The 126,975-nt window shown below is 46.6% G+C and overlaps 1 protein-coding gene and 2 long non-coding RNA genes across 7 annotated transcripts; all 3 read right to left on the bottom strand.

Annotated features, from left to right (window-relative positions):
• Positions 1 to 2,968: 2,968 nt before the first annotated feature.
• LOC117311032 (uncharacterized) lies at positions 2,969 to 8,490 on the bottom strand. The gene is made up of 3 exons (XR_004525035.2): positions 6,841 to 8,490; positions 5,853 to 5,942; positions 2,969 to 5,082 (listed from the first exon to the last, which is right to left on the bottom strand). It is a non-coding gene; the product is annotated as an uncharacterized lncRNA (long non-coding RNA).
• A 10,042-nt stretch (positions 8,491 to 18,532) lies between these two features.
• On the bottom strand, positions 18,533 to 34,630 carry LOC141277948 (uncharacterized). Its single transcript, XR_012329920.1, has 3 exons — positions 31,484 to 34,630; positions 29,355 to 29,518; positions 18,533 to 20,573 (listed from the first exon to the last, which is right to left on the bottom strand). It is a non-coding gene; the product is annotated as an uncharacterized lncRNA (long non-coding RNA).
• An 11,381-nt stretch (positions 34,631 to 46,011) lies between these two features.
• On the bottom strand, positions 46,012 to 123,811 carry MAP3K9 (mitogen-activated protein kinase kinase kinase 9). 5 transcript variants are annotated; one of them, XM_073800312.1, is made up of 12 exons: positions 122,924 to 123,811; positions 115,272 to 115,685; positions 79,128 to 79,308; positions 69,791 to 69,939; positions 68,678 to 68,853; positions 64,494 to 64,734; positions 62,633 to 62,755; positions 61,207 to 61,360; positions 58,880 to 58,948; positions 57,326 to 57,438; positions 55,304 to 56,110; positions 46,012 to 54,103 (listed from the first exon to the last, which is right to left on the bottom strand). In XM_073800312.1, the coding sequence occupies exons 1-12, from the start codon at positions 123,324 to 123,326 to the stop codon at positions 53,757 to 53,759; spliced, it is 3,177 nt and encodes a 1,058-aa protein (XP_073656413.1). In that variant the 5' UTR covers positions 123,327 to 123,811; the 3' UTR covers positions 46,012 to 53,756. The 5 variants fall into 5 exon arrangements, with proteins under 5 accessions (XP_073656413.1, XP_019777517.1, XP_019777526.1 ...); XM_019921958.3 differs by having other exon boundaries at positions 46,012 to 54,191; positions 122,924 to 123,810; XM_073800313.1 differs by lacking the exon at positions 46,012 to 54,103 and adding an exon at positions 54,437 to 54,907 and having other exon boundaries at positions 122,924 to 123,810.
• Positions 123,812 to 126,975: the final 3,164 nt, after the last annotated feature.

Below are 126,975 nucleotides of genomic sequence, written 5' to 3'. Positions count from 1 at the left end.
AAATTACCTGGACTCAATATCTAGCACATAGAATGTGTTCAACAAATATTTGTTGAATGACTAAATGATGACTGCAGACTGGCTCTCCTGCCTTAAACTAATTTTATCCCAGCCTAGTCTCCCGATGCCGATGCCCTTTTTGCGATGCCATGTTGCTTCAGTCAAATAAGAGACGCTTACTGAGGGCTTCTTGTTTGCCTGTCATTGTACAGTTTGCCCTGGGACGTAGGATGTAGTCCCAGTCTTCAAGGAGTTGGAAGAGTTGAGAAATAGTCATAGGAGATTATTACCAATGATACCTTTAATTTATATGATGCTTTAAAATTTTCGAAGCACTTTCATGTATTTTTTGTGTGATCCGTGAGATAATATTGTACAAATTAAAATATATACAGATGCAATAATATTAATAGTGAGCATTTATTAAATGCACTGTCCTCAGATCTTTACATGTATAATCTCATTTCTTTTGTGCAATTACCCTACTATTCCCATCTGATGGATAAGAAAACTGAAAAAGAGAAAACTAGCCCAATGTTGCATGGCCTTAAGTGGCATAGCTAGGATTTGAACCGAGTCTGTCTGACTCCAGAGCTTCAGCTGTTAACTACTCTGTAGTTAGTTGCTGCCCTAAAAAGTATAATATTGGGTAGTTACAACCATTCAAAAGCAGGACAGTATGTGTGACAAACCTTGACTACGTCAATGATGGTACGTGGGCTGCCTTTCATATTTAGCCCAAGGTGAAAAATTGTCCCTAACACTTGACTCCCTAGTGGCGGAAAAGGCAGCTGAGACCCAGCAGTTATTTCTGTGTATTGTTTATTCTCCTTGCTGACGGGCCAGCACGTATCCAAACAATCCACCCAGCATTCCTCACCCCATCCCCAGCTTTGGGGAAGAGTCACAGTTCCAGGTAGAGATTGAAAGGAAACACAAAGTTAATTCTGGCTTATTTGTTTAATCAGAGGCTCCAACACTGCAGGATCCAATCACTTCTGAGGGGCCCAGAAGCCGGCAGCACAGTTTATATTCACATAGCTCCTCAAAGGCTTCCAACGGGGGCTGCAAGAAGGTGCTAGAAATATCCAGGGGCCCCCAGTTGGTTGCCTATAGCTCACCCTCTGGAGAAGGGAAAAAGGGAAAAACGCTGATACTGCTGCCACATCCTCCCCCACCCCTACCATGTCCTCCTCTCTGCCCTCTTCCCCCAAAATGATTTCACATGACCCTAACTCAAATCCACCCCGCAGCACGCATAGTACAGGCAAACGTGCAGAACTCCCCTCTTCCTGAGGCTCCAGCCCAGAACGTTTGCGAGTTGGCAGACTGCTTGTTAGGATCTGAAGGATGAAGATGAGGTCAGAGGTGGTGTGCAGAACCAGTTCAAATGGGCAGGGTCTTCCTTTGGTCTTCGTGCCATGAAGAAGGACTCAGAGTAACTATTCGCAGCGTGGAACAGGAGAGGGGTCTTGCCTCACCGAGTGAGTTGGGGCAGAGCTGGACAGATGGGGATGATAAGATTGCTGCCATCCTTCCAAAGAAAACGGTTGAAAACCAGAACTAGGTGAGGACAACCTCATGGGACCTCATAGAACAAGCGACCAGGTCTTCTGCTTGTCTGGTAACGTAGGTACGCGTGCTGGGAACTCCATTCACTGTGACCCAAAGTTAAATGATCCCAAAGAAAAAAGCTGCCTGGGACTTGTTTGAGATGGTGGGACTGAACTTCCTGTGCGTTTGTCCAGAGACTTCAGAGAGCCGGTAGGCAACATCAGCTCTGTTCCCCTTAACAAACCATCAGCTTCCTTCTCCTCGTCCCTCCCCCAAACAGGGACTGGTATTTAATTATACGTTTTGTTTGCAGATATCACTGCTGAGCTATACTTGGAGCGCTCATCCTGGATCTGACCTGCTTTGCCATCTCCCGCTTGGACTTTTGTGATAGACTCTTTGGGGAAAAAATATTATACTTTTATTGTAATTATTATGAAAGCCTCACATGTGTATTGTAGAAATATTAGGGGAAAAAAAAGATAAATTCCGCCCCATAATCCTGCTACCGGAGACAGATATTGTTATCCTTATGGATGTATCTTTTGGTTGTTTTTGGTATAAATGTACACATGCACATGCATTTTTTTAAACAAAGATTGGATCATACTGTACATACTCTTTAATAACTCACTTTTCAAAATGTGTATTTATATTGTAGAATATGTAATGCATACACAGGTACAAAATTCAAGAATTACAAAAAGATCTGGAGTCGGAAGTAACTCTCTTTCCTGCCCTGTCTGCCAGCCTCTAGTTTCTCTCCAGCTACTTGTATATCCTTTCAGAGACAGTTACGCATTTTCAAGTGTATGTATCTATTTTGTCACAAATGGTAGCACATGGGACACACTTTCTGCACCTTGTGCTACTTCACCCACTATAACACGAACGTACCATTTTTTGCTGGTCTCGCAAACTGTTTCAACAGCGTCCTCATTATGTGGGTGGACCCTCATTTGGTAACCGATCTTACAATAGTGATTATCTCATGCGTTCCCAATCTTTATTGTAAATAATATTGCAACAGACATTCTTGTAGCTAAATTTTGCACATATCTAGGACTATTTCCTGAGGATAAAATCTGAGAAGGATGTCGTTTGGCTATCTTTAAGAATGTTGATATATTTTACCAACTGCCCTCTGGAGAGTTTGTACCAAAGCACTCTTCTACTTGCAGGCTTGAGAGTGCCCTGTTCCCTGCACCCTCACTACAGGTGGGTATTATCACTTACCAAATCTTTACCAATTTGAGAGGAAAATAATAGTATATCAATGTTATATGAACTCACAATTCTTTATTAGTGAAGAGCATCTTCATATGCTTATTGACCATTTGTACCTCCTTCTTTGTGATTTTTCTATTTATTTGATATTGGTATGTTTATTATCAATATGTAATTTTATTAAGAGTATGATTTTGGGCAAGAAACACTGCCAAGTATGCTTTCCAAGTGCTTTGTTTTCAAATTTTGTTTATGGTGCTTTTTGACATACATAAATTCTTAATTCTGCAATTCTTTTGTTCCTCTGTTGCCAGCTTCTTCTGCCTACGGTTTACCTTTTCATTTCTAGCAGAGTGGCCCTTCTAAAACACCGTCTGATTATGTCATGCCACAGCTTAGAAATCTTTAGTGGCTGCTCATCACTTTTAGAATAAAGGCCAGACTCAGCATAACACACAAGGTCTTTCATGTGATTTCTCCCACTGACACCTCCGGGTCCTCTTCCCAAGGTTCCCTACATTCTACTGTTGCCTAGCTTCTTATGATTCCCCGAACCCATTGTTCTGGGGTCTCTGGGCCTTTCCATGCTGTTCCCTCTGCCCAGTTGGCTATGCCTCACCCCTCCAGTCCACTCTTTGCCATGCTAACGCCTATAGGACTTGTTCAAGTCATCACTGCTTGAAAGCCTTCCTTGATTCCTTAGTCTGCATTCCAAACAACACGAGTCTACCTCTGCCTGGCATCTGCTACAAATAGGAATCAGAACTTCCTATTCCTATTCGTCTGGTCCACTATCCGGATGTTCCTCAGGGCGGACACTGTGGTTTATTCATCTTTGCAGCTAGAATGCCTAGTACAATGCCTGGCACATACTAAGTGGCCAATAAACGTTGAGCATTGAACCTGGGATGAATGATGGATCCGGTGGCAAATGTTACTTGAAGTAAGTGCAGGGCTCACTGGATCTTGGCTTCTGAGGACTGAAGAAATCCTAGGAGACTTGGGTTAGAAGAGAAGCTATGGGGCTTCCCTGGTGGCGCAGCGGTTGAGAGTCTGCCTGCTAATGCAGGGGACACGGGTTCGAGCCCTGGTCTGGGAGGATCCCACATGCCGCGGAGCAACTGGGCCCGTGAGCCGCAACTACTGAGACTGCGCGTCTGGAGCCTGTGCTCCGCAACGAGAGAGGCCGCGATAGTGAGAGGCCCGCGCACTGCGATGAAGAGTGGCCCCCGCTTGCCGCAACTAGAGAAAGCCCTTGCACAGAAACGAAGACACAACACAGCAAAAATAAATAAATAAATTACTAAACTCCTACCCCCAACATCTAAAAAAAAAAAAAAAAAAAAAAAAAAATTCACTTCTGTCATATAGTCACAAGCCCAACCAGATTCAAAGAGAGGGGATATAGACCCCATCTCTCAGTTAGAGGTGTGTCAAAGAATCAGTGACCACGTTCTAAAAAAAAAACCACCTAAAAAAAAAAAAAAGAAGAGAAGCTATGTGCTCCAGTGCTGTGCTTTTTCCAAAACATCAGAATCACTTGAAGCAGCTTTTTAAAAATACATAATCTCAGGCTGTGCCTTAGATGCATTGAATCATGGGGATGATGCTCAAGCTACTATAGTTTTTTAACGTCCTGAAAAGTTTCCGCTGACCAGCCAGGTTAAGGAGCCACTGCTGAGGTAGCCCAGCAGGCAGTCAGAACACCCAGCTCCACTATTTCAAATCCTGTGATCTTTCGGCGTGGATAGATGGAGTTTTGTTTGAATACCAGCTTTGATGTCTACTAGCTGTGTGACCTTGGGGCAGTTGCTTGACTTTTCTGATCCTCATTTTCCTCACCTATACATGGCATAATGTCACATTTCTTAAAAGGCTGTTGGGAGGATTAAGAAGTACCTGTCTCCTAGCTCAGTACTTGGCACAGAGTAAGCATGGAATAAACATTCATTTCTTCCTACCACCCTGCTCAGCCTCAGTTTCCTCCTTTATAGTGTGGCTACTAATACCTGTATGTTTATCTTCTGTATTTCCCTACACTGCACTCTAGAAGAAAGTGAACTTCCAGCAGGTCCCTGGGTTACTCTCTGATCAAATAGAACAAGTATAGATACTTGGGGGTTAGGGGAGCAGAGGAAGCCCCATACTCCATCACATGCCTTCTGCAAGCATATATCAGACTCCACAACAATCGGTTGGAATAATTCTGATGGTTTGCAGAACCAGGTGTTTCCTAGTCACACCCAAAGATCAACACAGTTTTCTTGCTGCAGTTGCTCCCACAGGCTAGCGGCTTCTGCGCTGCAAGAAGAAGGCAATTGTCAGGGAAAAGGATAGCCATCGCCCACTCTCCTTCCAATGCCATGGTATCCACATCCTGTGCCTCAGAGCAGGAAACACAAAACTGGCTGCAAGGCCAAAACAGCTGATCTGCAGCTGCTTAGATTAAAGTGCCCCTGCTTCCCACTCCCAATGCCTGCTCTTTCTCTTCCCACCAGCCCAGAGCGGGTAACACAGGCAGGGAAAATGCATTCAGTCCATCAGGCATGACAGAGTTCAAATTACCAAGTCAGCATGAAAAGTACCCCTCTAAATGGACTGAAATTGGATTCTGTAAAAAAACCACCCTCAGTGAGGCCCTTGGCTATTCATATTTGCTAAGACATGGAGAAGGGGGAGAAGGCAGAGGCCCCTGCAAAATGTTGGGAATCTCAGCTGTTCTGTTGAATTGCTTGTCTGGAAGTAAGCCAACAATTGAAAGCCAGATTTGCCCTGTCTTCAGCATCTCACAGAATATTAGGGCTGGAAAGGATTTAAAACTGAATACTTCAACCTCTCAACTTACAGATGAGGGATCAAGTCCAGAGAAGATAAGTGACTTCTTCAAGGTCACACAGCTAGTAAGTAACAAAGCCAGAACTAGAACTCACATTAGTTTTCACATCAGTTTTCTAACAACAAATTTAACTTCTACCCAGTGAACCAAAATACACTTACAAAGCATCTTTCTTTTTTTAATGTGATGCTGTGACATTACTCTCTTCTAAAGAAAGAAGGAACATAATACTCACGCAATCATTCCCTCACTCAATATTTATCACTCCCATCACTTCACTGTAGGTGGTTAACAAGGTATTGTCTCTGCTTGAGAAACTCACAGTCTATAGGGAAGAAGGAAAAGTAAACAGGCAACTTCAAATCTGTGTAATAAATATTACAGAAAACACCAAGGGCACAGCAAGAAGGGGCATCTATAGCAATCCTGAAGGATCAAGGAAGATTTTCCCGAGGGAGTGCCAATGAGAGGAGCAGAAGTGGTAAGAGGGGTCAGCTTCAGACCAGGGTCAACGGCAAAGCTCTGTTACTCCCTTTCCTGGATACCATATGAAAGGATTTGAGGCCGTCAGCATGAGCTGTCTTTTCTCACCCTTTCCCTGTTTCCTCATGCCTGAGCTCAGGCAATGGCAATGTCACTTTACTACCCTTATAGGCCCAAGGGCTGAGAAGTCACAGAAAACTCTGCAGACTCTTATCTGATTAAATCCCCTCTGTGCAGAGTAGGGACCAGTACACCTGTTATCTCTGAGTGCAATCAGAAGCTCTTCAACACTTGTGATTTCCATAATAGGTGAAAATTCTACACTAGGTTTCACAAATGTAGCTCCAGAGCCATCACGGCATGCATACTTTTGATATATTCCATTGTTTTATGTTCCTTTTTTCCTCTAATCTCAGCCTCTTTATTCTAGAACAGCACTGTCCATAAGAAATATAATGTGAGCCACCTGTATAATTTTAAATTTTCTAGTAGCCAACCTTAAAAATAAACAGAGAAAATTACTTTTAGTAATATTTTCTAAACAAAAATAAGATGAAGAAAACAATCAAAAAATTAAATCATCAGGAATAAATTTAGCAAAAGCGCAAAACTGATACTCTGAAGACTACAAAACATTGTGGAATAAAATTAAAGAAGACCTGAATAAATGGAAAGACTTTCCATATTCATGAATTGAAAGTCTTAAGATTGTTAAGACAGTAATATTTTCCGGGACTTACCTGATGGTCCAGTGGTTAAGACTCCACCCTTCTACTGCAGGGGGCAGGGGTTCGAACACTGGTTGGGGAAGATCATGCATGCCTCGTGGCGTGGCCAAAAAAAAAAAAAAAAAAAATAGTAATACTTTCCAAGTTGATCTATGGATTCAACACAAACTCTATTAATATCCCAACTGATTTCTTTGCAGAAATTGACAAACTGATCCTAGACTTCATATGGAAATTCAAGAGACCCAGGATATCCAAAATAATCTTTAAAAGGAAGAGCAAAGTTGGATGACCCACACTTCTTGATTTCAAAATTGACTACAAAGCTACAGTAATTAAGACAGTGTGATACTGGCATATAGATCAATGGAATAGAAATAATAGTCCAGAAATAAACCCTCTCACTTGTGGTAAATTCATGTTCGACAAGGGTGCTAAGACAATTCAATGGGGGAAGAAGAGTCTTTTCAACAAACAGTGCTGGGACACCTGGATAACCATATGCCAAAGAATGAAGTTGGACTGCTACTTCACATCATATACAAAATATTTACTCAAAATGGATTGAAAATCTAAATCTAAGAGCTAAAACTATAGAACTCTTAAGAAAAGAACTTTGACGTAAATCTTTATGATCTTGGATTAGGTGATGATTTCCTGGGTATGACACCAAAAGCACCAGCAACAAAAGTAAAAATAGATGAACTGGACCTTTTATCTATTAAAATTAAAAACTTCTGTGCTTCAGAGGACACCATCAGGAAAGCAAAATGACAATACACAGAATGGGAGAAATTTTTGCAATCATCTATGTGATAAGATAATTGTATCTAGAATATATAAAGAACTATTAAACCCTATAATAAAAAGACAATGGGCAAAAGCATCTGAATAGACATTTCTCCAAAGAAGGTATACAAATGGCCACTAAACACATTAACAAATGCTCAACACATCATTAGCTACTAGAGAAATGCAAATCAAAAGTACAGTGAGACACCCCTTCATACCCACTAGGATGACTATCATCAAAAGACAGATAACAAGTGTCCCGATGCAGGGAATTGGAATCCTTATACACTGCTTGTAGTAATATAATGTGGTACAGCTGCCGTGGAAAACATTTTGGCAGTTCCTCAAATGGTTAAACATAAAGTTACTGTATAACCCAGCAGTTCCGCTCCTAGGTATATACCTAAGAGAACTGAATACATATGTCCACACAAAAACTTACACACTAATATTCGTAGCAGTATTATTCATAAAAGCTAAAAAGTGGGGAAAATCCGGATGTTCATCAACTGATGAATGGATAAATAATATGTGACATATCTGTACAATGGAATGAAATTAAGTAGTGATACATTGTACAACATGGGTGAACCTTGAAAACATTAAGTGAAAGCAGCTAGTCACTAAATACCACATACGTACGATTCAATTTTTATGAAATTTCCAGAATAGGCAAATACTAGAGGCAGAGAGGAGATTAGTGGCTGCCCAGAGCTGGAGGTTTGGGCGTGGTGGTGGGAGGATTGGGGGGTGATGCCTCAGTGGTGCAGGGTTTCTTGCTGAAACGTGATGAAAATGTTCTAAGATTGATCATGGTGGTGGATGCACAACCCTGTGAATATACTGAAAGCCATTGTCAAGTACATTTTTTTTTTTGCTGCACTGCCCGTTCCCCCACCTGGAGTATTAGTTCCCCCACCTGGGAATCAACCTGGACCCTCAGCAGTGAAAGCGCCAAGTCTGAACAACTGGACCCCCAGGGAATTCCCTCAAGTACATTTTAAATGCGTGAATTTTATCCCAATAAAACTGTTTAAGTAATGTATTTTATTTAGCCTAAGATATCTAAAATATTACCATTACAGCATACAATCAATATAGAAATTATTAATGATGAATTTACATTCTTTTTTCATAATCCAGTGTGTAATTTACACTGACAGCACATCTCCATTTGAACTAGTCACATGTTAATTGCTCAATAGTCATGCGTGGCTAGTGGTTACTGTATTGGACAGCAAAATTCTAGAGCTTCAAGGACCGTCCTATGTCATCAGGTGCCTTCCTGGTTATTTTAATCTTGCTCTTTCATGGAGTTTCCATGTCCCCCAACTCCAGACCCTTCCGTAGCTGCTGCCACTGAACCAAGGCAGAGGGGCAAGGATTGCAACATTGTAGGAGAGAGGGCAGCAGGGGAGAAGAGAGCGCAGTCATCTGCTCCCTGGGCCTCTACTTCTGACCCCACTCTGGCTCACACACCTTTTGTAATGTGAGCCAATCAGAGTTCAACTTCAGACTTTAACACTTATTTGCTGTGTGTCTCATTTCCGAAACTAAGGATAATAACAGTACCATTCTCAAAGATTTACTGTGAAGATTAAATGCAATAATGGGGGTAAACTGCTTTGGATGGCGTCTGGTACAAAGTAAGCATTCTTTAGCATTAGCTAATTATTTAATGATAATAATAATAGTAATAAGATGAGAAGGAGGAAGAAGAAGGAGCAGAGGAATATTTTTTAACAGAATATATAATTATATACATTATATATGCATATTATATATAAATATATAATATAATGTAGTATATTCCTTATCCATTCATCCTTATCCGCATCTTTGTCATCCGTTCATCCATTGATGGACACTTAGGTTGTTTGCATATCTTGGCTATTGTAAATAATGCTGCAATGAACGAGCAGAGGAATATTATCATTCCTAACGTCTCTAGGTTTTAGCAGAGTGCCTGGCATATAATAGATACTCAGGAAACCATAGCTCTCCACCCTGGAAGCTTATGACATCCCCAACAGTTGGTTCTCTAGTCTCTGCGTGAATGCTTCCAGGGAGTTTCATATCAAATAGAGCCCATTCCATTTTTAGGTACTTCTACTTGTTGAAATCCACCATCTTATATTGGACTGGAACTTATAAAATGCACAGATCTCACGTCTTACCAAGTATGCAAACTGATAAGTCCTAATAATGAATACTCCCCTGTAACCAACACAACAATCATGATATAGAACATTGCTGTCACCCTAGAAAGTTCTCTCATGCCCCATTCCAGTTAATCTCCTCCCGGAAACCCTAGAAGTAACCACTATTCCCATTTCTAGCCCCGTAGATTGGTCTTGCAAAAATAAAAATTGTTTTTAAAGTTCATGTAAATGGAATAATACAGTATCGTCACATTGTATTTTTATCTCAATGCACAATTTTATTCCTATTGCATTTAATCATATTGATTTCAGTCTTCCCTTACAGCTTGTTGTGAGCATTTTCATCTTGATCCCATCACCCATATCTGCTCATTTCTCCCACTTGGTGCCACCTACAGATTTGATAATAATTCTTTCTTGTCCTTCGCCCAACAGGACACAAGAACAAAGATGGAGTCCAGCAGTACCTGACTAGAAATCTCCACTAATTTGAAAACGTAGGAGATGAGAAGCATTGTGGAGGTGCTGCCAAATAGGGGGCATGGGGAGAGGCTCCATGTTGATGGAGAAGACTGAGTTCTGCCTGGATTCATGGAAAGAGGGCAGTGCTGACATGGCATCCTGCTGGGGAGAGCGCAGGGCTGCAGAGGAAGGGCTGAGACTCACATGCATAGAAATGAGTGCTGAGCTGGAGGGAGGAAAAGAGCTTGGGGCGGGGCGTATGGAGAACGGAGGACCCATCACTCACCCATAGTTAGAGGGCCACGAAAGTTTCCAAGATCATCTCGGAAGTCCTGAGCTAAGGTTATTGTTTGGTCTGGTTTTACGTTTGGTTTTATTTGTATTGATAAGTCCCAAATGGAGTCTGGCAGCTTATAAGAAAAATTATTTTCTTGGATTTAGAATCTACTGAAATTGTTAAAACCATGGAGCGCTCTTAGTCTCTCCCCAGCTTCAAATCAGCGAGGCTTTGGGTACCTGCTGAGTGCAGGCTGGAAGGTGGAGCTGCGGGAAAGGATGTTTGGGACTTGTTGGTTCTTTTCATCTTTCAGTCAGGGGATAATTCTGGTAAAGTAAAGCCCACCTTATCAAGATGTTCTTTAAACTTTTACTTTTTGATTACTTTTGATTCAGCATCATAGGGGCTTCTGTTTCTTTGACACACATGTGAACTCAGAAATGTAGATAAGTGCATGACCTATAACAAAGGAAACCTGACCCTCCATCTGCCATCATTGGCTTTGGTACCTTGAACGTGTGGCAGGCCTCATCTACCTTGTCCTCAACTATAAATGGGTGAAGGTGAGTCAGAATCCTGTCTGGGTGTCAGGAGCACCCAGCCAGCATTTAGAAAATACAGATGTGGGGTCCTGGAAACTGCATTTTTTTAGAAGCTAAAATTCTGATAGAGGGTCACAGAGTCATATTTGGGAATTGCTGAAGTATTGAGGTCTCTGGCAGTTCTAATAGTCTATAAATATGTGGTAGGAGATCCTAGCTGACACCAAACAGAATTGGTCCTTTCTGGTCCGTGTATTTATTTCGTTTATTTGCACGCATCAATATACATATTGGTCAAAGTTGAGAAAACGCTTTTTTTTTTTTTCCCCAGAGATTTAGAGAAGATGGAGAGATAGACGTAAAGACAGTAGGGATGGAGTGTCTGACCATCAGGTATGGTTATAAGTTCATGGTAGATTGACATTTGATGGAAACTTCTATGATGAGGAAATGAGGAGATTAAAAAGGTATGCCAGGGGAGTTCCCTACTGGCCTAGAGGTTAGGATTCCAGGCTTTCACTGCTGTGGGCCAGGTACAGTCTGGTCGGGGGAACATAATTCAGCATAAGCAAGGTACTGACACCTCATCCCCAGTGGACTGAACTGTGAAACCTTTGAGCATGAGGTTACTTAGGCCTCTTAGGTACCATCAGAGCCGTCATTGAACTTGTAGAAGAATTAAATTCTTTCACTTCCTCCATTCTCCTTCTGCTCCTTGTAACCACAGCTACCTTTTAAGCCACTAAGTCCCACTTTCCTAGACTGGGTCTAATCTTACACCTGCCCAGGTTTGCACCAGTTTCTAGTTAAAAGAACCCAAGGTCTTAGCCGAAGCGTGTTCTGAGATCCAGAAAAAGGAACGGTAAAACAGAAGAGGAAAGGGAGCTGAGAGAAGCTAAAACTCTTTGTCAATCATGTTGCTCACTTTGCAGTTAAGAAACTGAGGCACAGAGCACTCATGCACAGCAAGAGCGTTGCTAGCCTGGTCTTCAGTCTTTCTGGGATTCACTGTACAGAGACTTCAAAGTCTCTCTTTAGGACTGCTGGAGGTTGCTTACATTGATTTCCTACATCCCCTGGCAGGTGGCAATAGGGGAATTTTGAATAAGACTATTAATAGAAGGTATGCATTAGGGAATGTCTAGTGAACCCACTAATAGAGGAATTATGTCTGGTGACTTAAAAAAAAAAACTCATACTGAATATTGCTGGTGTTAAACTCTGAATATATGCCGAGGCCAAGAATGTTTGATGTGGCAAAGGCGTACTGGTGATGTGGCTCCCTCTTGCTACTGGTCTATATGCAAAGACTTTATTCAAAGATGAGCTCACTAAAGTATAAAGTTAATTTCAATATAGAATGTATTCCAGTTCTTAGCATACCTGATGGCATTATATCCTGGCTTAGAGTTTAAAAATCGTAGCAGTTCACACATTCCCTATGGAGAACCTGGGACCTAGATGGGTGAACAGCAGTGCTTCTCAAACTTTGATGTGCCCAAGAATCACCTTGGAGATCTAGTTAAAATGCAGATAAACTACTGAATGGGAGAAAATATCTGCAAATGATATGAGTGATAAGGGGTTAATATCCAAAATTTATAAACCGCTCATACAACTCAATATTGGAAAAGGAAAACAACAAAGAACACAATTTTTAAAATGGGCAGAAGACCTGAATAGACGTTTTTTCAAAGAAGACATCCAGGTAGGCAACAGGCATATGAAAAGATGCTCAGCATCGCTAATCATCAGAGAAATGCAAAGCAGAACCACAATGAGAGATCAACTCACACTTGTCAAAATGGCCATTATCAAGAAGCCTACAAATAACAAATGTTGGTGAGGATGTAGAGAAAAGAGAACTCTAGTACACTGTTGGTGGGATTGTAAATTGGTGCAGCTGCTGTGGAAAACAGTATGGAGGTTCCTCAAAAAATTAAAAATAGAAGTACCGTATGATCCAGCAATCCTACTCCTGGGTATACATCCGAAGAAAACGAAAACACTAATTTGAAAAGATACATGCATATGTTCATAGCAGCATTATCTACAATAGCCAAGATATGGAAGCAACCTAAGTGTCCATCGACAGATGAATGGATAAAGAAGGTGTGGTATATATACACCACGGAATATTACTCAGCCACAAAGAGAATGAAATTCTGCCATTTGCAAGGACATGGATGGGCCTAAAGAGTATTATGCTTAGTGAAATAATTCAGACAAATACTCTACATTATCACTTATATGTGGAATCTAAAAAATAAAACAAAGGAATGTATATAACAAAACAGAAACAGACTCACAGATATAAAAAGACAAAATAGTGATTACCAGTGGGGAAAAGGTCAGGGGAGGGGCAAGATAGGGGTATGGGATTAAGAGACACAAACTGCTGTGTATAAAATAAATAAGCAAGAAGGATACACTGTACAGGACAGGGAAATATAGCCATTATTTTATAATAACTTTAAATGAAGTATTATCTATAAAAATATTGAATCACTATGTTGTATAGCTGAAATTAATGTAAAATGGTAAGTCAACTATACCTCAATAAAAAAAAATGCAGATTAGGATTCAGTAGGTCTGGAGGGAGGCCCAAGATTCTGCCTTTCTAACAAGACGTGGGAGATGCTCTGCAGCTGGTGTTTGGGCCATGCTCTGAGTAGAGAGAGAAGAGAGTAGCCTGACTCCTGAGCAGAGACAGCCAGCCTGCAGAGTCAGCTATTCCTAACCCTGCATCCAGATACTCCTCTGACCATATCTTTATCTAGCTACATGTTGTTTATAAATAAACTACTGTATGCTTAAGTCTCACTGAGACTTTTGGGTATTCCAGCACTCCAAACATCTTGGGAATCAGGATCTGAACCCCACAAGCCACCTCTACTTCCAACCCCTTTTGCTTACCTCTAAGTTCTTCTTTGCACAGTCACCCTAATCCAAACCCTATAATCCATACTCCCCAATTTACTTTATTTCCCTGTTTTCCTCCCTGTGAGATAATTTGCTTCTATAATAGGAAACGTCAGTTGACTTCTATGCGCCAGAACAGTGTTTTAGGGTCCTATCAGGTTTGTAAACATCATTTTATGAGACAGTTATTATTAGAACAACCATTTTACTGACAAGAAACTTGAGAACCAGAAGGGTTAAATAAACTGCCCAAGGTCGTGGAATTAATAAGTGGAAATACCGAGATGTGATCCCAGACCATCTGACTCCAAAGCCCACATTCTTGGCCACTGTAATGTGGGAAGTTGTCCTGGGAGCGTGAGCAATCCATTCTCCCTGGGATGTCAAAGACTCTTACTGCCTCTTCTCAGCCAAATTGTATCTGGTCCTAACCCACTCTGGCTGCTTTCATCTCTCGTTAGCCTGGAACAAAGTTACATTAGGTCCTGAATGTCCGGGATCAAAGTCTGGGTTAACCTTTGAGCCTCTTCAACACTAGAGAAGTTGGCCAGATTGATGTCTGAGACCCCCAGCCTCCTCTTCCTGACCCTCCCTGCTGGTGCCCATGGGACCACCTTTCAGTCCGCTCGTCCCTCTCACTTCAGGAGCCTCTGCTTTCCTTTGTTCTCTACTCTCCTTTCCTTCTACATCAAAGGTGGCTTTTAGAGAAAGATCTGAAAAGATTTCTCAGTGTCTCCACATGCATGAGTTTTTTGAGGCAGTTTGCATTTTAAGCCTTATCACTTCATCAAGGGAGAAAAGTTCTGGGGCGCTTAGGTCAGAAGGATACATGACTGTTGATTAGACCCAGGCTGGAAAGGGAAGTGGGCAAGGAAAGGGCATTCCAGGCAGGAGGACCTAAGCTTGCATATCGTAGTTACTCAATAAATGTTTGTTGACAAAACACTGAAGAAGAAATGGGTACGTTTAGGTCCACTGGGACCAGAGAGGGATCTCCCTGCAAAAAATCTGGCCTCCCCTCCTGAGCCTTTATCCAACTCTAAGAGAGTTGGACAGAATATGCTTAATAGATAGGGTTTTCCCCCTTCTCTTGGCCACATAGGTTGATTTTTCCTTTAATTTAGTATTCTGAAAGTAAAAATAATAATTCCACCAGGTACCACTTAAACAAGAGGAAATCTCTGACATTCAACCAAAGGTACTTGTTATGATGGGACAGGTTGGAATTGCCTCCTTTACCTTCCCACTAGCTCATTTGGTTATTCGGGCCTCCACAGTTTCTCCTTCTAGAAGAGTGACAATAATCATTAGGAGTCTGGTCTCTGACCTTTGGAGCCTCGTCAGGAATAGGAACCAGAACCTAGAACTTTGCCAGGGAGGCTACCTATCAACCCAATGCATGAACTGGCAGCTCCACCCATTCTTTCGTTTTTCTGGCCCTCGCTCTCCAGCCCCTTGGCTTGTCCGTCATGAGGACCTGTGACCACTCCTCTAAGAGAGCAGCAAGCAAGAAGACAGCAGCGAAAGCAGCTTTAGGGTAAATTTCAGGCAGCAGGAGGGCTCTACCATTAGTTGATGCCTGTGTACCAATGAATAGAAGTGTATTAGACTAGACTAGAATGGAAGATAGAAGTGTGAGGAGTGGGGACCTGGGGACGCACTGGGATCATATGTACAGGCCAAGGAACAAGGGTCCAGACAAACCGTCAACTTCTTATCATCTGCTGAAACATCTCCCCATTGTCTCTTGGGTTGAGAACCAGGGACACTTGGCTGGTAAGGGTCTACTTATAAGAACAAAGAGCAAGACGAATGTGTTAGCACAGACATTTAGAAGGAAAATTCTGAGCTTTTATATTGTCAAGTGTGGCATAAGAGATGTTACCCAGTAGAACATCTTGCTAGAAAAACAAAAGAAAGGTTCTCATCCACAGAACGTTTAGGCAGCGACCTGGAAAAGAACTAGCTTATTCTAGGAACAGCCAGGTTAAATTTTTTTAAAGTTATCTCTGGCTATTCAGTGAAGGTGATCATCTAACCATAAGTCTTCATGTTTCTGTCCCCCATTAGACACAAGTTCTTCAAGGGCAGAGACCATGCGTCATGCTTTCTTTTGCATCCTTGATGATAGCCATACAATAGTGTGGGTAATCCACCGACCTTTAATAGCCAGGGAAAAGAGTTCACAATAAATATCAAGGGCAAGAAAAAGAAGTTGAATAGTTAGAACCACTTCTGCATCACCTACTTCTGCCCAAAGCTAAAGGCAAGGGAAGACCTAGGCCCTAAATTTGCCCTAATGGAAATGCAGCCTTCCCTCAGCCTCTACTGCTCTCGTGTTGAATTTCACCCACGTCACTGTTTTTTGGGTTTTTTTATTTTATTATTTTTGGCTGCACTGGGTCTTTGTTGCTGCACGCGGGCTTTCTCTAGTTGCAGAGAGCGGGGGCTACACTTCATTGCAGTGCGTGGGCTTCTCATGGCAGTGGCTTCTCTTGTTGCGGAGCTCAGGCTCTAGGCATGTGGGCTTCAGTAGTTGTGGCGCATGGGCTCAGTAGTTGTGGCGCACGGGCTTAGTTGCTCCACGGTGTGTGGGATCTTCCTGGACCAGGGCTCGAACCCGTGTCCCCTGCATTGACAGGCGGATTCATAACCACTGAGTCACCAGGGAAGCTCTCACCCGTGTCACTGTTGCCTAAGCATTACAGCTTTTCCCCGTCAAAGCAAAAACTTCTAATTCTGACCACTTTGGTCACTGAGTCTCAGTCGGGAAAAACCAACTATATGGCATGTGACTCCTCCTCCGATAACCCCATAAACAGTCACCGGCAAACCAGTGTCACTCGTTCAAGCGTCATTTAGGAAACATAGTCTTAAGGGTGATGGTGACCAGTTCAGAAAGATCAGAGGGAGAATTTGGGCTTTCCCATCATTGGCTTGAAGGAATAGCTCCCAGGCTGGCTCCAAGACAGCTGGCAGGCTCTGTGTTGCCACAAAAGAAAGATTCCCCCCTGTCCAAAGCTAGGAGGGCTCAAATTCTTTCTCTACAGCCTCTCCTACCAGGCTGATGACCCCAAACAGAACCAGTTAGAGAAGGGTGACCTGGTGACGCCCAAGAAACGATGGGCCACTTCTTCACATCTTCATGCCTTGTCATGCCTATAGCCCTGGGGCTGACAGAAACATTTCATTTGCTTTCGAAACGAGAATAAAGACACCTGCAACAAGAAAACTAAACCCTGCTGGCATCACCTTCTCTCGTCCCTCCTTTCTCCTGACTTATTTCTTCTTGCCTCAAAGATGAGTATCTTCCACTCAGGCTGCCAAGCGAGGCCCACTGACAGGAGGACGATGAGCTCTCCAAGCCTTAGCCTGGTGATGTAGCTTGAAGGCATCCTCTCTGCTGTCAGGCCATTTTGGAAGACTGTAATTCACCTAGCTATCCTGATTTGTAGGAGGCAAATCGTAAAAGAATGAGGACTCTGAAGGAGTCATGGCCAGAGAAGTAAATATCTCAGTTAACAAAATGCTTTTATTGCATAAACTTCACAGGCCTTTAGAGCTTAAAAGAAGCTCATCTAATTGAACCCTTTATAAACAGACGCAGGCCCATGGTGACAGGGCTGGGACTCAAATCCATTTCTTTTGGAGCCCGAGCTCCATACTTCTTAGTGGCCCTGGACCTTCCATGTACTTCTAGATTGGCAACTTGTTTCCTGGGTTGGGAACTCCCTCCTGGAACCCCTCAATGTGTACCTTAAAACTAAGAAGGGAAGGAAGAAATGACTTTTGGGCTTCACCGTCAGGTCCCTGAACTGAAAGAGAGCTGCCACCTTAATAAAAATTCTTCATGCCTCCTGTGGGAGTCTTGGCTTCAGAGTTTCCCAAGCACAGGAGCCATGGCTGTGACCTTAGAGATCTTAGCAGTTCTCTATACCTTGGGTTGCCATGGAAAGGGGGTGACCCCTGAGCATATTTGACAGAGATGTGCATGGGAAGGATTGGCTGGCAGGAAGGACCATGTGCCAAGTTATACTTGAGGGCCTGGAATTGGAATTTACGTCACTGCTAGCAAAACACAGCAGTAGTTAAGCTGAGCAAATCCCATCACTTCTACTTTCAAAATATATCTAGAATCTGACAACCTCTTTCCACTCCTACTAGTACCACTCTGGTCTGAGACATGATCTCTAGCCCCCTTAACAACACCAGTTGGACCCAGTACTCCTGTGCTTGACTCCCCCAGTCTATTACAAAGTGATTCTGTAAAACTTGATTCCAGTCATGTAACTCCTCTGTGCAAACCCTTCCACGGCTTCCCTCTCACTCAGAGTGAAAGCTGAACTACGAACCACTTACTATGAACGACAGGATCCAACAGGATCTGGATCTGTAGTCTCTGACTGCATCACCTACTGCTCTCCATCTTCTCCAGCAACACTGGTCTCCCTGGGACTCCTTCTTGGTGCCCACCTCAGGGCCTTTACACTGGCTGTTTCCCCTGTCCGGAATTCTCTACCCACCCCCTCACCCCAATAACATGACTAGCTCTATCACTTCTTTCAAGGTCTTTAATCAAAAGACACCTTCTTAGTGAGGCTCTCCCTGACTAGTCCCCTTTAAAATGTTAACACTCATCCCAGCCGGCTGACATTTCATACATCTCTTTCCCGTTTTATTTCTTCTCCTTCACACCTGCCAGTGACACATTACATACTTTACTTATTTATCTTATTTGTTGTCTTCCTCTCCCACTAGAATACAAACACCATGAGGGTTCACTGCTGTAACTCCAGCAACCAGAATGATATCCAGCACACAGTGGGTATTCAGTTAACATCAGTTAATTGTTGAAAGGCCAGTGGATTACCCCCACTATTGTATGCTTATCATCAAGGATGCAAAAATGAGCCTGACACATGATCTCTGCCCTTGAAGAACTTGTGTCTAATGGGGGACAGAAAAATGGAGACCGATAACTAGATGATCAACTTCACTGAATACCTAGAGACGACTTAAAAAAATTCAACCTGTCTGTTCCTAGAATAAACTAGTTCTTTTCCAGGTCACTGCCCAAACATTCTGTGGCTGAATGAAGGAAAGTGTGGTTTGGGTGCCCATGACATGGTAGCACTGACCTGCGCCTCAGCTGGGAATGAGGAGTCAGGCCCCCTGAAATAGCGACATTTGAGCATCCCCATCCCCAACTGTTTACAACTCTGTCTCCCCCTGTAGGCGATGAATAAAGACACGCTCCCCAGGGACTTCCCTGGTGGCGCAGTGGTTAAGAATCCGCCTGCCAATGCGGGGGACACGTGTTTGAACCCTGCTCCGGGAAGATCCCACACACTGCGGAGCAACTAAGCCTGTGCACCACAACTACTGAGCCTGCACTCTAGAGCCCGCGAGCCACAGCTACTGAAGCCCACGTGCCTAGAGCCCGTGCTCCGCAACAAGAGAAGCCACCGCAATGAGAAGCCTGTGCACGGCAACGAAGAGTAGCCCCTGCTCACCGCAACTAGAGAAAGGCTGCACGTAGCAACGAAGACCCAATGCAGCCAAAAATAAATAAATAAATCTATTTAAAAAAAAAAAAAAGACATGTTCCCCATATTCCCAAATCCCATCCCTTCAGCCTGACCCTCCTTTCCTACCCAGGCCCATCCAGCCTCAGAGATCCTCCTGCCAAGTCCAGTGAACCTCAACTTGAATAAGAGCAGTTGTTCAAGGGGCAGCACTTACTATGTCAGCCACAATGATAAGCACTTTTCGAACAGTATTTCATTTCATCCTCATGAGGTAGGTAATATCATTCCCATTCTCATATGAGAAAACCAAAGCTTAAAGACTGCACTGAACACCCAACTGAATGATTTTCCACTTCTTTCTCTTCTTTGAGGACCTGCTATCTACCCACAAAGGTGGGTCATTGCTGGCATGCTGGTACCAAGCATGCCCCACACTCCTCAGGCCACGGTGGAAACTTGACCCCAGAGCAGCAAGTTCAGTTTTTTTTTCCCAGAAATGTAGATGTGGATATAGAGACATTACCGTAAGGCCCTTCATGACGGGGGGACTGGAACATCAGCCTGTGGTCATGTGTACCATGAAGGCTAAGCCAGAAAGAAGAAAGAATCAGATGCGCTGAAATTCAGGTGCACAGAGAACTTTGCAACTCCAGGGAAGAAAGAGGAGGAAGAAAGAGGCCACGCCATGGTCCATGGTGACTCTTCCACTGGCTCCCAGATTTTCTGAGACTCTTTCAATTAGGTACTCCATTCTGATTAAGACAAACCAAGTGGCTTTCAATTATTTGTAACCAAAGGGGCGTGACTCAGAGAAGTTAAGTAACTTACCAAATTCCACATAGCCCCAGAAGGATGAAGCTGGACCTTCAAAGCCCATGCATTTCCATAACTGCCAAACCACTCGGGCTGTGTCTTCTCCCAGAGGCTGGCAGGGTAGCTGTAGGGCATTCTCTGCCAGGTCACACTCTCCTTGTCCCTCCTTTCACACCCAATACATTGTCCCAAGGAAAACTGAGGTCACAAGAACCTCCAGGGCAGCCTCAAATGAGATGATAAGAATCTGTAGCAAGTAGAAAAGAGCAGAACCATATTGTGGGTAGGGAGGGGACATCATGGGGTCATTGATGTTTTTACCAAGTCTCAGGTCTTTGGGGGGAGCAGGTGAACCGTTTCCTTCCCTCCATCAGACCCAGCTAAGCAGATGGCTAGGGTGAGGAGGGGAGAGCCCAGGAAGGAGTATGGGGACAGTCTCTGGAGAGGGGACTTTGTCCATGAGGCCTCCAAGCCCAAATTCCCCATGAAGAGAACTGCATTCAGACTTGTCCCCAAATACGCAGTCAAGCCAGGTGAAGCCCAAAGAAAAGTGGGCCAAAGGCTTCTCTGGGCAGATCCATCAGAGGTAGCCGCTCCCTCGGAGCCACTTGAAGCCTGCAGCTCCTGGAGCTCTGTTTATTGACTCTCTTTATTTCTCTAATTTGTCAAGTACTGTCTGCAAGCATGTGCTTGCCTCCTAAGTGCTCAGCTTCTATCCTGCCTCCCAGGCTTCTCCAATTTGATTAGTATACTCTGCACTCCATCTTTTGAGTCATTAATGAAAACACTGATGAACATTGGGCATAAGTCAGATCCCTGGGAGGCCTCTCCTCGGCTGCCACGTCTTCTTGACTTGCTAACAACCCGGCAGGGATGACCCCTCTTTTCAGACAGGCTTTGCCTGTTGTTCAAGGGTTTTTGCCTCCTATTTTCATTTATCCATTTATTCAATCACTCATTCGTTAATTGTGCTAGGGCTAGAGACTTCCCACGATTTCTGACAAGTGCAAATTCATGGAAAATGCTTAACAAACACTAGTTATTACTACTATGAAGTGCTGTGGGGACACAAAGATGCATGGGAGAGACCCCAGCCCTCAGTAAAGAGAATGAGGATAAGAATAAGAGCTGCCTCCCGCCAGTGCCAGGTTAAGTATCACACAGATATTATCGCGTCTGTGCTGGACATTATCCACCCTAGGGGGGCAGCTGTTGGTAAGGATTAAGAGTAAGGATTCCGAGCTTCCCTGGTGGCGCAGTGGTTGAGAGTCCGCCTGCCGATGCAGGGGACACAGGTTCATTCCCCGGTCTGGGAAGATCCCACATGCCGCAGAGCGGCTGGGCCCGTGAGCCATGGCCACTGAGTCTGCGCATCCGGAGCCTGTTGCTCCGCAACGGGAGAGGCCACAGCAGTGAGAGAAAAAAAAAGAGTTCAGATTCTAATCTTATAATAGCCTATAATGGAAAAGAATCTGAAAAAGAATGTGCATATATATATATATATATAACACATATATATTTATATATCTTTGAATCACTTTTCTATATATCTGAAACTAACACAATGTTGTAAATCAACTCTACTTCAATAAAAAATAAAAGTAATAAAGAAAAGAGTAAGGATTCTAAAGTCAAACTTTTTATTCTGGCTCTTCCACTTACTGGCTTAAACCTTCTTTATCTCAGATTCTTCTTCTGTAAACTTACTAAATCGGGTTGTTATAAAGGATTTAAATTATTAAGTAAGATAATACAGAAAAGGTGTTTAGAGAACAGCCGAGCGCATAATAAGCATTCAGTAAATGCTAGCTATTATTATTATTTCATGTCATACAACTATCTGATATGAACTACTATTATCTGGGTTTTACCAACAAGAAAACTGAAGGTTAGAGAAACTAATTTGCCCAAAGTCCTACAGCCAAAAACAGAACTAGGATCCAAGTTTGATGCCAAATCCCATTTGCTTAATTATTATAACATAGAAAGGACAAAGACGTGCATAAATAACTATTCAACAAGATAGAAAAGCAGATGAAACTGTAAGGCACAGAATATTGTCATGACACAAATAGATTCTCAATAAATACTACCAAGTGATGATGATGATGATATAAGTGCCACACTAAAGTTTTAAAAGAAAGTGTTTTAGGGTGGTGTCAGCGGAAAGAGAGAGCATCTCTGGACAAGGAAATAGTTGGGGACTTTGAGGGAGGAGGTGCCGTTTGAGTAGGACTTAGCATATGGATAGGAGATGGACGCAATGAGAAAAGAGAAAATGATCCCCCACGTAGAGGACACTGCATGAGCAAAGGCAAGAAGATGGGGAACATGTCGGGTGTGTCTGAAAAAAAAAAACAGCAAGAAGTTCCCTTTAGATAGTATGTGATATACGCAAGGAAATAGTTGGGAATGAGCTAGAAAGGAAAACACACGCGCGCGCGCACACGCGCGCGCACACACACACACACACACACACACACACTACCACACCAGTGGCCTCATTTAATAAATGAGGCCTTGAACAAAAAATTGGCCAAAGCAGAGAGATTCGCACATTCCCAGAGTCTCCTGGAACTCATACTGGGGAAGGAACCATAGTGGGGATTTGGGAAGGAGGAATGGGATTTCTTTGATATTCGGGCAAGAGTAACTTCCAGGACTCCTGTACAACAGGGCTTAAGTTTGAGGTGGAGGCTGGGCAGGGCTGACATGCAGCCAACACACGTGCCTAAATATGGGTCCTTAAAAGATCAATGTGCTTTGAACCTCGAGGACATGATGCCAAGTGAAATGAGCCAGTCACAAGAGGACACATGCTGTATGATCCCACTCCTATGGAGGATCTAAAGGCATCCAAATCATAGACGTAGAAACTAGAAAGGTGTTACCAGGGGCTGGGGAGAGGCAGGAGGGGGGAATTCGTGTTTAGTGGGTAGAGAGTTTCAGTTTCACAAGATGAAAATGTTCCAGAGATGTGTTGCACAACAATGTAAAGATACTTAACACTACTGGACTGTACTTTAAAAATGGCTAAGATGGTACATTTAATATTATGTGTTTTTGACAATAAAGGAAAAAAACGTGAATACCACCTCCCTCAAAATAGTGTTTCCCTTTAAGACGGTGAGTGGCACTGCCCTGCGCCTCCTTCGCCTGGACCTCCCTGACATCCTGCTATAAAAGGATTCGTGTCCGGCACTATTTTGAAAATCACCCCTGGGGCTAGGGGACTTGGCTCAAAGACGCTTTTGCGCTGCATTTTTCTTAAGATGGAAAAACACAACCATTATATTGATGAATGGGGGAGGTGGGCAGGGCTGCTGCTGAAGGGTGTGGAAAAAGCAAACAGACCCAACCACTATACTCTGGCCTCGGATTTTCCTGAGGCGGGATCCCTGCAAAAGCGAGTAAGCACTGCCTGGAACTCTCTTCCTGCTGAGTCACCAGGGCGGTAACCCCACCCAGCCATGCCACTGTGCTCTTTAGGCGTCTGGAGGTACAGACCCTGAGATGGTTCCTTCCTGAGCCCAGGATGATCACGAGGACCATATCAGGACATGAGGCGTCGCCACCCCGCTGGGCACACACCCTGACTGTTCACCTTGCGGGCACCTGGTTTTCCTGATGCTCCCAGCATCAGATACCCCTGACCCCTCCATTAGCTTGGAAATGCTGTGGAAGGTGTCAGAAAGCAACAGTCCGGAAGAGTTTGTTCTTGGCAGCTCTGCCGCCATCATTTCTCTTCCTAATGAACCAGTGGAAAGCCGGATCTGTCCGCGCATCACAGCTCCTTGCCCGGCTCCCGGTTCATCATCTGTCAGGCAGGACAGGAGGGGAGGGGAGGTGAAAGCTTAAGGGCCTGCTCTCACCTCTGCTCTAACTTCCTCCTCCTGTCCCGAGCAGCGGCCTCTCTCAGTCCTGCGTGTCAATCTGATTCCTCCGACTTCCCACAATCACCGCCCGCCAACCCCCAGTCCTTCACAAAAAGAGGAAGGGAGGAAGGGATCCTGAGCCAGAGTCCCTGACTGGTCAGGGTCCGAGGGGTGATGCCGGAGGTCAGATGTGAGTGGTGCTCCAGGATGGACGGTGCCCCCAAGCCCTGCCTTCCGGGGGCCGTGCATGCCACATGCTGCTCCTCGCTTGGGAAGCAGTAGGAAGAAGCCTAGACCTCCAACATCTGCCCTCCTGCTGGGTGACGATATTCTTTCTTTAATAAAAGTCAAGGCCTTCCAGTCCTCCCATAGAGAAAACTTAGAAGACACATAGAAGACCTTATCATTCACCCCCAGCTATGGCTGCTCTCAGGGCTTTTCCAAGGGGTCTCCCCTGGGAGGGGAAAGGAGAGCCCATGAATGGCATTGAGGACCTGAACAAGGGAGAAAGGGCACAGGAAATGGAGGGGAGGCAGTTGTGACAATTAAAATGGTCTTTATTACAGTATGGAAGCTCCTCAAAAACCTAAAAATAGAACTACCATATGACCCGGCAATTCCACTCCTGGGTATATCTTAAAAAAAAAAAAAAAAAAACACGAGAAACACTAATTTGAAAAGATACATGCACTGCAATTTCACAGCAGCATTATCTACACTTGCCAAGGTATGGAAGCAACCTAAGTGTCCATCAGCAGATGAATGGATAAGCAGATGTGGTGCACACACACAAAGGAATACTACTCAGCCATAGAAAAGAATGAAATTTTGCCATTTGCAGCAACATGGATGGACTTAGAGAACATTATGCTAAGTGAAATAATTTAAACAGAGAAAGACAAATACTGTATGATATCACTTATATGTGGAATCTAAAAGATACAACAAACCAGTGAATATAACAAAAAAGAAGCAGACTCACAAATATAGAGAACAAACTAGTGGTTGGCGGGGGACTGCAATATAGGGGTGGGGCTATGGGTGGTACAAACTATTAGGTGTAGGATAGGCTCAGGGATGTATTGTGCAGCACAGGGAATATAGCCAATATTTTGTAATAACTGTAAATGGAAAGTAACCTTTAAAAATTGTATAGAAATTAAAAACAAATTTTAAAGAAATAACAGGAAAAAAAGGTCTTTTTTGGCACATCAGTCCTGCTTACGCAGTGCCTCCTGCCTGCCTGTCTCCAGCAGCTTCCTAGGGAAGCATATGTGTTTTCCATTTTGGCCATCCCTTCCCCTGCAGTGGCACACACTCTCTGTTCCCCAGCCCACTGCTGGCCTGATGCTCCAGTGAGTGCTGGAATGACGTCATCCCTGCCCGTGCAGAACCCACCTTCCATTCCCTAGCTCAGCTCCCCTTCTCTACGGCAGTCCCCACGTCTCAAGACGACGGTGCTGATTTGGGGATTTGGCTCAGCCTTTCCTGGGCATCACCAATGTTGGCTTGGCCACTCTGATGGCAGCAGACACTGATCTGTGCCCCCCCACCCCAGCCATAGCCTGGTCACCCCATCGTGTCTCGTGATTCAGCTCGTCATGGCTGGAAGGCGGCCTTTCGTACACACAGAAGAACTCTTGTTGAGCTATGGTACTTCGATTCATATTTATACAGATAACAACACCTAATTTTTCTAGAACTTCTCAAGTGCCAGGCACTACCCAAAGTGTTTACATGTATTATTCATTTAATCCTTACAGCTCCGCAAGTTCTATACTGTTGTAAGCCCTGATTTATGGACTAAGGAAACTGGTGTCTAAACGTTTGCTAATATACCCAGAGCGGCATGTAAGGAAGAGAGCCTGGATTCCAACCCAAGCTATTAAACTCCAGAGTGCAGGCATTTTCCAAAACATCATGCAATGAGGCCACCGAAGGTACAGAGGACTGGTACCCAATTCTTTCCTCAAAACAGGTGGCGATGCGGTAGATGGAGAAGCATACGAGGAGGCAGATACCTGAAAGAGGGAGGGGAAAGAGCGCAGAAAGGGGATTGGAGCCAAAGGCCAAAGATTTGGGATTTGCTTTCCTGTTCCCCAAGACCTGGCTCCCATGGCAGATGGTAAGCTGTGGGGTGGGAGTGAGGACAAGAGGAAATTAAGGACCTGGAAAGAGAGTAAATGAGCAGAGGGGGCCTAGAGGCGAGGAACGCAGGCAGGCTTGCCTGAGAGAAGCGGTGAGATGGATACGGCACATCCGGGAAGCATGATGGGAAGAGGGGCTGGGGAACCAGTGCTGACCCTTCTGTCGAGGTCGTTGATCCCGGGCAGAGCCAGGCAGTCGCTGACTTTAGCTGTAAGCCATGAAAGCAATCAGTTTATCACTACAGCCCTCTTATTGACCAAATGTTTCCAAAGGCATGAGACACCAGTGACCTCAAAATGGGTCTTGGGGAAAGGAGGGCCAGGGATGCAGAAATGGAGACCAAACACTAACATTTCTGCCAGCAGGGCTCAGGGCCCGCCTGGCAATGCTGGTTCCCTGGCCCTGAAGCAGGCTGCAGGCTGCCAAGCCAGGCCGGGGCCTAGGAAAGGGAGGAAGGCCACCCCCCAATGCCCTCGGGATACCTTGTCAACGGGCTAGCGTCCTTTGGAAAACAGTCCAGAAAAAAACAGCAAAAGTGAGACAGAGGATTTCCTTCCTCCTCTGACCTGTCAGAAATTCCCTTAGGGCTATTCCGGGAGCCACGGGTCTGTCTTTATAACAATCCTAGACACTGGTCAAATGTTTCAATCCACCCTGCAAACAGGAAATGGAGAAGGAAGCAAGATGGAAAAGACACGTCAGAGTCTGTCACTGTTGCTGGTTCCTGTCACGGGGGATAAAGCTGAGGAAACACAGATTTTTCCGAGTTGTACTTGATGGAGGTGGAAGCTGAGACCCACAGCCTAGAACTGGGGGTCAGGGGGAAACAGAGCAGACCTTTACAGAAAGGGGTCAGCAGGAAAGAAAGAGAGTACCAGAGGCAGATGGGGGAGGGGCTGCAGGGAAAAGAGGGAAAAGGGAAGGATGGGAAAGGAAAGATGGGCAGAGGAGGAAGGGGAGGGAGGCGGGGTGGGGGGGAGAGGGGAGAGGAGAGATGGAATCCTCATTGACTAGCCTGTCTTTACTTCTCACTGCCTCTCCCATCTGCTATATGCTCTCAGTCAGCAAGTTCTTGCCATGGACACTTAAATTCTCTTCACTTTATCGGCCCCACTGCCCAACCCTCCAGGTCCTTCCTGCCTCTCACCTGGACCTTGTCAGTGGTTTCCATTAGTCTCTTAGTTTCAGTTTCTCCCATCTCCAGCTCATCTTTCCACCCCTCTAGGCTTACCTTCCTAAACTAATTTTTTCATGACTTTCTTACCCTACCATATCATTTTTTTCATAACCCCCTCTTCAACTTTCACCACCCAATTTGGTGTAATGGAAAGAACATGGGATTTTTGTAGAACAGACCTCAGGGGCTGTCAGTCTCAGCGCTATTGACGTTTGGGACCCGATCATTCTTTATTGTGGGGGGCTGTCTTGTGCATTGTTGAACATTTAGTGCATTCCTATTACCCAGTAGCACACCCCTATCTTCCCACCTCCAACTTGCTACAACCAAAAGTTTCTCCAGGCATTGCCAAGTGTCTTCTGGGGGACAGAACTGCCCCCAGTTAAGAAACACTGACCTAGATCCAAATCCTGACTCTGTTACCTACTAACTAGATTCCCTTGGTGATGTGATGGATGGAGAAGCATATGAAGAGACGTAACTTATTTGAACCTTTAGTTTCCCTGACATTAACACAGGGCTGATAATAGCTACCTTACTAAGCCATCGTGAGAATTAAATACTTCTAACACGTAACACATACTTAAACCTAACACAATGCCTAGTACACGATAAGCACTCAGCAAATATTTGTTTCTTTCCCTAATCTCCATTCTCTCACCCAAAAGACTTTAGCAGTTATCATTGTATACAGTCCAAACCAGAGGTCCCACCAACATTTAGCCCCATCCTGTATGTATCAGTTAGCCATCTGTCTGTTATTACAAGGTACAAACAACAGTAGATTAAACAACACAGGAGCTTCTCTCTCCAGTTACAGTCTAAGCGAGATCCGTCCAGGCCTGACACAGCAGCCACGTGTTGTCTGCCTCCAGGCTCTGTCTATCTCGTTCCTGCCATCTTCAACATCTCATGGTTTAAGACAGCTGTTCCAGTGCCCACCAGCACATGTCCACTTCCAACCAGGGATGAGGAAAGAAGGGTGAAAGGGGAGGGTGCACTTCTTATTTTAGACAATTTTACAATTGGGAGGTTGGCCGCATCACTTCTTCCGCTCACATTTTATTGGCCAGAACCGAGTCACATGACCACACCTAACCGCAAAGGACATGTCTGGCCAGAGAGCCAAGTGCTCAGCTAAAGCTTCTATTAGCGTGGATGAGAGAAGAGATCTCGGGAGGACCTGTGGCTGTCAGCGTCTGTGGATAGCCCCATCCTCCACAGTTCTACCGGAGGGGCCGCATCTTCGGCCAGCCTGCACGACAGACTATCTCCCTCAACACCTCCCACTTTCTCCTCTCCACCCCTTTGCTAGCCTTGTCGCCCGAGGGGGGCTTGCCTTCCCTTTTGCCCTGCCAACCCCAATCCTGTACACGCTTCGAGGCTGAGCTCAATCGCACCTACTCCTTTATTATTTCTTTTTTTTTGGCCGTGCTGTGTGGCATGTGGGATCTTAGTTTCCCTGACCAGGGATCCATCCCATGCCCCCTGCGTTGGGAGTGTGGAGCCTTAACCACTGGACCACCAGGGAAGTCCCCCACCTCCTCCTTTAAACGTCCCCCAGATGTCCCCCACCCAGAGCAAGGGCTTGCTTCTCTAACCTCCAAAAGGGTTTATTGCCAGCCTGATTACCCAAATCTGAGTCATACTGGCTAGAAGGGCCAGTTGCCAATCTCTGTGCTTCTTCCTTTCCTAAAAGACTTCTAAGTTCTCTGAGAGACTTAGCCCGTGATGTTTGCTTTTTCAAGTCCCGATGTAAAGCACTGTATTAGTTTGCTAGAGCTGCTACAGACTGGGTGGCTTGAACAACAGAAATCTATTTTCTTACATTTCTGGAGGTTAGATGTTGGAGGTGAAGGCGTAGGCAGGGTTGGTTTCTTCTGGAGGCCTCTCTCTTTGGCTTGTAGATGGCCATCTTCTCCTTGTCTACACATGGTCTTCTCTCTGTGCCTGTCTGAGTCTTAATCTCCTCTTCTTATAAGGAAATCAGTCCTGTTGGATTAGAACCCACATATACGACCTCGTTTTACCTTAGTTACCCCCATAAAGTCCCTATCTCCAACTACAGTCATATTCTGGTACTAGGGTTTAGGGCTCTAACATATCGTTTTGGGGGGACACAATTCAGCCCATAACAACCATACTGTAGATGCTCAGGAAATATTTCTTATCTATCTGATTAAAAGACACAGAAGGAGAAAGAATAATCACACTGTTAACCAACTCCTGTGTCCAGGACCTCTCAGTAATGTTCAGTGTGGTTACTTCTCTTGCCTCCTCTTAGAACTCAATATTCTTTGGCTTCTATGACTCCACTCTCTCCTAGGTCTCCTTCTTCTCAGACCACTCCTTCTTCATCTCCTTTGTGAATTCTTCTACCTCTATCATCCTCTAAAACGTCAGTGTTTGCTGCTGTTCTTTTCTCCTAACGCTAAGCTCTTTCCGTGGTGATCTCAGGTACTCCGTTGCTGCAGTCATCTTCTGCATCCAGATGGTTCTCAGATCCATAGCTTTCCACCAAGACCTCTTCTGAACAACTCATTCAAAGCACTGTTGCAGGAAAAAAATGGGGCACAAGGGGATGGTCGTGTCCCAGGTCTCGAGTGAGTCCCTGGGATGGGCTGCTAAGTGAGGGTCCTTGGCTTCCAGCAGGAAAGAATTCAAGAGCGAGTCATAGTAAAGTGAAAGCAGGTTTATTTAGTGAGATACACACTCCATAGACAGGGTGTGGGCCGTTGCAGAAGGTGGGAGCAGAAGGCTGGAGCCACAGCCCCAGGGAATGGGGTCATCTGGGAATGTGAGAGCAGTGGAGGTGTGGGGTGGTTAGTTTTTATGGGTTTAGTAATTTCATAGGCTAATGAGTGGGAGGGATATTCTAACTATCTTGGAGAAGGGGCGGGGATTTCCAGGAATTGGGGCACCACCCACCTTTTGGCCTTTTATGGTTGGCCCTGGAACTGTCATGGCGCTGGTGGATACGTCATTTAGCTCGCTAATGTATTATAACGTGCATATAATGAGGCTCAAGGTCTACTAGAAGTAGAGTCTTCTGCCATCTTGGGCTTAGTAGGTTCTAACCTGTTTTTGTCGTATCCTGTACTTAATGGTTGTGTCATTATTTTATTTTATTTTTTTTTGCAGGACGCGGGCCTCTCACTGTTGTGGCCTCTCCCGTTGCGGAGCACAGGCTCCGGACGCGCAGGCTCAGCGGCCATGGCTCACGGGCCCAGCCGCTCTGCAGCATGAGGGATCTTCCCGGACCGGGGCACGAGCCCGTGTCCCCCGCATTGGCAGGCGGACTCTCAACCACTGCGCCACCAGGGAAGCCCTGTCATTCTTTTAATGGTTGTGCCTTGCCCCCTTCCTTCCAGTCTCAGCAGCAAGCTCTGTTTGGCCATCCTGCTGGTGCCAAAGCTGGATTATTTATTAATTCCTTCTATCTTCTCCATCATGACACACTATCTTCCCCAACACACACACACACACACGTACACACACACACACACACACACACACACACATATTCTTCCTTCTCTAAAGATCCTTATCTCAGTGAACTGTATCACCATCTCCCCAGGACTAAACTCTCCCTCAAGTTTTACCTTCTTAATACTCCTTTTCATTGCCTCTTTTACCAGTTGACTTTAGGCCACTGTCACCTCTCACTTAGATTACTGAAAGCAGCCTTCTTTCCAATCTCCCTGCCTTTAATCCACTCTCTCCTCTTCAACCAAAGCGATTTTTCGGAAACATAAATACAATGATATCACTCCCCTGATTAAGACCTTTTAGGAACTTACCACTGGCCTTAGACAAAATTCCAAATTTGTTAGTCTGGCAAAAGAATTCTTCATGCTGTGAGCCCTTTTCAATTCAGCTTCATCTCTCACCCATCCCCCCTGACACTATTATGTTACATTACTTTATCACATTACATTACCATATTACATTACTTACAATTTCTCAAAGAGGTCTATACTCTCCTTCAGCCTCCAGCTTTTACACACGTTTTTCACTCTGCCTGGACTCCTTTTCTTTTTTTTCTTCTCCTGGTCAATTCTTATTGATATTTCAGGTCTCAGTTCAAGATACTACTTCCTCCAAGAAGCCTGATCATCATTTGAGAAAGAGTTTGTCTGCAAACCCCTTCCCAGGAACCAACCACCTCCCCCTACCTTCACACACATTAACACCCTCCCCCGCAGATTTCATTTTCTGACCCTGAGCTCCTCCTGTCCTTTGCTCATGTCTTTGTTAAAGCATTTATCACACTGTAATTTGCACTCCTGTCTCCCATTCTGGTATGCAAGCTCCTTGAGGACGGAGGCTGTGCCTGATTTCTCAGCTAGAAATCTGTTTGTCCTTCCAGATCCCCACTCTGCTCTTCTCTACCCTGCTGTGAACCCCAAGAGGCTGACTCATACCAACTATATCAACAGAGTTCAGCCAATGGAGGGAAGTGAAGGAGGTCAAGGTTTTCACCCCACCAGCAAGATAAGTCCTTCAACCTAAGGTCACACACAGCTCCTGCCAGGTGGCCCTCTCCACGTGGCTCTCTCTTTTTGGATTCTGGGAATGTTCTCTCCTTTTACCCCTCCGGCCCAGGGTTGATAACATCATCCTTATATTACTAGCTCCAGGGTACTACGCTACTGCCTTGTTTTTCTACACTCTATCCACCTTTGAAAAGTCCCTTTAGTAACTCTCCTCAAATGACTAATTACCCAATTTAAGTTTGCCAGGATTTGACTAGTTTCCTCTTTGAATCCCTTGCAAATAATCTAGGACATAAAAGTTGAATGAATGAATGATGAGTAAGTGAATGACTCAGTGAGAACAACCCAAGACCTCGGCTAGCGCGGCTTGATCAACCTCCATGTCACCTCCATTTCACAAGGAGGGGAAGAAATCCCAGTTCAGAACTTGGAACTAAAGTGAGACAGTTCTAGGGTTGGCAAATAAGGGGATCCCGGGGGCTCTTTTGGCGGGACGTGTGGTGGGAAATCGGAAAGGGGCTGTTGGGCAGATGAGCTTTTACAAGCAGTGCCCAAGCCCTTCTGCAGAGCTTCCGGAGGGCTGGGCATATCTCCCCCGTGAGCCCACAAAGGAAGTCCATTTCCTGCAGTGATGCTGTCCCAGGCAGTGACTATGGGTGGGAAGGGCTCTCAAGCCTTTCTTTTATTTCTCTTGGTCTCACCCCTAGAGAAGTGCTTAGAGAAGCACTAGATATGTTGCTTCCTCCATCCTCCCCCTCAAATCCAGCAGCCAGAAGTTCAAGCTCTAGAGGTGTGGGAGGGGAAAGGCCAGCAACTGTCAGAACAGGATAGACTGTATTATTGAGGAGAGTGGGGTTAAGGCCACAGCCTGGGGGCAGGATCTTCCGTCATGATTCATACACCACACAACCCGGTGGTGTCCTCCACGGTCCTGAGGGCTGTTTCGAGCTGGGAGAGACCTCAGTGCTCATCAGACCAGTAGAACCTGGGGCCCAGGGAGCGGACATGATTACCCAAGATCACACAGTAAGAACAAACCTACCATCTCTCTGCTACATTTACCACGATGCCTCCCGAGGACAGGCGAGGCTTCCAAGATGTCAAGTTTCAGTGGGAAGGACAGGTTCACAACAGAAGAGGGGGCAGACGGGCCACAAGCTTCTTACGCTCTGTGACTTGGAGAAGGGAATTAGCCCTGGCCAAGCCACGGCTACACAGCAGGCCCTGTGCACGATGCTGTCAGGGTTAAGAGTGCTGGCTCTGGGCTCAAACAAATATGGACCTGCATTGTGTGTGACCCTGGATAGATGACTCAACTTCTCTAAGCCTCAGGTTGCTCTTGTGTAAAATGAAGATAAAACGAATACCTCATAGGATTTGGGGGAGGATGAAACCAAATAATCCCCATTAAGCATTTAGCGCATTTGAAAACTGGCACTGAATAAGCAAGTACGAAATATATGTTGGCTGTTATTTTTATCTCCAGCAGTTGTCTTACTTAATTCTCACACCATCCTTTAAGAGAGGGAGGACATAGGCTCAGAAAGGTAAGTGACTTTTGCTCAAATTTATGTATCCATTTGTATTTGTTAAGTTCCTACCAATAGTCAGGCACTGTTCCAGACACTGGGGTTGGAGCCCTGAACAAAGTCGACGAAAATCCCTGCCCTCGTGGAGCTTACATTGTAGCTGGGGAAGGCAGACAATAAATAAGAAATATAGGTGGATTGTACAGTATGCCAGAGGGCGATAAGTGCTGTGGAGAAACAAAGCAAGGAAGAAGATGGGGTGAGGGCGTGGCGGACTGCAATTTTAGAGAGCGGTCGTGAAAGGCCTCCACCCAATCACATTGGGCAAAGGCTTGAAGGAGGCAGGGGTGTAGGCGTGTGGATCTCTGGGGGAAGAGCATTCCAGAGAAAGGAAAGCACACGTGCAAAGGCCCTGAGTCAGGCACCAAGGATTAGAGGGGTAACCTGGAGGCTAATGCTCTGAAACAGCCTTAGAAAAGGGTTGTCCATTATGATGCTGGAAGCTGGGGTTTGAACCCAGAACGGATTCCCAAACCCAGGCTCACAAACACACTCTGCCTTGCTGGGCCCCGTCACAGGCTCGCTAGATAATTAGCTGGTGTGATTGTGAGGGCGGGGTGTTGATTCTGTTCTTTGTGTGGTTCAAAGTCAGATACCAGGAAGGGGGTGAAGAATTCCACTTCCAAATAAGTGTAACGTCTCTATCTTTAGAACCAAAAACGGGAATGTAAATTTCGGTTAAGTACATGAACTTATAAAGACAGAATATTTGAAGTCAGGGCATCCAAGACATCCAGGACATGGTCACCGTAAACAAACAAAAATGCTTTTCAATTCCAAAGATCCTCAGCTATTTCTCCTTTATCCACCCCTAATAAAGAGCATATGAGAAACTCCTCCTTCACTGGCCCGGGGAAGGGGAAACTGGGTCTCGTTCAAATCCTCTATCTGCTGCGGTAGCAACAAGGTCCAAATAGGCAGCATGAAGGAGGGGTGGCTGGGAGGCTCAGAGACCCCGTCCTGACCTCTGGTCACTCTCGGGACCTTCTGTGTGCCTTCCTTTTCATCCTCTAGGAAGAGGCCCTCCACCTGCCCCCACCCACCCACCCACATTTCTGAGCGCATTGCTAGGAAGGATCGAAGAGAACCTCTTGAAAGGTTCCCACTCCAGATTATTGCCAGGTAAACACACAGTGTATTTATGATGTAATGGGCCTGTGCAGGCAGAGCTGAACAGAGGAAATTGCTCACTTTGGGGAGGGGCAGGAACTCTTCCAGGCCATTACGGTCCACTAAGTAAGTTGCCTTTGCCAAGGTGAAATGGTTCCCTCGTGACTTGAAAAGTGAACTATCGTCTACCATTTCATAAAGCATTTAAGTTACCTGGGCTGTGAACTTCCTCTTCTCTCTCCTTGAAACATCTGCAGCAGGGCTGCCACACTTCTGGTCAAAAGACTGGGAGAACAGCAGTATTTCAAGAGGGTGGGAGTTCATGTGGAAGGAGGTTGGGCAGGGAGCAGGATGGAGAAGAGACAGCCTAGAGCTATGGGAGGGGCCTCAGGGTTATACCAGAGAGGACCCTGGGCCCAGGTTCCGGTCCCGGGCATTTCCTGATCCCACCCATCACCTGAGTCACCTTCAGGAAGTCCACAACTCTGGCCTCAGATTTCTCATATATAAAGTGAGAAGGTAATTGCCAAGTTCATATTCAGCTCTAAAATGCTGTGACGATAATCCAAAGAAGAAATTGCACGGGAGCATTTGTAACGACTGGGATGCCACGGTTGGGCTGAGATGATCCATCTTTGTTTCCGATCCACAAACCCCTTCAACTGAATGTTACTGACGCAGGACAGACTGAGACCTAGATGGGGCTTTCATCCGGGCGCCAAAACAAACCACATGAAGGGAGCTGGTCATTTTTACGTGGAGCTTGGAGGCCCAGAGGAAAATTGTACCAATAGGAGAGGGACACACACACACTCGGCCCCTGAAATTTTAATATCAGAAGATCATAAGCTGTATCAACAGCCTGGTATCCCAGTTGGTGCCAACTAAGCCCGCTCGCTTAATTACATGCCGAGAGCGCTACGATTTAAAATTCTGGCAACCGTGTTCTATGCAATTAAAAACAAACCAACAGGCCTTCCTTGCGCCCCAGGATTTTGTTAGTTTGCTCCTGCTGTTCTCCCACATCCCTGGTAACACAATGCTTTTCACCAAACATCCTCACTCCCCTGTTCCCCTAATGCCTGCCCATCATTCTCTGACTTCACACAAGGGGCCCATGGTCAGCTATGATTTATTGCCGTAAACAATAGCTTTGCTTACTGCCAGCCCCAGCTGCCAGGTCACTGGGCTTCCATTTTTCCCCATTAAGGAACAAGATTCCTGGACTGAGTTGAGGATGCCGAGTGGATTTTGCATCATCACTGGCTTTGAAAGTGAGAATTGAGCATCCAGCCTCAGTTAGCCTCCATTCATTAATCAGCTCTGCTTTTTCTGCCTTTCCAGGATTTTGAACAGAAATCTTGAGTGCCTAAGAGATGCTCTCCATCGGCCAGAATCACAGGGGACAGAGAGCCCTGACCGCAGCACGCACACTTCCAGGGATCATCCCAACCAAATGTTAACGCCAACTACATATTCTCGCGAGAGCTAGGAACCAGAAGCTATTGGGTCGGGCGTGAAGTTTAACATCTCCCCAACCTCCCACCCCTTCCTGCCCCAGCAAATACTGACACTTCACCAGGGAGCAAAGGAGGCCCCATGGGGTATGCTTAGGGATGGAATCTCCACATCAAATCCATCAGCAAGACCTGGGTGTTCTCCTTTTCTTCACCTCTGGTGCCACAGCCCCAGTCCAGGTCTTCCTGGGTGTTGGGCAGACAACTGTAACAGCCTCCATTGACCGCTGTGACTTTCTGTTACTCTAGTTAATCCACCCTCCACTCCACAGCCTGGAGGAGCTTTTCAAAATTCAAAGTAGATGATGTCACCCATGACTAAAAACAATGATTTCTTTCTACTTAGAGTAAAATCCAAACTCTTTACTATGGCCTCAAAGACCCCCAATGCAATCCTCTCTTGAGGGACTCCTTATCTTTCGGGTCTCAGCTTAAATCAGTGCTTCTCAATCAGGAAAAATTTTGGTCCCAAGGGATGTTTGGCAATGTCTGGAGTCTTTTTTTTTTTTTTTTTTTTGGTTCTTACAAATGGGGGTGGAGGGTCCTCCTACTGGCATCTCGTGGGCAGAGGCCAGGGATGCTGCCAAACATTCTACAATGGGCAGGATAGTCACCAAAACAAAGAAATGTCTGGCCTGAAATGTCAATGGTGCTGAAGTTGAGAAATCTTGGCTTAAATTCATTTTCTCTGAGAGGCCTTCCCCGACCATCTTTATCTCAAGCTGGTTCCCACCCCGTTGTCCTTCACATCACTAACCATAACCTGTCAGTATGTTTTTGTTGTTGTTTACCTACTTGTATTGTTGTTTACATACTTGTATGCTCCACCAGGTTAGAGACCGAGTACATCTTGTTCAGCTCTTTTGCCTCAGCACCTATCACTTAGTAGATGCTCAATAAATATTTGTGGGAAGAAGAACAGGAAGGAAGGGAAGAAGGAAAAGAGAAAGGGCAGCCAAGATTGAACGGCATCCCTTCCTGTTATTTATGAGCCTCTTGCAGTGTCACGCCCACCTTCATCTTTATGTGGAAAATCTTCCACTCAACTTGGCCAATTGCACTGATGGTTTTACTAGAGAATAAGCTTCCTGACCTTTGAAGTGTTTAAAAAAGTCTATGGTGGGTGGTGGCATGAAGATATCTAGATTTCTTCAGTATTGACCTGGTTTCCATAAGATGTTACGGAAAACCCGAATGAACTTTTTGGCCAACCCAATATGAGTGGAAGGCACATGTAAACCCCCAGCCTAGAGGGGAGGGATGGGCGATACCACACTGCATCCATTTCTCTAGCAGCTGGTAAACCCATTCAGAGGGCCAGCCCCCAGTTCAGGCTCTAGTTCCTTTTCTTTGTGACCCTTAAAAGAGCGTTGCCGATAAGCACTTCACCTTTGGAAGAGCGTTCTGTCCTTTGTCAGCTATCTCAGACTGCCCTTGAAGGAAAAATAAATTGGCCTCAAGTTTTCCCAACGCCCATTTATAATTCCTCACACAAAGCCCAGCCATTTACACTATTTTGTCCTCCAGAGGCCAGCTAACTCTCTCAAAGATGACCTTCTCTCCACCTCCACCGCAACGACTCCCAACCCAGTCACCTCTCCTCCCACTCAGGGCCACCAAGGACCTGTGGGAAGGAGCTGCCAGCTCGGAGGTTACTACAATGCGCTCCTTACTGGAATGAATCTGCCTACATTTCCCTCTTAAACCCCAGAGATTAATGTTATCTTATTAACAACACAAGATGGAAAAGACGGAGCTCTTTCAGTTTAATCTGCTTAGTTTCCAAGGCTGCACAGAGCTTCTCCAGGGAATGCACTTGGCTTTTGTTAGAGGAAGTAAAAAAAAAAAAAAAAAAGAAAAGAAAAGTCTAACATATTATTTGGCATAAATCTGCCTATTTAATTTATATTGTGAAAACCCACTGATTAAATCCTGGGCCTGTCACTTTCTTCCTACGGAGTCTACAAATATCATTGCTATTAGGACGTCTCACGCCATAAAACTCCCTACTGCAAATCCCACGTTTATTCACACACACACACACACACACACAGAAGATCTGCTCTTTATTTTCATCAGCGCCATCTGGTGGTCTCTCAAATCCTCTAGGACTTTTAAAAATTATTGAAGCCCCCAAAGAGTGCCAGTGTATATATGTGCTTTCTATCTATCGTATTTGAAAATGAAACCAAGAAATTTTTTAAAAATTATTGATTCATTTAAAAATAACAATAAGAAACTTGTTAAATTTTAAACATAAGGTATCTTAATGAAAAATAACTATATTTTTAAAAAATTCTATGAAAAGAGAGTCATTATTTTACATTTTTGCACATCCCTCTAATGTCTGGCTTAATAAAAGGCAGCCGAACTCTCCTATCTGCTTCAGCATTCAGTCTGTTTCAACATCTTGTTTTGGTTGAAACATATGAAGAAAACCTGGCCTCACACAGATATGTAGTTGGAAAAGAGAGGCATATTTTAATAGTCTTTTCAGATAATTGTGGGTATTCTTCTTTGATACTATACCAAAACTCAACAAGTTGTAGTTTCTTCAAGATTAGTTGGAATGTAGACTCTGAAACCGTATCCATGATCTTTTTATACTATGCTGCATTAGAACCCATTGGTCTATCCTGGGCTTTGAGTGGATTTTTGTCTTGTTTGTTTGTTTTGCCTGCACCCTGCAGCACGTGGGATCTTGCCTGACCGAGGAAAGAACCCACGCCCCCTGCAGTGAAAGCACAGAGTCTTAACCACTGGACCACCAGGGAAGTCCTTGAGTGGATTTTTTTTTTTTTTTTTTTGGTTTTTTTTTGTGGTACGCGGGCGTCTCACTGTTGTGGCCTCTCCCATTGCGGAGCACAGGCTCCGGACGCACAGGCTCAGCGGCCATGGCTCACAGGCCCAGCCGCTCTGCGGCATGTGGGATCTTCCCGGACCGGGGCACGAACCCGTGTCCCCTGCATCGGCAGGCGGACTCTCAACCACTGCGCCACCAGGGAAGCCCCTGAGTGGATTTTTGAATGCTTGATTTTGTAGCTCCATTCACTGTATTATGGAAAATATTGGTTCACTGAGTTATGCAGAACTTCTAGAAGTTGACACATTTCATTATATGACATAAATAAAATCACAGTCATTAATATTGCTACCAACCTCATCAGAAAAACCTTTTAAGTATCAGCAGGCTGTCAAAGCACATGACAGACTCAAGTTTTCCAAAATCCTAATTTTTACCTGAAAGCTCAAATTTTATCATTGGGTAACAAATACTGTCAGTTGTTTTCCTTGAAGTAACAGTCTCACTTCATTCATTTTCAAGAATATATCCGCCAAATTCTCAAGCCCGAATAACCATAGTTGGCTTGACAATCATTCTCTTGAGTAAAAATGGTGACCTATGACAAAACAAAGCAGCCAGTGCAGCCAGCAACTCAATCACACGTGCTTTCCCTCGAGACAACCTCTACAGGCAGCAGGTGTGCTTTATGGGAACTTCACATTTCATCACACAGAACCTTCAAAAGATGACCTCATGAGTCAAGATGTCATTAAATTGGTAATATTTACTGTTTTATCCAGGATGTTCTTAAGTGGAATTGGCACCTCCTCCGTTACTGTAAGCACGTGGTGGTGGAGAATACAGGGAGTTCTGTGCAGTTTGGTGTCACTGCCACGGCAGGTGCTAAGGTGCTGGGAGTTTTACCTATCATTGTTTTTGTACTCCCGGTGCAGATATCAACACAGCAAAAAGACAATTCTTTAATATTATTGGGAAAATGGTTTTGATCTCGCATACCCCGGGACGTCTGTGGGCCACACTTTGAAAACCATTGCTGTATGGGCTGTGGGACGAAGGAGGGAGGGGCCGTTATATTCTGTCATTAACATCGTTTGCTCAGAGATGGTGTCAGCAATAAGATCCCCATGCCCAGAACCCAGCTCCTAAACCCCACATCCCATGTTATTCCCATTGTCTGCAGCCTTTTCAGATTCCCTATAGAAAGTCTCCTTAGAGATACATTTTTTCCTCACTCCTGGGCAGCCTAAATAGCACAGGTGGGAACCCAGGTGGAAGCATCACCCCCCCCCATACCCCCACACCCCTGTTTATCACCTAACCTAACACAATGATAAAGAAAAGAGGACAAGAACAAAGTACCCTGTGAGGTGAGGAATGCAAGATAAGCAGTCTGGCAGAAGCTAAAAATCCCCTTTACATGGGCTGCTTGCAATCTTGGAATCTCAGTTACCTTTACCACCCAGTGCCTATTTCAGCCTTACTCACCTTTCAGGTCTCAATTTAGACATCACTTCCCACCTCTCCTCTCTCCCTGTCTCCCTCTCCCTCTCCCCACCCCATTTCTCCCTCCCCCGTCCCTCTCCTTCTCTCTCTCTCTATGTATATATACATATATACTTAGAGAGAGAGAAACAGTATATTCTCATAGCGCCTCATTTGTCTGTAGCTTACCCGATTTTCCCCACTAGATGGTAAACTCCCAAAAGGGAGAAGTCATTCACTCTTGGGGCTTAAAACACAGAGGGGACGCGTTTAACACGTTTTTTATTAGTGGATGCCTTTAGATGGGGCTTTGCCTCTCATGTGCCACAGTTCCCCCAGCCCCGCCCCCGACTGCATCTTTTTGTCATAAGAATGCATCATTCGTTGACCTGCCTGACCCCCCAGCCCCCCACCTCCTGCATCCCAGACCAGAGTAGGCCCTCCATAAGCATTTATCAGAGGGATGATTTTTTTCTCTTCAGGTTGGATAAAACACATAACAAGATGCGAGTCAGTATTTCTTTAACGACCCCTGCCCCTCACTAGCCATGGCCCTCAAGACTGTCTTGACCTGCAGGAGTCCTGATACCAAAAGCTCAGCCTCTCTGTACACCTGTGCCAAACTGAATCTAAGAGACGGAGTTTTGGGCGAAGTAGAAAAGGATAGCTTTTCTACTTTGCCAGGCAAAGGGGAACACAGCAGGATCCTGCCTCGAAAAACTGTGTCCCAGCCCAGGAGGATTTGATGAGAAGTTTTATAGCAACAGTTCAAGGGTGGGGTTGCTGACAAGATTAGGGTGTGTGCAGGGCCTCAGGTGGTCGTCCTAATCTTGATGAGCTTCTCTCTCCCAGTAATCTGGCCTCAGGCGGTTTCCTGATGCTCCTCCCTTGCTTAGCAAATGTTCAAATGTGCTCTTTGGAACTCAGGAAAGATCATGGAGGCTGGAGTCTTGCCTACAAGAAACAGGGGACAAAAAGGCCTCCACGCCTGGGAGCCCCACAGGGCCCCACTCGGTTTCACTCCCATTGTAAACTTCTTCAGTGCATCCTGGCATATTTGGTCTCACGAGGGGGACTATGAACTTCGAGGGGCAGAATCCAGCCTCTCTTTCTCTGGCCCAATTCTCCATTGCCTCTCCCCTCCCCAACTCAAATGTGACCACTTAATTTGTCAACCACTTAAGGTACAGTCAGCTTCGACACCTGGGTAGATAGCAGAGCGTCTGCTTGAAACAGGAGGGAAGGGGGCAGGGTACAACTTTTAAAAGAATGACATAGACATAGGACATGACAAAAACTGGCTAGAACCAACTAAGTCCAAGATGGCGGAAGATTTGACTTCCAGTAGACCTTGAGCCCTCATTATACACTCATTGTAACACATCAGCGTATGCTAAATGACACCCCCACAGGCACCATGACAGCTCCGAGGCCAACCATAAAAGGCCAAAAAGTGGGCAGTGGCCCAATTCCTGGAAATCCCCACCCCTTCTCCAAAATAGTTGGAATAATCCTCCCACTCGTTAGTCTATGAAATTACCCAGCCCATAAAAACTAACCACCCCATATTTCAGGGCCACTCGCCTTCTGAGATGGCCCACTGTCTGTGGAATGTGTTTCTCCCTTGACTGCTCTCACTTTCCAAGATGACCCCATACCTTGAGGCTGCTCTTGCCTTTTGAGACAGACCGCATTCTGTCTATGGAATGTGTCTCTCTCTAAATAAATCCACTTCTTACCTATCACTTTTTATCTCACTGAATTCTTTCTGCGGTGAGACATAAAGAACCTGAGCCTCACTGAGTCCTGAGACCAGGTGTGTGATCTCAGATGACTACGGGTTCAAGTCCCAATCTGGGTTTCAGCTGGGTTCAAGTCCCGGCGCGTGGGGTCAAGTCCCATCTGAGTTGTGCAGTTTCCTGCTCATGAAGGAGAGAATTCTCTTCAAGCAGGAGGCCTCTGTTCCTGGAAGATCGAGTCTTACAGAAAACAGAAAGGGGTATGGTCTTATGTGTGGGGAAGGGCTGGGGGCAGGGAAAGTGTGGTAGGAGTTTGGGAACGTAGGTTAGGAGCAGATCGTGAAGGCCGTGCTAAAGAATGTGGCTCTTCTACAGACGTTGGGGTGTAACATGATCAGACCTGTATTCCGTGAGCGTATTCGCTAGGGCTGATCTTCTGTCCCAACCCTCCCCCTTTTCCTCTTATCACAAGGAAGTCTCCAGCGCCTGCCATTGAGACTGCACAAGAGGCCCTCCTGATTGGGTGGTTGCCGTGTGACCAGCGTCTGAGAGGAGGGGCAGGGCAGACGCCCACCCTTCACCACCACCACCCAATGCCCCTACGCCAAAACATGTTCTCCAACTCAAGCTGGTTAGACTAGATCGGGTGGGGACCCGAGTGCTCAGAGGATTAGTACATCCCAGCCTTGAATGAAGCACATTCCATAGTCAAGTAAACAGGGTGTGGTGTACCTTGGTCCAGCCCAGCTCCTTTCATGGAGGGGTGTGTCCATGTGTCACAAACCTAAGAGCGCACTGCAGGCCCGTCCAGGACCTGGCATTCCTAACCAGCTCTGCCCTCTAGGAGGCCTGCATGCACCTTCTCTCTTAGCACTTTCTCTGTTCATGTATTCTCACCAGGTGCTGCTTGCATTGCGCAGGTGGCTCCCCTCTCTCAGTTGGGAGGAAGAGATGAGGAAGGGGGTGAGGAAGAGATTCCATTAGGACCAGGAAGCGGGTCCTGGCCCTGGCCCCAATTCTACTTCTCAAGAGCAGGGCTTCTGTAGTTACCTTGCTATATTACTTGGGGCAGGGGGGCAGCCTCGAAGCAAATGACCTCTGGAACATCTGCAGAGAAACCTGAGATCATGAAGAGGTGCCCTCAAACTGCTGTATTCACCGTGGTTCTGCTGACTGTAAAAGTAACATATATTCATTGAAAAAAAAGTCTTCAAAGTGCTGAAAGTAAAGAACCTTTTTAGATTATCCATGATACCCCTCCATAAAGATATCAGTAACTGACTGTTTCCATCTTTTTCTCATGCCGACCAAGTGGATATTTTTTTTAAAAGATAGAAAGGAAAGGAAATATATTTTCTGTATATAATTGGGATCAAGTTATTTTCGAAGTTTTTGGTATCCTGCCTTTTAACTTTTGAACACTTCCCTATTTCCTTAACTATTCTTGAACAATCTAATTTTAATGGCTATGTAACCTCACATACGGTTGAATAATAAAATCAGAGATAGGAATCGAGGGTGAGGTATCGCCTGGGGCCACTTTCACACAAAGAAGAGACAGGCGTGTGCTGCTTGCTCTGAGAGGAAGCCACCTCAAGCCTTTGTGCTCCCCCTTCCCTTAAGACTCAACTCAGGTGTCACCGCCTCCCTGAGGCGTGTGAAGCCCCAGCTCAGGCACTTCCCTGGTGGCGCAGTGGTTGAGAGTCCGCCTGCCAATACAGGGGACACGGGTTCGTGCCCTGGTCCGGGAAGATCCCACATGCCACGAAGTGGCTGGGCCCGTGAGCCGTGGCCGCTGAGCCTGCGTATCTGGAGCCTGTGCTCTGCAACAGGAGAGGCCACAACAGGGAGAGGCCCACGTACCGCAAAAAAAAAAAAAAAAAAAAAAAAAAAAGGAATCAGCCTGCCAGTGCAGGGCACACGGGTTCGATCCCGAGTCCAGGAAGATCCCACATGCCATGGAGCAACTAAGCCCATGCACCTCAATTACTGAGCCTGCACTCTAGAGCCCGCGAGCCACAGCTACTGAGCCCATGTGCCACAACTACTGAAGCCTGTGTGCCTAGATCCCACATGCCATGGGGCAACTAAGCCCATGCACCTCAACTACTGAGCCTGCGCTCTAGAGCCCACGAGCCACAACTACTGAGCCCGTGTGCCACAACTACTGAAGCCTGTGTGCCTAGAGTCCATGCTCCACAACAAGAGAAGCCACCGCAACCAGAAGCCCCCACACTGCAACGAAGAGTAGCGCCCGCTCACCGCAACTAGAGAATGCCCAGCAACGAAGACCCAATGCAGCCAAAAATAAATAAATAATTAAAGTTAAAAAAAAAAAACCATGCTCTCATGTTCTCAGAGCCCATGTTGACTGAGGAAGAGGGTAGAAGTAGACCCCCCAAATCTTGTTTGGGTCATTTGTAGTGACTAGAACCCTCCTGTAAATAAAGTTGAGACGACTTGTTAAACAAGTCTTTGCATCTGACTCATTCTTTGATATGAGTGCAGAGGCTAGAATCAGACAAATCTCGGCTTCACCGTTGGAGAGTTCTGTGGCCTTGGGCCTGTTACTTGACTCCAGTCTTCATTTTTCTCAGTATACAATGGAGAGAATAATGGGATCTGCTCTTAGGATGTTGAGATGTTGTAAATGAGATAATGCAGGTCAAGTCTTAGCACAAGGCTTGGCGCATTGTAGCTAGCTGTTATTACTAAATGAAATTTCTGAGTCCGCGTTATAGAATTAATGCCACATGGGCAAACCGCTTTGCAGAAACATGGAGCAATTTATGTACATACTCCTCTCATGGCATCTTCTCAAGCAAGGAGTTGGGTCAATTTTTCATCTTTGCCCAATCAGCCTGACAAAGGTTATGTGGCCCTGGTCACACCTACTTTGAAGTCCAGCACAAGGTCACCTTTCCCCCCACAGTCTTAGCGCCCAGCACCCACCACAGTCACCGTCCGTGGGTAGCAGAGGAAGGGGCTAAGAGGGATGCAGTGAGTGAAGGTCACAGTATTAAAGCACGAACGGGTCAATATAGAAATTCAGAAGCCACTTTTCCACATGCAGCTGAATAATGAAACAGTGGACTGAAGTGCCAAAGAATGCCCCCAAACAAGATTCTTCTGTCTGTTTTCACCCTCGTCCCCACCCAAAGCACAATCACGGAAAGTGCGAGCACAAAGCCTGCTTTGTGATCAGCCTCTGCTCCAGAAGAGGCCCAGAGAGATTAAGTGGTTTGCCCAAGGTCACAGAGCTCGCAAGTGCCATTAAGAGTTATCAAGACCGCGAGGAACCCGTGACTCACAGCTGGCAAACCTTGTCCACAAGTGTACAAGTCCATTGGTGTTTGTCGTCTTAACCACATTTGCAGCTTCACCAGGAATGTCAGTGTGGACAGTGATGGGGGTGAGAGACAGCACATACTTGCTAGGAGCTCTGAAAGCCAACATTCACGACCTGGGCGAAAGGAAGTTATGTGAAGAAACTGAACTGCCCGGGCAGGCATTGGTCAGTGCTACGCTTCAGAAAGGCCCCTGGGGTCCAGCTGGGGGCTCTAGGACCTTCAGGGAGGTTCCTCAGCCACCTCCTCTTTCCTGTACCATATCTGCCCCTCTCTCCAGTTATTTCACCCCTACATATGGAAATTCTCAAGAAACAGCCAGTTACTTGGACATCTTGTATAATCACCAAGAAAAGAGGGGAAAGGACAAGTTTACAAAGCACCACAGCAAACCAGAAGTCATTATTGTAATCGTTTTATTCAAGTCTGTGTGTGCTCTGGTGGTGAGACCAGGCTGAGATCAGCATCACACTGTAATACGATAAGAGGTTTAGCCATTGATCCAAGCCTGCTTGGCATCCCTAGTTAACAATTTACAGTACCTTGAAAAAAAAAAAAAAAAAGCCGAAGAAAAGAACCTGATAAGTTTCCTTCAGGACTTTTCTATTTTTAAATATTGTTGACAATTACAATAACTTAAATCCCAAAGCAAAATGGGAATTCAAGGACACGGGGTCATCACACATGGACAAGACACTGGAGCAGAGAGGGCTTAAGATGAAAACTAGGAGCTACATACTGAGGAACAAAACTAACGGGTATGTGAACTTCCACTTTACCTAGACTTGAAGGCTCTAAGGGGGAGGAAAATCCCAAAGAAAGGTTTTCTGTGAATTAAGTAAAACCCATCTCCAACTCCTTTCCTTAACCCTCTAGAAGATACAGATAGTCTCAGACTAAATCTCCGTGTGTGTGAACATGCGTGTGTGAGATTGTGAGTGTGTGAGCGTGAGTGTGTGTGTGTGTTTATCATGGGTAGTTAGAGGAGAAAGTCGACAGGTTCACCACCTCCCTTCTTTGCTACAACTAGGTATTAAGAGCTGTGGCTCAATACAATACAAAGACAAAAGCCTGATTTCAAGTTCCCAAGAGGAGCTACAGTAAGGCTTCCAAACTCCAGAGGCCCGGGAGGGATGTGGGTTGAAGCTGTGCTAAAGGGCAGTAATGGGGCAACTGTGGGCTGGAAACAGAGGCGAGAGGCCCATGGGCCTTCAGTGGTCCTGGGAGAAGAGCTACAGGATGGACACGCTCAACCCTCGCCCCCGTGGAACAGGTCCCTGAACAATCGTGGAGAGGAAATGATGGACGAGGAAGCAGCAGGAGCAGAGAGGAGGTCGGCTGAGCTCCAGGGAGATTCCACGTCCTGCTGGGTGTCTCCAGTCACAAAGGGAGGTGATGGCTTAGCCACAGGACAACTCCTCCCCGGACAACGAGCTACCTCAGAGCCTCAGTGGACCTAAGCTAGGCTGATTTTATCCCAGAACTTCTAAACAGTGCCCTAAAATGTGTTCGGAGGAAAGTAAGACATGGCTTTGGAGCCAAACAGGTCAGCAACACTGCTTCCTAGCCATGTGACCTTGGGCATGTTTCACAACCATCTGAGCCTCAGTTTCCACGTCCTTAGATGGAGGTAATATCCCCCACCCCACCCTCCCAGGATTATTGTGAGTCCAAAAAAAAAAAAAAAAGAAGAAAAGAATATAAACCTTTAGGACAGCACCTCTCACCTAGAAGAAATATAATGGTTTCATATAATTTATTGTTAGTCCCCATACCCGGGCCAGGATAAACCCATGCCTCATTCAGTGATGAAGAAAAGAGCCACAGCCAGCATGGCTTCCGGAACTGGAGGGAAAGATAAATGATGAGAGTAAAATAAAGATGACAGAGAATAATAATGGTAGCGAAAAAGATCCCAAGGGAGGTGATATGACGGCTGAAGGTCACTGTAGGCCAGGCACAGTGCTAGGCAGGCACGGGAGTAAAAACACCTCTAACTTCTGTCCTTTCTGGAACTGGGAGAGAGAATGATTTATTCACTTCTCTGCAAGTTCAAAGATGGCCCAAAGAGGTTTCAAATGTACTCTGAAGAATCCTCTCCACTGTAATCCCTTCCCTTTCCCTTAAAACACATACACACCTCTAAGTGGCCTCAGGGTTTCAGAGAGGCTGAAAGGAAGCTGGGGGACATCCAGGAAGAGTCACCTCAGTCACAGGTCCAAGGCTGAAAACTGCCCTAGGTGTTTCACTGCTGTTAAGTCAACACATTCCTATTCAAACGCAAACACTTTCAGAGAGCTACCACCCGACTCAGGACTGAAGGGAAGGGCAACCAGGAAAGACCTAACCCTACCTCACAGCTCTGCCTGAGCTTGTTCAGGGGAGGAACAGGTAGGGCTGAGACTAGGATAAGGTGAGGCACTCGCGTTGTACACAGAATTTAAGGGGTCACCAAAAACAAAACAAAACAAAACTCAGTTATCCAGATGAATCATTATTTCAATGCAATACTTTTAAAAGTTAAAGTTAATGAAAAGTGCACGATGAACACAATATCAAAATTTTAAATAAAGTCGGGATCTGTCAAAGCAAGTACCTGGGTGTGAAGGATTTCAGGAACGTGGGCAACACGTCACGGTCTTAGACTACAGGGAGTGTACAGCAAGACCACCACATCCACGGGGCCATCACTCACCAGGACCCCTCTTGATAAATCAATCTGACCTCTGGGTTCAGATTTCCTGAATGTCTAGCTCACACATCCCAATAGGAAAGGCCTATCTCTGAACCTCTGAAATTGTACTCTGGTGTCTGTCCTGAGATACCTATCTAGCTGCCAGGTTCACGCATGCCAATCAGGCTAGTAAAACTAGGTTGTGGGTGTTTGCAGGGAGGGGGGGTCAGACCAGTCAGGAAGGAGATTGGGTCAGGGAAAAGGCAAGTCTGTTTCCAAGAGAAACAAAGAGAGGAGTAGAAAAGCTCATGCCTCAGCTAACCAGCTGGGCCCCGAGGCTCTTTGCAACTAGCTGTGGTCATGAGTGAAAGACCCAAAGGAAGGCCATGGGCAGGGGATGCAGGGAACCACACAACCGGTAAGAATCAGGAAGAACCAGTCCTACTGGCTCCAGAGCAAGGAGCAGCCCAACCTCCGGCAGGACAAATCAGGGCTCCCTGAAGTGGACAAGGGACGGGGTGAGGCCTGTCAGTAGTGTAACAGGACAAATGGAAAATAATCTAAGTGAATGAGAGGCTCACCTGGCCCGTACAGCCAACCAGAAGCCCGGGCCGGGTCAGGCTAATTAGCCACCTAAGCCCCGTTAATTAGCCTTAATCAGCTAGGACTCCAGTTTCTGCCTCCTGCCCTTCCAAAGCCAGTGCCTGGGGCGGCAGGCACCCAGGAGGCAAGGCCAGGGCAAAGCCAGGGACTGAGGGCTCCCTGGAAGTAGCACTGGGTTTCCCCTTCTGATGTGGACTTTTATTCATTTGAATTCCTGATCTAAGAAAACAATGATCTGTCTGAACAAAGAGAGACATTTGGGAATGTGTTCCTCACAACAGCTGGAGCTTGAAAGGAAGTCATCTCAGGCCTGAAGCCAAGGAGAAGAGGCAGGTGGTCTAGTTGGTCAAACCACATGAAATGGCCAATATTTGCTGTTTTTGACTTCCAACCACACGCACACGCACGCACACGCACACACACTGTTCTCCACAAAAGGAAGCAACCCAGCAAGGGGAGGCTTACCAGTGCTAGACCAGGGGCCCCAGGACCACAGATTTTCAAGCTAGAAAGGCTTCGTGCTTCATCATCCTCAGTTCACAGCTGGGCTCAGAGGTCCAGAGAGGGGAGAGATGTTTGCGACATCACACAACATGCAGGCGGGTAGCTCCGATCACCAGATTCCTGCCGCTCGTGCCACCACGTTCACTTACAAGGCACTGTGAGCTGCTCTCCCCCCGACCCCGGTCTACAGTCTCTGGCAGAGTCCTCAGGAGAAGCCTGCCGCTACAGAAGCGGCAACACCTGCTCCTTCCCCGAAATTCTTCAGGAGACAATGGTGTTTCTGACCTGCCCGACCCACACCTGAGTCAAAGGCACAGGCTAAAAGAAACACACGCAGAAAAGGTCAAGGTCCTGCATTCACAGAGGGGCCTGCCGCACGGACATTTCAACCGTGCGGTGTACCACTCAGAGCACCCAGCCCTCCGCACCCGCTGCTCTGTGCTTTGTGAAAATCGAGCTGGAAGAATTAGGAATGCTCGGGAGGGCTCTTTCCCTGTGGGGGAGGGAGCAGGGAAGAAGCCTCCAACGGGGGGGCTGTGAAGCAAGACTGTTGATACCACGTTAGGCCTAGATGCCCTTGGGGTGTCTTATGGCGTCCCTGAGCAACTGTGGTCTGAGGGGAAAGGGGCCTTGTGAGGAAGCCCACACCATGACCCATGTCCCCCTTTCCCAAGGATTCCTTCTGGAACCGGGCTGCTTCCAGCCTCTAAACACATCAGAACTTGGGAATGACTCCAAGAAACAAGAGACCCCGAATCATCACCGGGATGTTGCCTCCAGCTCCCCGTCTCCCATCGCCCCCTCTGTAAGACACTAATGGTAGGACCATCAGCCTGACAAATCAGGTGGGGGAATTAGGAGGGATGCTTGTGAACACCAGGGGCGACATAATGCAGTAGAAGAGCATGTGCCTGACCACCGTCCCCATCAGTCATGCTAAGCCAACTCCAAATCATTCCTCTTCCAGAAGCCAGAGGAAGCAGGCAAGTCCCCTAGAGGCAAAGGCGGTAAGAACTGCATCGTCAACTTCAGCGTTTGTCCTATTCGCCGGCAGGGAGCCACGGGCTTCACGGACCAGCTCTGATGCACACTCTCTTGCCCTTGTGAGGGAAGCAGGTGATGGTTGCTTTTACAGGAAGGAAATTTGAGAGGGACTAAGAGACAAGCCCAAGGTCAGACAGCAAAAGCAGAACGGAGAACAGAGCCAATCTGTTCAGGTCTCAGGAGTCTGGTGCCCGACTCAGCAATCAGTCCAAGCAGCTTTTTAACCTCTCTTCACTTGAATCTTCATCTTTAAGCACGTCCCCTTCTCTACCAGTAAGCATAACAAATGTAAAAGGCAAATAATGTAATTTTGTAAAGGTCAAGAGGAAAGGTTAGCACAATTCTGAGTCATCCAAATGCAAGGTACCACCACCATCATCTTCACTACCAGACCTCCGGATACTAAAAGATGGGAAGATAAGAGCATCTGTCAAAGCATCTTAGACATAACATACGAAAATAACTGGGACATCTGCTCAGCCCCTGGCAGTGGCCTGGATCCCCAAGGACAGAGGACAGTCCTGTGCAAAATCAGTGGAAGGAACTGAAGGAGTCAAGGAGAAGGGGCGGAGAGCAGTATCTGTTTCCCATCACCATCTTCCACGTGGCAGCACCTGCCAAGAGGGGTGGGAAAGTGTCTGAGGAAAGGGAAAGGGGGTCAGCTACTGCTGCTGCAGGGGTTTGATCCCCCGCTCCCAGGCCTGCCCCTGCCCATGACCATGGAGACAAGGGAAGCTGAGTGGACAGAAAGCAACCCAAACCTGTTACTATTACAGGATCCTTATCCCACCTGAGCCTTGCCCCACAGAGAGAGTGTGGCAGGCAGGGGCCCCTCGGAGACCCGGTTTGGAGGAGCTGCGAGATGGTAAGTCCTCCATCTTCGTGGAAGTCCACAGAAGCACCTTCAGAATAACCTCGCTTCCGCTTCTTGCGGGTATAATCGCTCCCTTAGCAGACACCCAGCCTTCCCTTGTCTTGCCCTGGATGGATGAGGAAGAACCGGGTTCAACCTCTTACTCGGCGGCAGCGAGCCATCAGTCTACTCCTCACCAGTTACACTACACTTCCAAGACAGACAGCTGCAATCCAACAAAATGACAGAAAGCAGAAAATGAGCAAAGGAAGGCTTCCTGCCTCCTTCCACAGAGCACTGTCCAGAGCCAGCATGGTCTGGACGACACTGTATGCTGCACCCACCGGGGGGCCATTTAGTGGGGCTAAGGGTTTAGAGATGTGTTAGTGGCTTAGGGCCTGGGGCCCTGGAGAGTCCTGGGAAAGGGCACAGAACAGGCCATCTGTGTCCCTCTCCCCATCGGGAATGAAGGGGAGTCACGTGGTTGGCTGGAACTGCTGACGGGATTCACACTTCCCCCCTCCTAGCCGAGGAGTGGGGCATGGGGGCAAAAATAATCCCTTACGTACTGTCTTCGCTGAACAAAGAGACGGAGAGAGATGAGACGCAATAACAGAACCCTGGACAACAAAACCAACAGTGCCTCCCCGCCCAAGACTACACGGGGCCCTTGAACCAGAGTGTCTGCCAGTGGGCTCGTAAAACAACGAACAACTTGAAAGCCAAGGTCTTCCCCTTTTGTCCTCCCCAGGGCAGGACTTCTATTGTAGTTACAGAGCAAGCAATGACCAAATCCATCCCTCGTGCCCGGATGGCTGCTCTCCTGTCCTGGCATCCAGGCAGCAAACGCAAGGAACCTGCAGGTGGCCCTCCAACACCTGCAGAGAAATAGTCCAGGACAGAAGACAGTGAGGTGTAGAGTCTTGAGGCGGGAGGAGCGTGACCTAAGGACTCTACTCCTGTCAAGCTGTTATTCCCATGAAAAGACAACTGTTCACACTTGCTGCAGGAGCCTGAGGGTAAGAGGAAATGTGGAGATACACGTCAGAAAGCTCCAGAAGAAGCTCAACATTCAAGTTAAGGAAACAAATTCCAGAAAAGTCAGGGTTGGCCTCTGTTGTCCTTCCTACCCAGCTCATGGTCCAGAGCCCAGCAGGAGGGCTATCTGTGCACAGAGACAAGAGGCCTTGGTTGGCCTCCAGTGCTCGGAATTTGAAGGTTACTGTACATCAGGGGCTCACTGAGCACCTTACAGACATCATCACTCACCACATCCATTCACACAAGGAACTAAAAAGCGCTCCGTTTTACTTCAAGGGCATCACAGAGTAATGATGGATGAGAAGGAATCCCCACAGTTCCAACTCCCAGGGTCCAGGACCCACCCCCATATGCTATTCTGGTGCAGTGCAGAGATATCTCCCCACCAAACACATAACCTGAAGTCCACTAATTCCAGGGGCTGCAAGAAAGATCAAGGGAAGGGAAGAACACATACAGATCAGATGACCAAACGGACAAACACAAGAACTTTGTCTCTGGTTTCAGAACTGTCACCAGTGAGTCTCCCTGGAAACTATTCCTGGGATGAGAGTGTGTTTGTATCAGAACCTGGTCTGACCACATCTGGAGCCCAGGTAGGAGATGGGTGCCGTCAACAGGTGCTGGTTTCTGCCCTTCTTTGAGTGTTTACAAAAGGAGTGAGGACAGACAGACTCCGTTACCCTCTTTGCTGCAACTCAACTGTATTTCCTAACTCCCTCCCCACCCCTGTCTCACAGAGGCAGGTCCCTACCACTGGCAGGCTCAGATGAGTAAGTGGGGCGCCTGGAAGTGCAGTAGGCGGTACTAGCTGCATCGACTCCTGTGCCCGACACTGGGGCACTTTGCCTTTAGTCCTCTGGCCGGCACCGAAGGGCTCAGGACACAGAGAAGCTCACAGCTCACACCAAACGAGATTCTGATTCATGAGTATCAGGGAAGAATGTGGAAGAGGTGCAAAATCAATCACAGAACATCCAATACTGGTGTTTGGAAAGGCTGAACTCAGGGCTAACAGAGGGAGCCCAGGAGGGCACACCCAGGGGGCTGAGGAGAGGGGGCAGCAGACAGATTCGGCTGAGGGACTCTGCAGGGTCACCTCGAAGGCAAGGAAGACTGTGGAGGGTGGAGGACATGCACGCACCCCTCCCTGCCCTACACAGCCACGGCCCTCCCAGTGGACCTGGGGAGAAGGGCCCTGCAGGGCACGAAGCCCTCTCAAGGGGCCCTGCTTCCATCCCTTCCATCTTCAAAGTGCATTATCAGTGCAAGAAGGAGGGCGGGAGCTCAGGGGGTCCAATTCTGAGACAGGGCTGCGCCAGCCGGCTCCCCCCATCTCCTGCTTCCCCCTTGCCCGCCCCCAACCCTTTTCGCGCTAAGACCAGAACTCTTGCTGGATCTCGTAAGGGGCAGGCCTGTGTGTGTTCAGTGCGGCTCTGCACAGCGGCACGGTGCCGTCCTGACTCTGGCCCTCCGCGTCCAGGTCCAGAAGCGTCCGCTCGGCGGGCGGCAGCGGCCCCGCCTGGAAGGGGGGCAGGGCTGGCAGCCCAGGCCGCTCCTCCACGGTGCTGCTGCTGCTTGCCAAGCAGGAGTCCAGGTTGCTGGGCGTCTCCGTGCTGGAACTGTTGGCTGGGGAGGCGCTGCGGGCGTGGCTGGGAGACACGAACCACCAAGGGTCCAGTCGCTGCCGGTTGGCAGAAGGACGCGGCCGAGGCAGAAACTCCAGGGTCTTGGGTCTCTCCAAGGCAGAGTCCTGCTGTGTGTTCCAGCGCCTTGGGGTCGGGGGAAAGACCACATTGGGGTCAGGGAGACGGGGGAATTCCCCCGGGTCTCGGCTGGGGCTGGGGGTTTTCAACATTCCTGGTCAAAGAGACAAAGGGAGAGGCGTTCGATCAGGGCGCCACACACGCTGCTTCCTCCCCACCTCGCCGCGTCCCTGTGCGCTCGGGTAACGCGAATTGCGAGCGCCTACTATTTTTCATGCAGCGTGCTGGCAGGCACCGGGGATGTAATAGTGAACTACAAGGCCACGGTCCCTGTGATCTGATAATAATGGGACACACGGGCCTCGTATCTGTCGTGAAACTTGAGGAAATGTCTGTTCATTCGCAGTTCATCCATTTAATAAACGTGTGACAAGAACAAAGCTAGGTGTCAGAAACCTAAAGACGAGTAACCTAGGGGTCTCTTTTCCCAAAGAGGCCACCTATCTGATTGTAACCAAAAAATCTAAGCAGGGGAAGGGCAAGCTGAATGGTCCAGTACTACTGTCGTTCACACTCAAATCTCACTGAGAGGGTATGGCCATGTTCTCTTCTCCTACGGGATCCGAGGTGGTTTCTAGGTCAGACTGCGGTCTTCTAGGGCGCAAGGGACAGGGTGGGGAAGGCCCAGAGTGACAGTGCACGTCAGGGTGTGCTGGACGTCAGACGGAGAAGGCGAGCGCGTGCACCGGCACAGCGGTTCACCTGGACACATCTCCGCGTCTGAGCGATGGGATGAGTGACTAAGGGATGAGTGATGGAGGGCGTGATGCCCGGGCGGAAGCTCGCCTTCCGAGAGTGTCTGGACTCACACTGTAACGAGAGACAAGAGCCCAGCTGCGTGGCCGAAAATACCCTCCTGCGTGCAGGGCAGGATTGCTCTCGGTAACTGCAGCCTCCTCTGCAGGGAACAGAGCTGGACTCCTGCCCTTGTCCTGAAAGCACCGCGCCGCACACTCCCAGACCCAGGGCCTGAGCATCCCACCGCAGTCCTGATGGGATTCTTCCCAGAGCCTGCCTGTCTGCTCTCCCTCCTCAGGGAAGACCCCCTGAGGCACAGGACGGAGAGAAGTCGGCCACCTCCCGCGGCCCAGAGCGGCCTGTCTCGACTGGCTGAGCCAGAGGAGAAACGGAGCTGACCCCGATATCTCCACTCCTGGGGGAAGCACGAAGGCGGGCAAGAGGAAGGAGGGGGCGGGCAGGCCTCACCTGCTCCAGGGCTGGGGCTCAGCCCGTTGCTGGAGGGGCTCCTGCTGGCTCGAGGGGCCGCCGGCTTGAGGGCCCCATCGGAAGGAGTCCGCCGGTGAGCGCTGGGCTCGGCGCGGGGGGCCGTGAGGGTGACGTGGGTGGGGGTCAGGGACTGCCTCGGGTCTCGCTTGAAGCGCTCCACTCGGACATTGACCAGGGGATTGCGGGTGCAGGGGCTCAGGGGTGGGGCCTCCCCGGGGCTGACGGGCATCTCGTACACCACAATCTCATCACTGTCGGAACGCAGCAGGGAGCGCGTGGAGTTGCACTCGGAGATGGAGGAGAGCGAGAGCAGTGTGAGGGAGGCAGAGGGGTCTCCTAGCAACAGCACGGGCTCCTCCTTCTTGAAGAGCTTCCGGGATGGGGGGCTGGTGCTCCGACGGGGACGGCTGGCTCTCTGGAAAAGGCCCTCGCGCCTCTTCTTCTCCTCCCGGGCTGGCGGCTCGGGCTCCTCCGGGGGGAGCAGCTGGCACTTGCCAGCTTCCAGCAGGTCACAGCCGAGGCCCGTGGCTGCCAGGACGGCCCCACAGCCGAGCAGAGCCACCTCACAGCGGCGGTGGTGGGGGCCGCCCCGCTTGAGGCTGTTGGTTGGCGTCAGCTGGGGGGTACTGGTGGCCGAGTTGACTGGGGTGGGCTCCTCGTGGACGCCGTCGCCGGGGGGGCCGTCCCCATCCTCTCCACGAGGGAATGGGATACAGAGGTAGGACTGGTTGGGTGACGGCTGTGGACGACTCTCCCCACTCCGTGGACCTTCGCTGTCCTCGTCCTCTGCGAAGATGAGAGGAGTGGAGGGGGAACAGAAAATGGGAACGAAGCGGCAAGAGTAAGAACCTGGTCCTTCTCCCCGACCCCAGGCCCCTGGCCTAGTGCCAGGGATGCAGACGTTGAACAGTCTGAGGTGCAGGACAAAGAACCAACAGGGCTTCATGCCTCCACACTCAACTGTGACCAATGTGGGGAAATCACTCTCCACTCCACAGCCTGTTTTCCTATGTGCAGAAAAGACGATCTGCTAATTTGCTCCTTCTGTCGTGGGGACCCTCAACACAAGAAGTGCGGTATGAGTTTCCTAGAACAGACAGATCCCTAATTATTTTACAACTTGAAACTGGAAGGGACCTTGGATTTTTAGAATAATGGCCTACAGACCTGTCTTAAGACTAGCGTCCTGCAGGACGTCCCTGGTGGCCCAGTGGTTACGACTCCGCACTCCCAAGGCAGGGGACCCAGGTTCGATCCCTAGTCAGGGAACTAGATCCCACACGCATGCTGCAACTGAGAGTTCGCATGCCCCAACTAAAGAGTCCACGAGCCACAACTAAGGAGCCCACCGGCCACAACTAAGGAGCCGGCAAGCTGCAACTAAGGAGCACGCCTGCCGCAACTAAGAGCTGGTGCAACCAAAATTTTTAAAAAAGAAAAAGACTAGTCTCCTGCAAAGGATTAGAACCCCCTGCGTGGGTGAAGGCCCATCTACTCTGTGGACTGACTTATTATGATCTTGGAATTCTAGAGAGAAGAGTACTTTCTGAGAGAGCCTGGAGAAGGCCTTACCCATTCAGTAATCACAGGGCAACACTGGAAAAGCTTCCTTGGAGGAACACTGAGGTGTCTTCTATCACCATCTCCCATTCTGTGGACTCCCCACATTAAAATACACAGAAATAGACCCAGGAAAGGAAACTGCCTGATTCTAGGCCTCCCCCTTCTTCACTGCCCTAAGAAGACTATAACTGGCCCCTTGGGATAGGAGGCCAAAGGCAGGTTCCACGGCAGCAGTAGTGATTTGAGAAGACTCAATGGAATGAGAGTAGAGCAAACGGAGAAGGAACAAGCGGGGTGGAGGGTGGGGGGGACCAGGAGTTGAGGAAAAGAGGAAACACCCCCATGAAGCAGTACTAGGGGTCCTTAAAGATTCCGAGAAGCTTGGCCAAGAATTCCCTGAGGGAACAGGAGGAGAGTCAAGACAAAGGCAGTACTTACCCATCTCCATAAGGCTGGTGAACCCTGGCAGGGCTGGACTATTCCTCGGCCCCTTCCCCAGGTTGGGGGCACTGGACGACCACTGTTTGTATCCATCTACCAGGGACTTGAGGCTGAATGAGAGGAAGTGAGGAAACTGTGAGAACTGGTTACTTCCTTTACCCTCAGCTCCCTGGGCCTATGGAAATGCCTCTCCCTGTCTGCTTGATTACAGCAAAGCCCAAGAGCCTCGGGGTATAGGCAACAAGCCTTACTGAGCCCACCCGCTTCATTAGCAAAAGTGCACATGCTCTGGGGAATGAAAAGCAGAGACATAACCCACCCCTCACATGCGGCTATGGAGCTGCGGGAAGACCTGCTGGGCAGGCTGGCAAGAGGACAGCGAGAATAAGGACTGCCGGGCACTGGCCAGGGTCTTGCCGAAGCCCAACTTAAGGGAGAGGCAATCACTCCGCAGGCGCTGACTATAACACACTGGTGACATTAGAAAAACTGCAGTGCTGAGATCTGCAATGCAAGGCAAGCACCGGGCAATGAGCTAGCAGAGATGGGCCAGGCCAGGCCACTCCACTCACACCCTTTCTCAATTTCTCCTTCCAAGCTTACGGCATGCTCAGGCAACTTTCAAAGCCATCCATGTTTCAAAAACAAAAATCAACCAACAAGGCTGCACCAACCCAGTGCACTTTGGGACAGACCTATGTGGGCAGTACATAAGGCTGGACTCGAACCCTCGGTTTGTCTGGGAATGGAGAGGAAAATGACAGGCGCTTGCTTTCAAAACCCTGTAATCAGCTCACAGTGGCAAGCCAGTAACTCCAAGGTCACTGACTGGGTACCCCGCCAACTCTCTTATAGGATAGGGGCATCAAAGGCCCAGAAGCACTGGTCTTTCCCCTAAAGGACAGTAAAGAAGGAAGACTGAGAAATCTGTGGGCTATGACTGCCCTGGAGATACCAGTATATAACCAGGGTGGCTCTCATTTTAGGGCTAGAGAGAGCCATTCAACTAAAACCCACTCTTCCCAGCCCATCTTGAGGGAGGGAGAAGGACCAACTTTTTCCCTGACTGCAGACTTCTGCTTCAAGTGCTATCAGAAATACCACTGAATTAAAGTACCTCCCAGCCACCAGTGGTTTCAACCAAAATGCACAGCCAGAGAGAAGCGTGCTGCCCAACCCACAGCCTGAGACTTCTCACTGGAAGTCTTATAACATCACCTCCAGCTCTGGGTCCAAGGAATCCAGATCAGCAGAGTCAAAGCCAGTGCTGACGACCAAAGGATAAACAGCCATGGACTGTCTCCCTATAACTAAGGATGCTGGGAGAATCCCAACAGGAGTGGTCAGGGGAGCAAAGGAAACGTCAAGTCAGACCAACACAGGAATTTTCCCAAGGTGCACGATGGTACCGCTTCCAAAAAAAAAAAAAAGGAAGTCAGCATGGCCCTGGCAATAATGAGGCTTGATTCTGCGGGGTGCGCTGTGAGGAGAAGGAAATGGAGGGAGGGTTATTACCAGTACATGTGATGAGAGGGTGAAGATTAGACTCACCCCAAGTGGAAATGTGGAGATTCTGATGGGGTACTTAAACCATTAGCTTTCTCACGTCTCTGAGGGGATCTTCAATGAATAAAGAGAATCAGTAGCAGGCAACAGTGGGTACATGCAGCTCAGCCTCTCCCACGTGAGAACCCTCAAGGCTGGGCCCCAGCCATGTCGCCAGCTGCCCTCCCCTTGTCTGGTCAGCAAAGCCCCACACCATGAAGGAATCTTAACAAGATGACCAGGCCGGAACTACCACGGGCCCAGGACCTCCCAATCTGTGGGACAAACATCGCTGGGCAGCCACAGCTTAATTACAGGGGGCTTGTGAATCCATAGGTCCCCGCTGTCTACAGACAGTGCATATGTTTCCTACAGATATGTACTATTGTTTTAAAGGATGGAGATGCAAGTTCACTTAACATTACTGAATTCAATACAGCTTTTTGTCATTACATATTTTCTTCAGTCAACAGGAACTAACATTAGAAATAGTATCCTATAGAGGCTCTCAACATTTTCTGCCATGGAAGAGGTCTTTTCTTGAGACTGGGTGGATTTTCCTTATTTCTTCAATAGGAACCGAGAATCATGAAAAATTAAGTCACATATTTTGAACTGCTTCGAAAGTTTTGAGGGCAGATCTATGTAAGTTAATGTAATGTAAGAAAATTCCGAAGTTAACGTTTTGTGTGATGTGAAATGCAGTTAATTTACTAGCAAGACAAAAAATACCTTTAAATGAAGCAGAACCAGAGAAACTATTGGCATCCATAGCCAGCCTGGTAAAGCCTATCTGGAAACACACTAGTGTCAGAAACACCAAGGGACTCAGGGTGACGGGGTTCCTCAGGCCCAGCTCCACCTTACTTCCAGCCAAGGCTCAAAGGACAAACTGAGGAGTGCTCGTACCTACAGAACTTAGTAGAGCAGAGCAACCTGCAATCCCCAGAGGACTCGATCACTGAATTCTTATACAGCTGAGGCAGTCTGCCCTACATATCTAAATATTCTGTTCTAAGGTAGCTAGTGATTTCCAAAGCCTGGCTTCAACGTCATGAACCAACCTGTTATTTTCACCTTCGGCACAGATCTGACATGGGGAAGTAGATTTGGGACATGAAATCGTAGTATTCAGAGAAATACCCAGGCTCGTTACAGGTTCAGGGCACCTCTAAGTCTAATTAATAGTCAACCTTAGAAGCTCTTTGAAAAGCCACTAAAAAGGAGGAAGGGGGCTACTGCTTATCCTCCCACTTGGAAAAGTCAAGAAATAGGGCTCTAGATTCTAACACAAGAATAAGAAGTATATCCCATGACATGCGTTCTTCGAGTATGAAGGAGAACTGCATGAGAAGCACGGACGAATCATGAGAGCAAGTATTTACATATGCTTACGACGAGCCAGCCCATCTTTTAGGGACTTCCCAAGTATGAGCTTATTCATGATCAACTCCATGAGATGGGAATGGAGAGAATCCCCATTTGATAGATGAGAAAACGTAAGGTCCCACAGCTGGGCGTGGAGGAGCCGGGATTCACACCCCGGCAGCCTGGGCTCAGCATCCTTGCTCTTCACGACTGCACTACAAGCAACTGGTCTGTGAAGCACTAGGACCACAGTGAGAACACAAGCACATCCAAGGCACCAGGGCGTGCCATGTGCTTTGCCTAGAGGGGCCACTCATACATGGTAGGCGTGGCTGGTGGGTGGGGTCATAAGGAAGTACCAGTGGCCCCGGAGTCACCTCCACCTGCACCTCCAGGGCTGGGTTATTCTGCCTGCCCCTGCTCTAGGATGAGCCTCCACGCAAGGGGCGTGTCACCTCTGTCCCTCCTCCTCTCTCCTCTGGGCAGAGGTTTTAAGGGGAAGAGCCAGGTGTAAACAGAACACTCAGGCTGAACTCCTCACACGCAGTGAATGCTTGGGCTACTTGCTCCTCTGAACAGGAGGCCTCCAGGGCTGGGCCAACTGTAACTCATGGGCTAAATCCTGCCCATCCCTTGTTTTCGTACAGTTTTACTGGAACACAGCCATGCTCGTTCATTTACATATTGTCCATGGTCCGTGGCTGCTTCTGTACTACCACAGTGGGGCTGAGCAGTTACTACAGAGACCACGTGGCCCACAAAGCCTAAAATACTTACTATCCGGCCCTTTATGGAAAAAGTATGCCAACTCCTGTCCTAGGGGCTTCCAGGGAACAAGGAGATTGGAAAACCCTATTGTCAAGATCAAGAAGCTTGTCATTTCTCTGAATGCGGCGAAACACGCAACGAAGGAAAAGGTATTCCACATCATAGTTTTAAAGGATTTCCCGTCCTCTGGCTCTTACCCTTCGTCTCCTGAGGCAAACTCCTTCTGACCAAGTGTGCCCGGCCCCCACGTCCGTCCCTTCTTCTTGGGGGCCCGCTTCTCCTCCTCTTCCCCCTCCTCCTTGGGGACGACACAGCTCCGTCCCCAGGTTTTGCTGCTTTCGCCTGGTGTCACTGTGAATAACAAAGGTCGAATGGGAGCTGGAAAGCAGAGAGGTCCCCCCAAACTAGCCTCTCCCCGACCGGACACGCACACTCACATAATTGGAGCTGCGGGGGATAGTCAGACCTTGTCAAAAACTTTGTGCCCGAGTGGAGCCTGCCAGGTAAGTAAAGGAGTTCCCAGCCAGCACTCACTCAGTGCTTTCCAAGTACCAAACGTGAGAAAACCTCCCAGATTCTCCCGAGTCCAGCATAAAGTGGGCACTCAGGCCGGCCAGTCACCAGAGCTCCAAGCAGACCTGACTCCGGGAACATGTTTTCTTGCCGGGGACTGGCTTGTGGGGGGGCGAGGTGGCGGGTGAGGAAGTAGGTGAGAGATAAGGGGTAAGGAAGATGTAGAAGTGAAGACATTTTGGTAAGAAAGTGCTGGAAAGGAAGAAAGTGAGGAATTCAACACTGTGGAGAAGGAAGTCAGGGGTAGGAGAGGGGGAAGGAACAGGCCTGGAGAAATGTAACAGATAGGAGAGGAGGTGCCTTCTTCTGACCCTGATACCTTAGAGCAAGGGTTGAAAGCCAAATCCTTCAGAGACTGGCCTTATATCATAAATGGATGGAGTGACCCAGTTCCCAGAAAACAGGGAGTTGAGGGGACTGAGGCAAAATACAGAGCGTACGGAAAAAAAGAATCCACTGGTTTGATTTGATTTTTCAAGGAAAGCCAGAAATCCAGGTCTTGGGGGGGGTTTTGATGAAATCTCTCTATCTTTAAATTAGGGCATACAACACACTTTACATATATGCATATATGTGTGTCTGTATAAGTTCTTTTTAATAAACACCGTCATAAAATAAAATTGGTTCGGATTCGGCCTATCACAAAGTAGCTGGCAAGTTTACCTTGGAACCTACACTTTGACAAAGCCCTTTCCTGGGAAGCATGGAAAAGAAAAACCATGATGCCCCAAACGTGGCAGCGAGGGCACAAGGTCCCCAGGCCAGGGTACCTTCATCGCATCCCAGATTGCTTTGTAATCCACTAAAGAGCCCGCTGGTACCCACAAACCCCTTTGCTGGTGTCTCACTAAGAGTGAAAGGGTCAAGGTCATGGAGAGATGAGGCGGGGGGTAAGGGTCTGCGTACACATGTGCGTGTGTATACATATTGTGGAGGAGAGGTGGCAGAGTTATGGACGGAGCCAGCCTGGACCAGCTGGTGGCTGGACAGAGCAGGGGACAGGTGCCCCTGGTGTGTTCTGGCCCCAACTAATTTGGGAAACAGCCTCACACTGGATGGCTCGCAGGCGAGGGATGATGGTGGGGCTCGCAGGAGGGCTAGAGCGGCTGTTGATGAGACTCTTCCTTTTATCCATGGTGGGCGAGGCCTGTACCGTGAACTTGTGCTGGAAATCTGCTTGGGGAAAGACAAACAGATGCGTGTGCATTAGGATTTTCCCATTCTCAAGTTCCTATGAGCTACAAGGATATATACTGCAACACAGGGAATAGAGCCAATATTTTATAATAACTCTAAATGGAGTATAACCTTTAAAAATTGTGAGTCACTATGTTGTACACCTGAAACTTGTGTAATATTGTACAACAACTATACCTCAGTTAAAAAAAAATTCCTATGAGAGAACTGACACTTCCTGGCAGACTTGAGGGACAGGCCCTATTTCCTGAGAAGCTCCTTTTCACCTGGGAAATGTTCTCTTTCAGAATCATTTCTTTTTCCCATAGGGACATGGCAAGATGGACGTATGAAGAGAAGGAAACTTCATTACCCAAGTGAACTTCATCATATCGTTTCCATAAAGCCGTCTATATAATGTACATATGTCTATATAATGTATATAGGTGTAGCAAGTACGTGCTTAGAATAGTTTTTAAAAATATCATGAGACCTTGTCGATTATTCTAGGAAATCTAACTTAAAATTCTCCATCTCATACAGTCTATCCGTACACGCCTCCTTTTCTCAGGGACCAAAGCAGGGAGACTGATGCTCCTCGATAAGTGCGGGGTACCAGGACTAACCCACAGAACCTGGGGAAGTGAGGGAGATGCGGTTAATGGTCCAAATTCTGATGTATTCCAAAGGCATTTACAGCGTACATGAGGAATGTAAAATGTACATTCTCTGAGTTTCTGAGCTTCGTTCTCCCCATCTATCAAAAGGCTATAAAAAAGATCTGCATGTTTGCGCCTAGGTCTCCCCTCTAGACTGTGATCTCCCTGTAGGGGAGCTCCATGGCTTTTCTATCTGCTGCCTTAGCACACAGCAAGATGCTGGCACGTGCCAGATGCTCCAGAGGTGCTTAAAGACTCTGTGTTGCCTGAAAAGAAAAAAATGTGCAACGACACATTCACTGAATTTCACGAGGTGGATTCTCTTGTCTGTACCTAAGCCACCGTCCCAGTGCTTAAAGTCATCCACTACTATTCCTATTATGCCATTTCCCCTTGGCTCCTTGTACTTCTAATAAGCTTGCTTCCTGGGGCCTTACAGACTCAGAATACAATGAACTTTATTTACATAACACACACTTGAGTACTTACCTCCCTCCGTGGGTACGTTACGCCCCACAGAGATTCTAATTCATAGTTTCATATTTCTTTGCATTTTCCCAAGGCTGTACCTGCTGCAAATGTACCTTTGTTCAGCTAATGTGTTTCTGAAAGGTTATGTGTAAATCAAATCCTTAAACGTTCATCCTAATCTCAACCGCACACAGAGAGCTAATTATTTACAGAAACCCTGAGATGAGTTATTTTGCAGACTCACACGCACGTACACACATACCCTGGGGTTCTTTTCCCCCCGTGACATATTCCTTCTCCAGGTTTGCCTATAGTGAGATGTGCCTGTGTGCACGGCCGTGCTACTCGCAGCCTGCAGCCAGGCCTGGCACACTCACGGCCTTCCCCTCATATTCTGTGTGTAGTCAAACTACAAAATCCCCCTGGAAGGCGGAAGCTTTCCATCAGGCCACGCTTTCCACGGAATAGAATGGACCTTCCTAAACCAGCTCCGTGATGAGCCCTGGGGTCTCACGTTTCTGAGCTCAGTCCCTGGTTCCCACAGAACCCCTGCCACACCAGCCCCTCGGTCCACTCCCACCTCCCCCAGGTCCCCGGACACCAACCGGAAGGGAGGCTGATGCGGTTTCCATCCTTGAGCTTCAGTCGGTTCTTCCTGAACTTGCCCTTGCGTTTCTTGACCCGGGGCTTCTCCTGGCACAGCTGGTGGATGATGATGTGGAGCTCCCGCTGCAGGATGTCGATCTCCCGCTCGGCCAGCTCCCGCTCCCGGCGCCGCAGCAGCTCCTCCTGGTTCTTCTGCTGGAGTGCGGCCCGCGTCAGCTCCTCCTCCCAGGTGTGCAGCTCCTGCCAGGCAGGTAGAACCATGGCGGGGGTGTGTGTGGCAAGTGGTCCGTGCAGAGGGGGCTCGCCCCTGGGGCGCCAGTGCTCATAGCAGCCTGGACAGCTCTCCTCGGACACCCCACGCTTCAGTCCCCAGCGGAGGTGGGGGCTCAACAGCTGGCTGGAAAAGGAACACCTGACCACTGCAAACGGAGGCCAGGCAGGCTCCGAAGAGCCGTCCTGAGGATACAGCTCGAGGAGCCACAGGCCAAGCCCTGGAGACGGGGGCTGATAGTGCCCTGTGCCCCTTGATTGACTGATTAAAATTACCTGTGACCAGGACAAACGATGGCGTTTGGGTGGAAAATATAATCATATACTCAAATTTTACAGATTTGGTTCTATTTTGATTTTTTCTTTCTGTTACATAAAGGAAAGTTTTTTAAAACCAGAGCCAACTTACTGTGATCTAGCTTAAAATGTGCGTGCTGTGAATGAATCACCCTCCAGGCATCGCCTAACATTCAAATGAAAATAAATGTATTTCCAGGGTGGCTGTTCAAAAGGTTCGTGAGGCGCGTCATCTAAATCTTTGTTCACTTGGTGAGTGAATCCACTGAGCGTGTGGTTTAAACTGGCACCTTATCTAAAAGGACAACCATTTGCTCTGGAAGGATGGGGACAGCACAGCAAAGAGAAGAGGGAACATTTCCTGAAGTCTTTGCCAGGCACTTTCTCTAGAAGGTGGGCAGAACCTCTTCCCTCCCTCCCCTTTTTCCTCCTGCATGAATTCACAAAGGAACTCACCATGGAATTCCTGGAAAGAGGTGGGGGCTTATGGCATCAGGAAATAGGAGAGAGCCCAGGAAAGAGAACAAAGCATGCGTATAAAATTTAAACATGTGGACTCTAAACTGTTAACACTGGTTACCGCAGGCCTAGGATCGAAGTCGGGTGGAGGCAGAGGACTAAAACTTAAGAAGCTTTCATGTCAACAACCTGAGAGAACCATGTCTAAAAAGGGAGAAGTTTTCTTCAAAAAAGTAGCCAGAGCAACACTTCTGTGGTTGAAATTCAAAATTCTCAATGAAATGCTCCCCTATAAGAAGTCATTCTGGACTAGAACAAACTATAGAAATGGAACCCAGGGCTAGAAAATAGTATGTGAACACATATCGGGGAAGCAGAGCAGCGGGCAGAGAGCAGAAGAGAAAACAAACAAAATGGGAATAAAGTATTCTGATGAAAGGAGTTTTCCGTTCAACTTGCCTTCTATTCTCAAGAGTATATGAAAATGACCATAAAAATGATAGAAAGGAGAAAAATGAGAAGAGGATGAGCACCTTGAAAGTTGTCTGGTACGTGGTAGGTCCTCAGTAGTTGCTGATTAACTGCTGAGTCGATGAATGAATGAGAGAAAGAAGGAGGAGGAGAGAGAAGACAATTTTATAAATGCAGGTCCTTCGTTATGGGAACATGGATTCATCACAGTGCCTGAGAAATGAGCTTGAACTTTTGAACTTCTCCTTCTTTGATGAAATAAGCCCCAAATAAGCCCCAAAGATTAACTGTTGTGCGTCCTCCACCTCCTTGGCTTCCCGGTCCCACTGCTTTGTTTTCACCATCAGAACAAAAACACATCGAAGATTCAGAAAAATTATTCCTGGTTGGTTATTTTGCTGCTAAATGGGAAAGCTGAAAATTAGTTCGAGCTAATCTCAGCCTTCCTAAGTCCTCTCTCCTGCATGCTTTTGTCTAAGGGATGACTTGGGTTTAAGCTCCTTCCTTTAAGGGAACTTGAACCCCAGCCCAGAGACCAATCCATCCTCACATACACAGAAGCAGCAGTAGGTTGAGACAACCTGAAGAGTGAATCATACGGGAAAACAGGACATTTATGGAGCCCTCAACTATGGTACCATATACCTGGAAACCCTCCAGCGTGGTAAATCCCCTTCTTGCGAAACACCTATTTGGGTATCAACTCCATAGTATGCCAATCACATCTTCCACATACAATGATTTAAGAGGAATCTCTCCAGAGAGAAAGCTAATGAGCTTTCTTGCCCAACTCCAAGCCTTATAATGGAGCGGTATCACAGCATGGGTGTTAAAAGCAAGGACTCTGGAACAAAGTAGCTGATTTGTGGCCTTGAGCAATTAAAATGGGCATCACATGTTATATGGAGTTAACAGCACCCATATCACAGGACTGTAATACATCAGGCAATTATTACCTTATTATGCAAGATTATGTAAGAATTCATATAAATCACTCATAACAGAGCATGGCAAATAGCACATGCTCTACAAATGTTAGCTATTACGAGAATTGCTTTGACTTTTTCTAGTAACTACCTCCTGACAAAATCCAACTTTCATTTTTCTTATTGGCTGGTACCCTTATAATTCCATCAATCAAAAGAAATAACCATGGAACTATATTCAATATCCTGTGATAAACCATAATGGAAAAGAATATGAAAAAGAATGCATATATATATATATATATATAAAATATATAACTGAGTCACTTTGCTGTATAGCAGTAATTAACACAACATTGTAATTCAACTATACTTCAATAAAAAATAAATTTAAAAAAAGAACAAGGAATAAGCAGGAGTCAGTGATTTAGCAATCTCAAAAAAGGCCAGGAACTCTGGGGTTCTTCTAGTTGGAATAGAACTAGTAATTGGAACAGTCTCTTTTAATCATTCTGCTCAATGGTCAGTACAGATCCACCCCTCTCTCCCCCGGGTCCTTAAAGAATTGTCATAAGCTCACTGCATCCCCCTGCAGAATGCTCCCTGACTTGCCAAACAGCACAAGGATTGCTATGTTGCATCAAAAGAGTTATATCTTCAAATCAGCTCCAGAAATGATTTTTAAGTCCTTTGTTTAGGGAAACGATGATATTGGAAAGAAAATGGTTTTGGAATCAGAAGACCCCAGTTCAAGATTCTGCCTCCTCACTTACCAGCTGTGTGACTTTAGACAGACACTGACCCTCAGCTCTGAGATGAAAAAGTTAATAACACCTGCCCTACATGCTGGCAGCAGGGGCCATAAGACTCCTGGATGAAATGGGTGAAGAGGTCTCATCAGACCTTTCAAGTGAAAGAACTGGGAAGCCATAAAGATAATTTTACATTCTACTATTATTATACTGCTTCCCAAATTTCCACAGAGGGGAGTGAGAAGGGAAAGAAGAAATTAACCAAGTCTATCCATGGACATCCCTTGGGCCCCTAGCCACAGGCCCCGCAGGATAAACAACAGAACTACTTTGATTAGCTTCCTCTGTGTGATGCTGACTGCTAGCCAGACACTACGGGCATAGAGAGGGGCCATTTAAGGAATGGTCTCCAAAACAAAAAGGCAAATGGGCTATGGGTCTCTGAACTCCTCAGTTGGTTCAGCCTTTCAGCCCTTTTCATAAAAACATGAAAAATGCCAAACAACTTCAGACTCATGGTATTTTTAGCCCCATATGGTGTTTGTGATTCTGATCCCCAAAGACACTGGCAGGATGTTCTGATAATTGCTCTCAGTATTGAAGTATCCCTACATCCAGTTAAACCCCTTCTAGAAGTCCACTGCAGAACAAAGAAAGCTTTCTAGAACGCTCTCGTATTTCCAGCCGGCGGGGCGAGACACGCTGCTGGTACTTGCCCAGCCGTGCTCCTCCTCCAGTTTGGACAATAAAGTAGATACTCTGCAAGGACAGCTTTGGATTCCTGACTCCCCCCACTTATTCCTGCCACATCCCAAAAAGAAAGAAAACTTCTCCATCGTTTCAGGTCACACCTGAGGCCTGGAGAACTCTCCATGTTAAAGCCAGGAAGGAAAAAGCTGTTCTGTTGCCACAAACCAAGCAGGAACGTGGTCGTGTCAGAACCGGTCCAGAGGCCCCAGTGGAGAAGATCCACTAATTCAATGCATACCTTTTGCTTCTCTTTCTTACCTTTTCTTTGGCCCTGAGTTGGTCAAACATCTCCTGAATCTCATGTTTCCAGTCATCTTGCAGGCAGTGGAAGGAGTCCTTGGGCATTTCAAAGAAACCAGACTCCTCTATGGTAGTTAGCTGGTCCAGGATATTCGTGAAAGATGGTCGTGAATGGGGGTCAGGATTCCAGCAATCTGCATGGGGCACAGGAGTCAGCAGGAAGCATTAGCGGACAGAGGCAAATGTAAGATTTAGGGTATGACGTGACCTCATTTGACAGAAAACCACCTCTCATTTCTCCTTCCAGAAATAGAGACTGGGACTTAGGGAACCCCAAACAGGGCTCAGGAAGTAAAGCAATCTGCCCAACATCACAATCACCAACAGTGAAGCTGGAAACCCAGTGCAGCAGCTCTGCACCCATTCCATTCTCACTACTGATTTCACATAGGTAAGGCAAGTCCAAAGCGTTTTCTTGCATGAACTACAGCTACCACAGTTTATCAAGTTACTACACGATTCCAGTCCTGACAATGGGTAACTACACCTTGGGCCCCAATTTCCCATAAATAAATGAGCTACCCTTCCCCAACTCAATGAGCTGATGAGAAGGCAAGGATGAAAAGCCTGGGAGTCAGGAAAAGTGAATTCTATCCACTCTCAGCTGAGCCACTAACCAATGGAGTGACCACCTATCCATTTAACCTCTCTCAGCTTAGGATTTCTCACTGACAAAATCATAGGGCTTGCCGAGGTGAATTTTAGAATTCCTTTCTTCATAGATCTTCATTTCTATATGTAAGACACTCAGAGGTCTTGAGATAAAAGCTGCTATACCTTCTTACTTTGGATTAAATAATAATATTCTGAAGCACTGGATAGCAGCCTTCAGTTTCTAAGCTACGTTCTGCAGTCACTAGATGGACAGAAGGGACATCGGTGACACCAGTGTAGCAGGGTGCTGACATCATCGTGTAGTAGCTCTTCCAACCATCTTCAGGATTCCTCCCTGACTGACTCATACTTCACCTCCTCTTTCAGTTACTGACCCTGCAGAACTGGCCACAATCTATCGAGTGCCGATAGAAAAATAAACGGTCTCCAGTTTTGTTCCAGCCAGGGGGCACTCACCTTCCATGAGTTTGGCAAAAGGTTCCGGGCATGTAGAAGGAATGGGAAGGGCAAGCTTGTTCATGGCCACTCCATAAGCGACTGCTAAGCCATCGATTCCTCGGAAGGGCACCTCACCGGTCAGGAGCTCCCAAAGCAGCACCCCATAGCTAAGGAGAGGAAGAAGACAGAAGCCGCACCATGAACCATAGGTGCAACTTCATGCAAATATCTCGCGAGGCTTTGACGAGCATCCCACATCCTCTCTGACATGTAGGGAGACTAACAAAACAGAAGTACTGCTATAATATAAAAGGGAGACCATAAAGCCTACCGGCTATAAGCGAACACTCTGGAGTCGAGCACACTTGGTCTTTTTCCTCAAATTCCTTATGTGTGAAGTGCAAATAACACAAGCAGTCTGACAAGGCTGTCATGAAATGAAATGCACTGCTCTAGTGTTTTAATCAGTGCTCAAGGGCCACGTCTATTTTGTGGTTGCTATTGTGAATGTAATAAACTGGGAGAAGAGGCAGGCTTCTGGGAATACATTTTTTCCTGCTTTAAGAAAACTTCAGCTTAAGTCACAGATACATTATTTTTTATTTTTTTTAATTTTATTGAAGTATAGTTGACTTATAATGCTGTGTTTAATTTCTGCTGTATAGCAAAATGATTCACTTATACATATATATATTCTTTTTCATATTCTTTTCCATTATGGTTTATCACAGGATATTGAATATAGTTCCCTGTGCTATACAGTAGGACTTTGTTGTTTATCCATCCTGTATACAATAGTTTGCATCTGCTAATCCCAAATTCCCAGTCCTTCCCTCCCTCCCCCCCTCCCCCTTGGCAACCACAAGTCTGTTCTCTATGTCTATGAGTCTGTTTTTGTTTCGTTGATATGTTCATTTATGTTGTATTTTAGTTTCTACATATAAGTGATATCATACGGTATTTGTCTTTCTCTTTCTGACTTACTTCACTTAGTATGATAATCTCTAGGTCCATCCATGTTGCTGCAAATGGCATTATTTCATTATTTTAATGGCTGAGTAACATTCCATTGCGTATATATACCACATCTTCTTAAACCAATCGTCTGTTGATGGGCACATGGGTTGTTTCCATGTCTTGGCTATTGTAAACAGTGCTGCTATGAACATAGGGGTACATGTATCTTTTCGAGTTATAATTTTGTATGGATATATGCCCAGAAGTGGGATTGCTGGATCATATAGCAACAGATACATTTTTTTTTAGCTTTATAAAAGCAGAGAGATGACCACTCAAAACAAACATATTTTGCTCCTGTGAAAGATTTCTTTCAGTGCCCACTAGGTTGAATAGATTCCTGCCCCCGTCAGCGTGAGTGCATCCTTAACGGTGACCTCTGTCTGATTCAAAGGGGAAAGTTTCACAAGGGTGGACTGCATCGGTAGAGCAGAGCAGCGCATCAGCTGTGAGGGCTTCAAGTTCTTTCCCTACCTTTCAAGTCCACATGAAGAATTTCTTTTCACACGTTCTGTGAGTTAGGGAATGGGGAGCACAACGCTTACGGAATAATTATTCTATGAATTCACAAGCAGAACCAGGCAAACTCATGTAGTGTTTAATCCTTCCAGGAATAAGTCAGGACCAGAAACCATAAGGCCATGAACAGTTGGAAGAGGGCCTCTCCTTATATTTTCAACACAAAGCTCAATTTTTTGGTAATACTCATCAGTAGTTTACAACCAACAAGAAGACATATTTATTTAAAAAAAAAAAAATAAACCCAGCAACTATTCGATCATGGTACCTTGTATGTGCAGCATGCTAAGACATTTACAAACATGATCCTCAATCCCTACAACAAACCTGCAAGATAAGTATTATCATCATTTTGCAGATGAGGAAAGCAAGTTCTAGATAGGGTTAGCAGCATATATTAAGGGCATATGTGGAGTAAGTCACGGTGGACCTGGACCAATTCTCAATTCTTTCTCCCTAGAATGCCCTTCGACCAGTTCTCTGCTTGGTAAACTCTACTAATCATCTTTCAAGATATGATTCAAATGTACCATCATTTATTCACTCATTTTAAACATCTACTAAATATCTACTATGCATCAAACTCAATGCCAAGAACTGGGATACAGGATAAAAAAAACACAGATCTTATCCACAAAGAGACTACCAAGAGGAATAGAAAAAGCATCAATTAGAATATGGAAAGAGGAGTCACAACAGAGATACTATGACAGCACAAAGGAGGGTCACCTACACCAGACCAGGACGGAGGCAGGAGGTAGCTGAACCCTGAGTGAAACTTTGCTAATTGAGGGAGGAGCCAGGGCTCCAGAGACAGGGATCAGAGAGCACAACAGCATGGGCTTGCCCTCAAGGGATCCCATGGCATGGCCTGGCATGGCTCCAAAGGAGAGCAATGTGCCCACCAATGTGCCAGGACATCCCGGGGGTCTCTACAGAGGGACCCTCGGAGTGGACTGGCCAGTGTCCTTGGACAATGGCTTTCCCCGAGTGAGCCCCCCAAATACTGTAATTTTCTTTATGTATTTTGACAGAAAAAAAAAAAAAAAGCCTAGTAGACTGGTAGTTGCAGGTCTTGTCTTGTCCTGACAAGAAGGCGGATCTTAGTCTGAGGCTGATGGGAACAACTGGACACTTTAGGAAGCCTCCTGACACCACAGCATGTTACTCAGCCCTTGTTTGCGCTGTCAGGTATTCTAGTCGTTTGTTTACCAGCCTGTGGGCTCCTAAAGGGCAGGGACAGTAGTTCCTAATCTTTGCATTCTCAGGGTCTTGCCCAGGCTCTGGGATGCCTAGGCCCTCACATAATGAATGATTGGTGGGTGGGTGTAAGAGTGAGTGTGTAGTCAGATGGTCCTTCAGGCTGCCCTGGGTGCCCCAGAGTAAGCCCCAAATATCATCAAGAACTATACTAGGACACTTCCTGCCAAACCTTTCATGTGACTTATCCAGACAGCAGTCATGCTGGGCAGTGTCCACCCAGTGACCTCTACGAGCTCTCAGCGTTGCTAACTAGATTCCCGGTTACAGAGACTCCCATCTTCAGTTGCCTGCTCTCGGCATTACTGCCCACTTCCACCCTGAGGAACAAAAACTCAAGTTTCCGAAACCCCTTTCTTCCATCCAGGCAAAGACAATCGATGTCCCAAGCCTAACCACCTGGAAAGACAGGGTGTTTTCGAAGATCCAAACACGCGTCCTGTTTGTGTCCTGGCGTTTCCTCTGTGATGGTGTTTACACTGAGCTCTACTCCGTGGAGATGTCTCAGGCCACCTGGAAGGGAAAGAAGCCAGGGACCCTCCCCTCCCAGCTTCCACAAGGGCAGCTCTGCTCTCACCTGGCTTGGTCCTTTGTTAATGGGCATTCCGTTCCATTTGAAGGGCTCTACAACTAGGAAAAGTGGGAGAAGTGCTACTCAAGAAAGACTTAGACAGACTTGAGTCGAATGCCTGCATTACCACTTACAGCCGTGGGACCTTCAGAAAGCAAGTTCACCTCTCCAAACCTGTTTCCTCATCTGTGTAACAGAGACAGCAATCCCTACCTCATAGAAGAGCTCCAAGGTAAGAATAACAATAACTACCCTGCATCCTGAAACCGCCATCTATGGTTCGTAAACACCGTGTGCTTCCCTCTCGGAAAGGCCTGAAATGAGAAAGTGGCTGGGGAGAGCCGTGCCGAGGGGTACCAGCATTCAGGGAAGAAGGCTTTCTGGGGATGACTAAACCAGTCGAAGTGTTCCTCTGCCAGCGTTCCTCTGTATTTTTATAACAGAAGGTGGGTGATGTAAATGAAGGCTTGCTGCTCCTCTGTCAGGAACAGAGTCCAAAAAGGGGGCTGGAGAAACACACATTAGATGGATCTGAGCCTCAGGGAGAGGTGGACAGGAGAAGTCCACATGATTCACCTCAGGTTTAGCCTACTTTCTCGCCCTCCCAGGGTTAAGAGAAGGTCAAGAGGTCTGTTCAAGACTGTTTACAAGCAGCCTCGAAGTACCAGCTCAGCTAGAGCTCTTCCTCGGAGTCCCTTCCCCCCAGAGAAGTACCAGAGCCCACAGTGCTGCCAATGATTTCCCAAGAGTCAAAGCCTGAACCCAACCCTCAGAAATGCTCCCAGAGGTGCAGTCATCTTTTCCACTGTTTGATAATATCACATGTGGGAGAGAGATGTTTTATTTTTTTCAAAATGAAGAAGAGCCCTAGAGTGAATAGCAACCCTTCCCAACCGAAGGTGCAGCAATTCTGTACCCGTGCTGGGCCAGGGCTGTTTTTCTTATTAACCTGCATGGACTTTAAGACTGTCAACTCAGGGACCCGCCCTCCAAAAGGAGAGGGTGTCCCTTGAATGGGCTCCTGCACTTGGTCATCAGCTTGTGAGCCCACATCCCAGGAACCAAGCTGACTGTTTAATAATCTTTGGCAAAGACAACTGAACTACCATATGTGAAGGTACTCTGTAAACTGTTAGGTAACACACAATTTACTATTCTTGCTGTTAACCAGACCCTCATTCAAAATGACAACATATTTACTAACCTATGTATAAATGTGTATGTTAATATATTTATTGACATAATAAATACTTATTAACATGGCAATATGTTCATGCTCTGTTACATTCAAAAAGCAGCTCACAAAATAGAATGATCCCATTTTAAGGGATGGGTGGGTGATCACAGGAACAGGAATAAACACACCAAAATGTCAACATAGATTATCTTTAGAAGTGCGTTGTGGGTGATTTTTTCTTTTCTTTCCTTTTCTTTTTCTTTTTTTGTTTATTCATATTTTCTATTTTTTTCTATAGTGAACATGTTTTCCTTCCGTAATTTAAAAAACGTAAAACGATTAATTAACAAAATGCCTCCACCTCATCCTACACACGACAGGCAGAGAGTCGCCGTGGGACGATGGCCTCTGGCTGTCACCAGTGCCCTCCCTGCACAACACAACCAAAGGGCAGGCACTGCTTTTCTTGAGGGGGTCTGGGCCATTCTTAGCTTACGCTCCACCACAGCACAGAGGAGGCCTAGAGAACTATACTCGAAGAACAGTGAGACAAACTCAGCTGGCCCTGGGCACCCACCAACTGCAGAGGCCCAAGGCCCCGCATGAGCTCCAGGAGGGGAGTGGGAGGGAAGGGGGTTGGATTCAGGCTCGGCCCTGTACCTGACAATGAAGCCATACCCTTACCTTACACACTCAAGGCCCATAAGGTAGAAACAAGATAGAAATAAAATGATACGTGGAAGACACCAAGCCTGTTTTGCAGAATACCAGGGAAACCACAGATATGCAGACAACCTGCTGACAGCCCCTCAGGCACACTGAGGGACTAGGACAACCAATGGTGAACTTTGATAGTGAACTTTAGACATCACAGGCTGAAAATCCACCCCATGTAACATAAGAAACCCCCCTGAATTTGCACATGCAACCCATGAAGAGGCATGAAGAACAGTTGAGCCTGGGCAGAGAACTCCAGAAACGTACAAATGAACTTTCCACCGACCATTTCCCAGCCCCCGCCTCTTATTCCCTACTTCCATGATAAACATCCTGCTCAACAGCTGATCAACTGGGGAGACAGATCTGAGTATTGCCTCCTGCCTCCTCGCTTGGCCACCCTGCAATAGATCCTTTTTCTCTCTGCAAAAGACCGTTGCCTCGGTGTTTGGACTTTCCATCGTACAGCGGGAAGCAAGTCCACTTGCTTGGTCATAACAGAGTAAGTATGTATTCAACAAACATTTCTTGGAGGAATAAATGCATTACAAGTCAGTCTGGGAACCAGCTCTGCCCCGAGTTCCTAGACATGCTTTGGCCCTCTTGGGACAGGCTGCTGGGTCCCAGGCATGGTGGGCCAATCACCCTGGAAGAGGGCGCCCAAAGCGCAGGAGTAAGAGTATATAGATGGTGACGTGGCTAAAAGCACAGAGTTTCAAGAGACACATATCTAGTTCAAATCACAGCTTTACCTCTACCACCTGGGTGAACCTAGGCAACTGATTTCAATCATCTAAGCCTTGGTTACCTCATCTGTAAAACGGAAATAATAATAGCTACTTTTGGAGTCATCTCCAAATTAAAGACAAGCTTCTTGCCATGGATAAGCTCTCTTTCCCCTTTTCTGTGGGATATAATTATTCTGAAGTCACTTTCACTCAGATGTAACCATTCAGAAAAGAATAACACGCCGAGGGATGCTGAAAGGACCTGAGTTCCTGAATGATCTCAAGGTGCAAAGCTGCCCCACCAGCCTAGACAGGCTGGACTACTCTTGAAAAAGAAGTACATTTCTACCATCAGTAGGTCTCTTTGCAATAGCAGCTTAGCTTAATTAATACATTAACTAATCTCATTAGCCTACAGTCAAGCAATGAAAGTGTAGGTTGAAGCATATGAAATTGCTGCTTTTGTGGGTGAAAAACAGTTGAATATCAGGATACAGCTCAACCTAATGAGATCTAGTCAGATATTTTAAGGAAAGGAAAACTCTTTTCTTCACAATAGGTACTTCACCCATAATTAATGTGTAGTGAAATAAGATTCAATATACAGAAGCTATAAAACATCATTGAAAGAAATTAAAGAAGGTCTAAATAAACAGGAAGATATCCCATGTTCATGGATTGAAAGACAATATTATTTAGATGGCAATACTCCCCAAAGTGATCTACAGACTTAACATAATCCCCATCAAAATTCTAGCTGCCTAATTCTCAGAAACTGACAAAATGATCCTAAAATTTGTATGGAAATTGAAGAGATTTGGAATAGCAAAAATAATCTTGAAAAAGAAGAAAGTTGGAAGACTCACACTTCCTAATTTCAAAACTTAGTACAAAGCTACAGTTCTTAAAACAGGTGGCACTGGCAAAATGGGAGACACATAGATCAATGGAGTAGAATTGAGAGTCCAAAAATAAACTCTTTCATTTGTGGTGAACTGCTTCTTGACAGGGATGCCAAGACAATTCAATGAGGAAAGAAACAGTCTTTTAAACAAATGGTGCTAGGACAACTAGAAGCCACATGTAAAAGAATGAAGCCGGACTCCTACCTCACACCACATACAAAAATTAGGTCAAAATGGAACAAAACGGAACAAAATGGACCTATATGTAAGAGCTAAAGTTACAAAACTCTTAGAAGAAAACATACGTATAAAACTTCATGACTTCGTTTCTTAGATATGACACCAAAAGCACAAGCAATCAAAGAAAAAACTGATAAACCGAACGTCGTCAAAACTAAAAATGCTTGTGTTTCAAAGGATACCATCAAGAAAGTGAAAAGAAAACCCACAGAATGGGAGAAATTATTTGCACATCATGTATCTGATAAGGGACTTGTATCTGGAATATATAAAGAACCCTTTCAACATAAAAATGGAAGGACATATAACCCAATTTGAAAATTGGCAAAGGATTTGAACAGATAGTTATTCAGAGAAGATATACAAATGGCCAATAAGCACATGGAAAGATGCTCGATGTCATTAGGGAAACACAAATCAAAACCACAGTGAGATATACCACTTCACATCCACTAGGACGGCTATAATAAAAAATAACAAGTGTTGAGAGGATGTGGAGAAATTGGAACCCTCATGCATTGCTCATGGTAATGGCTGTGGTAAAAAACTGTCTGGCAGTTCCTGAAAAAGTTAAATATAGAATTACCATATGAATCAGAAAATTTCATTCCTAGGTGTATACCATCCAAGAGAACTGAAAACATATGTTCACACAAAAGCATGTAAACAAATGTCCACAGCAGCATTATTTACATTAGACAAAAAGTGAAACAACCCAAATGTCCATCAACTAAAGAACAGACAGACTGTGGTATGCCCATATGATGGAATATGATTCAGCTATTAAAAGGATGAAGTTCTGAAAAACATAGATGAACCCTGGAAACATTATGCAAATGAAAAAAGCCAGTCACAGAAGAGCACATACTGTATGATTCCATTTATATGAAATGTCCAGAAGAGGCAAATCCACAGTGACAGAAAGTAAATTAGTGGTTGCCAGGGTGTAGGGGGAGGGGTAGGGGGTATGAGGGAATGACTACTAATAGGTATTGAGGGTTTTTTTGAGTGATAAAAAAAATATTCTGGAAATAGTCAGTGGTTGTCATGGGTTGAATGGTGGCCCTGAAAAGATATGTCCATGTCCTAATACCCAGAATCCTTATTTGCAACAGAATCTGCCCCAGAGTCTCTGGAGAGAGTATGGCCCTGCTGATACCGATTTCAGACTTTTGGCCTCTAGGCTGTAAATTTGTATTGCTTTAGGCCACCAGGTTTGTGGTAATTTGTTACAGCAGCCTTAGGAAACTAATAACAATGATGATCAATGTAAAACATTGTAAATTTACTAAAAACCACTGGCTTATACATTTTAAAAAGTGCACTTTACAGTATGTGAGTAATACCTCAATAAAGCTGTTATTTAAAATATACACACACACAAGCTCACTTTACAACAAGTAAAATATACACACACAACAAGCTCACTTTACAACAAGAAGCAACAACTTCATAGATGAAATACGATGATAATCTACAGTCCTTTCTTTTGCCTACCAAGGTGATGCTACTGTCTCATGGTCATGAGGATGCTTACTCTGTAGATGCTCATCCTCCCATCAGTGGGAGAAAGATCTTTAGATCCAACATGTCCTTGTGACCTCTTGGGCTGACATTAACTAAGGGACACGGTTGGTCTAATCTTTGACTCTGCAGTTCTGGGCGCATGCTTGAGACCTATCTTTTCCCATTTCTATATCAATGCTCGACAGGCAAGACAGAGCCCTGACTGAAAGCTTAACTGGATAACTGGAAAGGATAATTTCCAGCCCACCCAGAAAAAAGAGACAGCACAAACAATACTCATCAGCTGAAGGGCTTATAGTGAGAACAAGTCCAACAGTAACAGCCACTGTTGCTAAGCAAGCCAGGGTGACCGTGGGGAAGGTCTCCAGGACTGTCTGGGTACCCTCACCACCCTGGAGGTCAGTACGCACTGCCCCTAGAATCTCCTGGTCCTTCCTAGGGAGCAATCACCAACACAAAGGGGCCTACACAGAGGTGGTACTTGCCCCCTAGCACTGGGGGGATTTCTGGCAGATGAAGGTGTTAGAAACTGTCCTTTGGCAACGTGGGATTTAGTGTAGATTGCTCTGAAGGGGTCACCTAGACCTACCTGGGGTGCCTGGGGTTCTATGCAACCCCAATTCTCCAAGTCCCGAAGCATCTGTGCAGCCAAAATAGATCTGGGGAGCGCTGACCCTGCACCTCTGGACCTTACCTCCACACGTCGCTGCCTTTGGAAAACATGGAGGCACGAATGACTTCAGGTGCCATCCAGGCATACGTCCCTGCTGCGCTCATCTTGGTGGTTCGGTGCCATTCCCGAGCCAGGCCAAAATCGGTGATCTTCAGAACCTTTTTGCTCAGGTCTCCGTTCTCCACCTTCTGGAGGATCAGTACTGGGCAAGGAAAGGAATACAGAAGAAACCAGAGTCTGCGTGAATCACGGGGAAACCACACAACACAGAGCCCTCCCGCCATCCTCTTGTCCTCTCCTGCAGGCTCCATCATGTGGCTCCCACGGGTGGCTGGTGGGAGCCGCCATCTTTAAACACCTAGGACGCACCCATTTTGGCGCCAAGTACTTTACAGGCATTATCTTCAACCCTCGCAACAACCTCATGAGGTACATACGATTGCCGTCGCTGCTCTACAAACAGGTGAGGAAGCTGAGATACAGCACCACTAAATAAATCTTCCAAGGCCACTCAACTAATAAGCCAGGACTGAAACCCTGGCAGCCTGGCTGGAGAGCCTTCCCTGCTGCCATGCCACCATACGGCCCACTCACAGCCTACCCTGCTGAGGAGCGGCTACCCGGCCTTCCTGACCTCCAGGCCACCGCTGGGCTTTGAGCACTCTCACAGCACCAGGAGTGGAGGTTGCCTGCTGGGCTTCTAAGGTTTCCGACAGTGTCTCAACAGTTTCCATGAACCTCTCCACGTGACTTTATTTAAAGTCTTAAGAAAGCATGTCTTAGTTTCAGGTGGCCAACATTGTTAACCAACTATCCTCCAATATAAAATAAAAACTAAAGAAAAAAAAAAGCAGGTCATTTGGGCAGAGATTTTCCCTTAATCCAGGAACTCAGCAGCACCCACTGGGGAGTGGCTGACAGGCTGGAGGTCAGAGGGCACACACGCTGAGGCTCACCCAACATGACGGCTCCAGCGAGAAGCATGCCCTCGTGGGAGCCAATCTCCCCCAAAAGAGCAAAAACGCCCATCGACTAAAGTGCTGTAAGCAAAGGCCAGAAACCCTGCCTGAGTCGGCAGCGAGCGAGCTCCTGGGATACGAGGAGGCCGGGCCTCCATCTCCACAGGTGGGACGGTTCCAAGGGCCCTGGGTCAGCACCACCTCTGTGGGCCAGACGCTGAGCCACCGGGAGTTCAGAGCTCTGTACACGGGATTTCAGGGAAGGAAGGGAGATTCTCTCTGCTGTTCAAGTCTAAATGGGGAGAGTGGGGTAAGGGGGCTGGATTTGGGGGCAAGAGCCGCAGGGAGTCCCTCAAGTCACACGACGGTACTTTTCTCTTCCTGCTCCCCCAAACCCCGCCCCGGCACACGTCCACTGAAGTGTTACATAATGAAAGGACGTGGGCCAAAGATCTCTACGTCCTACATGCTTCCCAGAACATCAGCAGTAAAGAGGGATTACAAGTAGCTATAGGGCTGGAAGCATAAGAGAAGTCAGTGCCAGCCACTCCCTAGATCTAATGGACTAAGCCTCCTTCCTCCACACCCTCCCCCCTGCTCCCCTGACACACCCCACCCGCTCCAAGCTTCCAGCATCCTGATGGGTCCAAGCCTCTAAAAGCTTGGGCAGATGAAAACGAACAAACAAAAAACAACTTCCTACATCTCATCTAATCACAAAACTCTTTCCAGATTCTTCTGTGCCTCTCTCCCCTTCTCTGCGGGTAGACAGATAACGGACTGACATGCATGCAGACTGCTGGGGAAGTGGCACCACAGAAACCCACCATGCCCTCTGCAGTGGCGGCAACCAGCTGCTGAGCATTTCCCTGAGTCGCCCTTAAACGGAGGATTCAGAGAGAGCCTTTCCCCTTACAGATCTAATGGGGCTCAGTCCTGTCACCCGAGGCCACCAGGTGGCTGGGACAGGGTGAGGTAGGAGCTGGGTAACAGTTTCACGATGCTGTATGGGTCCAGCTGAGCTTTCTCAGAGCCTCTGCAGGAAAGGGAAGGCAGAGAGGTTTAGATTCTGCGACAGGAAATTGGTTTTTACAAATGGGATGGCATGCTGAAGATGATTTTTAAAATACATCAGTCTGTCAGATGGCTTATGAGGGATGGCCGAAAGATGAAGACGGGGCAAGAACCAGCCCAGGGGCAGTCTGTCTAAACTGGAATGCATTTAGACAGTGCACGTCCAGCCCAGTTGCACCTAATCTCCATGACTCCCTGATGCCTTACATCCAGCTGACCTCAAACATTTATCCCAACAGGATAAATGCCCCTGAAGGCATCTGAGTTAGAAAGCCCTGGCCTAGGGATTCTTCCCCCAGCAAAGGAGAGCGGGCTATAATCCTGGCAGCTAATAATTCCGGCAATGATTCTCAAGAACAGTGTCCTGAAATACTGATATCTACCAAGTACGCATTACTATTAACAATTAAAGCAACAAAGTTTGTGAAAGCTTTACTTTTTTTTTTTTTTTGGAGATTTTAAAAATTGAGATGAAATTCACATAACGTGAAATTAACCATTTTAAAGTGAACAATTCAGTAGCATTTAGTACATTCACGTCGTAAACCATCCCCTCTACCTAGTGCCAAAACATTTTCATCACCCCCAAAAAGGAAATTCCATACCCATTAAGCATTGTTCCCCATTCTCCCCTCTTCCCAGCCTCTGGCAACCACCAACCTGCTTCCTATCTCTATCGATTTACCTATTCTGCATATTTCATATAAATGGAATCATACAATATGTGACACATCTGGTTACTTCACTTAGCATCATGTTTCCAAGGTTCATCCACATTGTTGCTCATACCAGCACTTTACTCCTTCTTCTGACTGCATAATATTCAATCATATGTATATACCACTATTTGTTTCTCCTTCTGTCCATTGACAGACATTTGGGTTGTTTCCATCTGTTGGTTACTGTGAATCTACTATGAACACATGTACACGTATACTTGTTTGAGTACCTGTTTTCAATTCTTTAGGAGTGGAATTACTAGTTTATATGGTAATTCTATGTTGAACTTTTTGAAGAATCATCAAACTATTTTCCACAGCAGCTGAACCATTTTACGTTCCCATTAGCAATGTATGAAGGTTCCAATTTCTCCACATCCTCACCATACCTGTCATTTTCCTTTTTCTTATTATAGCCATTCTAGTGGATGTGAAGTGGTATCTCACTGTGGTTTTGATTTGCATTTCCCTAATGACTAACGACGTTGAGCATCTTTTCATGTGCTTTTTGGCCATTTGTATGTCTTCTCTGAAGAAATGTCTGTTGTTTTGTTGTTGAGTTATGAGTTCTTTATATATGCTGGATACTAGACCCTTATCAAATATGTGATTTGCAAATATTTTTCCCTCTCTGTAGGCTGTCTTTTTACTTACTTGATAATGTCCTTTGATGTACAAAAGTTTTTAATTTAGATGAAGTCCACTTTATCTATTTTTCCTTTTGTTGCTCATACAGTACTTTTGATGTAATACCAAAGAGCTGTCAAATTCAAGTTCATGAAGATTTGCCCCTATGTTTTCTTCTAAGAGTGTTACAGTTTCAGCTCTTATATTTAGGTTGTTGATCCATTCTTCTTTAAGTTTTGTATATCATATGAGATAGGGGTCCAACGCCATCCTTTTGCATGTGGATATCCACTTTTCCCAGTACTGTTTGTTAAAGGGGAAAGCTTTACTTTTTAAAACAGAGTGGAGCATAGTTCTCTCCAAACATGTTTTCCTGGGTAGGAGAGAAAGGTTATATTCACAGCAGCTTACTTATCTGTACCACTGCTGTCAGCCCATTCCAAGCTTCTACCGCTGACAAGCAGCTGCAGCAGTAACAAACTACTGTGCTTTACTTCTTGGAAAACGTAAGGGTGTTTTATCAAAATCTGGTGAAGTCCACGAAAGTGTATTGTGTAAACCTCCCCTTTCATGGGGGGCAGTGGAACAAATGCTGAAAACTAACAAATCCAAGTCAAGAGGGGACCAGCCAGGATAAGAGAAAGAGGGAGAAAAAGATGCATTTGAACTAAAATCCTAGTGATTAACCAGATATAGGGGCTTGATGGAGAAAGGAGACATCTCCCGCCTTTCAGACATGGGTGACAAGTAGAATGGTAGTGCCCCTGACTGAGAAGTTGAAAGACAAAGCCCATTTGAGGAAACCAAGTTCAGTCTGGGACATAATGGATTTAGGGTGACAGTAACAACAGTCAGTGCAGAACAGAAAAAAGAAAAAAAAAAAAAGAGCAGACAATCTAAATCCCAGGCTTGACATTTTCTATGTAACCCTGGGTAAGTTTCATAGACTCTACATCTCTATTCCTGCTTCTATAAAATGGGGATAAAGATTAAAGGCAATACAGTAATAAAGCACCTAGCAGAATGCCTGACACATAATTAGGAGCTCAGGACATTACAGCTATCATTACTACGATTACGACTAAGTGTCTCATACATAAGTGGAAACCATGGGACTCCAAGTTCAAGGTATTGAGAACCCTGGTAGGAAGCCTGGCAGGCCCTGACACAAAATAACCATGTAATAAATTTTTACTGTATAAATAAATGGAATGGTTGATTAAATAATAATGATAGCTACCCATTATTGCTCATTTACTATGTACAGGCATACCTCGTTTTATTGTGTCTCACAGATATTGCATTTTTTTACAGATTGAAGGTTTGTGAGAACCCTGCGCTGAGCAAGTTTATTGGCGCCATTTTTCCAACAGCATTTGCTCACTTCCTGTCTCTGTGTCACACGTGGCAATTCTCACAATATTTCAAACTTTTTCATTATTATTACGTCTGTTATGGTGATCAGTGATCTTTGATCTTACCGTTGTAATTGTTTTGGGGAACCACAAACCATGCCCACATAAGATGGGAAACTTAATTGGTAAGTGCTGTGTGTGTTCTGATTGCTCCACCAACTGGCTGTTCCCCCATCTCTCTTCCTCTCCTCGGGCCTCCTTATTCCCTGAGACACAACAATACTGAAATTAGGCCATGTAATAACCCTACTATGGTTTCTAAGTGTTCAGGTGAAACTCTCTCACTTTAAATCAAAAACTTGAAATGATTAAGCTTGGTGAGGAAGGCATGTCAAAAGCCAAAAAAGGCCAAAAGCTAGGCCTCTTGTATCAGTGAGTCAAGTTCTGAATGTAAAGGGAAAGCTCTTGAAGGAAATTAAAAGTGCTACTCCAGTGAACACACAGATGATAAGAAAGCAAAACAGCCTTAGTGCCAATGTGGAGAAAGTTTTGGTGCTCTGGATAGAATATCAAACCAGCCACAACATTCCCTTAAGCCAAAGCCTAAACCAGAGCAAGACTCTGACTCTCTATGAAGGCTGAGAGAAGTTAGGAAGCTGCAGAAGAAAAGTCTGGCACTAGCAGAGGTTGGTTCAAGAGGTTTAAGGAAAGAAGCCGTCTCCATAACATAAAAGAGCAAGGTGGAGCAGCAAGTGCTCATGTAGAAGCTGCTGCAAGTTATCCAGAAGATCCAGCTAAGATCATTAATGAAGGGGGCTCCACTAAACAACAGATTTTCAGTGTAGATGAGACAGCATTCTATTGGAAGAAGATGCTACCTAGGACTTTCATAGCTAGAGAGGAGAAGTCAATACCTGACTTCAAAGCTTCAAAGGACAGGCTGATTCTCTTTTTAGGGGCTAATGCAGCTGGTGACTTTAAGCTGAAGCCAATGCTCATTTACCATTCCAAAAATCCTAGGGCTCTTAAGAATTATGCTAAATTTACTCTGCCTGTGTTCTCTAAATGAATAACGAAGCCTGGATGACAGCACATCTGTTTATAACATGGTTTACTGATTACTTTAAGCTCACTGTTGAGACCTACTGCTCAGAAAAAGACTCCTTTCAAAATATTACTGCTCACTGACAATACATGTGGCCACCCAAGAGCTCTGATGGAGATGTACAATGAGATTCTTGTTGTTTTCATGCCTGCTAACACAACATCCATTCTGCACCCCGTGGATCAAGGTGCAACTTCGCCTTTGAAGACTTAAAACTATTTAAGAAATACATTTCTTAAGGCTAGAGCTGCCATAGTGATTTCTCTGATGGATCTGAGCAAAGTCAACTAAAAACCTTCTGGAAAGGATTCAACATTCTAGATGCCATTAAGAACATTCATGATATTCAAAATATCAACATTAACAGGAATTTGGAAGAAGTTGGTTCCAACCCTCATGGATGACTTTGAGGGGTCAAGACTCGGATGGAAGAAGTAATTGCAGATGTGATGGAAACAGCAACTAGAATTAGAAGTGGAGCCTGAAGATGGGACTGAATTGCTGCAATCTCATGATAAGACTTTAACAAATGAGGAGTTGCTTCTTAATGGATGAGCAAAGAAAGTGATTTCTCGAGACGGAATCTACTCCTGGTGAAGATCATTGAAATGACAAAGGTAGAATATTACATAAAACTTAGTTGATAAAGCAGCTGCAGGGTTTGAGAGGACTGACTCCAATATCAAAAGAAGCTCTACTGTGGGTAAAAGGCTATCAAAAAAGCATTGTATGCTGTAGAGAAATCATTTGTCTATAGATGAGAAATAAGAGTCAATCAATGCAGTAGACTTCACTGTCTTATTTTAAGAAATGGCCACCCTGATCAGACAGCAGCCCTCGACACTAAGGCAAGACCCTCCACCAGCAAAAAGATATGACTCACTGAAGGCTCAGATGATGGTTAACATTTTTTTAGCAATAAAGTTGTTTTTTTTTTTTTTGTGGCCTCTCCCGTCGCGGAGCACAGGCTCCGGACGCACAGGCGCAGTGGCCATGGCTCACGGGCCCAGACGCTCCGCGGCATGTGGGATCTTCCCGGACCGGGGCACAAACCCGTGTCCCCTGCATTGGCAGGCGGACTCTCAGCCAATGCGCCACCAGGGAAGCCCCAAAAAGTGTTTTTAATACACTCTTTTATGTGTATATACCTTTGACAGTAAACTTTAAAAAAAAAAGAAGACTAAACCAAGGGCTTCCCTGGTGGCGCAGTGGTTGAGAGTCCGCCTGCCAATGCAGGGGACACGGGTTTGTGCCCCGGTCCGGGAAGATCCCACATGCCGCGGAGCGTCTGGGCCCGTGAGCCATGGCCACTGCGCCTGTGCGTCCGGAGCCTGTGCTCCGCGACGGGAGAGGCCATGACAGTGAGAGGCCCACGTACCAAAAAAAAAAAAAAAAAAAAAGATTTAAAGAAAATAAGATGAAAACCCATATGACTCCATCCAGTCCCTTAGAAGCTCCACACGTTCCTCTCCATCACATCCCTTCCCTCTCCCCAGACGTCTCACAATCTTGACTTCTGTTATTTATCCCTTTACCTCACTTTGTCATCTTACCACCTATGTATACATCCATAAATTAAGATATTGCTTAGCTTTGTAAAAGTGAGTGACAAGCACAAATGTAGCTGTGTATACTAGTTTCCTAGGGCTGCCTAACAAATTAACACAAATGTGGTGGCTTAAAACAACCGAAATCCACTCTCAGATCTGACGGCAAGAATTCTAGTCTAAAATCAAGGTGTCGGCCATGGCCATGCTACCTCCAAAGGCTGCAGGGAGAATCCTCCGTTGCCTCTTCCAGCTCCTGGTGTCTGCCAGCAATTCTTGGTGTTCCCCAGCTTAGGGCAGCATAACTCCAACCTCTTCACTGGCCATCTGCCCTCTGCGTCTATCTCTGTTCTTCACATGGCATTCCCATCGCTATGTGTCTGTATCCAAATTTCCCTCTCCTTTTAAAAACATCAGGCATTGGACGAGGTCCAGTCCCTATCCAATAGGACCTCATCTTCACTTGATTACAAAGATCCTATTTCCAAATAAGGTCACATTCACAGGTTAGAACTTCATCACGTCTTTTTCAGGGGGACACAATTCTACCCACAATACAGTAAAAATACTGCCTTTGTTAGATGAAGGCTCTCAAGGAAATAAGCTAAATACAGCGTCTGGCCATGGTCCCAGAGAGCTGACTAGAGCCCTTTCTGGGAAAGTCAGTAAGCACGATCATGTATGAGTAGTAGAAAAACTGCAGAGATGACCACAGTGGGGACATGTGGCAGCAGGGAACTGCGGGGAGAGATGCAGATACTGGACATCCATCAGAAATTTGGTTGGGGAGTGGGCCCCCTGTATTTTCTGTTTCTAAATTCACTCGGGTTCTTGGGGTTGGGCAAAGAAAACACTTCCGTCCGTCCAGCCAACAGGACAAAGAGCTTCATCAGCACATAAGCAAGACAGCCAAATACAGAGAAGAATCCTGACCAGGCTCCCCAGGGAGTCATTCCTCAGGTTAAATTGACGGAACACCAGCAATAGGTGAGTTGGTGATGAGCGTCCTGAGTCACACTACCGGATCTAAACTGCCCCCCTCTATGTCCGATGCACAGCTGCTCCCCTGGGATCTCCTTTCACAGTCCTCAGGTTTCCCTTCATCTATCTCCCACATCCTGTACCCCACTTTCTCTTTCTGCTGCTTTCCTCTTACTTTGGTGATATGCATTCTCCAACAGCTCTTTAGAAAGAACACCTGGAAGGTATGTTTTTTTTTGTTAGAAAATGTCTACATTCCATCCCCATACTTGGCATAAAAATGATTGGAGATTTTCCTTCATCGTTTTGAAGGCATCGTGCATCCATTTCTTGCTTCCAACACTGCAGTTAAGGAGCCCCGAGCCATTTTGCTTTCTGATGCTCTGTATGTGACATGTCTTTTTCTTTTGGGAAATTTTTAGTCTCTTCTTAATCCCCAGTGTTCTGAAATATCAAAGGAATAGGAATACATCTTGGGTGGGGACTTCGTGAGTACTTCCAAATCTGAACTCTCATGCTCTTCAGTTACAGGGAATTTTCTTGAAGTATCTTACTGTTATTTTCCTCCCCTATATTTCTCTGTTTTCTCTCTCTCTAGAACCTCTATTATTTAGGTATTAGTCTTTCTTTACTGGTCCTCCAGTTTTCTTATCTTTTCTCCTCTATTTTTCATCTTTTTTGCTTTTTGATCTTCTTTCTGAGATGTCATCACTTTGTCTTCTAACCCTTCTATTGGGTTTCTTCTCATTTCCCCTATCATGATTGTAATTTCTAATGGACCTCTGTTTTGTTCTCTGAATTTTTTTTTCAGTTGAGTGGCAAGAGCACATGTAGCCGTGTAATGCCTGTTTCTGTAATACGGGCACAATATCCTTTCTTTTACCTGAGCATATTACTAATGGTTCTTTTTTTATTTCTTTGTTTCTCCCAGTGCAGTCTGTCTCAGCTGCTTTTTCTATTTGTGCTTTCGTCTCTAATGCACTTTTGCTCAGAGTTGCTGTACTCCTTGATTGTCTGTTCATGATCAAGAACCAAATTGGGCTTATGCTTTAAAAAGGAAATCCTTATGTTTCAAAGGTACATACTGAAATATTTACCCAAAAAAACATAATGTCGCAGATGTACTTCAAAATAATCAAGGGTGGAAATGAGTGGGGTGACTGAAGAGACAAGATTACCCATGAGTTGGTCATTATGGAAACTGCCTGAGTACATGAGGGTTCATCATGCTGTTTCTCCTTCCTTGTGTGTGTGTCTTCCATAATAATAAGTTTGGGCGGGGGTTGGGGGCAAGGAGTGAGGGATCAAAAGCTAACTAGAACCTCTAAGCACACAGAAGGAATCTGTCAATTTCCAGCTTCTCTGTAGGGAGAGCCAGGGAAGCCTAGACAAGAACACCTGTGGTCATTCTGTTGAGCTGGTCAAGCACTCTTCCAACTGTGGGAAAATAAAGGTCTGGCTGCCAGTGTGCTGGGAATCAAGTTGGGGGAGGGCCAAGATGGTCGCAGGCTTCCGTATGTAAACAGTTATCTCATCGCTCCATTTTTAAATTAAAGTCCCCATACCCATACCCTGTGCCTGCGTCCCCCAGTCCAGAAACCAGTTTCCTCTTCCAAAAGGAAAGGCAGGCAGCTGGCCGCACGGAGTGGAGGAGGAATGCATTTCATATCATCGGTACCTGACCCGTTTTATTTTAGCACCCGCTTCGCTCCAGTTCTGGAGGTACCAGGTGCTGCCAGTTCCTAGACTTTTAGGGATTCTGTGATATAAATTCGTTCTTTGCTTTCCTCACTGTCAGGTTAAAATTATCTTTCTCAAACCTCCTAAGTTAGTTACGGCTCATCTGTTTTCCAGCTTCTAAAACTTCGCTACTGTTGTCTACTCTGCTGTTGGTCTTGTGAGTTCCTGTAGTTCTAGCTGGGTTTTAAGAGAGAGCACAAGCTGAGGTAGTATTTGTATGTGTTCAGCCTGCCATCCCAGCCCAGATCCTGCCTTTGCTTTCGTTAGTTTGCTGGGGTAGGGAGAAGGAAACTGACGTAGTCTGTATCCAGAGGTATCCTGCAGGGGCTTCCAGCTTTCCTTGGCTTGGGTCTTCTATCTCTCCCAGTTGGAGAAATCTGTCCTCTTGCTCGCTCCTGTCAAAGCTCAGAGTTCAACCACCAGATGTACGTCACAGCATCCTCTCCCACCTTAACCAGAACTATCTCTGAGCTTCAACAAGGCAGAAAGGAAAAAGCAACAGATGAAGACCCAGAACGCCTGGGTTCTGGCTTCAGCATTGTGCGATCTTCACCAGGCCCCTGTGCCCCCATCTCTGACATTCTCAGAGTCTATAATTCCCTGAAAGCTGTGTTGGTCTCTCCTGGGGTCAGCCAAGCTCCACCACCCACCTGAGCTGAAGCACAGCTACACTCAAGGGCGAAGAGGAGTTAGGCCAAATGATTCTACCCCAGAGAAAAGCTCCACTCACCAGACACAGCCAGGCCTGAGTCAGCACTGGAGACGCTAGCTTCCTGCAGCCCACTGCCTGCAGTGGAGGTGGGAAGAAGACCTTGGGCTCCAGCCCCACCCAGCAGCCCAGGGTACCAACAGGCCAGCAGTAAGCACACAGCAGGCCCTCTGTGGTGCTGAATCAGCCAGAGCCACATAGAAGAGCCTCACTCATGGGGCGCCAGCATGCAGTGAGAGCACGGCCAACATCCAAGCCCCAGCCTCTCCTGCGCCCTGGCCCTCAGCCCACTGTCCCTCCAGGCAAGACCAAGAGAGGCCAGACAGACTTGCTCGCCCGGGCAAATGATTCACCACCTAGACTTCTTGACTCTGCGTCTCAGCAGAGCTGTGGTGCTGCCCTGCCGGCAGCCGCTGAGGACCCAGCCGCGTTCAGCACTGTCAGCAGAGCCGCGCTAAGCCAGCATAGAAAACCGCGCTTCCCAACAAACATTTGGGCACAGGCAGCCAGAAATCCCTGTCGGAAGAACTACGGAAAGGTGGGGAGAACCGGGTGCTTGGGGATTTAGGTTCCACCCCCTCTTGGTAAAGAAGAGGAAACCAAAGTTAACGGATGTGTGCGATGAACTCCTGGCAAAGCCAGAGAACAGTCGGTACAATGAGTGACCTTGTCCTATGACCCAGAGCCAGGGCAAAGCTGAACTGTAATGACCTCCCTTTCTGGGCCTGTAACCTGAAGAGGCATAATAGGCGCTCAATAAATACTTGTCCTGAATGAATGAATACAAACCACCCGCAAAGGTTTCTAATTAAGTCAGTTAAGGAGTGGCCCCCAAATACCTGTTTGAGGGTTGACTACACTGGCTTCACCAAAGAAGCTACGGCAATGATTCCTAATCTTTTAAAATATGTCCGTTCAGCTTACAAAATGTTATTATGATGGCAGATGTACTTTTAGTGTGTGTTGATTAAGAAAAAAACAATAACCAGAGTTCATGTTCGGGGGGGCCTTCGTGTGCGCTGCAGCTGAGCTAAGTTATTTAAATGCATAATCTTTTTTTTCTTTTTTTAAATAAATTTATTTATTTATTGGCTGCATTGGGTCTTCGTTGCTGTGCACGGGCTTTCTCTAGTTGGGGCGAGCGGGGGCTACTCTTTGTTGCGGTGCGCGGGCTTCTCATTGCGGTGGCTTCTCTTTGTTGCAGAGCACGGGCTCCAGGTGTACGGGCTTCAGTAGTTGTGGCACGCGAGCTCAGTAGTTGTGGGGCACGGGCCTATTTGCTCCGCGGCATGTGGGATCTTCCCGGACCAAAACTTGAACCCGTGTCCCCTGTACTGGCAGGCGGATTCTTAACCACTGCGCCACCAGGGAAGTCCTAAGTGCATAATCTTATTTAATTCTCTCAACCATTCGGGAAGCCACTTCAGACGTGGAGAGTGAAATTCAGAGAGGGTGGTCCCCAGGTGCAAGAGGCAGGGTCAGGACACAAGCCAGGTCTGGAGGAAATCACAATGAGAGCCCAGGACCACCATGCTGTATTAAACGCCCCGATGAAAAGTGCTTTTAAATGAATTTGTATTTTATCAACACAACAGCACCTACACACCTTTGAAAAACAGAAATAGGAATAGTTACACTTTCTACAATGCATTTAGATTCAAAGGCACCTAGCAGTAGCCCCCTCCCCAGGGGTCTGCAGCCCACCACTGGGAACTGCTGACCACAGTGCTGCCACTGGAAGACCGTTCTGCAAAACAACAGCCAGTAACTGTCCCTGAGGAAAGGATCCACCTGTCTGCCATCATCTCGCATCCAATCAGGTGTCCCAAAGCCTGTGCTTCCAGAGGAGTGGGTGGGAGGGCATCTCCAAGGAAGGGTTAAAAGAGAAGGACAGAGTCAGCAGCATTTGTGATAAAGAGAAAACAAAGTGAAAACACAGCAGAAACGAACTGCTACTTTAGCAATCCTGGCAACGTATCATGAAAGGACTAACAAGGGATTAATGATAGGAAAAGAGCCTAAAATCTGTGACCTAGACTGCTAGTCGCCCTGCAGTGGTTACTCTCCCCTCCTCCCATAGTAACAGAACCCTCCATTTCAAGATGGGCACCTGGCCACGGATAACATTAACATTTCCCAGGCTCCTTGTTCCAAGGTACAGCCAAGTGACTAAAAAGTATCATGTGGCTGCTTTCTGTAACCTGTCTTGAAAGACATCAGCTCAGGGCCTTTGGCCCTTCTTTTCACCCCTTCCTACACTGTGCTGCCCAGAACATGAACGTGATAGCTGGAGCTACCATCTTGGACCAGGAGGAGAAGATCGTGCCCAAAAGTTGGCAGAGCTATGGATGGGAAGGAGTGTAGGGCTCGTGGAACAGAGATGCCATGCCAACCATGGACTGTATCCCGTCCAACTTTTACATACAAGAGAAGAACTTCTTATTTCAGCCACTGTTACTTTGGGTGTCTGTTTCTCAGAGCTCACCTAATCTAACTAATACAAAGTTCAATTCCACTACTACAAAATCTCTTTATAGCAGAACAGAAGTAGACATATTAAAATTGAAAATCTAAACCAAAAGCAATATTCCAGGCAATAAAATCTCCATAAGATATAGCCAAAGATTTGGACGGCCTCTCCAAGCTGCTATAAAATGATTCAACTTGAAACGTGTTTCAGCTGCATATTTTTTTTAAGTAGAATGTCATGTTCTATATTAAGTGTTTACTTAAATCCCTCCCCCCCAGAAGCCCACGTGTATAGAGGGCCCATATGCATTGTGTTAAGTACTGAGTGTTCAAATATAAATTAAACCAGTACCTTCCCTCAAGAAGATCACTAACCAAGAGGGAGATTCAGGGAGTAAGAAAAGCTAGAGCAGGAGGTCTTTATTTTTTAATATGAGCCTTGGGATATAATTTGGCTTGTTAAACTAGATAATGTACATGCATTACTTTAAAAATACGTGTAAAAGAGATGCAGTAGGCAATTTAATAATATATGTGACTATATTATAATAAAGTATTAGTATACCAAAATACATAATTTGATCATACTACTTTTTGTTAAGAATATGCTATCTATCACATAGAAAAACACCTGAAGGATATATACCTAAATGCTATCAGTAGTTATCTCTGGGTACTGGGATTTGGGGTAACAAGTTATTTTTTTCTTTTATGTTCATCTATATTGTTGAAATCGCTAAAATAAACATGTATTTTTTTGTTAAAATTATGTCATTTAATAATAACAATAGCTACCATTTCTTGCATGCCTGCTATGTCCCAGGTATAATACTAGGAACTTCACATACGTCACCTCATCCAGTCTTCATCGCAACTCTGCAAGGGGGGTAACATCCTCATTTTATAAATGGGAAAGCTGGGCTCAAAGGTTAAGTAACCTTTCCACATCTAGGCAGAGAGAGAGGCAGGAGGTGACTCCTGCCCGTGCTCCTTCCCCTATACCTTGCTGCCCCCTCCCCTCGGGGGTCCCAGTGTTTAATAGTTTCATCTCTACAATACCTTGCATCTCCACAGTGCTGGTCTCTCCTATGCCACGGTGTATGAACCACATCTGCATCTGATGTGTCTTGGGGTGGGCTCAGATCATAAATTAATTGGGCAGGCTGCTCACCTAATCCTATGTCCTGTATGGACAGAGCCACTGCTAAGAGTGGTTTTCTCTGTCAAGTTTATGGCTAATTCTCACTGGGAGGGACAAGGAGGGATAACTGTGTCCAGAGCTGAAGAAAACTGGCAGAGAAGCCCCGGAAGCTAAGAGTCAAACCTAATTCTACTTGAGTCCACTGTCCTTTCCACTAGAACCCTGAGGGTCTCTAAAACCAAACCATTTGAGTATTGCTCTAGATCCTTCTAAGGGAGGGAACCGGTCCCTTGACATTTAAATGGGAGTGCTTTAGAAGTAAAGGCTGTAAATACTTGAGGAGCTAGAAGACACTCAAAGTAGGACAGCTTTGGCAAGGTGCAGTGGCAAACGCTTGCTGGGGGGCAGCCTCTCACCAGCCTTAATTCAAGGCACAGGTGTGCTAAGAGCACTACGGCTGAGACAGTACATTAGCTTGAGGGTTGGGCGAAAGGTATGGACGGCGGGCAGGACAAGTCACCCTCCTGCGCCACCATTTTAGACGCTTTGAGTTTTGCTTTGGGTGATACAGGCTGACCCTGCAAACTCAACACCACTGATCATCTTTAAGTCACAGCCCTCTAGATGGTATAGCTAGGCCAACCATCAGGAAGGTCAGTGGGAGAGCTGGGGAGAGAAAACGTAAATGTTCACAAGTGTGAGGATAAGAACTCATAAAGCAGAGAAGTCCCAGGATCCTGAAGTTCCGCTACCGATACTTCATCCTCGAGACAGGTGTGTATCTGGTGCTAAGCAGTAGCAGGTGGGCCCAACACAGCTGTTCAGTGAAGCGCAAAACAAAATGTTCTCAATCCAGAATCTCCACTTCAATTTACAGAATCCTCTCCCATCAGCCCTTCAGCCACTAGGCTGTAACGACCATGAAACACCCAACACTGACCCATCTCTAACTTTCCACCCACCTCTAGGACCCCTGGTGCTTGGCCCAGTGCGTATCTAACTGTCCCTTTCACAGGGCAATCTTCAGTTCCTGCCCCCACCCATACCAAGCCACCATCAGCATCTCTTCTTCCTTTTCTAAAACGTGTGCCCTACCCAGTGATTCACCTCCCGAACAGCAGAAAGGCCTTCCACAGAGCGGTAAGAAAGACTGAGTCTCATATATCAGAAAGGCAAAGAATAAGCATCAGCTCTGAAACTCTGGACCTGGGTTCCACTGCCCACTAACAGGGAAACGTTACTCATTGCTCATTCATCCCAGAAAGGACCATTCTTCTTATTCAAAAATGGGGGAAGAGGTTATTTCAGGGAGGAAGATTCTCCTTGCTCCATCACAGTCCAGGGGTCAGAAAGTCTCCCCTATAAGTCCAGCCTGGAGCTATTAAAAATGGCCAAGGTGCACTGGATGGAATTCTGAGGCGCAAGGAGCAGCCCCTCACCGGAGGGTCACATGCCCCAGCAAGTCAACTCTTGAGATGCTGGGCTTTGTCCACAGACCTCAGGGCCCCACCCTGAGGAACTGGAGCATCCACCTCCTTTCTGGGAAGGAGGCACCACCACCATGGGTGGAAAGGGATCTGAGGTTAACTAAAGCCTCTAAAATACAACCGACGTCCAGGATCACACCTAGAACTGGGAGAGTATCCAGGTTGTTACTCCTAGGGATGGACACTTGTCCCTACTAACATTCCTGCGTGAGAATCCACTGACTTTGGCCAGTAGAAGATACCAACTGCTTTGGTTCCTGGAAAAAGTCAGCAGACACCCAGATAGGCAAAAGGGGGAGGAACACAGAGGGATGAAGAGATGATCTTATAGAGGAAAATAGGAAGGCACGTCCCTCATTCTCACGTCTCTACGCCCATTCATTCTGGCCACAAGGCCACATCTGTAACCACTACCATCATCATTGCTGGTATTTACGGAGCATGCCGGGCACTGTGCTAAGCATTTTACGTGCACTATCTCATTTAAAAAACTCAGGAGATGGGTAGTGTTTTCACCTCTATTTACAGATGAAGAAACAAGCTGCGGCTGAAGCAAGTGAGGATCTGCCTCAAAGTCACACAGCCAGGAAGTGGCAGAGCTGAGATGACTGGCTTCAGGTGCCATGCGCTTACCGATGATCTGATTCTGCCCCATCTTATTTGAGCACCTACTGTTGAGGACTCTGGAAATAACAAAGGGACCTCCTCCGAAGATGGTCACAAAATACACATGTGCTCTTGGAGCTGTAAAGAAGGGTCAGGGCTTAGTCCAAGAGAGAGCATCGGAAGGCCACTCTCGGTAGGCGGAATAATGTGATTCCAGTCCAAAGAGAGAAAGAACCTTGATGCCTTGGAGAAACAGGAAAGAGTCCCTTGTAGCTGGAGCAGAACCTTCATGAGGGGGAAAAGGAAAAGATGGAGCTGGAGTGCACTGGACTGGGGCAGGAGCGAAAGACGCAGGCCACACGGAGGAGCTGGGATCTACCCTGGAGTCACAGGCAGTTTTTAAGCAGGGAAGTGGTGTGATCAGACTTGTGTTTTAGCAAAACACAGTTGCAGTGAGACAAATGGAACTGAAAAAGCAAGAGGCTGGCAGCAAGGACACAATAAGTAACATATTACAACTGTCCAGGGCACGTGGTGAAGAGTGAACTAGATACTACTGGGGATGGAGATGGGGATGATGGGAGAAGAGACAGAGTCATTAATTACACGTACGGGGAGAAGGAACGGCTGGCTAGTCAGGGGAAGACCCTCTGGCTTTGCACGGCACCGGGAAGGTATGAGCATCCAGTGAGTACAGGGGCTTTTAGGGGCCCTATTCCCCTACGTCTGCACCAACATCCTCCCACCCACCCTTCCCTTCCAACAGGGACCAAAGCTGCCCATCCCCCCCCCAGCCTCTCCACAACCACGGAGGAACACGGCTCCTTCGCTTCCAGTTGTAGCCACCGACACACACGTCACTGACTGCCACCGTCTGGACCACGTGCAGCTCCACGGTCCTGGCATGCCGAGATCAGACGTTATTCGCCAGAGCGGCTCCGTCCTGCACTGATCTGGCACGATGGGCCAGCCCCCGATGCCAGGGCCCCGTGCTTCACAGCGTCGGCCAAAGGTGTGCAGCTGAGAGCTCGGGGAACGGCCCGGGCTAAGAATCAGGCCAGAGGGGATGGATATGATAGATGAGCTTCCCAGGGCCGGCCAGGGTGTTACTCTGGAGAACCAGTCCTCAGACAGGCACCTGGGCCTTAAGCACAATTCCGACAGGCTGGGTAGTTACCACGACTGCGATACGGGGGCAGTATCGCAGAACCCCAGGAGTGTCCAGGCTTCCGGGCCACGCCCGACTCTGGCTGGCTGTGCTGTGACTATGCGCCACGGGGAATAAGGGAAAATCATGGGCACCTGTGCGGACCAGCGCTTGAGAAACAGCTCAGAGCACCAGCCTTCTTCAGAATGTGCCCACATGTGTGCTTGGCACACAATTCAACAGCAAGAGAGGTGGATTTCTGCTGCCTTTTTGAGCTGAAGGATAGAAGGGGACATGGTAGGGAACTACTCTATTTAGAGACTGACAATGGCTGGTCTCAGGCAGGCACAGCAATTCATCAGGCTGTTTCAAGCTATTTTTCAGTGACCCCTTGACCAGCCCCAGCTTTCCACAGGAACTTCCTTTTCATCTCTTCTTTGGATGCTCTACCCACTTCCCACCTCACTCATGCCGCTGAGGAAAAGTCTTCTTACAGCCAAGCTTCCTGTGATTAAAACAGAAAAGCCGGTGCCACCTTGCTGGCCAGAGTCCCCAGCGTGTGTTTGCCGGACACCTTGCTGTTGGCAGAATCCTAAAATATGACTAATTTCAAAAGACGTCCATCCACTTGGGCACCTATAGCCATTGCCATCTTGTGCAAATTAAGCCCAGATAACACAGCTGGGGCTCCAGCCCTGAGCTCGTCCAGACACGGCACCAGCAGGAGATAGAAAGCCAAAGGCAGAGCCCCCCTGCAGCCACTTTACTTATTAAAAAAAACACCTCCAACACCCGCCTGCCCTGAACACTCCCACCATCCTGGCTCAAAGTGACTGAGGACAGATGCCAGATCTCTGTCAGGCCTCGGACGCACCCAGCTACAAACTAGATAAAAATAATCACAAAAGAGTCAGCATCTCAGACCGCTGATGATTTTGTCAACAAAGAGTCATTCTTCTTTCTTGGCATGTGGGTGTGGGGTGCTGCTCCATCACCGGCTCCCCAGAACCTTGTATCCCCAGCTCTGCCACCAGAGTTCCCAGGCAGGCACAGGAGGTTGACTTTCAAAACGGCACAACAACATCTCCCATCTTATATGCTTCCTCCAGTGGGACCCTGACACCCCTCCCACTGAAAGGTGGGTCTACTTCGCCTCTGGGTGAATCTGGGTGGGCCTGAGGCTCACTTTAACTGCCAGGATACAGAGGAAGTGACACTGTGGGACTTCCAAGCCAGGCCAGAAAAGATGATGCAGCTTGTTCACCAGATCACCTGTGCTTGAAGCCTTGAGCCCCCACATAAGTAGTCCGAGAGCCCTGAGACAGCCACGCTCAGGGAGGAGCGACACACAGACAACCACACCAGCCATCCTAGCCTTCAAGTCCTCCCAGCCCAGGCACCAGACATGTATACAAACAAGGCTTTCAGAGGATTCCTGTCTCCATCTGTGGCCTCACCCAGAGCCTTCACATCTTCCCAGCTGAGGCTCCAGACGCTGAGAAGCAGGAACAAGCCATTCCTACTGAACCTCTTCCAAATTCCTGACGCCAAACCCCACGAGCATAAAGAAATGGCTCTTGTTTGGGGTGGTTTGTTCCGAGGCAATAGGAATGGAAACAGTTGGTGACATACTTGTGAGTCTATTCTCATATCTGCTGCCACCAAAGAAGCAGCTGCTCTTGGAAACAGAATTTTAAGAAAAGGAAAAGCTCCCTTTTATTGAGCATTTACTTTGTGCCAGGCATTATGCTAAGGGCTTACATGCATAAGTTCACTTAACGCTCATTACAGTGCTGTGAGTTAAAGCTAGGATTATTCCCATTTGACAGAAGAAGAAATGGGCTCAGAGGTTGAGGACCTTGCCCAAAGCCAGATCTGCCTGACTCAGAGGCCCTAACACTGTACCACACTCTGCTCTCCAGCCACATAGAGACAGGAGCTGTATCCACAGGGAAGGCTCAACTACTTGGGAACCTGGCTTTCCTGTTCAGTAGCCCAGGTCTGGGAATTCCCTAAAGAACCCGGGTGACAGGGACACAGCGTCGACAAACACTTGGCCTTGTCTGAGCTGGGACAGGCCCCTTCCCTGGAAAGTCATTGCTGTGGCCCACCACCCTACTACCAGTTCCCCCTAATCCTACTCCTTCTTCTCCCAACTCCTCCATCAGGCCTTCCAGAGGATTCTGACTGCTTCAGACACCATCTCATATTCCCTTGGCACACCATTCCACACTGCTTCATACTGTCCTGGTTGTCTGGGTGTGTTTACACAGTATGGCTCCCGAGGGTGGGAAGAACATGGTGGCAGAGACATCTATGTAGGCCTATGATAAAGTGACCTGTCGTATTGCCTACAGCATCTTCATAATAGCAGACACATCCATTTCTCACAAGGATCTACTGGGTTGAGAATCATCACCCAGGCACAAGGCAAACACTCCAGGCTCTGTGACCTGCACTTCACCCAGGGCATCAAAGGGGAGAAAGGATTTTTTTTTTTTTTTTTGGCGGTACGCGGGCCTCTCACTGTTGTGGCCTCTCCCGTTGCGGAGCACAGGCTCCGGACGCGCAGGCTCAGCGGCCATGGCTCACGGGCCCAGCCACTCCGCGGCACGTGGGATCTTCCCGGACTGTGGCACGAACCCACATCCCCTGCATCGGCAGGCGGACTCTCAACCACTGCGCCACCGGGGAAGCCCGGGAGAAAGGATTTGAGGGCAGAGGAGGAAGCAGCACGCCCACTGCAGACACCCATCACCATCACCTTGCAAGCAAGGAATCCCCAAGCACAAAGTCTCAACACAGTGGAAGTTGCCACTTTGAACCACCAGTCCTTAACAGTCCTGGAAAGCTAAGAAACACAGATTAAAGTTTCCTGTGAGTCATCCCTCAACCTCTCTGCCTAAGAGTAGGAGTGACCAACCTCCAGGCCTCCGCAGGTCACACTATCTTTGTTCTGACTCACCGTCTTCCTCTCTATGCTATGGATGTCCTTCCTAGGACCTTCCTTCCTCCTCCGCGCGCACTGGGCTGGGTGAGACAAGGTATGTGCCTGCACCTCTCCAGCCTACCTCCAAAGAGTACTCTACAAATCCCACCCCCTGTGGGATGGAGTTGAGGATCTTACTATGGCTGGGAAAACTCAAGACCACACAGATTCTCAAGGTGGTACAGGTCAAGTTTCCAGGGGAAAGCCGGTCTGTTCTTTCCATCCCTGCTACCTGGGAAGGTGCGCATATCGGGCACAGCCAGAAACTGCTGGGAATAAGCTCAAGTGCCTTATTTGCTGTACTTAAGGGATGTCCTTCCTTTTTCCTGAGCGGGGACATTCTTACTCTTCCCAGAAGGTCATTATGGTTGACTTTCCCATCTCAGCCGCTCCTCCTATATACTACATCCCAAATCGAGCACCAGAAAGCTTATGAGGGGCCTAAAACTGACCAGATTCATGATCCATCCAACCTAGAGCCATGCATATAAAGCCAGACTCACATGTTAGAATCACAGGGCAGAGATGTGTTCATTGCAGGGAGGATCCTAAAGGAAATCTAACTTAGGTGGATGTGACTTATTTTGTCGGGCACCAGAGGGCTCACAGCAACACTTCTTAAATCCTTCTTTTTTCTCCCACTCATGGCCCTTCCACAAAGAAGCTCACGAATTTCCTGCTTAGAATTCCTTTTTAAAAAGTGTTTCTGTCGGGCTGAATGTGTAGGACTCTAGTCCTTGTCCCCTCTCCTTTCCTCCCATCATAAAAGCTCGAAAAGTAGTAGTTGCAACAGAGTCAAAATTCTCTTTGCGAGGCAGGCAGGAAAAGGGAGCAGCTGGGAATTTTTGCTCAGAAGAGTCTGGGTGCTGTTCCCCCAGCAATCAATCCGAATCAGAGAACTAAGGAATGAATGGTGAAAAGTCAAATTTCTTTTTCATAGCGTTAATCTAAAAATATAAGTGGGCACCACAAAACATGCCTAGCGGTCTGTCCTCCTTGGGGCATGGAATTGCCACACTGGTCCAACACGGTCCATCTGGTTACAAACTCAGCTGCAAAAGCAACGCCCCAGGAAGGCCTGCTCACCTCCCAGATGACACGGAGCTAAGAGTCAGGGCACCTGAAAAACCACGAAGGGCTCTGCCATTAACAAATGTGTCCAAACCCTTTCTGAATGTTTACATTACTCTTCTGGTTAGAAATTTTTAAATTCCATAAACCAGCAACTGTGAATTTATCTGAAATCTATACATACGTCCCTTGTTTAACCAAAAACAAAACCACAACACAAACACAGGCAAAAACAAGAGTCAATGAAGCAGAAACTTCTGTTATGACCCAACTTTTGCACAGCTGTACGTAAGCATAATTTTGGTTCAGGGCCAACACTAACAAGAAGCAAAGCTGAGGCAGGCTACAGAATGACAGCTGAGGCGCATGTGGTGCTTCTGGAGGGGGAAAGGAGAAATGAGAAACTAGTTCTCAGCTCCTGTGTATTTTAGGACCTCAGGTCTACAGGTGTCAGAGGCCCCTGAGCTGGAACAGTGAAGGATCCCCTCCCTGCAATTCTAGATGCGGGGATGATCTGCCCGACAAATGCCCAGGATTCAAGTTCAGGCACCACCATTCTCTAGCTCTATTCTTGCGCAAGGCAGTAAACCTCTCTGAACCCCATTTTCCTCTACTGTAAAATGGGGGTTATCACCACCTCTGCCCGGAGTACCTTAGATACTGTTCCAAACAAAATTCTATAGCACCAAATACAAAATGGGATTATTCTTCATCCTATCTCTAAGAATACTGGGGAGTGCCATTTACTGCTTCACCATGAATAATAAGCTAGGGGGAAAAAATCAGATAATGCCACATTACACTAATAATCTTAAATCAACTGAGAGAAGTTTTATGGGAAAAATTTACATTGATTTTCCATTACCACCCATGGGACTCGATGGGGCATCCTTCCTTGTCACTAGCTGCTATGCACATGGGACAGACAAATAATTTAATCCAAATATTAGAAAGGGTAGGTCTCCTATGGGGGGCGGGAACGGGGAGAGAAGAACCTCCAGTCGCAGGGAGATTGTTACTGATCCACCCCCGGAACTCCTGTCCCTAAGCTCAGGTAGCCAGGAGTTGACTGCTTAAGATACAAAAATATTTTTCAATCTGATTAAAAAATGGGTAGAGGACCTGAATAGAAATTTTTCCTAAGAAGATATACAGATGGCCAACAGGCACGTGAAAAGGTGTTCAACATCACTAATATCAGGGAATTGCAAATTAACAACCACAATGAGATATGACCTCACACCTGTTAGAATGGCTATTATCAAAGACAAGAAACAAATGCTGGAGAGGACGTGGAGAAAAGGGAACCCTTGGGCACTGTTGGTGGGAATGTAAATCAGGGCAGCCACTATGGAGAACAGTATGGAGGCTCCAAAAAATTAAAAAATAGAACTACCATAGGATCCAGCAATCCCAGTTCTGGATATATATCCAAAGGAGATGAAATCACTATCTAGAAGAGATGTCTCCACTCCCATGTTCATTATAGTGTTATTCACAATAGGCAAGATACATAAAAAACTAAATGTCCATCTGCGGATGAATGCACAAAGAAGATGAGGTGTGTATGTATACATACACACACACACACACACACACACACACAATGGACTATTATTCAGCCATAAAAAAAGGAAATCCTGCCATGTGTGACACCATGGATAAACCTTGAGGGCATTACACTAAATGAAATAAATCAGAGAAAGACAAATACTGCACGATCTCACTTACATGTGGAATCTTAAAAAGCCATAGAAGCAGAGAGTAGAAAGGTGGTTGCCAGGGGCTGAGACATGGGAGAAATGAGGAGAAGGGTACAAACTTCCAGTTACCAGATGAATAAGTTCTGGGGATGTAATGTACAGTACGGTGACTCTAGTTAACAGCACTGTACTATACACTTGAAAGTTGCTAGGAGAATAAATCTTAAACGTTCTCACCATACAAAAACATGGTAGTTATGAGAGGTGATGGATGTGTTAACTACCCCTACTGGGGTGATCATTTCACAGTATACATGTGTGACATCACATTGTGCGCCTTCAACGTACACAATGTTATATGTCAATTATATCTCAGTAAAGCTGAGGGAAAAAAAGAAGCAAAATGTTTCTACTGTTTTTTTTCCTGAAAATTCAACTACCTAGAAGAGCAGTGAATACTGTTATCCTTCTACATAACACAGTGAAGAAAATGACCAAGTTCATGTTGGCAAGCAGGAAAGACACAGACTTCACCCCTCAGTTTGACCTCTGGGCCCTGTAAGTCAGTCATGCCTGATTCCTCAGATGGTGTCTAGAGCCTCGTGCCACCACTGTCTACCATACTGTGGACTGGCTGGAAAGCCAGACAGAGTAACCGGCCACTGTCAGGGTCTGGGGGTGGCTGAAAGAAAGAACACAGTCACGAGACTCAGCAACCCCGAGGGCGTGGCTTTAGGCAAGCCACTCAATTTCTCCAGGTCACAACCGAAGGCTCCTTTAAGCTCTAACCTTACCAGTAAACACAAGAGAAAATTAGAATCCCTGGAAACAGAAGACTATCACTATTTTCCCCAGCCATGCTGCTTTCCCCTTCCTCTGGGGTTCTGAAGGTTAACAGAATGCAGAAACAAAAACATACAGGAAGTGTCCAGACAGCAATGTGCACTATGGCTAAAATGGCAGGAGAAGATGAGGTATACTGAGCAAATCATATATGACCATTAAAAAAGCCAGATTCGCACAGCGGAAACTGGGATAACTTCTTGTCTTTTTTCAATCATCCTTCTTCCTGTTACACTGCCTTATCAGACAAATCAGGTTGCAAAAGTCTCAAGGATTTGCAGGGAGAGGTCTGAGCTACAAGACCCATCACTGCCAGGGCCCTGCAGCCCCACTGGTGTGGCGACAGGCCTCGCCCCTGCCTCACCCACAACCGTGCTCCCAGGGATGGGTAGACAGACGCAGCCTTCAGAGGTGGGCGATTCCAGAGGCAAACAGTAGGCTTCTGACCTTCCCAGCAACTCCAAGGAACCCCTTCCTTAGGGTCCCAAGATCCTGAAAAGTTTATGAAATGAATAGATAAAAGCCAGGGCTGGACAAGAGCAAAGGCAGCTCACTCAGTAAAGGAGTTTGAGTCCATCCAGAAAGGAACTAGGGACAGAAAAGGCAGGATTTCACAGCAAAATTGGAATTTCTGCCAAACATAGGGAGTGCCATATGCAAGTCCTGTATTACGCAGGATTCGAGGGATGGGGGAGGTAGGGAGCAGGGAAAGGTGGAAGACGGAAAAACACCTCTGCTGTCAAGAATCCTAGTGGGGGGAGGAGGGGTAAATTAGGAGGTTGGGATTAACATATATGCACTACTATATATAAAACAGATAGGGGCTTCCCTGGTGGCACAGTGATTGAGAGTCCGCCTGCCGATGCAGGGAACACGGGTAGGTGCCCCGGTCCGGGAAGATCCCACATGCCGCGGAGCGGCTGGGCCCGTGAGCCATGGCCGCTGAGCCTGCACGTCCGGAGCCTGTGCTCCGCAATGGGAGAGGCCACAACAGTGAGAGGCCCACGTACCGGAAAAAAAAAAAAAAAAAAAAACCACAGATAATCAACAAGGACCTACTGTATAGCACAGGGAACTATACTAAATATTTTGTAATAACCTATAAGCGAAAAGAATCTGCAAAAGAATATATATATGTATATTCTATACACCTGTAACTAACCACGACACTGTAAATCAACTATACTTCAATAAAATTTTTTTTAAAAAGGAAAAATAATAAATTCTTCAAGCTCAAGGCTTAAGATATATATACTTTACTATATGTAAATGTTATGCTTTAATAAATTAAATAAATTTATTTAATAAATAAAAAATTAAAACACTAAGAAACAAACACCAAAAAAAAAAAAAGAATTCTATTGGGATTCTTGTTTTCACGAAAAACAATTGTTAAAGGAGACCAAAAATCCCCTTAATTTCCTTTGCTTCTAAAAAATAAATTTAGGGTAGGAAGGAGACTGACTTTTCTTTATATTTCAGTTGTACTATTTTGACCATGTGTATGCAATGCATTTTATATTGTAAAAATCTATAGTGCAGGGGAATTCCCTGGCAGTCCAGTGGTCAGGACTCTGCATTTTCACTGCCGAGGAACTAAGATCCCACAAGCCGCGCAGCGTGGCCAAAAAAAAAAAAAGCTTACTGGAAAAAAAAAATCTATAGTGCAATTGGAGAAAATATGATTAAAATATTGAAAATGCAAGTGTAAGACAAATTATACTCAAAAGTACAAGATCACAAATTGTGGATCTAAATACTGAGGGAATAAATATAGCTGCTGGAATTACAATACTACTGATCGCTAGATATATGGACAACTTACTTTGTGCCAGGCACTGCTAAGAGCTGCACCTAGGTGATTTTATTTAATCCTTACTTCTACCCTGTAAAATGAGAGAGGTGGGATTATGATTATTCCCATTTTACTTTTACAGAAACTAAGCAAGTACATCCTTTTCTGAAGGTCCCAGCTAGCAACAGAGCCAGGACTCAAACCCAGTGTCACCCAGAGCTCACGTGGGTTCATCTCCAGCAGAAAATGGGGTTTACATCTCAAGTGCGGGCTCTAAAGGAGGAGAGTTTTGGCATTGTTTGGAGCTCTGGGGGACACTGGGAGGCAAGGGGGTTCATGCATGGGAAAAGGCACAGGGCTGGAATCTGTGATGATCAAAACCGCAAACATTTCTTGAGAATCTTTTAAGGGCTGGGCAAACCCAGATTTGGAAATAAAGCTGCAATACAGAGAAGGAAAAGAGACAATCACACTCCATTCTCCTTCCAAAAAAAGACAATAATGCTCAAAATAAAATCTCTGAATATTCCAGAGTCTTAAAAGAGACTGTGCCACAAGAATGCTAAGTTGATTTGGGGAACCCAGGAGGGGGATATGAGAAAGGGCATTCTCTTTGACCCTGGCAGCAGACAAGGGAGCGACAGGAATATACTGCCTTCCTCCTGGGGCAAAAGCATTTTAATTATCAGCTGAGAGGCCAGCAGAGCCATAAAACTGGCCAGCTGTCCCATGCAATCAGGCCAAAGGCCATAACAAGACAAGGCAGCATTTCTCAGGGGGCCGAGCGCTGCGAGTTAAGGCTGGGTCCAGAGAGAGCAAGAGGCACAGGCCTTTCCCACAAGAGGCCCACGCACAGTAGGAAGGAGCTGCAGGGGATCGATGCCTTTCTGTGGCTTCCACTGAAACAAATCTGCCCACCCATAAAACTACCCCTGGCTGACTCAGGAGAAGGCAGCTCAGGGCTGCCTAAATCCCCATACGACTTTAAAAAGGGAAACCCAACTGTACCCTGTGTACGCCTAAAATAACAAGGGATAGAAAGAGCGGGAAAAGGGGTGGCCCCTTCACTGAATGTGGTTCCTGGGTGATACCTGCTAGACATCATTTCATGCCATCTTAAGACAGCACTGTTCTCTTCTGTCTTCTCCACATTTTACAGATGAGAATCCTGGCGCTCCAAGAGGTGTGCCCCGTGTCAGGGACTCAAGAAGTAGTTTAAATCCCAGTCTCTGACTCCCTAGCCGGTGTTCCTTCCATCAGACCACAGTGGCTCCCGATGCCAAGCTTAAGGGGGAAATGCTTCCTTCTCATATCAAAACCTCCAAGTTTCCCACAGAGAGCAAAAATCCCAAGGAAGTTAGAAGAGAAGGGGACGCGTGACCCACAGCTTTAATGCCTCGTTTCTGTGTCTCACGGCCACGTCTAGTGCACTGCTCAGGCACAGCCTCCCGCTATCCTGTGGGGGAGTGGGCACAGAGGCACACGATTAAAACCGTCTGAAAAAGCCTTATGTTGATTCAGAGAACTGAGTGGGAAAGCAGCAGCAGGGCTCTGAGACACCAGGACGCCCCTCGCTTAGCTCCAAGGACAGAAGTGGCATTTGACTGACTGCGCCCTGCTTCCAGGATGAAGGCTGCCCTTGGTGTACTGCGAGTCCCCGTCGTGATTCATGTGACCAGAGTATCTTGTCTCGGCAAGGCCATCTGTCACGCCCCGGGGAGCAAAGGGGGAAAGGAGCACCTGTGGGCTCCTGTCAGCTGCTTCCCTGCTGAACCGCTTGGCGAAGACTCCCCATCAGAAGCTTTGGCCCCTGCACTGAAGCCAGGAAGTGGGGAGCCTGGGTGCACTGTAGCCTGACACACAGACTCAGATAGACCGTGTGGTCATCACGCACTCCCAAAGACACACATTCACACTTCAGGTCACATCATGTCAGTCCTGGGAGGGAAGGACTTCAGGGACCATCTTGTCCAAACCTCTCATTTCATAGATGAGGAATCTGAGGCCCAGCGAGATCACCAGATGTGCCTGGGAGCGCCTAGCCGGTGCTCTGCCCCCATCCTCTTCTTACCCAGATGTCCAATTAAAAAGTTCTCCTGGGCATCCCGGGTGGCGCAGTGGTTGAGAATCCGCCTGCCGATGCAGGGGACACGGGTTCATGCCCCGGTCTGGGAAGATCCCACATGCTGCGGAGCGGCTGGGCCCGTGAGCCATGGCCGCTGAGCCTGCACGTCCGGAGCCTGTGCTCCGCAACGGGAGAGGCCATAACAGTGAGATGCCCGCGTACCGCAAAAAAAAAAAAAAAAAAGTTATCCTTTCTTCATAACCTTCTCTGAGTCTTAGATTAATAAAAACTGTAACCCTCTTCCCCCAAAATGAGCCTACACACACTTTGTACAGATCCTTGCTTAATAAGAGGAGTACGTGTGGTTCAACAGGAAGCCGATGGGGGGTCCTGACAGGGACTCCAAGGTAAAGGGATGGGTGATTTGGGGAAGAAGTTACATTTTTCTCTTGCCTCAACCAGACCGCTGTCACCACTCTGTGTCCCAGTTTCCCCATCCATAAGTGACCCTGAGCTACCTCACGGGAATGAGGGAAAGCACCAAGTCAGGAATGGAAAATTTTCCAAGAGCCGTGGACGGAAGGAGACACAGGCAGGCTCTTGTCTCCTTTGAGATCCCGAAGCACAAATCTTGACCCTGAGCGATGACAGTGCCAAAGGCCACCTGCGAAAAGGGGAGATCGCTACTTAGCTGTTACCAAATTTGTTTGGGGAGGATTGTGGGGAAGGGAAGACATAATAATTTACCTGACTTTCAATCGTGGCTCAAATCAGAGGAAACAGAGGTAACGGGGAAGAGACTAAAGAATCATGTGGACATCAGAGCCCGTACACCTTGCAAAGCCCTTCTTGCCCTGAACCCAACCCCTCACTGTGGCTGTTTCACCCAAGCTCAAGGCTCAATCACAGTCCAGAAATACCTACCAAGATCCTTCACACAACACAATCCTCTGCTCCAACTCCAACACAGGCTTTCTAGGTGTCTAAATGCTGCCCAGGGCCCCAAGCTTCTCCCTGCCCCTGAGTAAGCTGCAGAGAAGTCCCCAGAGTCACCAGAGGAAGGAAAGGTAGGCAGCTTCCCCAAGCAAGCTGGGGGGAATGAGGGCAAATGTTCCATGAAGAGGGCAGTTACCCTCATGAATCCTTAGAAGGGGTCCCTCAGCCCCACAAACTTTGGGAAAGGGCTGAGGCAAGAGAATCCAGGGGGATTGTCCAGGGCACCATCGCCTCCTGGAGAGCCACGCTCGCACTAGGCATTTGTGTGCTGGTTTTAGGTCCTCCTCTGTGACCCCACAGGGAACTCCTCGAGGGCAGGGACTGTGTCTGGTTTTGCTTCCTGTTATAGTCCCAACACCAAGCGCTCAAAATGACACACAAATGAGAACCATCTCGGCACAGGAGACAGCCACAGCCAAGCGAAAGGGGGAAAGCAAGGCTCCCAGGCAAAGTTAAAGAAGCGAGAGGTGCAATGAAGCCTGCAGGTCAGACCTCCTGGCCTCGCCAGCTTCTCCTGCTGAGTCACCTGACTGGTTATTTGCCTCACTTCAGCTTTATTCACTTATGTATTTATCTTGACGTGCAGAACGTGTCTCTGTACTCATGGAAAATGCTACCCATCAACTGAACACAATACTTTGGGACATGCCTGGTACCTGTTGGCCAACCTTAGGTATAGCCTCCTGTAACCAAAGGAGAAGTCTAATTCATTGAGTGAGTGCTTGTACACTTTTGCCAGGAAAAACTCTCAAAACATGTCTGACATCCTCCAACTCTCCGTGCAAGGGAACTTGTAGCAAAGAACCACAAAGAGCAGAAATGGGGAGAGAGACTTGGCAGTGCCTGAGCCAGGTACTGCTGGACGTATCTCACTTGGGGATGCGTTCATGAGGCACCTCTCGAAAAGAACTGGGAACTGGGTGCTCTGCCTGATACTCTGCTGCCTGCTAGATCTACCCTGGGAATGTCATATAGTTTATCTCATTCTCCTATAGGAAAATAACAGCTACTCCTCATTCTTGTCTAAGTCCTTTCTGCCACATGGCTCCTTGCCGGGATGCCTGTGCCTTAGCGGCTGCATCCCTCAGGCAAGAAGGGGTTCCACCTCAGTGTACAGGAGAGAGGATGCTAGGGCGTGGATTCAGTGGGTCACAGAGCTCCACAAGCCTCACAGCAGGCAAACCCTCAGCCTGGAGAAATTCTGCACAGGAAACGCAGTCAGGGGCTGTGGCCAGTATCCGGTCAGGGGGCACTCCAGGGCTTAGAACGTGATAGCCAGCCTGACGCCAAGGGCGAGGTGGACGCTCTGTCCTCCTCACACTTTAAGAAAGCGGGTCTTCCGCTTCTTTACCTTGGGAACTTTGAGAGAAGGCTGGAGAAAGGCACAAAGCACATGCTGGGTGGCAGGGGGTGCTCCCAGGCATCCAGTTGCCAGAGGATCAGCCAACTGAACAATTCAACAAAACTGGAACAGATGTGGCGAGGAGAACCGCAGGGAATTCACAGCTGGGAACAACAGGAGAGCTGAGGCTGGAGGCGACAGACAGGCAGTGGACCCAGGTGACGGGGGGAGTGGCCTGTTCCTGCAGCACCTGGCAGCCTGCACCTGGCCACAGGGGAGACATCGGCCAGTGACAGTTATTCGGGCCTGGCATCCGGGAAGGGTGTGGGGAAAGAAGAGGGCAGGGGCGTTAGAGGTTGGAAACGAATGCCCTGTAAAAAATGCCACACTTGGCACCTGAAACAGGTTGACATGAGGAAGGATCAAGGGCCTGGAGATTATGAGGAGGAAGAGCAACTTCCACGCGAGTGAGGCACGAGGGATGTCCTCCAACAAGACGAGGGGAACCTCTACCCTCCGAGATCCTGCAAGTAGACTAATTCAAGCGATACTTTCTTCACTCATTCATTCATTCATTCATGTGCCTGGAAGCTAAAGATAGAAAATCCATTTGGAGATGTAGCAGATGCTCCTGACAGCACAGGCAACAAAGAGAGGAGGCCGGGGGATGCGACAGGGCAGCGGGCTGCAGGCCAGCATGGTGTTTCGATCTGTCCTTCAATGGCCTGTGCTGGGTAGAGCCTGCACTCACTTCACCATCATGCCCACCACGCCCTACAGCGTTACACCGGTGCTTCCCAGACTATGGGCCCTGAATGCAAGGCATCTGAGCTTGCAGCCACTGGACTAGCGGCTCTGGTCCCTTGTCCCCCTAGCATTCTTCTGCATACTATCAGGTCATCTAGATTTAGCATCAAATGACTACTTAGCATTGACTCCAGTGACAGGCCAGTGGGAAGGAGAAGTGGCCAGGTTTGAGTTGAGCACAGGAAAGTGAGTAGGGTTTGGATAGGCAGAGAGACGAGGCAAGGGTACTCCTGAAAGCAAGGTTATTCCCATAGCAACAGTAAGTGTGATGAGGGCCCAGTGGTTGGGAAGTAGCACACAGTGTATTCCAGGGGAAGGAGGAAACCGGCTTGGCTTAAGGGGGAAATGCCTTCAGAGGAAGAAGAGGGCGATAAGGCAGCAAAGACCCAGGAGAAGTTTACGTTGACATTTGAAAAGAGGAAGGCAGGGATGGCTAGTCCCAAACCAAACACGGTTCACCGCTCACCTCTGCTCTTCCGGCTATGAAATTAAGAATGAGTTCATCACACGTCAATGAAATGTGGATGCTCCCTGTGCGCAGAGGAATATTATTCCTAATTATATAAAACTAAAGCACTACAGGGTCACACAAAATAAACAGGGGGGCAGTGAAACACCCTGGCTGCCCCACTGCAGAGTGCCGGCAGCAGTGCAGCCATGAGGAGTCAGACCTGGGCCCAACATCTGGTCTTAGGACTGGCAGTGACAGCCTAGAGAACTGGCTGCCCACTCGGACCCTCCACTTCCTCATTTGTAAAATAAAGACATTCACAGTCTTCACTCTGCAGGGCTGCTGTGAGAATCAGATGAGAAGCCACATAAAATGCCTAAGACAGTGCCTGACCTAAAGAGAGCACTCAATAAGCATTAGTTGCTTCTTGTGGTTATTATTATACAGGGGTCTGGTGGTGGTTATTATTATTACTATTATTACTATTATTATTATTTAGGGCTTTGGTTATGATGATGATTAGACAGCGGTTTGGTTTAGTTAATATACTGTATCTAAATAGTGGAATAATGTAAAACCTATAAATATCTTGTGGTAGAAGACCATTTATTTAATAAGAAAGTGGTCACAGTACACCAAGCAGTCGGGGGCAGTGGGGAGGGGAGAAAGCACACTACAAGCAATGGACTTCTTAGGGTCTCCTGGGTAAGATTTAGGGGTGAAAACAAATATGCATAAATGTCAAAAAAATGGAAAAACATACATTGTGTTTAGCTCTATGTTCTTCTGTGCTTTCTAAGGGGAGGAAAGAAGTTATTTAATAATAAAATAAAAGTAATAACACTACCTTCACTTGGAGTAAGGCTTTTCATTTTCCAAAGCTTTTTCACGTGTCTCAATTTTATACTAATTTTATTTTTAATGGCCCCTATTAAACTGCTATTCTGCCAAATGTCCTTAAACCAAAATCCTGAAATCCACTTATCTACCCCCAAAAGGACAATCTTTCCACTAAAAGACCATCTTTCACTTACACCTTTGCTAACAATCAAGTAGCTGGTTTTCCCCAACGTGAGGAGCAGAGACACATAAATCCACTTTTATAGCCAGGGCTTTAGTGAGTAGTTTCATGAAGAGATGTTTAAGTTAACGATGCACTGTAATAAAGTAGTAGAAACCATCAGTTAAATCAGGGGTCTGAGCCACACGTCCCAGGGCCTGGCTAACCCTGCTCGTTTGGCTCTAAGATGCTCCACATCTAGGATGACACATCCTCCCAATGCACGTCCCCAGATTCCGTGGTAAGACTGCCAGCTGCTTCCCCACCAGCCATGTTCTCTCTCTTCCTTGGTAACAGACCCTGATTATTAGCTAGGCTCCACGCCACCCAGAATAAAATCCTCCATCTCCCAGCAGCCCCTGCGCTAGCCATGGCTGTGGGACTCCATCCTGACCACTGAATACATGCAGATGCGTTGTGCTGGACTTCTGGGAAGTTAATGGGAGTCGACTCAGCCACAGGAGCAGCTTCTTCTGTGCTTCTGCTTTTCCTGCTCCTTCAGGCTTGTGACTTGGACCAAATAACTGGCATTTCACCAGCCATCTTGGACCATATGACAGCCCCAAGATGCAAACCATGGGATGATGGAGAGAAAAACAGGAGCCTGGGTCCCTGATGACATGTGGAGATGCTCTAAAACCCCATCCCGGCCTTCTTTTCAAAGACAACTTACTACAGATGATATATGAACGTAGGATATTATATGCTATACACATCTGGCAGACAGCACATGACTTTTTTAAGTGGGTCATCAGGATAATGAAGCATTTTAATAAATCACTTTTTTACTGAACCTTTTGTAACAGCTAGATGTTTATCACCAACTACTTTCTTTTTCCACAAAGACAGCCCCCCTATATACTTTACTCTTTTCTCTAGTGGTTCAAAGTCAGCTAACACATATAATTCACAGAATTCTGCCCTCACGTGACTGTGATCAAAATCCAACTCTCTGGAGTCCCTAATAAAAACCAAGAGAACCTGGCCAGTATCCCCAGGTCTGCAAAACACAAAGAAGTTATGACACTCAGACTGGAGGCAAACAAGCAGCATAACATTTCTAAAATGATTTTCAAGTCATGCACACACAGCAATGGAGCAAGAGCAATGGTGTCATCAGGGCTCACGTTGGATAAATTCAATCCCAGGCAAACACCCGCCCACAGACAAATGTCAAGGAGCCACCCCAACTCACATGTGAGATTTATAGCAGGCATTAACATCAGCACCACCCATGCAGCCCAGGGCGCTATGGACATTTCAGGGTCTCAACTGTCTTGACGAGGTCTTTTAAAATACTGCCCTATGTGTAAGTCCAACTCCTACCACCATACACTGTACCTGAAGGTCCCCCTCAGCAAACCTAAAACCCACGTAAGGACAAAGAAGGACCAGGGCTTTGTCTCCAGGGTGACAGAACGACATTCAGGTCCCTTGTTGTCTCCTGCAAACAGCATAACCTCGGCAAGTTAGCTTTTCCTTCACAAGAGCCTAGACTTCTAAACGCAGGCCACAAAAGGTAAAACCTTGTACTTACATCTTGAAATGACACCCAGATTTAAAACTTCGCAGAGGAAATTATTAACTTTTACTATCATCCTAGCCCAAGTTTTTAAATGGGCTCAATTACATAAGGTTAGTGCACTTAGCCTTATCTCCCAGATAAGGATGTAAGAAAACATTTTAAAATTCAGCTTCTATATCACATTTTCTACCAACACATCCGCTTGTGCTTACCCCATCATCCAAAGCAATCTCTAGGTAGAAATTATTTTGAGAAGCGGGTCACCAAAAATTTTAACTTATTTAATACATTTATAGAACAGAATTTTGCAGGAGGGATGAGAATAATCATACAGTAAAGAGATAGAATATGGCAGAAGGAAAAGAGAGACCAGGTTTTATTTTATGCAACTTAAATCCTTCACATGCATTACGTCTAAAATACATATCTAATGCTCCATACTCTCAGAAGGATGAGTCTTGCTTTTATTAAGGGGGAAGATGGTGCAGGCAGGAGAGGTAAGGGTAATAAATGCTATTTTAAAGTAAACCAGAAAGTATACTTGTGTATATATAGGCCATATATGCTTTTTATTTTTATTTTATTTTATTTTATCTTCTGGCCGCACCACAAGGCATATGGTACCTTAGTTCCCTGACCAGGGCTCGAACCCGTGCCCCCTGCAGTGGAAGGAAGCATGGAGTCCTAACAACTAGACCGCCAGGGAAGTCTCCACATATGCTTTTTAAATGTCTGGAAAAATTTGCCAAATGTAACCACTGGGAGGAAAACATGACGGGTGATCTTTCTCTTCTTTTTGTTTATCTACACTTTCTAATTTTTGTACAACAAAAACACTTACTACCTATGTAATTTAAAACGTATTTTTTAAAGTTAACAGAGTCACGATAGCATCAACAGAAAAATAAGCCACATCTGGAACAGCTCGGGACAGAACAAAGCCTGAAGGATTTCTGGGCTCAAAGCTGAAGGATACAGACAGTGAAGTTCCTGGGGCCCCAAAGTCCTAACGCCCTCCTCTCTGGACAGGATGCTCAATGCGATTTTAAGCATATGCCATTTAGCAAACCGTATCCTCTCTACCATGCAGTTTAGGCAAGGGAAAGTCGAAATTACCACACAAAAGCAGCATCCTCCCAGCGCCTGCTGATTCAGCCAAGGAAAGAGACTGAAGTTTCTACCAACTCGCCATTTAATTATGGGTAACACTCGCTTTACACTCCAATTTATGGGTCCTAGATGTTTAGTAAAGTTACCTCTCAGTTCCCTGCTATTAAACACTGGGCAGTTATGACAATTAATTAATACCACCCCAAGGCTACCAGGAGGGCTGTAGTTCTACCAGCCAGGCCGCACTCTCCAAGTTGAAATGGCCACCTGAATGGGCCTCCCAGCTTGAACAACATGCCCCTTCTGGCTTATACCCCTTCTCTGGTGGGGACCTCAGTTTGGGGAGTTAGGTAGAAACGCAAACAGGTGGTATTGGTTTGCTTTACCTGTTGCTCCACCGAAGAGGAAAACCCCCTTTGTGATCACAGGCACCCTTCCTCAAGTGGAAAAATAAATCTATATGTTTTGTTTGCACAGTACATCAGAATTACATACTGCCAACCACGCCTGCTCACGAAAGCTCAGAATTATCCCAACCCCCTCTGGTGCCTCATTCTTCTCCTCCTAAACCAATTTTTCCTGGCATTCATCCCACCCCCTACATCTCAAGGCAAGGATGGACTGGTTTTAAGCAAAGCGTTTCACTGCCCCCTAAGATTCCTGAGGAATCCACTCCAACCGAAGCCATGGACTGAGTCTGAAAGCGCTTGTAAGCCCTCCAGCCTCATCTCTCCGTACTCACTGTTGCTGGATTTAAGGTCGCGGTGGATGATGGGGACAATTGCCTCATCATGTAAGTAGTTCATCCCTCTGGCAATCTGCACGGCCCAGTTCACCAGGATGTCTGGGGGAATCCTTTTCCCAGATAACACTCTATTCAAAGGCCCTCCACGAGCAAACTCCATGACCAAGCAGAGGTTGGGCTCCTTCAGACACACCCCCCTAAGGGCAATGATGTTGGGATGCTTCAGCATGGCGAAGAGCTTGGCCTCCTGGCGAACATTCTCTATGGTCTGGCTGATGTCCTCGTCCGGGTCGTGGCGAGCTGCTTTCACGGCGACCTCATCCCCTATCCAGAAAGCACGGTAGACCTTCCCAAAGCCCCCGATGCCAATAATCTCTTCCAGGGTTAGCTCCGCAAAATCAATCTCTAACACTGAGAAAGAAAAGAAAAAAAGAAGCAAGTCAAAAAAATGTGAAAAACACCATTTTATCACCCATTTACCTGGGTGGGTAAACACAGCAAGTTGTCTGTGCACTTAGATTTTCTGTCTTCTCACTGTAAACTCCCTAAAGACAGGAAATGTGATTCACTTTTTTTCTGTTACGTTATCCTTAGCGACTAGCACAGAGGAGGCATTCAATGCGTACTCATGAAATAAGTTCCACTTGGGAATTCACGCAGAATCCTGTACCGAGGGCAACCATTCTAACTAAAAGGAAAATTGGGGGAGATCATTTTCATGAGACTTATTCACATTTCACTGTGTACATACTGGGTAGCGAGAAGCATAAAATCCAGTGCCGCGGCAGACACACAACAACCAGACCCCTTTAGTAGCGGTATGATCCAAAGATGAGGAAAATCACTGATTCCCACCGCAGGACAGGGATTAAGGGCGAGTGGGGAAGGGATTCTCAAGGAAGGAAACATTTGAAATGGGCCCTAGAGAATGAGTGGGAGGGATCTCATCAGGCAATGCCGATCAGGGTGGAGAAGGACAATCCAGGTAGAGGGAAGGTCACGAGCAAGAACCGTGGGGCATGGAGAACATTCACAACAGCCAAGACGTGGAAACAACCTAAATGTCCATCGACAGATGAATGCAGAAAGAAGATGTGATACATATACACACTACTGTATATAAAATAGATAACTAATTAGGACCTACTGTATAGCACAGGGAACTCTTCTCAATACTCTGTAATGACCTACATGGGAAAAGAATCTAAAATAGAGTGGATATATGTATACGTGTAACTGATTCACTCTGCTGTACAGCAGAAACAACACAACATTGTAACTCAACCATACTCCAAAAAAATTAAAAAAAAGAACAAATAGCATTTAGTTGAAAAAAAAAAAGATGTGATATATATATACAATGGAATACTACTCAGCCATAAAAAATGAAATAATGCCATTTACAGCAACATGGATGGACCTAGAGATTATCACCGTATGTGAAGTAAGTCAGACAGAGAAAGACAAATACCATATGATGTCACTTATATGTGGAATCTAAAATACGGCAGAAATGAACTTATCTATGAAACAAAAACACAGATACAGAGAACAGACTTGTGGTTGCCAAGCAGAGGGTGGGGGAGGGAAGGATTGGGAGTTTGGGATTAGCAGATGCCAGCTGGTATATATAGAATGGATAAACAACAAGGTCCTACTGTATAGCACAGGGAACTATATTCAATATCCTGTGATAAACCATAATGGAAAAGAATATGAAAAAGAATATATATGTATATCTGAGTCACTGTGTTGTACAGCAGACATTAAACACAACATTGTAAATCAACTATACTTCAATAAAAGGAAAAAAGAAAAAAAGAACATAGGCCATGAGAGTATATGGCCTATCAGGAACTTCAGGGAGTCCAGGGCAGCTGGATTATAAGCACTAGGGTAGATGAGGCTCAAAGCCTTGCTGGGGTCAGCCAGGTCATGAAATGTTGTTAAAGCCATTCTGAGGGGCTTAAACTTCACACTGTAAACGGTAGGAGTCATGTATCTTTAAGAAGGAGAGTGTTGTCAGTCTTGTGACTTAGAAAGGAAACCAACTCTGGCAGCCATGTGGAATATAACAGCAAATGGAGGCCACTGCAGTAACCCCGGAGCACAAGCACAAGGGTCTGAACCTCAGCAGCCATGATGACAGGAGGAAAAAGTAAGGAGGAAATTGGGAGATCTTCAAAACTTGGTTCTACCAAGACCTGGTGACTAAGATGCTTGAGGAAGGAGTCTCCTAGGCAACATCTTACCCCAGCAGTAACCTGGGCCACAGGTCCACCCCTGAGATTTCCAGTATCACACCCAACCACTCATTCCCCGTCCCAAATCCAGAGCTTGAATCTACGGTACTACGATTCTATCTTTAGCTCTGCTTAGAAAGGCTTCCGTGGATAGTTAATAATAACCACCAGTGATTATAAACCTTGGGCTAGATACGGTGCTGCTATACGAGCCAAGTGCTATTTCATGTTTCTCTCATCAAAACCCTATTCTCTGTCTTCTAAGTCTCTTTCTTTGTCTTTACCTAGCTGACTCATAGGCATCCCTCAGGTCTCAGCTTAACCATCAATCTAATAGAGGAACTTTTCCTGACCCCCCGACTAAATGAGGTCAGGCCCGAGTCAAGCACTTCCACAGCAGTCTCTATTTGGCAAGACTCAACAAGGTTATAATTACTTGTTCATCGCCTATCGTCCTGCTAGACTGTGAGATGCACAAGGGTGGATCCTGTCTGCCTTACTCACCACTGTCCTTATCGTGCCAAATATTCAGCTGGTGACCAAAAGACAGGGAAGTAAAATGAGGGAAAAAATCTATCTCAGTATGAAATAAACCAAACTCAGATCTGGGGGGAAGAAACTGAATTGGACCTCCTGAAACAAATACAGAGAATAGTCACACTTTGCTAAAAAAAATAAGAACACAAAGATATATTTCTGAACTCTTGGCAAGACCAAAAGAGGAACTGCCCACCGCTGACTGTTCTCTTCCATTCTCAGCCAGCTCCATGAAGCCTTCATTCTCCATTCAGATGCTGGTGGGGCTCAAAACTCTGTTTTTGCTTAGCTATAGCACTTCTATCCTATCTAGGGCTGATCATTTGTATTTTGTAATGCACCCAGCAGTCTGCACAAAGGAAACTCTTAGGAAAACTTAGTTGGACTGCCTTTAGGTATACAAAAGATTATCACCTCATCTAGCACTCTTTTTGAAGAATAAATGGTGTGGCAGGTCCTGCAGACTAGCAGTCAGCATCCATTCTACAATCCTCCAGCACACCTTTCAGTACGACAGAGGTCAGAAAGCTAAACCATTACATTTTCCAGACTCCTTGACAGAGTGCTGGTTAGCCAATGAGATGCACAAGATTCAGAAGGCAGAAGTGAGACGGAGACCATCTCCTTGCTGCTTCTTCTGGCAAGCATGGCTGTGAAGAAGTGGGGTTTTTCCTGCAATAGCATGTCGATGTCCAATTAGCTCTGTGGATGTGGAAAGGAATGTTGCAAGGCCAAGCAGTCACCTAATCGGACAGCAACTACAACAAGGTGTTTGAGAAGTCAGCAGCTTCAATGGCAACTCCTGATTCTGTACCATCTCAGTTAGAGAAGCAGCAGCTTGCCTGGTGGGCCAGGTCTGCAATGTTCTGGGAGTTGGTCCTCTAGGTCCAGCCGACAGCCCCTTCTCCCCAGCCTTCCAAAAAAATCTATAAGCAACTAACTTCTTGTGCTAAATCATTTTCTGCTTAAAATAGCTTGAGTGTTTCTGGGTCCTAAAATGAATCCTGACTGATTACTAATTCTTGCCTTATCTCATCTATATGAATGAGAAAAATATGCCAATGTCAAAGAGAGATTAGAAACCCTCTTGGAGAAAACTGTAAGTTATCCTAGGAGTCCCCATGGTCATAGACGGAAGAAACACTTGTTTTTTCTGCCAGATTTTTCACTGATGAAAAGCTATGTGCCTTTTTAATAAATGTGCATTTACATACCTTATGTCCTCAACTGAATATCTGAATTCTCCTTAAGGGAATTAACTGTTGTATTTTCTCTTGTACCCACCCTCTTCTTTCCTCTGGTCTGAAGCATAGCTGTGAACACACAGGACGTGTTAGATATTTATTTAAACATATGGGGATTTAAAAGATGTGATTCTGAACCAGGGTGCTGAAAGGACAGCTCCTCCAATGGTATTTCACAGAAGGTAGAAAACCTCTGTGGGGAAGGCGAAGAAGCAATGATCTCTCTCTGGGTAGAACATAAACTCTCAGGTTCTTGCTATTTCGTCGAGGAAATATTATGACCAGCCTTCAGAAAAAGTACAGAACAGAGCTTACAAGAAGAAAGACAAAACAGTGGGGGATGTGGGGAGGGTCCTTTCTTTTCCCTTCCCTGCTAAGAAGTCCCTTTGGATAGAAACTAGACCTTCACTGCAGCTGCGAGGATGTGGGACTCTCCTCCCTTTCCCTGCCCCAGTCAAGACCTGGTTGTAAGTAAGAATCAGGTCAACTCTCACACAGCACATTTTTCAGTTTCTGTGGAAGAATATTTCCAGGAATATCAGGAACAAAACCTTATCTCTTTCAGTCTTGGAGTCAAGATGTTATTCCCTCTCAATTATATCCCTGGAAACTAAATATACAGGCACATTCTGGTGAGTTTGGGGCAAGTGAATGGTACATACCTCACTCATTTAAAAATCTTAAGTATGTCTGAAAATACATCCTTATATTGCTAGTGAAGGCAAGAAAAAGAAATGTAAATTAGTAATATCCTTAATTTATGCCCTGCTTGAAAACTGACACAACTCTCCTGTAAGAGAAGCTTTTTTGTAATACCTAGGGTTATATATCTCTGAAGATGATACATTTGGAACTTTACATTTTCCATCTTTCACTAAAATAAAGAAGATGAGCAAGCTCCTGGGTTATTTATATTTGTCAGCCCCGTGGAGAGCTAAACTCTAATACCTACATTGGAGAGGATAAAAGCGCTCTATAAACGTTAGATGATTTATAATATCACTCTTATATGCTTTCTTTGTCACAAGATTTAGTAATTTCCCCCTCTTCCGTTTTGATTAAAGTTTGAAACAGAAGTTTCACTTTGAAAAGCAGTATTTGAAAGTAAAACTGAACATTATTACTTCACTTTGTGCCTTCTATTCACAATCTAATATCAAAATTCATGTCCCAGAGAGGAAGTTGGAAAAAAGTAACTGGGGAAAAGTTGTCAGAGGCTCAATTTCATTCTAAGTCTCTGGAGACCAGGTCAACAATCACCTTTATTTTCTGAGTGACACGAAATGAACCAGTGGACACAGCATACAGACCAGAGGCCCTTTATCAGATCACCAAGATTTGCTCAAGATTTCCTTGAGCAAAGCACTGCACTGAAATTATATATTTACATCACCAATTTCCCTCACGTGTGACTTCTAAGTACCTCCTCATCTTCTCATTTCCTTATCCCCTGGTATTTAACACAGTATCTCTCTTTCACTAGGCACTCTAATTGGTTTTTGACTAGAATTAAATTTTCTGAATTATCAAAAATTAATTCCAGTCAAGATCAGAATTTAGTGTGGCTAAATAAAATAACTTACCAAGACCTTCAAATGCTGTTGTTCAAGTCAATTCTTTCAATAAGTACAAGGTACTTCCTACTTTCTCATCATCTGAGTTTTAGATATCAGAATCTACTCTCTCCAAGGTAAGTTTTGTTACAGTCTGGGTGAAGTCCTGGGCACCCAATGGAGAAGAAGCTTCTAAAGTGGCACAGGGTAGACCTGCCTGGCTTTCTGTGCATGGGTTCTTCCCACCTAAGTCACATTCGCTCCTGACTGCTCTCACAGCAGCGAGCACAAGATATTAAAGAAACTCAGCTCCCGTTCATGAACCTCACAGAGCTCTTCTACTCTGATATTAGCTGTCTCTGAAAAAAAAAAAAAAAAAAATCACCAAACCTCACCCACAAAGACCCTCAAAATCTGACACGTTTAAAACTACATTGTTTTCTAACATGCCAGGCCAACATCTCTTCCGGTATGTGACCAAGTTCATCTTCAACACTATTTGAGACATTATCTGCTAGGACCCTTAGCCTTGATCTTTCCAGCACTAAGGCAAAAAGGTGTAACACCTAGGAACAACTTAAAGTAATTTGTCACCTGCAGGTATTATAAAGATTAACTGTAGAAGGAGGAAGTTTTAAACTGAATAAGAGGGAGAGAGAAACAAAGGAAATTAAACATTTGAACATCAATTTGATAGTCAAAACACCAATAAAAAAAGGACAGGAGAAAAACAAGAGGTTATGATTTTGATATTAATAAATGGTATTTAATAAACATCTTAAGATATAATTGTTCAGGTGAAAATAAGTTACAGGACCAGAAAAATAACTGTTACAAATAAAATTTTAAAATTAAATGTTTAAAGTTGGCCCTTGGTAATGACTTTTTTAAATGAGCTAAGAGACAAAGTATACAAAATATGGAATAAACAATGATATAAGTGAATTAACAATACTTTTTTTAACAGGAAAGAAATTACGGAAACCCTCAAATACAAAATAGTGTAAACTGCACCGGAAGATACTTACATCTTTCTTCTAAAACCACCTAGCATCACTGATTAAAGGATTCTAATGGCAATTTAACTCCTTTGAAAAACAAAGAAAATTTCATTTCAGGGTGTGGAAAAGGGGAGCTCCTGGGAAACTGGTGAAAACAGGACCCTAGAAGAAAGGCCCTGGGAGGGACCCCTGGGCATGGTTCCCCTGAGATTTGGCAAATACCAAATATAGGCGAGGATCTAGGGTGAGAAGAAAGGAGAAGATATATTGTCTGGGTGTCAAGGCCCTGGGACTTAGCCACTATATCTTGTGCTCCTGATCTCTCATGGGGGAATGACATACTTTTCCCTTGCTAATCATTTCTCCACTCATCACCTGCCCCTACAGACAGACAGACAGACACACACACACACACACACACACACACACACACACACACACACACACACACACCCTTATAGCACATTATTTGCTTAGACTCCTTAAGGGACCACTTTTTAAATACAAGATTAGGATCCAAGAAGTCAACACCGTATTTCAAAGATACTTCAGCCTTGAGTTCACATAGGCTTCCGGGACTTGTGAGCCAGCCCAGCCCTGCGGGAGACACCCCCGTCTCCTTTAAAGCAAATGCCTTTCAGGGGCGGGGACAGGCGGTAGAAGAGGTCGGGAAGGTCCCTGATTTGGGAACTAATGTTATGACAGAAACCACCAGCTTGCCTAAAATCCTTCCAGACTGGGGGGGTGGGGAGGTTGGAGACAGGAAGATTCTCCTGCTGGGGCTTCAAGATGTGGGATCAGGAGCTGCTGCTGAGGCGGTCGCGTGAAGGTGAAGAAGCCCAAGCGCCCGAGGTTCCAGGCGAGGCCTGCGGCATGTCTATCTTACTGATTGCACCCGCCAAAGCCCCTGCAGCCCGAGCCCGCGCACACACACACCCCCCCAGGTCAATCATTGCCCACCCAAGCTTAACCCTCGAGGAGGGCTCCCCTCCCCCTGCGACCACCCCAAGGCATCCATCATACCCCCCACCCCGCTCCCCGCCAGGCTCCCGGGCCCCGCCTTCGCCTTACACTGAATGGGCGGGTAGCAACTGGGGTCTTCGCCTCTGGGCTGGCAGCGGCTGGAGAAGGCGCTGCGCGGGGTCACGTAGTTGCTGGGGAAGATGCCCACCCGCTGGTTCAGCTGCCCGGTCCACCAGCCCTCGTCGCCGGACACCTGCGAGTCCTTGGACAGCACCTCTACCACGTCGCCCAGCCGCAGGGTCAGCTCGTCCTCGCCCGCCGCCTCGTACTCGAACACGGCCGTCCAGTAGGGCAGCGGCGCGTCGGAGCCCAGCTCCCTGGGGACTGCCGCCGCCGCCTCCTCCTCCTCTTCCTCCTCCTCCTCGGCCCCGGCCCCCGCTCCATCCTCCCCCGGCGGGGCTGCAGCGGCGGCGCTCGCCAGGCAGCCGAGAAGCGCTCTGGAGGGCTCCATGGAGCGGCCGATCCATAGGGTGCGGGGCTGCTGCCGCCCGCAGGAGCCGCCGCCGCCTATTGTTCATGCGGCTCCGCAGAGCTGGGGGGACCCCCCTCCCCCGACGGCGGCCGCAGGTAGGGGCCGGGCTGGCGGGGCGGGGAGAGTCGGCTCGCTAGGGCTGGGGCTGGGGCTGGCTCAGCGCGGCTACAAGTGCGCAGAGCGCGTAGTGCTCACCGCAGCATGGGGGCGCGGCGGGCCGGAGCCCCCGCCTTCGCGCTCGCCCCCTGGGGCGGCCTGGCCACCTCCGCCGCGGGTACCTGCTCGCGCAGCTGGTGCCCGGTGCCGCCAGCCGGCCGCCGCTCACCGCTCGGCGCCGCGCCCCGCCCCCTGCGCCGTCCGCACGCCCGGGACCACCTGACGCGGACCTGGCTCCGCCCCAGCCCTGCGGACCCTAGGAGGCGGGGCTTCACGGCGCCCGGGCCCGCCCCCGCACCATCCTGCCTTCCCATTGGCCGCCGCTGACCGGTCCGCAGGTTCCTCCAGCCGCGGTTGGGGCTGCCCCGCCAGCCGCCCGCCCCGCCCCTCTCCACCCCCTGCGCCTACGTCGCCCTCCCCCCCTCCTCCCGCCCCAACGTGCTGGCTCTCTCATTCTCAAACCCCAGGTTGACCCATTTCTCTCTCCCATTGGACCCCCGCATCTCCAACCATTGGTCCGAGGTACCTGTCCGTTTCCTGGGAGAGTTCAACACCGCCCGTCAGGAAGAGGCTGCGGCCTCATTGGGCGCCTGAGGAAGGATGGGTGGATACTCAAAGGTAAAGCCGAGCCCTCATTCAGACCAAAAAGGGTGAAGGAGACCGTTCCCTTTGTTTGCCGCTAAGAGGTAGGGATTCCACTGGGCAGCATCTGTGTTCCTCATCCTAAAGTGAGATTTTGAGAGTGAGCAGAGGAGAAGCGAGCTGGGTTGCGGGCCCCGGGAGAGCTCTTTCTTCTCCAGCGCCTTCTTACCTTTGGATTTTCCCTTCTCTCGGAGCTGCCTCTGCCCTAGTCCTACCAGGTGGATCAGCTTCCACTCCAGTCCGACTGAACTGCACCCCGACTCCTTCCGTAACCTTTCATCTAGTAAGACCTTCAGGCCCACTGGAATGTTCTTTAGAACTCTTAAAACTACAGTTCTCGCCTCTGTGAAGACTGCATACAGCTCGCCCTTTCCTAGGTTCCTGTAAGAAGATATTCCAATACCGTTGATTTTTAGAATTCAGACGAAAGACCACTTTACTGGAGCGCAAACTGAGGGTGGGACAGCGCAAACTGTCGGTGATGTGGGCTTGGTCTCTCTGAAGAGGCTCAGTTTCTCTACAAATCTTGGAATTTTTTTGCCTGGGGGGAATTGCACTTTGGATCACAGTGACCTTAACAGAAATCAGATTAAGAACCAAAGCTGAATATATATCAAAACGATACTGCAGTTCATGAGCAAGGCTGACTTTTCTACATCCTTTCGTTGTCCTCCACTTCTCAAACATGAAAGAAAGAAAGAAAGGAAAGAAGAAAGAGATGGCCCCTAATATTTCTTCTGTGCTTTAATCCTTTCACGGCAATATAGATTTCCAGTGAGACGGTTCTCTGACATTTCAAAACAAGCCCATGCTGAGAGATCTAGCCTGATCTCTACTAAACTTTTCCCCTTCCATGGTAGGAATAGATCCGATTTATTTGGCATCCACTGAGTGTTTTTTGTCTAATTATAGCTTGGGGGTAATTGTTAGACACACTGAAGACAGTGGGACAATTTGGAAAGAAAGCCAGGGCTGGCATCTCCAGCTTTGCTGCCACCAGCTGCAAGATCTTGGGCAAGTACTCAACCGACTGGTCAACCTCAAAGTGAGGGGGTGGACTGGAAGATCTCCTATGATGTTGTAGGCCTGACATTCTGTGGTTTGTACATGAGTATGGCTACACTCATGTGTCCCACCCATTTCAGGCCTTGAAGAAGTTAGGGTAGAGTGCCATACCAAAGGTCAACTGCAGTAGGTCTTGAGAAAGAATTTCTGAGTAAATGCCCTAAAAGAGTGTTCAGATTCTTACTGTGCATAGGATCAGTGAACTGGAAAAGATATGGATGAGTCTTTGAGTAAACTCCCTAAATTTTGTTCAGAATAAAACTATGGCACTCCCAAGCAGAAGAGATCAAGTAAGGAGGGGGTAGAGGTATTTCATGTTTTACAAAAGACCATAAGAAGAAAGGTTTTCTTGATAAAAATTTAATTTGGAGGAAGAAGGAATTTTCCAGAATGATGTAGACACACGGAGGAAACAAACAGAAAAAAAAAAAAAAACACTAAAAAGATATAGAGAAAAATTGTCAGTGGTGATCTCTTTCAAGTGGTAGGATTATGAGTAATTGGGCAATTTTTATTGTCATTTTGCTTATTGATAATTTTGTATGTTTTACTATACAGTTTTGATCTCTACTTCTTCCCCACCCAGAAAAGAAGAAAAAAAAATCCTTGATCCCTCTCAGTAGGAAAAGTCTAATTACCCACATAAGTTAAATCTTTCATGAAGTGTCATTCATCAAACATTTCAAGAAGTCATTCAGTAAATATTTGTTGAATGGATAAGTGCTAGGAATTCAAATGAGGGAATATCCTTCAGGCTAAAGCTGTCTAGCAGAAGTTGTCTAGCCAGGTTTCATGGAAGAGGCAGAACTAAAGCCAGTCCTGGAGGTGGATGTAGGGGAACAGGGAGGAACCTGCATTCAGGATTGGAGGGTGAACATGGACCCACCACAGAGGTGGGGGAGCCTGAGTAAGCCCAGGGATACAGTAAAAGGATGAGAAAGAACTCTGAAAAGATAGGTTGAGACCAGATTTGTCGAGGGCCTTGTAATTACTTGTTTCAGACAAGTAAATATTTAATTGACTATTTGTAATTATTTAATGTCTAGCTTGTTCACCATGAGGGCAGAAACCCTCTGGTTCTCCACAGTTATCCCAGCACCTAGAGGGCTCCTGGCACATAATTGTTTCTCAGTACATATTTGTGACTGAATGACTGACTTGAATACCAGGCTGAGAAAAAAAAGTCTGTGTTTGGTTTAGCAGATAAAAGTTTAGCCCTGAAAGCTTTTGAGTAGGGCTGGGAGGTGATCAAATGTTACCATCTCTGAGGATAAGAATAGATGAGGAATGGATGAGGAGGTGCTTAAGTCGGGCATCCAAAGGTGTATACAGCTTGATTAGTGGAGAATAGGAAGCGTGGAAATGGAAATTAATGCAGTGGATAGAAATCACAGAAATATCAGCTTGAGAAGAGGTAAGAGAGCAAAAAGGGAGTGATGGAAAATAAACTTTACTAAATAAAAAAAGGGCAGATTGCAAAAGACTTTGAAAGGCAAGTAGAATTACCAAGATTTCACAACTATTAAGCAAGGGGTGACAAATGTCACCCCAAAAAGAATCATTTTCTCTACCACACTGAAAGGTATAGCATAAGGCAGGGAGAAAATAATAGCAATTGGTGATGTGGCTTGCCAATGGACTTATGTCAGAAGATCATGCTTTCTCCTGGCTCTGTCCTTTGAAATCCATGTGACTTGGGGCAGGGTACCTGTTTGAACCTCAGTTTCCTTATTTTTAAAGAGATGTAAAAATAGAACCTTATTTT

The sequence above is a fragment of the Tursiops truncatus genome, chromosome 2, assembly GCF_011762595.2.
Source record: "Tursiops truncatus isolate mTurTru1 chromosome 2, mTurTru1.mat.Y, whole genome shotgun sequence".
Taxonomy (NCBI): Eukaryota; Metazoa; Chordata; class Mammalia; order Artiodactyla; family Delphinidae; genus Tursiops; species Tursiops truncatus.
This window is presented reverse-complemented; position numbering and strand designations above follow the sequence as displayed.

Excerpts from the sequence above, each read along its gene's own strand:
- MAP3K9 (XM_019921958.3), bottom strand. The coding sequence starts at position 123,326 with ATGGAGCCCTCCAGAGCGCTTCTCGGCTGCCTGGCGAGCGCCGCCGCT. Across the intron at positions 64,735-68,677 it reads AACTCAGGGCCAAAGAAAAG|GAGCTGCACACCTGGGAGGA; the intron begins GTAAGAAAGAGA and ends CCTGCCTGGCAG. Across the intron at positions 57,439-58,879 it reads TCTCCACATTTCCACTTGGG|CCTCAAGTCCCTGGTAGATG; the intron begins GTGAGTCTAATC and ends CCTCTCATTCAG.